The sequence below is a fragment of the Lepidochelys olivacea genome (genome assembly GCF_965140295.1).
Source record: "Lepidochelys olivacea isolate rLepOli2 genome assembly, chromosome: 15".
NCBI lineage: Eukaryota > Metazoa > Chordata > Testudines > Cheloniidae > Lepidochelys > Lepidochelys olivacea.
This window is the reverse complement of record NC_140425.1, coordinates 12,049,526-12,178,585: the sequence shown is the minus strand read 5'-3', so window position 1 is coordinate 12,178,585 and position 129,060 is coordinate 12,049,526. Positions and strand designations below refer to the sequence as shown.

Below are 129,060 nucleotides of genomic sequence, written 5' to 3'. Positions count from 1 at the left end.
AAAAGATAAACAATCTTTTTTTTTTTAAACCTACTTAGCCCTCAGGTAACTCAAGTTGTCAGGACAGGATTTAGGCCCAGTCCTGCTCCCAGCCATGCTGGGAGCCACAGCCTGGGGAAGTTCCTGAGTCCAGCGAGTCCTGCTGGCTAACTTCAGCTGGTTCTACAGAGGCTTTTCTGGTCAGTCCTGAGGCAAAGACTTGTGTGAGCTGTGCATAACCCTGGACAAAGGTGTTCCCATCCTCACAGTAAGCAATCCAGAGCTCAGAGGAGATTTTTTTCCCCCTTTTTTCTCTCTGTTTCAGTTGATTCTTGACTACTCTCTGTGTGTGTGCACGCACGTGCTACCAGACCACTCCCTGCAGTGCATACTCAGCCTGTGTGTACTCCTGCTTGAGAGGTGGGTCGTCTTTATTCACTAACCCCTATTCTGGAACAGCATCTACGGACTTTTCAGACTAGGGTCTTCATGGTAGGGGAAGATTTTGGGCTTGCACAAAAAGTTGGGGGTCAGGATACTGTTGTAATAATTTGTGTGAAACTCCAAATGAAACCATAACCTGGTGGGTAGGACATTATCCTAATCGCACACCCCTTCTGAAATTATCAAACCGAAGAGCCAAGTTTCACCATGCTACATGGTGGTGTGGGTGGGGAGGTTTGGATACCTATAAATAATTTAGTATGTTTTCTCATCTGGGTGTAGGAATTAGGGCAAGAAGTGCTTTAGTATATCTGAAAGATTTCAAAATGTACTCAGCAATTGAAAAGTTAAGTTTTCTCCAGTTTTTAGGCAGTTCCTGAAAAATAGCTACCTAATAGTTCACCCAAGGGTGGCGTGGGAGTTCTCTACCAAAAGGCAGTTCCCATTGGTCATCATATATTTAGGGAGTTAGGTATCTAATCTAAAAATTATGCTCTTTAGGTCTTGGCATTAAGGCAGGTCACCAGGAGGTGACATATCTTGGAGATGTTCCTTTCAGGTGGGAGGTAGCTGACACCTAGCTTCCTGTCTGGCCATTTGTGTATTGTATGCCTGTTCCTATACTGAGCCAGATGCACATTTCGAGATTGGATTTTCTCTCTCATAAATTTCACAAAGGAAGAGACAAACAGCAGGGGCACGTCCTGTTTATGAATAAAATAAAGTATTGGTCCAGTGTACCTTGGAGTACAAAGAGAGACACTGAATACTTCACCTAGGAGGCAAACTGACAGCACGCTTATCTCATGAAAGGAGGGTCACAGCCAGACTGGCTGTGAAGCGCTGCAGGGGTATTGGATGAGCAGTCATTTATTAGACATAAGAATATCTTGTTAACTAAATCTAGGCTCTAGAATCATAGACTTTAAGGTCAGAAGGGACCATTTCGATCATCTAGTCGGACCTCCTGCACAACGCAGGCCACAGAATCTCACCCACCCACTCCTGTAACAAACCCCTAACCTATGTCTGAGCTATTGAAGTCCTCAAATAATTGTTTAAAGAGACTTTGAGGTAGGCAAAAAACCCCCAGGGCCTCTGCCAATCTGCCCTGGAAGAAAATTCCTTCCCGACTCCAAATATGGTGATCAGCTAGACCCTGAGCATGTGGGCAAGACTCACCAGCCAGACACCCAGGAAAGAATTCTCTCTAGTAACTCAGATCCCACCCCATCTAACATCCCCTCACAGATCATTGGGCATATCTACTGCTAATAGTTAAAGATCAATTAATTGCCAAAATTAGCCTATACCATCCTATCATCCCTTCCATAAACTTATTAAGCCTAGTCTTGAAGCCAGATGTGTCTTTTGCCCCCACTGCTTCCCTTGGAAGGCTGTTCCAGAACTTCACTCCTCTGATGGTTAGAAACCTTAGTCTAAATTTCAAGTCTAAACTTCCTGATGGCCAGTTTCCATTTGTTCTTGTGTCCACATTAGTACAGAGCTTAAATAATTCTTCTCCCTCCGTGGTATTTATCCCTCTGATATATTTATAGAGAGCAATCATGTCTCCCCTCAGCCTTCTTTTGGTTAGGCTAAACAAGCCAAGCTCCTTGAGTCTCCTTTCATAAGTCAGGTTTTCCATTCCTCGGATCATGCTAGTAGCCCTTCTCTGTACCTGTTCCAGTTTGAATTCATCTTTCTTAAACATGGGAGACCAGAACTGCACACAATATTCCAGATGAGGTCTCACCAGTGCCTTGTATAACAGTATTAACACCTCCTTATCTCTACTGGAAATATCCCGCCTGATGCATCCCAAGACTGCATTAGAATGTGTGTTATGGTTTTATTTGATACGTGACCATTTGTTTCCTATACTTTTAACTGCTATTACTTGACTCTTTGCTTTGTTAATAAACTTATACTTGGTGTCACTATGAACAAATCGAAGTGCTGCGGGTTAAGCGGAGGGGTGTGCTGTTTCTTTGGGAGCACTGAATATGTGAACACAGTGTCCAGTGACAGGGGCTGGGCACTCCAGGAGATGCTTGGGTTGGGAGTGTGCCTAGTGGTAACCTGTAGAGTAACAGTGGGGCCTGCAAGGCCTAGAGGGCAGTACTTGTGTTGCCCATGGCTGGTGGAGTTGGGGAGCTGAAACCCTAGCTGGCACAGCCATGGCTTCCTCACACTAAAGGTAGGTGCTAGCGAGGTGCCTCTCAGCCTTGGGTACCCCAGGAGGGGTCACACCTGGGCAGGTGGCAAGCCTACTTACAGATTTCCCAGGACAGCTGCCTCAGAAGGGGGAGGATCAGGGGAAATACCTAGACAGGTGGCAACGCTAATGAGCCTCCCACTAAAGTCAATGGGAGTTTTATCATTGACCTTTATGGCAGCAAGACTAGGCCCCAGCGTAGTCTAAGTTCGAGCCAAAGTGTAGATACCCCAGAGGCTGCCTTGTGGGTAGAAGGAAAGGATATCCGACATGGCAGTCGGAGTGCGAGTGTAACCTGCTGGGGAGCGTGGCACAGGTCCCCCACTCCGTGCTGATCCACACAGGGCAGGAGTCTGTTACTGGGGAGGCTTGGTTCTTTCACTCATGATGCAGCAGCTCCTGTACGTAGCTCTAGAGGACCCTGGTTCAATCCCCATTGTATCAGCCATCCTGTAAAATGACTCCGTTAGCTTTGCAGGCAGTGCTGTGCTCCACAGAGGGGGTGGTTACAGCCAGTGGGGCAAGTACAGCGGTACGGTCTGGTATGCTGTACCACTGAGATATTTATAGCCAGTACATCATACCGGAAAGACAAGGAGGAGCCCACCCCCCAGCCCTTCCATACAGCTGCCTCTCCTGAGTCCTGCCTGGGGGCTGTACAGCAGAAGTCTCTGGCGCAGCGGAAGGAGGACAGAGCCCCTCTGCCAGGTAACATGGGACAATGTGGATCATGGGGAGGTCACCCCCCACCTTGTGTCCCTCTCATGAGTGCAGCCTACCAGCAAGAAATGATTTCTACTGGCACCACTGGTTACAGCCTCCTCGTGCTCTCTGACTAGACAGCCAACCTGCTGCAGAGAAGCACAAACTTGGAGGCATCCCCATTATATAGGCACTGTGCCTCCTCTCTTCACCCAGCTCTAGCTCCAACCACCATAACCCAGCCCTCAATCCTTCGATCAGAAGATTGTTTCAGTGTTCTAGCTGCTACAGAAACCTTCCTCTGCCAACCTGGAGCCTCTGTCTTGCCATTTGCCTCAGTGAGTGGCGGTCAGATGGCTGAATAGGTGGAGCTAAACCACATGAACCAGTGGGGGACAGTTCCGTCACTTGAAGGAGAAGGAAGACCCTCTGGCAAACTCAATCAAATAAGGGAGAAGTAGTTACTCAGAAATACAGAGAAATCACTAACTGAGGGACCTTCCATGCTTTCACAAGCACAAAATGCAAAAGGAGTCTATTTTCATTCCTCCCATCCTAAATAAGTAACTCAGCTAAAATGACATCAGATTTTGCCATCAAAACACCTCAAAGAGAATACTGCTGTAACTAGACTAAGATGACCCAAAAACCACACAGTGTAACTACAACCCTAATCACTCAACCAAAAGGTTGCTTTTAGGGCCATGAGAAGATAGCTTCCTGTCTCTAATGAGGTAAGACTTGGCAGCTGAGAACTCTGACAAGCTGCATCCTTATTAATTCAGTCTCTTCTCTGCCTTTTCTTTTCTCTGTGTTGTTCAGTTTCTTTTGTCAGTTGGCTAAATTAACTGCTGGGCAAATTTATTTTCAGCTTGCTTTGTGTAGGCTTGTTACCTAGCTATGAGCATGGCTTTATCGATTCCTCTGTTGTTACACTGAATCTAAGATTAGAGTTGATTTGCTGGAGAGAAGACCAGCTTGGCCTTTTTACACCTCTTTTGATCTCACAATGACTGAGGCCTGATCCAACATGCATCAGAGTTACTGCCGGGGGGGGGGGGGGGGGTGTCTTTCCAGTAACTTTAACAGGAGTTGGATCAGGTCCCAAATGCCCCGGAATTTGTTGCCCTATGGTTTTATCTTCTGGAATGCTAGATCTGTGATAGTTATTAACAAGTGTTAGCAGAAAAGAATTGCTGTTATATATGTCTAAAGCCAAATATAGCAACGTCTCTTTAAGATGCCAGAACCGTACCATTATTTGACAATACAGCAGAATACACTGGTGATGCATATGGCTGAAATTCCAATTAAAAAGATATACCCCTATTTCAGAGCACCTAAGAATAACAGTGACATTTATTTACCATAAAGTAGCATATATTCAAGAAGGATAGAGGTGTTTATTTTACAATCTGTATTTATTAACCTGCTGTTCTTTATGTCTAAAAAGAAACAGGAGGAGTATTGTCATTGATGCAATAGAATGGTTAGCATCCTTTCTGGTATAGTCAAATACTTCCTACAAGAACAGAATGGAGATGGTTTATTTCAAAATTGCTAACAAGCAGATGGGGAGGCTGGGAGATCAATTTATTAGATTCTCTGGTAAAATGTTATTCTCAGTTTTACAGTTGCGGAAACTGAGGCACAGCGATTCAGGTCACACTGGAAGTCCGTAACACAACCAGGAGTAGAACCCCATTTTCCTGTTCGCTAGTCCAATGTCTTACAAGATCATCTTTCCTCTATATGCAACAGGCAGTCACACAGAGTTTGCATTCTTCCTTTTAGCTGACAAAGTGGTATTAGTTGAATTTAAAAGCAACTGCCCCACTAGCTGAGATTGTAAAGTGCTCATTAATCCCAAAACATAATCCCCAAACAGAGAGTAAGGACATTCAGTGCTTAGAGCACTAGCCTAGGATTTGGGAGAGCTGGAAGGTCCCTGCTCTGCCACAGACTTCCTGTGTGATCTTGAACAAGTTACTTACCCCCATTTTATAGCTGGGGAATTGAGGCACAGAGAGGCTAATACCATCCTACCCCACTGGGGTGCTGTGAGGATAAATGCCTTAAAGACTGAGAGGTGTTCAGACACTATGGTAATGAGGGGCATAAAAATACCATAAATAGATAATCAATACGACTAAGAACTGAATGTTGAAAAACAGATACTTCTAGCTGATTTTATTTTTTTTCTTGCAGCAAAGTCCTCATCTTAAGAAAACGTATCAGCCAGACTAAAACTGCTCTAATATTTGGAAACGTTGCACAAACTGCAAAAAATTTAAAAAAATATTCTCACAAAGCATATCAGAGGGCATTATTGTCACTCATTCATTTTCCTCAAAACATTTTGACAGCTTCACCACAACTTAGCAATGCCTATCCCACAAGTGTCATCCCAACCTCATCTCTTATCATCCAGATCTGGATCAAGTGTGCTTAACCATCCCCCAAAGTCACTGCAACCTGCTGGAAATATTGTTTATCTTTTCAAAGTAAAGAACCAAGACCTGGGGTAAATCACAGCCCCCAAGACTCTTGGTTACAACAGGTATTTGAGGCTTATTTAAACAGGAGCTAGTATAACTTGTGGCTTTTTTGACACATCAGGATTACACAGAAGCTTTTCCCCATGAAAGGCAATAATCTTTATAAAGCACTAAGGAACAAACAAAAACTGTTTCCTGAGTATAATTACATTAAACGAAAAGCACTGACTATTTTATGATAAATAACATTTACTTAATGCAGACGAGTTCAGGTGTTTGAATGGTACTTAAAGGCTCTGTCTATATCCAAGCTCCCACTATTACTACCAGACACAGTATATTACAGCTATAAAGTTTGGTAGCTTAGACACAGCCACAATGACTAGGTAACGCTGGAATGGATCAAGCTAGCACGGATTTATTCTGCCACCCGGCAGCTGGAACTATGCCAGCAGCAAATGAATTTAAAAGCAGTCATCACACGGTTCTGGCAGTTTGCAGACACGGTTGTTGCTGGCACGGCTGTAACAGTTTCCATATCCCAGTATGCACAGGGTATTGTTTTTTTTGACTACCCCCCTTTAACCATACATGAAAAGGCATAAACCATGTTACTGACAGGCTAAAAGGCTGCATATTTATGACTCAGGGATCAATGATTAAGATAAAAGCCTCTGTTTATTGATCAAGAGCTGCTCTCTTCGATTACAATGTTAAAATGGAGTTATGTCCCAACACACCACAGTTGTGAAGAGGGCACCGCAGGTGTTGACCCTGCTAGCTAGGTCTGCATGGAGGGACTGCTCTCAGCTGCTCATCTGCATGAACGTGGTTAGGCACCCTGGTGATGGGCACTTAATAAAATCTAGGATAGGCAGATATTTGACATAATTCATCCCTAAATCCAGCGGTGTGTGCATGCATGGGCACTAACAAACCAGTCATGCACAGAGGCACCAGGCGAGATTCTGTGCTGTGCCTCTCAGCTGTGCAGCACAGAACTCATGGCCCAGAAGAAGGGTGGAAAAAAAGCCATCTTTACCACCCTCCCGATCATACACTGCTCTGTAGCTCCCAGCGTAATTCACTCAATGTTGTTACGCAGGTTTCCCTGCTCTGCCCTGGGGCTAGAGCACTGTCCAGAATCTCCACAGTAATGCATGTTGTTGCCCACCCCAACACACCCATCCTGCCCCTGGCTCTGCCCCGTGCTCCCTATGCCAGTGGTTGCGAGGGGGTCCTTAGTAGACAGTCTTATAGCTGTCTTCCTCAGTTCCTGCACCAGAGGAATTGTCCCCCAGCTGGATCCAAAGCTTTTAGGGTCTCCCTTCATGTCATCCCAACCCTTTTACCTGACATAAAAGGGCTGGAGAAGGGGTGAGAATTTCCTTCAATTAATAAAAAGAAAAGGAGGACTTGTGGCACCTTAGAGACTAACCAATTTATTTGAGCATGAGCTTTCGTGAGCCACAAGTCCTCCTTTTCTTTTTGCGAATACGGACTAACACGGCGGTTACTCTGAAACCTTCAATTAATAGAGGGGGAAGGTGTCAACAGGGCCAGTGCAAGGATGTTTTGCGCCCTAGGTGAAACTGCTACCTTGTGCATGTCCCCCCCCCCACCCTGAGGTGCTCCCCCTGCGGCAGCTCCACGCACCCCCCCCGAGGCACCCCCCCGTGGCAGCTCTGCACCCTCCCCCCTGCCCTCTCTCCCTCCCGTCGGCCCGGGGAGCCACGTGCGGCAAGTCCCCGCCCCAGCTCACCTCTGCTCCGCCTCCTCCTTGAGCACGCCACCGCTTCGCCTGCCTCAGCTTGTGGTGCCAATCAGCTGTTCGGGGCGCAAGCCTGGGAGGGAGGGACGCAGAGCGGGGCGGTGCGCTGAGAGGCGGAGCAGAAGTGAACTGGGGCAGGGAGCAGTTCTCTTGTGTGCCCCCCCCCCCCGTTACTTGCCGCAGGCAGCCCTCCCCATATAGCCCTAGAGAAAAGCTGCTATACCTACCCATGGAAGTTCTCTGGATGAGAGGGAGAGAAGTTGCAGATCCTACTTGTGGGCACCATCCCCCGGACAGAAGGAAGGCAGGGGAGCTCCAGTTCTCGCTGGGGCAGTCCTTGACAGAAGGAGGGACGGAGAGATGGAGGAGCCATTGCCAAGCAGAACTGTGCTTAAAAGAGGCCCCCGTTTCCTCCACAAAAATTGTATTTAAGAACCATAATTATACATTCAAAGCACTGTAGAGACATCATCAAATCACACCAGGTAGAAGTAACTCATCTGACATGTGGGTAGCGTGGCAGAGCTCCAACCTTGTCCCCATGTGTCCTGCACTTCCAGGTGGTTTATGGTAGCCTCAGAGGCTCACTGCAGCCTTCCATGTAGCCCTTCTCTCTGTAGGGCCTGGATTACAGTCATAAGTCAGCAAGGAGGTTGGTGAGAGAACTCCCAGAGTCTCGGTTGTCCATACAAGCTTATTCCAGAACAGTTTAGCCTCCTGTCTTGACAGGGGCCTGTCTTCCCCTCCCAGGAGGTGTTTCTGTAGTGGCAGGTTGGGGGGAACCCAGGCCCACCCTCTACTCCAAGTTCTGACCCAGGGACCCTTATGGCAGTAGCTGTTGGCAGCCAACCTTTCACTGGGCCACTTCCCCTGCTTCTCTCTCTTAATGCCTTCTTTACCCTACCCTTACCTTAGGGCTCCCTTTCCAGCAGCTTGAGGGTGTCCTCATTACCCAGCCCTTCAGCCACACTTCCTCTCCCTAGCTCCCCTTCAGCCTGCCTGGAGTGAGCCCTTTTATACTATCAGAGGGGCCTTAATTAGAGTCACGTGTTCATATTAGCTTAACAGTCTCACCTGACTCTTTTCAGGTTAATTGGAGTCAGGTGTTCTCATATGCCCAAGGGCTTCAACTGACTCTTTGCAGGCTAATTGGAGTCATGTGTCCACCCTAGCCTGGAGCAGCCCCTGCTCTGGTCACCCAGGGAACAGAAACCTGTTTACTAGTGGCCAGTAGATCTGCCTTCGACTACTCTGCTGTACCTGACTGGCCTGGGTCTATCACAGTAGATTCTTTAGGTCAGCTTCTCAGCAGGTGTTACTCTGTTTGTTTCCATTGATTTCCATGGAGAGTCACCGATTTGCACCTGAGCATCTGGCCCTTTGAGTTTCCATTTCTCATTTGTCAGGGAAGAGCCAGAACCTCATACTTTGCTCACGGTGACATCTCCACTTCTGAACTGTATTCAACAGCTAAGAATAAAGGCTGACACAACAGTAGGTGCTGGCCAGTGGAACAGCTTAGCTAGGAGATCGCTGGCGGTTAAATTAGGACTTAAATGATGAATTATGATAGCCTTCCAATAGGAGTAGTAGGGGGAGGCAAGCAACACAAGTAGTTTTCAGATGGAGCTTGATCCATTTATGACTGGGATTATGAGAAAGGCTATGATTTTGTCAGGGATATTTTTAGTAAAAGTCAGGGACAGGTCACGGACTTGTGAATTTTTCTTTATTGCCCATGACCTGTCTGTGACTTTTGCTAAAAATATCCGCGATAAAATGGGAAGGAACTGGGCAGCTGTTGGGTGGCTGGGAGCTCTGGGGCCCCATGACCATTGGGGACACAGAGCTCCAATGTCCCCCTGCCCCATGGCGGGGAGCAGCTGGGGTCCCCCTCCCCCGTGGGGGTGGCAGCCAGGGTCCCCCTGCCACCGTGGCTGGTGGGGAACTGCAGGGATCCCCCAGTCCCTCAGAGAGGCTGGGAGCTGCAGGGTACCCCCGTCTGTGGCGACTGGGAGCTGTGGGGTACCCCCACTGCCCATGGCAGCGGGGAGCTTGGGGCCCGCTGCCTCAGGTGGTGGGGGTACCTCACAGCTCCCTGGTGCTGCGGGAGGTGTCAGGAGGGACCCTGCAGCTCCCAGCCACCAGGGCTGAAGTCCTAGAGGTCTTTGGAAGTCACAGGGTTGCCTGCAACAGCAGAGGCCTAGACTTGATAACCCAGAAGTTCCCCTCCAGTCCTACATTTGGTTGAGGTTGAATGTAATATCTCCGATCACCACACGATGTCACAACAAGCCAAGTAATGACGTATGACTTGCATACAAACAGAAGTGATACCACAGTGTAACACAAGCAATAGTTACAGATTCTAAGGAGAGTAAAATAGCAAGGCCATTCTATCACATGTTCACTAACAAAGCATTACTGACATTTCAATGATCATTGTACTGACCTGGATCCTGATTTCAGTCTTGTTTTCCTTTCTTTTGTGGCTGGAAGATGAACTGAACTCCAGGGTTCTGCATAACCAGATGTTCTGCGGAAGCCTTGACAAGGCCTGGAAATCCCAAGCCCAGTGGCTTTTTCTTATTTCAGGCTTCATCACCAAAACGCCAGATTTACTATTAATGGGAAGAACTGTAGTGTCTAGGAATTACTTGTGCTGTCATTGTACTTCTGCTCCCAGGGATGGCACTGATGAGTCAAACTGGAGGTGGGGGTGGGGGGTGAAATGATACATTTCCCTGGAGGGGTAATTCAGTAATATTCTCTTTAGTCCCCACTCCTGCTGAGGAGGAGTCATTCTACCCTCTTAGAGAACAGCAGACTGATGATAACTGATCGCTCAGAAGAGCAGGTGAAAAGACATCTGTTTGCTTTTGGAAACCACAACTGGAAAATGAGCAATTACAGAAAAGTACCCCAGAATACAGAACACTTGAATAGTGATTTTAATAAAGTAAAACCAATGCAACATGGATATTCCTAAAATAATTGTATAGAACAAACTCAAACATTTTAACTAAGATACAAAAAATAACACAGAGAAGATTTGGCTTAAAGCTTAAAATATTCCAGTGCTGGGGATTCTTTTTTTTTTTTAAAGCAAAGGGCAAGATAGCAAAACTGGAGCGCAGAACAGACTGTAACAACTAAGATCAGTTTTCTCTATCTAAAAATCTAAAGCAGAAGGTTCTATAATGGAAAAGGGTGAGCAATGAAAAGGTGTTGGTGATTCTCAGTTCTCCATTGCTATTTGAGGAGTGTTTCTGAAACACTTGTATGATATTGTGATTTACAACTTGTCTTAATTCTAAATGAAAACCTGAGAGTGAGCTCTTGCTGCAGGCCCATAAGGCCACCTGGAAAGGAACAGCAGTATTTGGTTTCTCTTTTTTGGTGGTCACTGGGTAAATATGGGCTGGTGTTAAGATGAGCATTGTGGAATTACACATTTGAATAGCTACCAAGCATATACAATCGGAGTGGTTTCCAAAGTTTATTTCCCCAGCCCACATTCAGGCAGATCTCACCAGGAACTAGATCTCTGTTTGAAGCATCAAGACTTCCCTCTTGTGGCCAGGAAACCAGTTCCTCTGACCTTTCAGCACAAGGGTGGAGCACTATGAGCTCTTATGGGGATTCTGACTCGAGTCTGAAGCCACGCTTTGTAATCCTCTTCTGGCATCTGAACGATATTTTCACGCACAAACTGAAAAATAAAGGGGCATTTTCCTTAGCACTTTATATTATATATAAGAGATGCTGATACCATCTGACTGTGGGACAACCACCATAGAGCCTGCAAACAGTTAGCATGTTAACCTCCTTTAGATTGGTGTGATAAAAATGAAAAGGGAAGTAAGTCTTTTAATATAAGTTTCTATAATAGTGCATGTTAATTAAAATGAATTTAAAAATGGAAGCCCCTATGATCTTCAGTATTATTTAAACCGTAAAACCTGCAGAGCTAAGCTTGTATAAAGTGTAAAGCTTTGCTTTTACCCAGCGTTGTGTTACGTTAAATTGGCTTAAAGATGAATCAAAGTGTTAGTCTGGAGCAGCGTCAGGCAGCTGACAGTGAATGGGGTTTTTCCTGTTCCTGAAATACTCCCACTGCCGTTATCAGATGCGCCAGAAGGAGTACCAGAGCCCTCCTCTGTGGATGCTCATGGAGAAGGTAGAAGAGGCTGGAAACGGAACTCAGCAGCATCAGTACCTTATCGTTTTAGGTGCCATTCCTAACACTAGTGTGAAGGAAGAGCATGCAAAGGGCACGGAGTGGAAGCCACAGTCAAAGATAAAGAGATACAGAATAACTGGCAGGCAACAGAGAATTCTAGGCTTCATGCACTGTGCATAATGGCAATGGGGAGCCTCTCTGGCTAACGAATGCTCCACTCCGGCAGTTCCTGGTGTGATTACACGAGGCAGGGCTCCGGGGACAATGGTTACCTTTTTGTAAGTCACCAAGAAGTGCAGTTAAACTATCCCCAAGCTTTCTGGGTGTTGGAAGAACTTGGCCTTTTAATCGCATGACACAACCTAATGTGTATAGTTTATCTGATGTAGCTGAGCAGCTTGTGTGTGTTATTATTTAACATGTTTCCGCTGAGGGTTTTCAGCTGACACTGTAACCAGGAGAGGAAAGGGCTGTGATAACAACTGAAACCACAAGGTGGCATCATTGCCTTGTTTACAGTAAGTTACTTATTTAGCCTCCACAATCTATATTTAACATAACCTCTCCTTTTTCCCTTCCATCTTTCCTTCTCTCCCTCTTTCTTCTTTCCCTTGTGCAAATTATTTCTAGAGCCCTTTACTTGAGGCACTTGAGTAGTTCTTTACACATAACCGGAGCAGCTTTTATTCACATGTTGCTGAAGCCTCTTCAAATAAATCTGTAGATTTCACAGTTCACTAGTGTGCTTCTTATTCTCTAGTGCTTGGCACACATCACATCTATGAAAGACAAGCCTTTTCTGGGCTCAGCAACAATGGAATGTCCCTCTCTATGTATTTCAACTACTTATGCTAACCTGCTGTCACTTTCACTCTGGTAGCAAATAAAATCAGTGATGAAATACCAACAAAACAATAATCATTAATAATACTTCTCAGTTACGTTGCACCTTTCACCCAAAGAGTTTAAAGGGCTTTACAAAGGTGTAAATTACAATCCCCGTTTTGCAGGGACTTGGCCCCATTGTCCCAAATCATATATCTTTGTGACCTTCCATTGGGTAAATCACACTGCAAGATGCCTACCCTGCCCACCTGCCCTGGATTAGAACACTAACAGATGGACTCTCATCACCTCCACGGCTGCACAGATGTCTGGAGAACACAACTCCCATACACGTAGCTCACTCAGCACCTTCAGAAAGGTGTTGGGACGGATTCTCATGTCTGGGTTCCTGCCAAACTTTTCCAGTTTCTTTAAGATTCTCTGTGTGTGATTGTCATTCTTCACAGCGTCCGGGATTCTGGACAGCAAACTGGAAAACCTGTAATAGCAGAGCAGAGCTGAAATAAAGGCCCTTGAAACTGATGTTTACACTGCTGGGCACCTCAGACTTACCTGATTTATTTGCCTCTCCTTTCCCCCCTCACAGAATGTGAGAAAAAATGTCTTTGTGGGAAGCTTCACTGAATATTAAATGCCAGGGAATGATGCAAAGAAGCTTTATTTCTATTGTTAACAGGACCGTGCACCCAACTTCCTTTGTGTGGCATTAAAAAGAGACCCCCTGATTAGTCATTTACATTCTGGGTGACAAACCTTTGGTGTGAAAGCAAACAATAAAATACTGACAAATGTTTCCATTTTACTTCTGATTTGCCCTGTTCATCTCTTCTCTCTCTTCTTTAGCCTCTATAGATTTTCTGAAGCAATCACACCCTGATCTGACATATTTTCTGATTTTCTTTACTGTCCCTTTTCCCCTTGCTGTCATCATATTTTCCCCCCAGTATGTGCTGAGATAAATCTTCCTGATGTGAGAATGTGCTTGTAACATTCAATCTTTGCCATTTCACTTGGCATATGAAGACTCAAGAGGAGAATTACACATTACAATAACAATAAAGCTCTTGTGAACAGATGCATTTTTTAAAAATGTCCTGTGTACATTTTTTTAGTGCTGCTTTGACAGCCCTGGAGACTGATGTCTCCAATCGCTGGATGTGTCTGTGGAAGTGTGGTGGCTTTTCCCTTGTTCCTGGCAGGTCTTGAATTTGCCAGCACATCAACTAGTCTTTAGCAGCAAGTGCTGTCTCCCTCTGGCTGAAGATACGTATCAGTATTTCAGCAGCAAGAGGAGGTTCTTCCCAGAACCAGTAAGGGGAGACAGTTTAGGCCTTGTCTATTCAGTGGTTCTCAAACTTTAGCAACCCGAGGATCCCCATTTTAATTTAAAAATTTTCAGAATCCCCCAAATCCCTTGCTCAGCCCCAGGCCCCGCCCCCACTCCAATCCTTCCCCCAAGGTCCCACCCCGCTCCACCTCTTCCCGCCCCGCTCCACCCCTGCACCTCCTCCTCTCCACTTCCCCAGTTTGAGAAACGCTGCACTAGAAAGTTATCTCATTTTAACCATGTTGGTATAATTAAAGTAGTACAACTTCCCTAGGCCTTGTCTACACTAGGAGGGTTTTGTCAATATAGTTATAGCAGTAAAGTGAAATTGGCAAAAACCCTTGAGTGTGGACACAGTTATGTTTGTATAGAAGTGCTTATAATTGGTACAGCTTATGCTAGCAAAATTAGGGCTAATCTACCCTACCGAGCCTGGGCATGTGTAGCTAGACCAGCGGAGCCCCATAGACGAGATGCAACATAAGCCAGCAGAAGGAGTTCTGCCTGCATAGTGACACCACCTCTCTGAATGACATTGGCTAAGCTGGCAGGAGCACCCTTCTCTCAGCTTAGCTGTGCCTACACCAGGGATTGTCCCGCCAGAGCTACGCTGGCTGACAGTGTGATTTTTTCATACTCCTACCTGTCATAGCTCTGCCAGCAAAACTTTGTAGTGTAGATCAGGCTTTTTAGAGGTATAACTGCACCTGCACTGAAGCTTTTACTGGCATAGCTGTGTCGCTTAAACAGTAATAAATCACCCCCTCCCTAACCGTAGGTATTCTAGTAAAACTTTTCAGTGTAAACCTGGGCCTGGTGTGGATGCAGTTATATTAGTAAAAAGGTGCTTTACACCAGGATGGATATTCTTGTATGGGAATAATGATACTGTTAGAAGGCTCCTTTGTACTTGTATAAGTACATCCACCCTAAGCTTGCACAGATACAATTAAAGCAATAAAATAAAATCACACCCCTACTTGACAATTATAATGGTGCAGCTTCCAAACTTAGACCAGGCCTTCGATTTGGGAGGCAGGTGGGGCAAGTATGAGCTACAATTCAAAATGCAGCTTTTCTAAATAGACCAACATTTGCTTCTACATTCTCAACATTTGCATTCTCAGTTAAGGTCAGTTGAGAAAAAGCATCTGGAACATAGACTCTCAACACAAAAAATATGCCGCCATTTTACTTCACTTGATTTACTAAGGGAAGACTGACACTGCAGCCCTATTTCCTGTGCTGTGCGATATAGCTAATCTAATTCCCATCATCAAAGGCTGGAGCTCTGCAGGAGTGCTTTATTGAGAGGTGCCTGCTTATCTCATGGTGATGATGCCTTTTGCCCCGGGGAAGGATGAAGTCAATATCTGGCAGCAGTTTATAAACACCAGCGGTGAAACGTTCTTCAAACGTGCCTGATGGATAGACAGCTGGAGGCAACGTCTTCTCCATCATCAACATTTGCTAATAGGAACACAAATTTTCATTTCCAACACCACATTATGTATGGATCAACATACGCTTATCGAGTGCCTGTCATTCTAAGGATCCCAAAACGTTTTGCAAACTTATGCCTCCTATAAGGCCATACGCTGGAGATGCAGAGTTGCCTGGAGGCACCAGACCTTTTTAAAATGGAAACAGGCTACTTACACCCTCTCTCCTCCCATCTTTACCAAGCAGATTTACAACACAAGTTGAAATCTGGTCCTGGATATCATTGTTGCATCTTCACTTATACAGTGTTTATAAGGGTGCTAAAATCAAGCCCTGAGCGATGGTATTTAAGAGGGTTTACTGGCTTCTAAGAAGACTTTCTTTTGGTTTTACAGAAGAAAAAAAAGATCTGAAAATAAAGAAGAGCTTTTGGTTCTAGAGGAAATGTTCTGGGGGTGTGTTCAGCTTTTCCTTCCTTACCAGTTGCATTCATCTTCATCATGTTCTCTTTCTGTTCTCAGGCCACACTGTCTCATTCTTTCTAGGTCCCTCTCAAAATACGTGATGTTTTTTAAAGATTGGTATTTCTGAGAACTCTTCTCCTCCCGCCTCCTACAAATAAACTTCCAAAAATTAAAATCGTATATTTTAAAAATGAACATTCTGATTGACCGTTAACTGGGAAGATACTTAGGATGGTGGAAGGCAATGAGATGAGAAGAATAGAGCATGTTCAGGCCACAGAGACTAGTAATATTTTGCACTTTGATAGCACTTTATAAATTAAGTCTCTCAGAATGATTTACTAACAATTAATTAAAGCCTCCATCAATTTAGTAAGCTAGGTAAAGTATATACTTAAGGATCAAATCATCTGACACTGAAATGCAGTCACCTCTGAGTTGTAAAGTATCTGTTGTTTAAGAGCATACCGCAATACTACATAACTCAGGGCAGGAAGGAAGAATACTATTTTAAATATCTGAAACCCTATGGAGAATAGGCAGAATTTAATTACCTGAGTTGGTATTTTGTCCAGGATACCACACTAATATGCCGTATCCTACAGAAAGCCCCATCCAGTTATAATGACCACAAGTAGTCAGGATCCCTACTTCTCTTCCCATCCAATAGCAGCTTCTCCAGCAGCAAAGTCCCCAACACCATCACAATGGGACATTGGTTCAGGGTGAACTCAGCCAATAGAGTGCCACCTACGAATTGCGATCACTAGTTCCTGTCACATCTAGGTGGTCCTCAGAGTCCTCTCATCCAAATACTAATCTACCCTGCTACTCTTGTGAGATTTTATGAGTTTATAGCAAAGGTGGAATGGTTTCAGGTAATTAGATAGAGTCTGATTTATTCTTTTATCCTGAAAGATCCAGGAATCAGTCAATTCTTCACACAGTCACAATGGGTGCTTATGAGAGATGACAGAGAAAACTCTTTGGGATTCTGGAGAGGACTTAACATACCAGTAGAGGCGTGAATGTAAGAGTGGGGCGGTGGAAGGAGAAACTGGGGATACTGCCCTTTAAAATAACTATGTGAAGAGAGATCTCAGGTCTCTTATTTTCTACGCTATAGAGCTCAGATGAGTCATAGGTGAAACATTTCAGTCTTTCTAGAGGAAAGGATGACCGATGCTGGCTGATCAATGGACCAGAATTGAAGCTGGCCTGGGAGAAGGCTGCTCACTTGTCCTCCGCATGAGACAGAAGGCTGCAACTGTAGCCACTAGAATTGTTCAGTAATATGAAAGGACAGTGATCTACATAGCGATGGTGGATGACCCAAAGATCATGTGTGGATTGGCTGTAATTTGGGGTGACTGAATAGCTGCTCTTTGGGAGAATAAGGATTAGCTTCAAAAGTAAGTAAATCCAACATTGTTTAACAGAGCCGCACTCCAAATGTGCTGTGCTAGAGGGAATGGGATTCTTGGACCAAGGGTTAGGGAATTTGAAACCTTAGCAGCAGTTTAAGAGGGTTGTGTGACAAACTAGGAAGGCTGCCGTCAGCCTGGAAAACGTTAATTAAAGATATACCGTTGAACGTCACTGAGTCCACTGAATCAACTGGCTAGAATGTAAAGAAGACAATGGACTCTGAAGTTTGGGGGAACTTTTTCCCAGTGCCTGTAAATTACACATGTAAAGGTATATATTCTGTGCAATGTCCTTAGGAATCATGCAGACAAATCTCTGCACAATGGCTTGAATATTTGGCTCAGAGTGTACATCCTTGCATGGGTACTCAGAAAATCAGCTGGGCCTATACTCCACACGCCATTAGTCTGGTGCCACTCCACTGTAGTCAGCAGACCCCTCTCTAAAAGGGTTGAGCGTTACAGAGGTGCGGCATGCAGTGCTTTGACAGCGTACAGCAAGCGTTCAAGTACTTACCGTTCAAGGATCTCCAGGTTGTCATGCAAACAAAAAGCTGCTTCTTCAGCTACCGCAGAGAACTTCTGCCTCATCTCAGCACACAAGTTATATTTACTTTGAATGAAATAGCTGGCATGGGAGCTGCAGGTGAGAGCACGCAAACACCACGGGTTACTCATTTCTGTGAAACAGTGCTGGGCAGCTCCGAACACAGAGCTCTGTAAAGTGATGTGAAATGAAAGCCTCAGCTCTCAGATGATTAACAGTTCAGACATTCCTGGCCATAAACATGCAAATGAAGGAGTACAGAGCTGGGTTTAGAACTGAACAAGTACTAGAAAGAATGGTCTGCAAATATTCACCGGAATTCAAAACCAAATCTTTTCATCACATCCACAACCTCCTAGTTCTGGCGGTGACAAATGGAGTGCTTGAGATTAACTAGCAGGGATATTCGCAAACCACAAATTGCTAGCTTGAATTCTGAAATATTCGTGGACAGCAAATTTCTAGTTGCAGATTCATTTGAAAAATTCATAATTTGCACTGTGCTGGTTAGTTACAGAAATCGTCCGAAACAGGGAACAGAAACAAAACTATATGAAATATAAATAAAGAACAGTCTGCAAATTGCAAATAATACCAGACACCGTGAAGAGGACAGGCAGCCTCTTTGCTAATAAGTGGTTATGATCTCACACCCTTTCATCTAATCTGCATCTTGTAAGGTTTAACTAGGCTTTTTTGCCCAGTAGTTGAATTAAACACAGACAGGTAAGTAGTTAAGGCAAAATCTATAGAATTGGCTTCACAACTCACATTAATGTACGTGGGAATCATATGACAAAATCCACATGGTACTGCATGGAAACTGAGCGGTCTGTGTGTCAGATAGTACACATACTCTAGCAGAGTTTTGCTTACAGTTTTGCTTTCCACATGAATGCCCCTCATAAGCATTGCATGCAACATGCTACCTACCTTTTAGGCCTCTTTATGTGCTTTGTGCTCTCCTCCTCCTTAAAGGTTGCTGTGGTTGTTTTGTCCTCTCTCACAGTCACAGATAGTGAACTGCAAGAAAAAACAAATCCCTTGAAATAGTACAGTATGCCTTACAAACCCAGACACTGTCACTGGGGTAGACAGTTTCTGAGATGATAAACAGCTGTGATGTCAACCAGATTTATCTGGCTTGAAAATGGAAAATTCATTTTTAAGGTCAACATTGAAATTTAGGTGCACAACTCTCAGTGAAGCTAGTAGGAATCCAAGGCAAATCCCCATGCACTGTATTGAAAACAGAAGATAGAAAACAGCAAATCAGTAACTGTCAGAAAGCAGGATTTCATCAACTCACCATACTCTTAGAACAATAAGATGCTATCTGTCATGTGCATGCCATATGCTTTCCACATGTGAAGCTGTAGCATGGAGCATACTACATGCAACATGCTTAGATTCTGTAATTACGCCTACCTTTTAGGCCTCTGGTCCAGTGATATTAAGCTCTCTTGGTACTTAAAGGATGTTGGGTTTACTCTGTCATCCTTCAGAGTCACCGGTAGTGAACTACAAGACAAGACAAGGTCCTTAAAAATGTACATGAAGGAGTATGCCTTCTCCAGCATATGAAACATCCTGCTGGCACTGATGAATTACTCCCAATATGACAGACTTATTCAGAGCCATTCAGAGATAAGATTTATACTTGATGTTTCTCTCTCCTTTAACTCAGCCCAAGGGAAAAGAATATTGCAGTAAATGTCAGATTATAACATGTGTCTTGTGTTCTTTGAGTCTGTAGTGTGGAACCCACCACAGAACTGGGGGCTGGCTACAGAAACTGGGGCAAACCGAGTCATGGAATTAGATTCAGTGGAGGGCTGGGACATCACAGGCCTTCATCTTTCCTGGTTTAGTGGCAGCAGTAGATCTAGCCAGAGGCTCAGTGGTGGTATGATACCTCTTGCTTTGGCAGCGACAGTGGCTCCTGAAAGGTGAGGAGGGGAAGAACATGGCAGCTTGATCTCCTTTCTTCCCTGTTAGTCAATCCAAAGGGAGAGACTTGGGAGACTTATGGCATCTTGTTCCTCCCATCACTGACAAATTCACATTACACGTCACAGATTCTATCAGAACCTAACTCAAAAATGAGCTTGGAGACGCTGCATAGATACACACGTCCTGTCTGTAACAGAATTATGGCCTAATAAGAGTTAGTGAATTAATAGCTAATTAAGCCAATAGTTTAGCTTGGGTTTGAATAAGTCTCCAATAGAAGCCCCCATCTATTTCTTATATGAGACACAGCGTAGTGACATAAGCAGTCGAACAGGGCTGGCAGACAGCTACTGAAACACCCTCTGCAGTAGGAAATTCCTCCCCTTTTTACCATCAGACAATTTCACACCATTTCTGGTCTTAAAAGAGACCCTTAAGTGAGCACTTTGCCAGTGCAATTATAATGGATAGGCCCAAATTGCCTCTCGTTCAGGCCACCACCTTCCAGTTTCAGAGGTAAATTCAACACAATAATTATCAGGTGTTAAGTGTGAGAAATAATTCACACCACCACACACTGGCCTAGCGGTTTGGGGCAGGGGAAGCAGTAGATCTGATATATCTTGATTTCAGTAAAGCTTCTGACACAGTCCCACATGACATTCTCATAAGAAAACTGGAGCAATGTGATCTAGATTAAATTACTATCAGGTGGATGTACAACTTGTTGAAAAACCATACTCAAGGAGTAATTATTAGCAGTTCACTGTCTGACTGGGAGAGCACTTCTAGTGGGATCCCACAGGGATCAGTCCTGGTTCTGGTAATAGTCAATATTTTCATTAATAACTTGCATAATAGAGAGCAGAGTATGCTTATACAATCTTAAAATGACACCAAGCTGGGAGGGGTTGCAAGCAGTGATGAGCTGCCGAAATCTTAACAACCGGTTCCCTCCTCACCCCATGAAGGGGTTGTGGCCCACCCCCGCCCCCCGGGGACCATCCAACCCCCCGCGTTCCTTGACCCCCCCCCCGACCTTTGCCCCATCCACCCCCCTCCCCTGTCCCCTGACTGCCCCCAGAACTGGGCAGGAGGGTCTCGTGGGCCACCGTAGTGGGTGCCCACCCCGCCCCTAAGAGCCAGCGGGACCTGCCAGGGGGTGAGGTGGGGACTCCTGGCGGTGCTTACCTGGGGCAGCTCCCAGGAAGCATCTGGCTCTCTGGCTCCTAGGGGCGGGGGAGAGTAGCTGGGGGGGAGCACGGGGAGCGGCCGCTCCCCCCACTGATCACATCGAAAGTGGCGCCTTAGGTGCCAACTCTGTGGGTGCTCTGGGGCTGGAGCACCCACGGGGAAAATTTGGTGGGTGCAGAGCACCCACCGGCAGCTCCCCATCCTGTGCCCGGCCCCAGCTCACTTCACCTCCACTCCGCCTCCTCTCCTGAACACGCCGCCCCGCTCTGCTTCTCCGCCCCCTCCCCTGACTTCCCACGAATCAGCTGTTCACACTGGAAGCCAGGGAGGGCTGAGAAGCAGGCTGCAGCTTCATGCTCAGGGAAGGCGGAGGCGAGCTGGGGTGGGGAGCGGTTCCCCTGCGTGCCCCCCCCCCGGGTTACCTGCTGCGGCGTGGGCAGCCCTCTTCGTGTCCCCCCACCCCAGCTCACCTCTGCTCCGCCTCCGCCTCCCTGGGCTTGAGTGCGAAGCCGCCACTTGCTTCTCAGCCCCCCGGCTTCCTGTGCGAACAGCTGATTCATGGGAAGCCGGGGGGGCAGAGAAGCGGGGCGGCGCGTTCAGGGGAGGAGGCGGAGGCGGAGCGGAGGTGAGCTGGGGCCGGGCGCGGTGCTGCCATTGGGTGCTCTGCACCCATCAAATTTCCCCGGGGGTGCTCCAGCCCTGGAGCACCCATGAAGTCGACGCCTAAGGCAACCGGTTCTAAAAGGGCTTCTAAATTTAACAACCGGTTCTAGCAAACCGGTGCGAACCGGCTCTAGCTCACCACTGGTTGCAAGCACTTTGGAGGACAAGGTTAGAATTCAAAAGGACCTTGACAAGTTGGAGAATTGGACAAGATGAAATTTAATAAGAGAAAAGCACTACACTTTAGGAAGAGAAAATCAGATGCACAACTACAAAATGGGCAATAACTGGCTAGGCTGTAGTACTTCTGAAAAGGATCTGGGGGTTATCACAAATTGAATACAAGTCAACAATGTGATACAGTTGCGAAAAAGGCTAGCATCATTTTGGGTTGTATTAACTGGAGTGTCATATATAAGACACGAGAGGTAAATGTCCTGATCTACTTGGTACTGGTGAGGCCTCAGCTGGAGTACTTTCTCCAATTCTGAGTGCCGCACTTTTGGAAAGATGTGGAAAAATTGGAGATACTCCAGAGAAGAGCAACAAAAATGATTAAAGATTTAGAAAACCTGATCTATGGAGGAAAGGTTAAAAAAAACTGGGCAGGTTTAGGTTTGAGAAAAGACGAGTGAGGGGACCTGATAACAGTCTTCAAATATGTTGAGGGCTACTAGAAAGAGGATGGTGATCAATTGTTCTGCATGCCCACGGATGGTAGGAGAAAAAGTAATGGGCTTAATCTGCAGGAAGGATGATTTAGGTTAGATATTAAGAAAAAACCTCTCTAACTACAGGGGTAGTTAAGTTCTGAAATAGGATTCCAAGGGAGGTTGTGAAATACCTGTAGTTGGAGGTTTTAAAGAACAGGTTGGACAAACACCTGTCAGGATTGTCTAGTTTTACTTGATGACATCTGAAGGTCCCTACACTTCAATAATTCTATATACTAGAATAATTGAGAGCAGATCAGTGCTGTTCCATGTACCATTCTTTCTCCATAAGGTCTCAATGTCACGTTCCCAATACTGGCAAATTGTGGGAGACATCCTCTGACAATAAATGGGTCTTAGTCCACACAGGTTTAGCTGGCCTGAAAGTGGAGAGGTTAAACCATGCTTTGTCTTGTTTATCAGCGAATGTAAATGCACAAAGGTACATTTTTAGCCACAGCTGCATGACTCCTCTTAATGTTAGTGTGAGCCATAAAGCAAAATTCCAAAGCAATTCCAAAATTCCAATATTGAAAATGCACAACTCTAGTAATTGGGGATGCATAATACAGTTTCTCCAATCCCATCTCTTACAGCAGACCAAGCTGGGTGTAATTCATGCATGTGACTTTATGAGCTGTTTTCCACTTGTGAAGGTGATTGCATATCTCATACTACATCACACATTTATTCTTTTTTAACGTTCCTACCTTTTAGGTCTCTGTCCCAGTATGCTCTCCTGGTCCTTCAAGGCTGTTAGGCTCGTTCTCTCATTCCTTTGATATACTGCTGGGGAACTGCAAGGCAAGACAACATCAGTCAGAATATACCTTCTCCAGCACCTGAGCATTGGTGCTGGAGATGATTGTCAACCTTGAGAGAAGAGACATGGCTTCTTGCAGAGCTTAGGGGTTTTATAACCCAAAGATGTATGGGTCAGATCCTCAGATGGTTTGATTTGATGTAGCTCTGCTGACTTCAATAGAGCTATCCCAAGTTACACCAGCTGAGGATCTGGCCCATATGTATTTACAAACAGCACTAAACAGAAAAATACTTGAAAATTAATTAGGAGACATAATGCATACACCCATAACAGCCAGGAAATTCACAGATTCCAGTTCTGAGTTGCAGAAATCACAGCACCTGTAACACAGCCTTGTCAAGACTAAGTCCTTCTCATTGAGTCTCACAACTATTACGGGTAGCATTAGGACAGAGTTTAAATGTGGTTTATATTGTTGTCCCTCTCTCTTTACTTGTTTGTCTTTTGCAGACCAAGGATCTGCCAGTGACTTCAGTGACATTGCATGCCTATAAGTGACAGGAATATTAGGCTCTACTTTTTGGAAAATGTTCAGTTTGAGGTTCTTTGAAGTGGCCCTAAGCCTTCAGTACCATGATGACAATGTATAAAATTGATCTGCACTAACTATTTACTCTCGTGAAAATTTCTAAAACCCAGGGATAATTGCAGAGTGCATTTGATAAAAGTTCCATTGAAAATTTTATGGGCAGTGTGTGGAAAATGCAATGGTAGCAACATAAACAATTCTACAGACATCGAGAAGAAAAAGGCCTCTTTCTCTATAGAAAGAAAAGGAGTACTTGTGGCACCTTAGAGACTAACCAATTTATTTTAGCATAAGCTTTCGTGAGCTACAGCTCACTTCATCGGATGCATACTGTGGAAAATACAGAAGATGTTTGTTTTTATACACAAAAATCATGAAAAAATGGGTGTTTATCACTACAAAAGGTTTTCTCTCCCCCCATCCCACTCTCCTGCTGGTAATAGCTTATGTAAAGTGATCACTCTCCTTACAATGTGTATGATAATCAAGGTGGGCCATTTTCAGCACAAATCCAGGTTTTCTCCCCCCCCCCCCCCCAAACAAACCCACTCTCCTGTTGGTAATGGCTTATCTAAAGTGATCACTTTCCTTACAATGTGTATGATAATCAAGGTGGGCCATTTCCAGCGCAAATCCGGGTTTTTTCCCCTTCCCCCCCTCCCACACACAGAGCTTATCACTTTAGATAAGCTATTACCAACAGGAGAGTGGGTTTGTTTGGGGGGGAGAAAACCTGGATTTGTGCTGGAAATGGCCCACCTTGATTATCATACACATTGTAAGGAGAGTGATCACTTTAGATAAGCTATTACCAGCAGGAGAGTGGGGTGGGGGGAGAGAAAACCTTTTGTAGTGATAAACACCCATTTTTTTCATGATTTGTGTGTATAAAAACAAACATCTTCTGTATTTTCCACAGCATGCATCTGATGAAGCGAGCTGTAGCTCACGAAAGCTCACGCTCAAATAAATTGGTTAGTCTCTAAGGTGCCACAAGTACTCCTTTTCTTTTTGCGAATACAGACTAACACGGCTGTTACTCTGAAACCTTTCTCTATAGAGTTGCTGTAGATGATTTATACAGGCATTGCATGAAATGTTTTCTTGTAAGAGAAGGATTCACTGAGTGTCCACCTGGAAAATAAACATGTATTGTGCACAGTCAAATGGGCCATTCTGTCACCTATACAGAGAAATGTCAATGTCCTCTAAAATTCACTGACTATTGAATTTAATCAGCAACTAAACTGAAAAAAAAATAGCGCAGTGTAAGCGCTATTACAGTGAACTGCCCGTCTTAGGTTTGTAGAATCCAATCATGTAGCATACCTGTGCAGTCTGGTCTTCTTAACAATATCTTCTGAACTGAAATTCTTTGCCACATCTTCGTATATGGTCTGGAGTAACTTCTGTAGGTCTGATAAAAAAACAACACCTTTATAAAAATGTGCCCACTGGACCTTGCGCTGCTCCTTCTCTTTACAAGGGAATGGTGCATACACTGGCCTCATGTTTTGATTCTGATTCGTGATTTTGGTTGCCCAACTTAAGACACCTTTAGAAGGACCTGACTTTCAGAGGAAGGGGGTTCAGCACTTCCTTTCAGATGTCTCAAGTTGGGCACTCAGAAATTGAAATATACCAAACCATTATTCACGGCTGGAAATGTGGGTCCCTGTTCTTTGGCTCTGAAATAAATAACAAATGAGAAGTTAGCAAACTTCTTTAACGTTTATCCAAAATTATTGTGCAGGAAATAGAAAAGTAGGCAACTTTTCACAAACTGTACCCAAGATCAACTTCAAATTCCAATGCTCGTGCTATCAGCATTCTAAGGGCATATTTGTAAACATCACAACTTAATCTATTGCGTCACTCCGTCCTTCTTTAAAATGAACTATGGAATGTAACATCTGATGAGAGATATATCCTTACCATGATGCATTTAAAGCTGATAGTTTATCCTCAACAAGCCCTTGCTTGGGCATACCTGCCTGTCCAACTATCACGCCATCTTTTTTCTTTCTTTCAGCCGATCTCTACTTTCACTGTGTTATCACCTTTATCACCTTCTCTCCATTGTGACTGTGTGCTCTCATGCTTTCCCATACCTTGAATAGCCCTTTTCCCCCTGAGTGCCAGATGAATTCACTGTTCTTCAAATTCCTCCTCAAAACTCACTTCTTTTGAGGACCTTTCCACCACTAATCCACTTCTGCTTTGGTGCCCAACTACTAAACAAAACAAAAAACCCATCACAAGAAATACAATAAAATAATCAATACAGTGTTCTGCCCAGAGCCCTATTCCCTCTCTCTAGACACCATCCACCATGGTCTGTTGTTATTAGTCGTTGTATGATCTAATTTTCAGCTGATCCTGCAAGGTACTAAACATATCCTAGGAGGTGCTAAGTGAGCTCCACTGGGAAATGAGGGGTTTAGCTCCTTGTAGGTTAAAGTCAATTAACTGTATGTTCCTCAAGGTAGGGACCTTTTCTTAAACCCCAGTAAAGCACTGTGCACAAACAAGCAGGGTGGTGATATAAACAACAACTGCTACTAAATAATAAATACCTATTCAAATATTGCAGAGGAGGTTACAGAACACACACAGACTTAATCTGTTGTTAAACAAACCCTGACTGACCAAGACTTTAAGAAACTGGTTCCTGTAGTTAGGGTGTTATGTCCATATTTAAGCATCTAAACATGGACTCTCACTATGACCTTGCACAAATCTTAAGGTACGTGTATATGGCAAAAAAACCAAAACAACCCAAAAACCCAAAAAGCTTTGTGGCAGCAAGTCTCAGAGCCCAGGTCTACAGACTCAGGCTTGTGGTACGACTCTAAAAATAGCTGTGTAGGGATTTGGGCTCAAGATGGAGCTCAGGTTGTGAAACCCACCTCTTCTCTGGCTTCAGAGCCTGAGCTCCAGCCTGAGCCCTTGCAGTATTCCACACTGCTACCAGGGGAGGGAGGGAGGGAGATAATAGCACATCCAATCTAGCTTTAATCTAGCCTAGCCCGAGGATCAATAGCAGTGAAGCCATGGCAACAAGGACTTCAGTACAAGCTGTACAAGCCTGACCAGGTCTCTGGGTACATACTCGTGTTCCTGGCCTGCACCGAAGCCCCTGCGCTCTGGCCTCACTGCTATTGGTACCTGAGCCTAGCTAGATCGAAGCTAGCTCAGGTATGTGGAAACGTGCTGCAATCAGCCCTCTGACTGTAGCGTAGACATACCCTTGGATCTGATCCTGGAGAGCTGAGCACCGTCACGCCTATTCAAGTCAATGGGAATGGAGGGCAAGGCACATCTGCTAGGACGTGCTCACCCTTTTGTGGGATTGGACCCTCAGTTCCTCTGTCTCAGTTCCTCCATCTGAAGAATAGGGATAATAATACCTGTACGTGGCTTGTATAACTTCAAAGCGCTTTATAAATATTAATGCTCACAGCACTGCTGTGAATTAGCTAAGCATTAACTAGAAAAGAGACAGGTGCGAAGAGGGCTGGTCTTGTGATTGGGATGCTGGCTTGTGACTCAGGAGATGTGGGTCGAGATCCCCGCTCTGCCACCGACTCGGTGTCTGAGCCTGGAAAAGCTGCTGAAATGCTGTGCCTCCACTGCCCATCTGTGAAATGGAGTCAACGACACTCACGTACTTCACAGGGTCCTAATGAGGATAAATCCGTCTATGTATGTGAGAGGCTCAGCTACTACAGTGATGGACACCATAGGAAAGCCTGCCATTAAAGTGCAAGCTTTATAATGAAGATCCCTTGTGCAAATAGGTATGACTTTTCTTTGGAATTTATGTCTTTCTAAGACTGGGAACTGCACCACTAAATTGTTGGTTAAAGAAGCAGAAGCAATCCTGTTGGCATTTAATTTCTCAGATACAGTCCTACATATTTTTTTCATCCATATGAAGTAAACGTCTGTCATTCGAAATGATTTGCACAAATAATGCATTATGCAGTAACCATGAAAAATTAGGATTACATTTAGTGCTGTGTTATTCAAAATAGGGATGATACAGTTGGTATACATTAAAAGAAGTTTTTAGATGTGGCAAAGAAAGCAAGCTTGAAATGCTAATCTACTTTGTAAAACCTTTGACAAATCAGAGGGAGACTGAATGATAAATTAGACAACCTCAGAACTGACCTGCCTGTTATACCACAGCTGTGAGGATGACAGCTTCCACATCTGACTTGTCAACATGATGTGACTTACAGAACCTTTGGACAAGTGTAGTTCCTCACCCAGTCGGTGATGCTGGAAATCAAACTTGTGGAAGCAGGTTCGATACAGTAGCAGTCACAAAACAATACAAACTAAATTATAGCCAGGTAAATGGCTCCATATTAAATTACAGACTCAATCCTGAAGCAAAATAAAAACCCTCTGTAAGAATCATGTTCAAATTTATCTGCAGATTAGTTGCCCAATGCAATATATTTCTCACATGTTTTCCAATAAACATGTGTCATCTCAATGGTACTTCTGTGTGAATTATAGGGAGCTTCATGAGCTGTTTGAGCAATAGGCTACAGGGGCAGCCGAGCTGTTCTAATCCAGTTCCTGTTCTGGCTCTGAGGCGTCCTTGTGTTTAATATGATTCTGTGGCTACAGAATTTACCTCAGAATCCATCCACTGCTGTAGTGTTGTCCTTCAGAAAGTGAGTTTTTATTTAAAAAAAAAAATTCTAGCTGTTATAGATGTGAAGAATACCTTCGGTTCACACTTTGGAAGTGACCCGAAAGTTGTCATTTTGAGCTTGCAAACAGACCACCTGAAACAATAACTTGGGGCTGTCAACCATTCCCATTCTTCTCAGTGGAAAGTTAACTTGGAAGCCTAACGACGACAGTGTAAATATCAGTTTGCGTGATAATTTTAGCAGAAAAATGAAGCTACTTTCAGCAGTAGATATTGGAGCAGAGATCATTTGAGTGTCTGGGTGCTGTTGAGGGTTACTAAACTAGGAGATTAAAGTCCCCAGAATCTTCCTATCATTTCCACTGTTGGTCATAAGAGAGAGGGAAAGTGAAGATGCAGCTCTTCCTCATCGTCAAAAGCCTCAATTGCGTCTGGAGTGTGAAAAACCAACGCTCTCTCTCATACCTTCCTTGGGTAAAAAGTCTATGTCCTGCCCCCAGGAGCATAAAGTAAACTGAATGCAATGTCAGAATCATTAACACCAAGAACAGTAAGGATTGCATTATTCATCTGCAGAGCTCATTTGGTAAAAAACTAACTCATTTAAAAAATGTCTTAAAGCAGATGCAGAATTTCCTTTTTGCCTCTGAACACAATACCTGAGAGCTGCAGAGATTAGCATTATTTTGATCCAGAGTACACCAGGTGTTGCCTATAATTCACAAAACAGTGTGTTCAATTTATTTTGCTTCCTCTAAGAAGCAGTGTAGTCCAGTGGGCAGAGTTCTGGCCTTGGAGTCAGGATACCTGGGTTCTATTTTCATTTCTGCCACTGATCTGTTGGGAAAGTCACTTCATCTCTCAGTGCCAGTGTTTCCCCACCCAGCCTTTGTCTGCCTTATCCTGTGGGGTATGGATTGTCTCATATTATGGGTTTGTACAGCACCAACCATAAAGGGGCCCAGTCTTGTTTTGGGCCTCTAGATGCCACAGTAATACAAATAAATAATATTAATACACGAGTAACATGTACATTAGTAAACAGTCCCAAATTAAATAAATATCTATGTAGTTCCACTGCCCCATATGGAATTACAGTGGATCAGCTGGTTGTTACAGAAGTTGTTCTACTTTTGTGAGACATCTTCTGTTGAAAACTGCAGAGTTGTGGATTGTATGCCATCTTAATAACTTGATTGGCTGAACAATGACAAATCCATAGCAATTTGTTCATAATGGTTTCAAATTGTTTCATCACAGTAAGGGCTACTGAAAAGAAATCATACCACGATCTTCTGAGCCACACTCTGCTCTCCTGATCACTTTGGACAAAGTACTTTTTTCCTTATAACACAACTGGGAGGTTTCAGAGTAACAGCTGTAGCTCACGAAAGCTCATGCTCAAATAAATTGGTTAGTCTCTAAGGTGCCACAAGTACTCCTTTTCTTTTTACAACTGGGAGGATTCAACTTTTGATGCTGTGAATCAGGTTTTCTTGATGTATTAGAACTTAGTAATGGGATGTCCAAACCTACTGGTACATAATGTTGACCTCAACTGAGAACTGGGCATGGTGATCTAGCAAATCAAACCCAATTCCTCCAATAATATTAATCTTCAAAAATGAAGCGGCAGGAGGAATATGTAGATTAATAAAACAAACTGAATTACTGGTAAATAGTTTTCTCCTATAGTATATCAGCACACAAAAAAGCAACTGGATAGACAGTGCATACGGCACATCAATGGACGTAAACAGGAGTTAGGCTTACCGTATAATGCAGCTCACAGCATGCTGTGGCTGAAGGCTGAACTGATACAGACAAATACAATGTGTATTATCATATGAAACTGCAAAGTAGTTTTGATGATTTTCAAGGAAGATGCCTCAGTCCTCTCTGCCCATCAGGCAACATTGCTCGAGTGAAATGACACCTTACTGACCCACCTGCTGGAACATGAAGCTAATGCAGTCCTTTATCCATAAAGGTTTTTTAGAATAGATTACCTCTGTCTTTAAAGCAGACAGGAAAGATGAAAAGGACATTCCACTTTGTGAAGCCCTTTGCACAAGCCAAATAAAATGTGAGGATTTGCTTCATGTCCAGTGATTGTAGTTTTCACTGCAAATAAGAAACCTAGTAATGGGAAAAGCAGTATGTGCTGGTCGATATAATAATACTATGCACTTTCGTAGTGCCATCTGTCTGAGGATGCCAAAACACTTTACAAACATTGATTAAATAAGCCTCTTAATACTTGCCTGTGATTGTGCTTTATTGGCCCCATTTTGCAGATAGAGAAAAGGAAGAATGGAGAGGTTAAGTGACCTGCTCAAAGTCATACAACCTACTACAGCCAGAAGTATCTTTAAGATAAAGATCTTCTTGGCAACTCAGGGAGCAAATACATTTGTTACTATGCAGTCAAGTAAAGGCAACTTACAGTGGGAAACAGGCTCTTCATCCTCTCTGGTTTGTCTGCTCTGTACTGACTCACAGTCTTCATATTCCTTGGTAACATCAATGGGAGCTGTATTCACATTGGTATTGTCTTCCGAGCTGGGGACTAGGGAACTTATGCTGCCCAGAGGAGTTCGACTATAGGGAGATGACAGACCACTAAATCGAGAGCCGCTTATAGATGTTTTCTTGTTTGTCTTCCTGCTAAGTTGACTACGTGGTGCTTTCTGGCAGGATTTCTTACCCAGAAGGAAAATAAAGGAGGGGAATTTTTATAACAACGTTTAACAGGGATGGTGCACTGTATTTCCATATCTAATGCCAATACTGTATTCCTCTGGGCTTTTTTGTGCTCTGCAGATTTTCTGCAGCGAATTCAACAGGTTGGCCAAACTGCTAAATTGGGAGTCTCTTTCATTTTGGGTTCTTCCCTACATCTTTCTCTGGCTCTGGCGTTAGTGCCAAGTGGACCAGTATACTTTGCAAACAAGTTGCATTGCAGCTTCATAGAGGTTTGCTAATAAAGAAATCCTCAACTTTTTCACCTCCAGGGAGAAAAAGGTCAAAGCTGCAGTGATAAACGTTCAAGCCTCCACCTCTCCCACACCCTGGAAATCAATTTCCTGTGTCAGAAATATGAAACCTCAGCAGACTGAAGTCTGCACGCTTGATAATCAAAACAGAATGTATCACATTGCAAATACCCTGGAGGAATCCATATCTCAATAAAAGATTTCATATCAAATATGAAAACATACATTTAAATAATATTAACGTAAATGACAACAGAGAAACTTCTGTCTAATTTAGGTTGCAAGAAAAAAAAAGCCACAGCAACATGAGGACAGAAAGGAATGTCAACATCAGCAGTCACGTTGGATTCCTTGATTCTTGTTGATTTGGGCCCTAACCTAATCCCACATGGGAATCTGGAAAACATCCTATTTAGAAACAGTTCTGTGAATATTGTACGATTTGCTGATTCCCCTCTCTCCTCTCTTTTTTATTATTACAAAGGATATTTGCCAGAGGATGTTGTGAAGCCCAAAAATATAGCAGGGTTCATAAAAGCACTAGATCAGTTCATTGAGGACCCCACACTTTGAGTGCCCCTACTCTATGATTGCCAGAAGCTGGGAGTGGACGACAGAGGATGGATCACTTGATGATTGTCTGTTCTTTTCATTCACTGTGAAGCATCTGGCATTGGCCACCGTTGGAAGATAGGATACTGGGCTAGAAGGACCATTGGTCTGGCCCAGAATGGCTGTTTTTATGATGAAACATGATCTTTGTCTTTTTAGGAGTTCAGCAACTCTTGCTACTGATTCCTCAAGCAAAGTCATAATCCTATTATATCTCCTGGTCTAATCCCTGGGCACTATGCTGCCTTTGTTTTCCCGCAAATGACTTTAGTAGCAGTAGGTAGGGTAGTAATAGTAAAGAAATAATAAAGAGGGGGAGAGAACACCTGTCACTTCTTCAGAAACATGGACTTCAGAAACATGTCACTTCTTCAGAAACATGCAGAAGAGCATCGAAGTTCTCCACAACATTTTCTGTAGTACACCTTCAATAATGTCACTTCTCCTCAGTTAAAGATTTAAATTTTCAATAGTTTAAAAAGCCTTTCATCTGAATGGCCTTATTTTCTCCTCCCCTTTCCTTTTCTCTAGATGCCATACATGATTTCTGTTTCTTGTACTGCCCTCAGCACTTGGGCTTTGTTTTCTGATTTAAATTTTTACCTTTTAATTAAGTAAAAAAACCCCAAACTAACTGTTGGAGTTTGTCAGGATGGGGCACTTACAAGCTAGCAAGTAAACTGGAACTGGATCCTGCTAAATTGCAGGTTTCAGAGTAGCAGCCATGTTAGTCTGTATTCACAAAAAGAACAGGAGGACTTGTGGCACCTTAGAGACTAACCAATTTATTTGAGCATAAGCTTTCATGAGCTACAGCTCACTCAAAAGCTTATGCTCAAATAAATTTGTTAGTCTCTAAGGTGCCACAAGTCCTCCTTTTCTTTTGCTAAATTGCGTAATTCTTACTCACATGGCTTACAGTAGCCTACTTGTGTGAGTAAGGTCTACTCATTTGAATATGGGTAAGTAGGATTGCGTCTCTAATTAACAAACAAAGGGGCAAAATGCCAATATTTTCAGGGACTCTCATATTTTTAGTAGTACATTTCCCTCCAGCAACATCATTAGTTACTATTCAGCCAAAGCCACAGCTACACTCCTATACCTGGCTAACTATTGCTCTTTCTGTAATCCATCATCAAACATTATTTTTTATCAAAATCCAGAGAATTTTGGAACGTGTGTCATGCAGTCACAGGTTTCAAGCACAAAGATCAAATCAGGGAGTTACATGAGGGAACAAAACAGAGAAAATAAATATTTGGAAAGTTGGACTAGCTCGTAAAGTAGAAATTAGCAATGAAGTTACCTTTGTATCCATGATAAAGTGCTCCCATCTATACCTTGCTGCCTTGTCCTTATTGATTTTTTTAAATGTACTTTTATTGCCACCAGGGTCCCTAAGTGAAAAACAATTTAATGAGTTTTCCATTTCAAGAATCTTGCTTTTATTACAAGTTCTTTTTAGAAATGCAATAAATAGAGAATAAATGATGGCCAATCTCTGCTATGACATTTATCTTCACTTGTAAGGAGGAGAGGGATAACTCACTAGTGTTATAGTGGCGAGTGAATTATAGTCACAGGTGAAGAGAAATGTTCAGAAAGCTTAGCTATTATGTATTACAAACATACCATACATGCATTAGGCCAAATTCTGCTCTCAGTTATTTCTATGCATTCCCATTTCCAGAGAGTGTAAGGCACTGAAGAATTTGGTCTGGGTCGTGTAGCTGCATGGATGTAACTGCAGATTTGGCCTATTACAGATGGAGCTGGGAGTGCTGATTATACTTGAAAATGCCTGATCTTTTCATGATAAGGATCTTGTTTTCAGTTGCTTATAAGTTCTATCCATTTGGCCTGAGCTTTGCCATGCGAAGTGCCTGCCTCAGACTGAATTTTGTTTTTAAAGTTTCATTTAAAATACTTCAGCCATTTCCAAGAACAAGATTAGGGAAAATGCATTGTTTTGACCATGTTAAAAAATTCTTCCAGCTGTTTAATTGAAAAGTTTTATCTCCATTCTTTGGAGCAAGGTATTGAAATTTGGCAGGGGGAGGTGCCCTGGAGCCAGGGATGTGCCTTTTGCTATCTGCATGACAATTCTCCCAAATTTGGTCAAGTTAAAAGACTTTGAAAAAGATCTCAGTTCCCATGTCATTAGTAGAGACTCATTAGAGTGGCAGCTAAATATGCTGAAAAATCTGCCTGCACTGAGACTGGGGCTGTAATGGCTGAGCAGGACTTTTCCTGTAATTGCTCTGCTAGGGGCTGCTGTGGTATGGGGAACCAGAACGGAAAGCACAGGGCCCTATGCTGAAAAATCTGCCTGCACTGAGACTGGGGCTGTAATGGCTGAGCAGGACTTTTCCTGTAATTGCTCTGCTAGGGGCTGCTGTGGTATGGGGAACCAGAACTGAAAGCACAGGGCCCGTTTCTCCTGTGCTCTCAATGCTCCCTGTACTGGCACCCAGGCTGCAAGGAAGAGATAGAGGAAGTCGTCTGACTTGACTGCAGAGGGGAGAGGGAAGAGGCAGAGGATGGGGATGAAGAGCTAGGGTAGGAGCAGAGGGGAACTGGGGCAGGAGCAGTTGAGGAGTGTATAGGAGCAGAAGGAGAGAGGCTTGAGGTGGGGTTGAGAGACTGGGGTCAGAAGACTGCAAAAATCACTAGAGCACATTCCCCTGATGAGCCTGGAATTGAACCCAGAAGTCCTGAGTCTAAATTTTTCTGCTATGAGAAAATATTTGTGAAACCCACTGGTACAGTGTGTGTCTCATCCCTCTCTAGTGCCTGGTGCACATATGTAGAGGGGGGCAAACATTTCACACACAATACACACTGGACTAAGTTTTCATCTCCAGTCCACCTGGTGAATTCTCTCTAAGACTATTCTGCTCTCTCTGTTGTATATAGGCAAAGCTTCTATTTGTGTCAATTGGATTTTTGGGCATATAGGGAGAGAAACCAGAACAGCCTTGAAGAGCTCTGCCCTGAGGATCAGAGAAAATAATTTTATTCATTGCTTTATGGTTCCATCTGATATCTGGATATACAATTAAGAAAACTTCCTGAATACTTTAAATATTTTATTTTCAATATTACTATATCTATTGGCTGAAAATGTTGAAAAATTTAAAACAGTATTTACTACTAATTACACAAGTGAAACAGCAAAGATACAAAATATTCTGAAGTAACTTATCTTTTAAAGCAGCCCAGAGCCATATCTAAGTGATGAAATAAAAATAGCTAGCAAATATCACTTGATACAGGCTCTGAACTGCAATCACACTGGAGAGAAAATTCCAGTTGATTTCACTGGGACAGCCATGCAAGGCAGGCTGCAGAATCAGGATCTTAGTAAATACATTTAACTTGCATAATTTTTTTTAAACCAAATTTGGATTCAAAAGCTCAAGATCCTTTCTGCTAATGCTACAGCATATCCTAACAGAGGGCCATGCTATGCTGCTGATTTGTCCACAGAACTTACTGATTCCAAAGGGGAGTTCTGTGCAAAATTTGATAACACAATAAGGCCCAGAATTAGTGATCACATGTTATTCAAATAATTTTTACTTAAAAGCAAAGGGAGAGGAAAACGAATGTTTGCAAGAGAAAAAAACAAAACCTCATCCCATCAAAGAATATTATGCAGCGTGCATGTACTTTGGATTCCAGCAGGTTAACACGGGTTTTAAGGAACAGTTGGGTTCCAGAGTCAAAGCCTCCAAGAGCCAGTGTAGAGCACAAAGCTGTCGAAAGAGGGGTTCACTGTGAAAATGAAGAAAAAAAAACCAAGTGCTGTACTGCAAAGGTGACAGAAGGAACAGTTAGATCATTACATGCAGGGGATACCCTGGCAAACAGTCAGGAACTAAATGACTGACAACAATAATCTTGGGGATAAACACAGAATAGGTTAACAACATATCTTGGATCATGCCTTCCGTAAACAACTTCATGTCAGTTAGCCAGTATACCCTGGGTGATTCTTCCACATCTGTTGGTGGGAAAGGGTAAATTATACAGTTGTGTTTTGTGAAGGCAGTATCTTACACAGAGCCACATTCCTATGTTTTTGTGCCTTTCTATTCACTCACTCAGGAATCCTTACTCAGAGTTTCCAGACACCGTTTGCACTTGCTTGAGTGAGAGCAATGCGTAATTCTAGAGTGCACATAAATATTGTGACTGACTACCACAAACTATGCGGTGTACTTGTAGCTGTGTCAGTCCCAGGATATTAGAGAGACAAGATGGGTGGAGTAATATCTTTTATTGGACCACCTTGCATTTAGCTGTGATGTTGAGAGTACCTTTCCCAGACCTGAAGAAGAGCTCAGTGTAACTCGGAAGCTTGTCTCTCTCACCATCAGAGGTTTGTCCAATAAAAGATATTACCTCACCCACCTTGTCTCTCTAACAACATCAAACTGTCAGTTCCTTATGACTGAGCCCCCAAAGGAGAAACCCAGCTAACAAAGTGGAGGAAGGTAAGTGTGAGTGTGGATCTATGATGGCCATTATTATTAGTGGTGGTCAAATCTCATAGAGTTTGAAGGTTTTCTGGGCATATACATGCACAAGTTCAGGATAGTACCCAAACTTTATTGAAATCTTCAATCTTATGTGCCTACTCCATGCTCCCACGCTATCACAATTTCCTCCATATACCCATGAAGCGGGATGCAACATCTGATATGGTTTGATTTTGTTCCAGTGTGGAACAAAAACAAACGTAAAACCTTGAAAGTTGTTGCAGACCTGTATTGTTCTCCAGCCACCTCTAGTTCTATCTCTTTCCCCAGTGCTCTGTCTTGTCTATTCAGTAAGTAAACTCTTTGGGGCAGGGACTGTCTTTTGTATGGTTGTTGTACAGCACCCAGTATAATGGGCCCTGTTCTCGGCGGGCCGCTAGGCACCATCATCGTAAACATGATTAATAATAAGTGAGTTGGTGGTATGGGAAAAGGTTTGGCAGCAGAAAGTGTCAGGGATTGGATGTTGTTCTGATGAGAGCTATATGGTGGACAGCAATTAACCTGGAGGTATTTAACAGGTATTACAAAAATCTGATTGCTAGCTAGTGAAAAAAAAAATCTCCTATGTATGCACAGCTCCCATAGAAGTCAATGGGACGTGAGTTTCAGTATCTGAAGGCAAAAGGTCCTCACGTGTGGGTACAAAACAATTGTGGCATATCAAATTTCTCAATGTCTCCTTTGCATTCTAGACTACTCTGAACTTCTGTAAAAGATTGATGTACAACCCTGATTCCTAAACGCACCATGGTTTCTGGGTATGAAACCTTTGTATGAGGCTGATCCTGTGAAGTGCTTAGTGTTTTCAGTTTCTATTGATTTTAATGGCAGTTGTGGGCATTCAACACCCAACAACATGTGAGTATGCTTTCTCAGATTGTGAATTCGAAGAAGCATAGACATACACACTTAGTACATACCCATGCTCTCTCTTACATGAAACAATTTTTAGTTAGGCAATCTAAACTTTTGAATTCGAAAAGAGTTTTTAAAAAATTAACCTAATCTTGAAATCTTCACCACACCAAACAGTAGGGGTTTGTGGGATTAGGGCCTGTGAGACAAATACTGCTTTTGATGTGTATGCAGGACTTTCATTAAAAGTCAATGGGAGTCTCATGAATTCATCTGCGGATAGAATTTGGCCCTGTTGTAGTTAAAAATTTTGTCTATTTTATGAGCCACATATTTCCAAAATTCTAGGGTTTACGGACCATCAGGCAGACAGTGGCTTGAGGCATTAGCACTTTGGGTCTCATTTTACTTTGCATCCTTCTTATATACTGGCAAGATGGGTGCATCTTAGATTTGCCTTAGAACATACGCATGTGATGCAGGTGGCTGTGGAACCAAAAGACTGTTGTAGACAGGGATGAAAGGCTGTATGATAGCCTTCTTTTTCTTCTTTGCTTTCTTCCTCAGCAGGGGACCTTCTGTTAAAAAGAAACTAAGGGAGGGGACAAGGATAAACATTAGAAGTGGAAGATACGATGTATAGGGAACAATTGTGACTGCCCAGCCTTATTTACATTACCCATGCCCATCCTTCCTCTTCCCTTTTTTTTAAAGTAGCATTGTCTGTTCTGATCTGCCAGAACTTTGATTGCTACTACTGAATTCTGAATTAGGCATTTACAGTGAATTAATATTCTGTGGGCCATCTGGGATTATAAGAATTTTCTTGACCATATTGTAGAGAAAAGAATTTGTGAAACTGATTCTACCTTCCAGTATGCTAGTTTTAGGCAGGTGTAACTCCATTGACTTCAGTGGAATTTGCACAGATATAAAAGCAGCGTAATGGAGTAGAGAATCAGACCCCTTACTAGCATGTTGGCTTCTGATAAGGTTCTCTCAGTGAAACTAAGGGCTAATGTTTCAAAAGTTGCTTATAAATTCTGCACACAATTTTTCATGTCAAATTTACTGTGTGGCTAAAACCACTAGCGATCAAACTGGCACTCATTTGAAAATTTGGCTCTTGTGTAGATGGATGTAACAAAAAAAGTGAGTGGTATCCATTTATAATTGTGCAAAGTGGGTACAAAATACTACTAAACCAGAATAATAGCATTTTACACCCATTTTGCACAAGTGTAAATAAATAGCTACACAAGGAGCTAGATGGTGGAGAAACAGCCCCAGTAAAACTGGTGGATGTTGCAGGCTCGGCTCACATGTCAACAGTATGCATATGGTACATATATCTATCTATCCCTTACAACATACAAAGTTACTGTTAGCCATCTCACCCAGTGCTTGAGCAATACCAGCTCACAGCTGAAGAGAAGTCTTTGGAATCTGAATCCTAGCAAAATGGAGGTTTTGTTGGTTAGCAGAAAAAAACACTGAGGAGTTTGCAGTTATGGTACAGTCTCCACTGACTGAAGATGCATACCCACACAAGTTAAGTTTGAAATTCCTCCTGGACTCCTCCCTGAGACTGAACTTGCACAGAGCAGCATCCACCAGAAACTCCTTTTACCATCTCTAGTTGGATAGGATTCTTTGTCATGTCTTTGTTAACCATGGCCCAGTTTGGTCTTCATTGCCTTCTGGCTAGACTATAACAATGTATACAATGTAACAACGTAATCTGGGTATGAAAGCTTGAGACCTAAAGAAACACTCTCGTTACAGTGTGTATGGTAACACCCATTGTTTCATGTTCTCTGTGTATATAAATCTCCCCACTGTATTTTCCACTGAATGCATCCGATGAAGTGAGCTGTAGCTCACGAAAGCTTATGCTCAAATACATTGGTTAGTCTCTAAGGTGCCACAAGTCCTCCTTTTCTTTTTTCTAAAGAAACTAATTAGTACAGAATGTGGCAAGCATAACTGCAGTGATATGGGTTTCTGCAAGCACATCAAAACCTTCCTCTACTCACTACATTGACTCCCCATACAACAGCATGACAAATTCAAGTTCCAAATCCTCATCTTCAGGGGTCGTAATGATCTGATCTCAGAATACTTAAAAGATTGCTTCTCATTCTGGGATCAAGACTGCTATCATCATCTCTGCTTCCATGGCAAAGTAGAATGATCTATTATAAAGTTCATTAATGCAGGAAACAGAATTTTGTCCAGGGTCAGTCCAAGATTGCAGAATTCACTCCCACAGGAACTAAGGGCATGTCTACATGAACATTTAGTTTGTGGCAAGCTGGGGTGTCAATCTCCCCATCACTAGCTTGCTGCGGACTAACTGTCCACACAGACCCTGTTGATGCACACCAACTACTTGTTAATATACTTTGATCCAGTCCCATTTCAAAGAAGACTAGATCAAAGCACATTAACAAACTGTTACGTGCATCACCAGGATCCACACAGACAGTTAGACGATGGCAAGCTAGTGCGGGGTGGGGGGTGGGGGTGTCACACAGTAGCTTGCCATGAACAGTTTGTGTAGACAAACAGTAAGAATCACCTCAAATTATGCCACTCTCCATTCCAAGTGCAGTTCTTCAGCTGTACCTTCACAAATAAAAGCACATAGCACTTCATACCAACAACAAAATCCACACACAAGTTTTTTCCCAGGAAGTGGAGAGGAATGGAGAAGGAATCCTAGGTGACAAATGTCAATCACATAGCTTAGTATGTCACTGGAAGGCCTCATACATAAGGTAATAAGCACAGTATGTGAAGCTGAGTGAAACCTTTGGTTTATGCACTGTCACTTGTTAGGAAGTTGGAGTTGCCATAAGAAATTTTATTTTCACAATTTACTCTGTAGGGCTTCTGTATCAGGGCATGACGCTGCTGGCTGGCTCTGAATTGCGAGCTGGTGGATTTGACTATATCTGCATACCTGGTGTAATTTCTAGCACAAAAATGGGGTTTCCAAAGATAGCGAGGCAATGGACTTAGCTGAAATAGGAGGTAGTTCCCCCGGATGGAAATTTCTTGGGTAGATTATCATCATCCTGGGACAAGACGACACAACGTCTTGTATAGTGTTCCATGATACACCATGAAAAATAAAACAAAAACCTCTGTATCCCACATGAATTGTCAAAGCTTGTCTGCCTTGTTAGACTGGGGGCAGGTGAAGCAAGCTTTTAAAACTGACAGTTAATAAGACTGTGTGAAGAAGTGTGTGTGCAGCAGAGGAAGAGTTATGAAGACATGAATAAATGTCGGGGGGAGGGATAGCTCAGTGGTTTGAGCATTGGCCTGCTAAACCCAGGGTTGTGAGTTCAATCCTTGAGGGGGCCATTTGGGATCTGGGGCAAAAATTGGGGATTGGTCCTGCTTTGAGCAGAGGGTTGGACTAGATGACCTCCTGAGGTCCCTTCCAACCCTGATATTCTATGAAATGAGGCAGGTTTTCCGGCATTCATCACTGCATTAAATAACTGAGTGATAGTGGAACAGGACAAAAAGTGAAGAGCAGGAAGAGGGAAAAATATCAAGTGCATAAGGCTGTGATATCAGTTTGCTTTTTCATGGATGCTACTTAGCAGAACACTCCAAGGACACGGCTATGCAAAAACTTATAGTGGGTCTACAATGAACAGACAACAGTGTATTCTGTAACCAGTAATATGATAAATTGATGTAAATCTGAAATGATACTGCCCACATCAGAATAGCTGGCAGGTAAGGTCAGAGTCAGAATTCTTAAAAGTATATGCAGAATTTGGAGAACAGAGTCCTCTTAGATGACTGAATACCCTTCTGGAAAAAGGTTCTCTTTATGAATATGGAACAGAACTTTAGAGTGAGCCCCCTGCTGCTAATTATAAGATGTGTGTAGCCGGAATCAAAAGAAAAAAGATGTGCTCCTGGCATTCCACTGCTACAATTTTTCTAAAGCAAAGCAAATGTGATAGCAGATACAACATTAGCATGGCAACATTCATCTCAACATTGAGTTAAGTGACTCATATACTGCCTAGGCACCCACTGTTACACTAAATGAACTATCAGATATCTCAGTGTTCTTTAGCTAATTCAGAAATGAAGAAATGTGTGGCTATTCAGCTCTGCCTAATATGTTTGTTACTACAGAAGGGATCAAGGCTGCAGTCTAATGGGATTTACCTCGGACTGTCACAACTGAAGAGTCTTGCAGTCACATTTATAGGTACAGTCTGTCTGACATCACATCTTTGGAAGCAGACTCTTTTTCACCCAAAGCAGTCAAAGTTACATTCTACATTAGACATTTACGCTGACCCAAAGTGAACATGGTTGTGTAACTCAGAGGTTCCATTGTGCAAAACAGCACATTTTCATGCTTCCCCAAATCAGACTTTCTTTATTCTTCTCTATGAGCCCTAAAGAAAGTCCGACTGCCAGCATTGAAACTGTTACAACCTTCCACATTTCGGAGTTACTCATAAGTCCTGCACGCCGAACCAATAAGAGGAAGGGTGTTTCTCCTCTCTCTACTGATTTCTGGGATGGCATTGGCGGCAGGTTTCTAATTATTCATGTTACCTTACCCAGGGAAAAGGGACCTATTTAACCTGGGACTAATATATCTGCCTTCTATTACTGTTCTGTAGCCATCTGGCCCGACCCTGTCACAACATATATAAACAAATAGTTTATCAGAACTAAGCTTTTATGTCAAGTACATATTTTAGGGTTCCAAAAATCTGAACTATTTCTCAAACCACACAATAATGTAACTATATTTACCATATATATGATTTCAACTAAACTACCCCCAAGTGGTAGCTTAAGCATTACACTGGAGAAATATATGAAACATTCCTGCATTGACAGGGAAATTAGGTGCTCTATTAGATCCTTGCTGATGTGACTTTATGACTGAACTTCTTGGGAGCTGAGAATTCCAGCAATTAAATATCTACTATTTCCTATTTACTAACATATCTCTGGTCATTCCTAAATTGGATAGTGACCGTTAATTTGTCTTATATGCAGATCCCCCTATATACAGGTACTGTAGGAATCAGGTTAATTTGAATCTTACTTACAGCTTTCCAGATCTTTGTTACCACAGGACACTCAGATAAATACTGCTACAAAGTGATGAGTCTGTCACCATTTAAGACACTTGAAAAGAACATCTTTATTAGCCTCTACTGGCAAAGGTGCACAATCTGTGTAAAATAAACCACTGTAGTGGATTGTATTTATTATAGTAAGAAGCCTCACAAAATTAAATGTAAAAGCATCAGTCCATTGTCAACAGTCAGAGAGATGCTGAAAGAATGGTTTTGGCTGCTCATCTATAACCCATTTAAGCCGATACAAACACGCCCAGTCCCATGAGAAGAGGGACTATACAAAAGGTGCCTTCTTAACTCAGTGGCTGTGATTCTACAGTTCTTACACTGTTTTTATACTGGTGCATCTCCATTTATACTCTGGCATAAAATTGAGGTAATGAAGTGGAGAATTAGGCCTAAAATATCTGCCCCTGTTTGTCTTCGAGTCTTACTTGAGGGAAAAAGATTTATTTACTCCTCTTTGAACTATAAAATCAAGATAACTATGCAAGAGTGCTAGATACTGCTCTTCTTCGCATACCAGTCATAAAACTGTCCAATAAATTCTGATTGCAGAACATTCATTTCTGATTAGGTCAGAGGCAGAAAGAACACAACTTAGATTTTCCTACCACTGGCAGAGTTCATCATGCCCACAGCTAGCAAAATCATCTTTTGATTTGTTAATGAAAAGAATCAAGGAGGTAAAGTAAATAAGAAAAATTTTGGAACTTCATGATGGCTTTTTATAGACCTTTTTTGTTGTTATACCTTAAAAGCTTCTGTTTTAAGGTTTGCTTGAGCAATAGTGTGTTTCTCCAAAGTGCAAGATAATCAAGTCATGAAAAAATGCAAAACATTCAATAGCTTCAGCTGAGATTTTCATTATCCTCAGTAGAAGCTATAGTAAAATGCTGTATTTTAAGTTGTATATAAAAATCCTTATGAAGAAGGCTGACGCTAGATTTTATCTGTTGAAAAGAACCTAAGAGATCCCCTCCAAAGCAGTCTTTAAACTGCTTTACACCCTTCTTATCTCCCCTGAGTTCCCAGTTTTTAAATTCAGCACTGCTACAGCCAGGAGTGAAATAACAGATAACAATCCCTATTTTCCCCACATAGACTGAAAACAGCTTTTTAACTGCCTGCCACAGCATCAAGCAAACATGAATAACATGACAAGGATGAAACTAACACCTGCTAGCAGGGATCCTGCCTCTGCATAAATTACATTGGACAGTTTGCATATATAAACAAAGGCCTGCCAACAGAGTGCATTTCTTTCATTAGTTTCAGTGTGCATTCTTATCCCATCCCACACATACTAGAAGAGGGCAGCTCAGTAACCAAATTTCCAGTTAGGAGAATCAGGGACCTCAACCCTAATTCTGCATTTGGTCCACCCAAGTCTAAAGATTTGCTTTTTTAGAGATTAGATGCCAGAATTTAAAAGATCTTTTTAAAATCAGTTGGAGGGAACGATAAGTAAAACGCTGAGCAACTAAGTAGTCACTGATACCAACCTTACTCCCTTGGCCAGATCTACATGAGGGGTGTGATTTTTGTGTGTGCAACAGTTCTATAAGGGCAAAAGCCCTCATCTAGATGCAGTTGGTAACAGCAAAAAGGAGCTATTGCCAGTATAGCTTTTACTGGTTCAGAGATCAAAATAAGCTACACTGACAAAAATATTTTTAAAAGATGTTAACAAATCTGGCCCTAAATGACTTGCCCAAGGTCACACAGGGAGTCTGCGGTGAAGCAAGCACTTTCACCCAGGTCTCCAACGTCCTAAGCCCCACTGAGATTTGCTGCTGCTTCCAGCTAGCTCCCTTCCATTCACCCTTCCTGCATGACCCATCTCCACTAGGAGACTGCGGTCTCCAGCATCTTTTGAGATTTTGTAATTCTTAGGCCCAAAGAGAAGCAGGAATATATACACAGTATTTGACAACACAAAACTTCAGAGTAGCCTATCTAGTTAGAGAATATTGAAGTCCAGACCAAACAGAACCTACACAGAGAGAGTGGGAGTGGGTGGAAAAGAGAGCATGGCAGAAAAGTAAAAATCGAATTGTTTGGATGCAGGCTTAAAATTCAACACTTCATCTGTTCAACTCCTGCATAGCTAGAAATGATTATTAAAAACAAATAGAGAATTACTGAATAAACAAAACAGATTCTGAGAGGAAGAATAGTCCAGTGGTTAGCAAATCTCAGTGGAGGAAGCATAATTATTACTAACGATAATCTCAGCTACCAGCAGCAATGTAATGGGAAGTTTGGGATTGCATGAAACTAAACAGAGTGGGGAGTGCGAGAAGGAGAGAAAGACAGTACCAAATGAACACAAATAGGCCACTCTGTTTTGTGTGCCATCCCAAAGTGTTCTTAATGCTTTAGGGCCAGAGTGTTATAGATATTTAGCCCCCAAAGATGGAGATAGGAACCCAGTGGGATTTTCACAAGTGCCTGGTACCTCATTCCTATGGATTTCAACCTAGGTACTATTGAAAATTCCACTAAGCACCTACATGCATCTTTAGAGGTCTAAATACCTGTACAAATCTGGCCCTAAGCCCCATGTTCCTCTTTTGTGGCATGGCAGGAACAACTCTTAGGTGGGTCAATTTAGAGAGCTAAGCACTGTAGACCTCCTGTGCACCAATGTCTTCTCCTCACACAGCCAGCTCTCCTCAGCTGGCTCTGAAGATTTCCCTCCACCCACCAGCCCTCCTCCCGTCCAGGCCTCTTCCTCTTTTTGTACTGTTTCTCAAGCATTTTTGCTCCACATTCATGAATCAAGTTTCCACTCTATTAACTGAATTTTAAAGCACGTCAAGTTTTTGTTTCATATGAGAGGGACTATTCCACCTCAGGCATCTGTGTTAAGGCTCCAAGTTCCATATCTTGGTGTTGAAGTTAGCATGTAGGTGGCTGATTACTCACTTAAGGCACAACAGTGCCAATCAGAGGGTTCAAATGCAGAATTTGTTGCCCTAATGTAAGTGTGTAAGTTGAAAATTTGGGGTCTGCATATGACTCAAGAAAGGCCTTATATGAGGAGGGATTAATCTTCCAACAGTGAATCAAATGTCCAGCTTTGACGGCAGTGACAATGAGTTTAATTCTGAAACTGCCTCTTTCAAAACCTTTGATTCTCAAGTCCCCAAAAATACCAAAAACCCACTTACTCAGTTAGCTCTTCATCTGAGTCTTCCTCATCTGATGAGTCTCTGGGTGGCTGCCATTCAGTTCGCCATTTTTCCTTTTGTTTTTGCTGTGCTAATTTCAGTGCATTCTTCCTCTCCAATGTTTCTTTCTGAAGAGTGTGGAAATACCCCCGACCCTGCTTCACTGAACTGATCAAATGCCTGCCAATAAATCACGGGATTGCAGAATTTAAAAGAAAATCAAAACCCATAAACTGTATAGATGAAGCCAGGCAAACCCAGTGATGTTTTTAGGTCTTCTCTCTGAAGGGCATTTCCCTTCCTTTAATCATTGTTAGGAGTTACATGTTGGCATTGAGGAGGGTCTAGACACTTGTGTATTTGACTGGTCAAATGGGAAGGTTCGAAAAATGATCCCATAAATTAGAAATAAATACACCAGAGAGGCGCATAGATACTCTCATATCTCAGTAGTAGCAAATTTTGTGAGAACTGTTAAAATTTTTTTTACCAAACTCTGAGATGGCCCAAAATGTCAGTTGAAATGAATGATATTTTTTTAATGCAGTGAAAGTTCAAATATGGCCTTTTCCAACTCCCTAAAATCTTGCATCTCAGTGGTAACCCGAGGGAACCAGGCAACATTTTTTCAGCAGATCACGAATGAAAGCATCGCCAAACATGCGTGCGTAAGGTGGGGAAGGAGGCCAAAGAGGAAAATCAAGCTGGTCTTACTGTATGTCAGCAGGACGAGAAGATGTAAAATCTAGGAAGTAGGTCTGTCAAGCGATTAAATAAATTAATCATGATTAATCGCACTGTTAAACCATAATAGAATACCATTTATTTAAATATTTTTGGATGTTTTCTACATTTTCAAATATATTGATTTCATTTATAACACAGCATGCAAAGTTTACAGTGCTCACTTTACATTTATTTTTGATTACAAATATTTACACTGTAAAAAACAAAAGAAATAGCATTTTTCAATTCACCTAATACAAGTCCTGTAGTGTAATCTCTTTATCATGAAAATTGAATTTACAAATGTAGAATTATGTACAAACCCCCCCCCCGCATTCAAAAATAAAACAATGTAAAACTTTAGAGTCTAGAAGCCCACTCAGTCCTATTTCTTGTTCAGCCAATCGCTCAGACAAACAAGTTTGTTTACATTTGCAGGAGATAATGCAGCCCATTTCTTGTTCACTGTAATGGGGCGCAGACTCACCCAGCGGCGCCTCCTGCTGGTTGTCTGGGAATTAGCTCTTTTTACCTCCCTCCCGGACCTCGGTGCCCTTTTACCTGGGGTGCCGCCCCTCCAGGCAATACCCCACAGGTCTGGGTCTCCCCTCCCCGAGGAACCCCCATCCTCTATCCCCACCTTGCCTCAGCCTATGGGCTACTGCCAGTCATCATCCAGCCCCCTTTCACTGGGGCTGACTGCAGTCTGTATAAGCCAGTCATCATAGGCAAGGGGGGTTTGGACCTGCTGCCTCCGCCTACCCGTGGGCTGCCTTGTTGCAACCCCAGTACCCTGTCTTAGGCAGTATGCCAGGCCTGCAGCCTGGGGCTTTTCCAGTCTGGAGCCTCCCAGCTCCTCTGACCTTCCCCAGCTCCGCTTCACCTCAGGTACCCTGGTACACTCCCCAGCAGCTAGAAGAGACTCTCGCTCTGGCTTCTGGCCCCAGCCCTCTTATAAGGGCCATCTGGGCCCTCATTAAGCCAGCCGTAGCCGGATTGGGGCATGGCTCCCAGCTGAGGCTGCTTCCCCCAATCAGTCCTGCTTTTCCTTCCCTGCCACAGCCCTCTTCCTGAGCTGTTTTAAGCCTTTTAAGGCAGGAGTGGGTGACCACCTGACACCTGACAGTGAGAACAGGTGTTTTCATGGCACTATTGTAGCCAGTGTTGCAAGATATTTATGTGCCAAATGCATAAAGATTTGTATGTCCCTTCATGCTTCAACCACCATTCCAGACGACATGCATCCATGCTGATGACGGGTTCTGCTTGATAACAATTCAAAGCAGTGCGGACCAATGCATGTTCATTTTCATCATCTGAGTCAGATGCCACCAGCAGAAGGTTGATTTTTTTTTTTGGTGGTCTGGGTTCTGTAGTTTCTGCAGTGGAGTATTGTTCTTTTAAGACTTCAGAAAGCAAGCTCCACACCTCATCCTGCTCAGATTTTGGAAGGCACTTCAGATTCTTAAATCTTCGGTTGAGTGCTGTAGCTATCTTTAGAAATTTCACATTAGTACCTTCTTAATGTTTTGTCAAATCTGCAGTGAAAGTGTTCTTAAAATGAACAACATGGGCTGAGTCATCATCCGAGACTGCTATAATATGAAATATATGGCAGAATGCAGGTAAAATAGAGCCGGAGAGGTACAATTCTCCCCCTCGGAGTTCAGTCACAAATTTAATTAACACATTATTTTTTTAACGAGCGTCATCAGCATGGAAGCACATCGTCTGGAATGGTGGCCGAAGCATGAAGGGGCATACAAATGTTTAGCATATCTGGCATGTAAATACCTTGCAACGCCGGCTACAAAAGTCCCATGCAAATGCCTGTTCTCACTTTCTGGTGACATTTTAAATAAGAAGTGGGCAGCATTATCTTCTGTAAATGTAAACAAACTTGTTTGTCTTAAGGATTGGCTGAAGGAGAAGCAACCCTGAGTGGACTTGTAGGCTCTAAAGTTTTGCATTGTTTTGGTTTTGAGTGCAGTTATGTAACAAAAAACCCTACATTTGTAAGTTGAAGTTTCACAATGAAGAGATTGCACTACAGTATTTGTATGAGGCGAATTGAAAAATACTGTTTCTTTTGTTTATCATGTTTACAGTGCAAATATTTGTAATAAAAATAATATAAAGTGAGCAGTGTACACTTTGTATTCTGTGTTGTAATTGAAATCAATATATTTGGAAATGTAGAAAAACATCCACAAATATTTAATAAATTTCAATTGGTATTCTATAGTTTAACAGTGTTATTAAAAATGTGATGAATCGCAATTCATTTTTTTTAGTTAATCGTGTGAGTTAACTGCAATTAATTGACAGCCCTACTAGAAAGTAAAGGACATTTCAGAGAGACTGCAGAAACTGTAGAAAGAAAGATAATAATAATTAGCTTGACAGACCTATTGCAACAAGTTCCCTGGAAACAGCTACTCAAAACTCATAAAGTAAGCTTTAGAGACTCTATCTAACTTTATACTTCCAGGTGAGAAATGTGAGTTTATAAACCACAACCTGAAAATAGCAAATATCCTTTTGTTGTTGTTGTCAAGCCCCAGAGCTAGCCAGGATACAATGTAGAATATACCCACACTGTAGGAGAGAGTAAAGGCCATGAATCACATGGTACAACATAGACAGAGACCTCTTCAAACATCAGCACCCAGAGGCTCTAGTAATATAAACAACAGAGAGTTGAAGAATTCTCTCTCCTTCATTTCATAGGAACATAGGAATTGTCTTACTGGATCAGATACATGGTCAATCTAGTCCCGTATATGGGCTCTGACAGCGGCCAGTCCTATGTGCTTCACTGCAAGGAACCCTGTAGTACACAGTTATGGGATAACCTGCACATTGGGGAAGTCTCCTCCCCAATAGAGACTGGTTTAAGCTCTGAAGGATGAGGTTTTATATCCTTTCCAAAACTTTTTTTTTATTATTTACTATTATTATTTTGTATATTCTTGTTATCCATACACATGTCCAATCTCTGAATCTTGCTAAGTTTTTGACCTCAATGATACCTTGTGGCAATGAGTTCCACAGCTTACTAATATGTTTTTTTCAGCTCCCACCAAAAGCATAATCCATTTTCCTCAAGTACACCGGTAACATGAACTGGAGAGGGCAGCTGGTTTGGAAGTCTTCTTCTTTGATGTCCCAGCTTACACTGAACTTTCTGAGCCTGATTTTCCACTGAGTGTGATTTTCTTTGAAGTCAATAGAATTACACTGGCATAAAGAGAGTGGGCAATCAGATGCTTTAGGTGCATACAGTGGCAATCTGGTTTAAGAAATAGTGGAGGAACTAATAACTCTCAAAATAGGGATCTGTTCTAAAACAGGAGCTTCTCCGCAAAACTGGATGTGTTGGTCAGTATACTTTGAATGCAGGTGAGATGCTACAGTTTGATGCTGATGATTGGCTTAGCTATAGTTCAAGGACATAAGTGTCAACAGAAGGTTGCATATTCCATATACTCTAATTACACAGGGTAATCGAAATGTACTGAGTATCAGCAAATTTAAATATTTTCTTCTGCACCATGATGATGAAGAAATATCACTAAGCATAAAGAATGGAAAGATTCTTCAGTCCCATTAGGTCATTCCTGGTATCTCACAGTCTGTACAACATTAGTTAAATATGTTGAGCTCATCCTGGTTTTGTTCTCTCCTCTGGTTAAATAACCTCTTGGTTAACTATAGTTTATAGTATCTTTTTGGTCACCATGCCACTTTCTACCTTAGCTTGATTGTCACAAGCTGATAGGTATTGCCCTGAAGCCACCTGTTAGCTGCTAAATTCCACTTGCTGCCACTGAGCTTCATTGTCAGCTACAGGAAAGCTGTCAGTGAAGTCTGTCAGTGACTTGGAGACAACAGGGAAGGGCATTACAGTAAGGAGAAAAAAGAAGAATCCATAATGCATTCCCTGTAGGATGATAGCAGGTACCGAAAACAGAAAGCGCACCATGGCAGTGAAACGGATATGGCATAGCATAATAGGTTACTCTGCAGCCTTTAGAACGTAGCAGCTGATCCAAGTCAGACATGATGGTTCATACCCTGGCACAGAACATATCCATCTAAATTAATGTGTTTCTGAGTTTTGGACTAAGTGTTGTCAGGCGGTACCTAATCTTTTAACACAGATCTATATTGAAGCTGGGCCTGGTTCATTTTACTGAGAAGGAACCAAACCCTTTTTTTTTTTTTTATTAGAGATGCCTTAAAGTTCCCAAAGATTATATAAAGAAAAGGAGTACTTGTGGCACCTTAGAGACTAACCAATTTATTTGAGCATGAGCTTTCGTGAGCTACAGCTCACTTCATCGGATGAAGTGAGCTGTAGCTCACGAAAGCTCATGCTCAAATAAATTGGTTAGTCTCTAAAGTGCCACAAGTACTCCTTTTCTTTTTGCGAATACTGACTAACACGGCTGTTACTCTGAAAAAAGATTATATAGGTAGCAAACAGCAAGTATTTAGTTCACTAGTTCTCAAGGTGAGTAGCTCCCTCCCTCCCTGCCTGTCTGCCTGCGTTTATGACAAATTACTTGTGGAGGGTAACCATTTGCCATTCTTTGAGCCCAGCAATTGCAAACGCCAGTCACTCCACCTCTCTTGTTCTGACAGAAGGTAATCTCTCTGCTAGACCTTTCTGTACTGGCTCAGGAACAAAGTAAAAGCACTGCTTTCAGAAAGCCATGGCCTTATTGAGAGATGCCGTGTGCTTTATAAGTTCACAAGGATTCTGGAATAAAGTCAGGCTAGCTAATTGTTCTTCAAGGTTTTCACATAGGAGATCTCTCTTGACACATTTCATTTCTTTTTTAACAACATAGCAAACTCTTGCTTCATTCTCATTTGATTTTTCCTGATCATTATTAATGATTATCAAGATAAAAAAGATGTTTTTCCTTCTTTCATACTGCAGCTTCCACTTATAGAAGCATTGATTATGATGCCATAAACACTAAAGAGTAAGATTGTAAAATGAATCAAAGCTAATGAGTGAAAAAAAAAGAAAATGATAAAACAGAAAATGTCTTTTACACACAAACTGCTTCAATAATCAGCAATATTGGGGAAAGAAATATAGAAGTAGTATGGGTTAAGTACAATTTTGTAAGATTTAACTGACTTAAAGGGCTTTTTAAATTTTGTATGCTAAAATCAGTCATCTACTTGGCAAGCCTACAGGAACATGTGGCTACAACCAACAGTGAACAAACACTTAGAATCATAGAATATCAGGGTTGGAAGGGACCTCAGGAGGTCATCTAGTCCAACCCCCTGCTCAGAGCAGGACCGATCCCCAACTAAATCATCCCAGTCAGGGCTTTGTCAAGCCTGACCTTAAAAACTTCTAAGGAAGGAGATTCCACCACTTCCCTAGATAACGCATTCCAGTGCTTCACCACCCTCCTAGTGAAAAAGTTTTTCCTAATATCCAACCTAAACCTCCCCCACTGCAACTTGAGACCATTACTCCTCTGTCAAGGTTCCTCCCCCACTCTGAACTCTAGGGTACAGATGTGGGGACCTGCATGAAAAACCTCCTAAGCTTATCTTTACCAGCTTAGGTCAAAACTTCCCCAAGGTACAAAATATTCCCCCCGTTGTCCTTGGACTGGCCGCTACCACCACCAAACTAATACTGGTTACTGGGGAAGAGCTGGTTGGACGCGTCTTCCCCCCCAAAATACTTCCCAAAACCCTGCACCCCACTTCCTGGACAAGGTTTGGTAAAAAGCCTCACCAATTTGCCTAGGTGACTACAGACCCAGACCCTTGGATCTTAAGAACAATGAACAATCCTCCCAACACTTGCACCCCCCCTTTCCTGGGAAATGTTGGATAAAAAGCCTCACCAATTTGCATAGGTGACCACAGACCCAAACCCTTGGATCTGAGAACAATGAAAAAGCATTCAGTTTTTTACAAGAAGACTTTTAATAAAAAATAGAAGTAAATAGAAATAAAGAAATCCCCCCTGTAAAATCAGGATGGTAGATATCTTACAGGGTAATTAGATTCAAAAACATAGAGAACCCCTCTAGGCAAAACCTTAAGTTACAAAAAAGATACACAGACAGAAATAGTTATTCTATTCAGCACAATTCTTTTCTCAGCCATTTAAAGAATTCATAATCTAACACATACCTAGCTAGATTACTTACTAAAAGTTCTAAGACTCCATTCCTGGTCTATCCCCGGCCAAGATGACTACAGACAGACACAGACCCCCTTTGTTTCTCTCCCTCCTCCCAGCTTTTGAAAGTATCTTGTCTCCTCATTGGTCATTTTGGTCAGGTGCCAGCGAGGTTACCTTTAGCTTCTTAACCCTTTACAGGTGAGAGGAGCTTTCCCCTGGCCAGGAGGGATTTCAAAGGGGTTTACCCTTCCCTTTATATTTATGACATCCTCTTTCTGTCATCTGCTACCACTGAGAACAGTCTAGATCCATCCTCTTTGGAACCCCCTTTCAGGTAGTTGAAAGCAGCTATCAAATCCCCCCTCATTCTTCTCTTCCGCAGACTAAACATCCCCAGTTCCCTCAGCCTCTCCTCATAAGTCATGTGTTCCAGTCCCCTCATCATTTTTGCTGGACGCTTTCCAATTTTTCCACATCCTTTTTGTAGTGTGGGGCCCAAAACTGGACACAGTTCTCCAGATGAGGCCTTCCCAATGTCGAATAGAGGGGAACAATCACGTCCCTTCATCTGCTGGCAGTGCCCCTACTTATACATCCCAAAATGCCATTGGCCTTTTTGGCAACAAGGGCACACTGTTGACTCATATCCAGCTTCTTGTCCACTGTCACCCCTAGGTCCTTTTCTGCAGAACTGCTGCCAAGCCACTCGGTCCCTAGTCTGTAGCGGTACATGGGATTCTTCCGTCCTAAGTGCAGGACTCTGCACTTGTCCTTGTTGAACCTCATCAGATTTCTTTTGGCCCAATCCTCCAATTTGTCTAGGTCCCTCTGTATCCTATCCCTACCCTCCAGCGTATCCACCTCTCCTCCCAATTTAGTGTCATCTGCAAACTTGCTGAGGGTGCAATCCACACCATCCTCCAGATCATTAATGAAGATATTGAACAAAACTGGCCTGAGGACCGACCCTTGGGGCACTCCACTTGATACCAGCTGCCAATTAGACATGGAGCCATTGATCACTACCCATTGAGCCTGACAATCTACTCAGCTTTCTATCCACCTTATCGTCCATTCATCCAGCCCATACTTCTTTAACTTACTGGCAAGAATACTGTGGGAGACCGTGTCAAAAGCTTTGCTAAAGTCAAGGAACAACATGTCCACTGCTTTTCCCTCATCCACAGAGCCAGTTATCTCGTCATAGAAGGCAATTAGATTAGTCAGGCATGACTTGCCCTTGGTGAATAGTCTGACTGTTCCTGATCACTTTCCTCTCCTCTAAGTGCTTCAGAATTGTATGTGACTTTCAAAATGGAGTTCTCTACAAACAACTACTCCACTTAATTAATTTTATCCAGTTTCCAAGTAGTAACAAAGAAATAAATCAGGTTAGTGAAAAAACACAGCAAAGGTATGTATAAGCTATAATGTGCCAGATTTAAACAACAAATTCACAATTCCAGAGAAGGTCAAGAAAGACCTTAGAAGTCTATGGACTTTTGGTGTGGAGAAAAAATGAAATACATCCTAACTTGGAATATACAGGTAATTGACATATATTCATATAATGCAGATTTACAGTATATTTCAGCAATGGCACAGCAAATATCTCTGCATTTAAATGCTAGCATCAGAATGCTCTGTTTATACAACTTAATAAATTTAGCCTGGCTGCCAAATTGATAAGTAGGTGAGAATCATTCATTAAAATGCAATTGCAATTGAGATGAAATTTGGAATACATTTATTACAGTAATTGAGCTTCAGTCAACTGTAGTCATAACACAGATTTTCAACTGTCTTTCAGACAAAAGGATGTATATTATTTTTGGTAAGTTAATACCTTTGTCAGCATGAAAATTAAAAGAGTTTCTTGAGTGCTAATGATTTGCAATAGTATTCTTCACTTTTCTTGAAAGGCATAAATTATTATAGATAAAGGTCCACCACATGCACAAAAGAATGACCTAGTAGCATACTGTGTATACAGCAAATTGATTGCAAGCATATTTTCAGTACTTAGTACTACTCCACGCTTATTAAATTACTCTTTAAATCCTTTATGGTCTCTGGGTCATCAGTTAATTGTAACGCAGCACCATAAAAGCATTGCTGAGTCAAGCTTCTGCCTCCAGGATTAAAGATACCTGATGCATTTCTTTGCACAGGAATGGCTCAAACAAAACTGAAGGAATCCATTAATTTGTTTCTCTTGATCATAAATCCAGCGTTAGGATGACATTAAGAAGCTAACACAATGATGTTAAAAACTTCAGCAACATCGAACCAAACCATATTTACATTTTATTTAAATACACTGGGCCAATTTAAGTAACTTGAGTGGTGTTACGCCAGGGATGTATTTGACCCTGTATATAAAATTTTACCAAATTCACTACCATCCTCACATCTACAGTATGTAAACAGGAATCATTATAAGTAATCTAGACAAGAAACAAGGGACACCAACTGTGCAGAAGTGGTGAGACCCTCACTCAGCTGGTGTAAATGGGTGTAGCTCTCTTGACTGTCACTGAACTAGGCCTATTTACACCAGCTGAGGCTCTGTCGCCCGAGGTCAAATGTTACCTCAGAGTCCTGATGACTACAGATTATGAGCCAAGAGAAATGCATGTATTTGTTTGTATGTGTGTTATTTTGGCTACCAACAAATCTAGCCAGGTATATATAAGTTATTTATTTGGTCATGGGAGTTGTTAGCCTTCACGCCACAGGATGGCTCATTTACACAGGCTTTCTTGGTTTAGTGGTATATAGGCTCCTATGTGATTAGAGCTAATGGTAGAGTACATCCCTGTCCCTAGGCACTATAAAGAAAGAATTTAGCTCCATGCAGCAGCTTATAGCCAATTTTATAAACAAATAAAATATAGGTGGCATTGATTTGAAAGCTGTTCACAGCACAGGCTTTCTAAATGCAGTTTCATACATTCCACTAAAGCACCTCAACCCTTATCTGCAGCAACTCCCTACTAATCCAGTGAAGGGCCTTCTGCCAATTCCCAAATTGTGCAGGAGGTATTGTGATGTAAATGTTTCCTAGGGACTGTCAAACTCATTGCACTAATGGCAAAGTGACTACAAACCCAAGTCGTCTGAGGTGAAAAGCAAGTGCCATGACCTGTGTTGCCTCTTAGCTTCCTTTTGACCAGGATTCTTTGTAACAGGAAAATTCATGGAACAATGCCACATTCTTTTTTTTTAACAGAAAACTCAGACTATGGAAGCTTTGGAATGACAGTACATGAAAACTAAACAATATATAGTACAACATTCTGAATATGGCAAACTATAAATCCAGGGATTAAAGACAAAATTGACTGAACACTTGAATCACCTGCAGCCATACAATGTTGGGCTGTGATCCCATCAGATCTCTCAAACTAAGGAGGGGCAAGGGAGATCAGTATTTGGGGTAGAGAATTTGAAGGAATACCTAAGTGCAGGAAATGGTGATTCAGCAGGTGCTGAATCACCATTTCCTGCACTTAGGTATTCCTTCAAATTCTCTACCCCAAATACTGATCTCCCTTGCCCCTCCTTAGTTTGATGGTGGCTGGCCCTCTTCATTTTGACTTAGTTTGCAGTCAGCGCTCTCGCATGGATTCAGAGGTGCTGTGCTGCTGAAAGTGCTAATGAAACTGAAATTCTGACAACCAGTAGTCATGAATGATTTCATGGCAATTTTTGTAGAAGTGATAACCCCTGTGTCATCAAATTTCAGTTCAGTTAATTAAATTTTTGTTTCCTCAATGCAGTTTCAATTGGGTACAGTGGGTTTTTTTAAATTTCCTGTCCCAAATTGTTATATTGTGTTGCTATGGATATTATACAGATGCCACATTTCACTTGAGAAGTTGCTTCATTTCTATATTTGAAATGATCTCTGGGCAAGTCTACACTACAAAATCAAGTCAACCTTGGTTACATCAAAGTACAGTAATTAAATCACTTGTGTGTGTCCACATCGTCAGTGCACATCGTCACCAGGTGTGCTTGCATTGATTTAACTGTCAATGTGGGGAATTATGGGATGGCTTCTGAAAGGCAGCAACAGTCGATGTAAGCAACACAGTGTCTACACTGACACTCCATCGCCCTAACTATATCAACCTAGCACTATGCCTCTCGCGGAGGTGGAGCTATTATGTCAGTGTAGTGGGCAAGTTACATTGGTGGGAGCTACATTTTAGCGTAGGTACTTACTGAGTTAGGTCAATGTAAGCTGCCTTATGTCGACCTAACTCTGTAGTGTAGACCAGGGCTGTGTATGTCCCTTACTTACTTGACAGGGTTTGTGAGGATTAAGTAGTTAATGTCTGTACAGCAGCTGGAGCCCCTGGGATAAAAGCTGTTACACAAGTACAGTGTATTATTCTTATTTACAGAGCACACATTATATATAGGCCAGATCCTCATTTACCGTAAATCAGCCTGGCCTTATTGAGGTCAATGAAGGTACACTGATTTATACTAGCTGAGGCTCTGTCCCATACCTGTGACTGATACTATAGTAACTGCAGACTGTTTAATTATATTCTTAACTGCCTTGCATCTTGCATAATTATTTACATCTGTCGAACCTGGGCCTAATTTTCATTTAACATCGGCTGCTTTATACCCTCTGGCACCGGAAAGCTGCCTTTTAACGTGTATTTTAAAGCCCCTTTCCACTGCCAGTCCTTCATGTGTCATTATATAATGTCTGCATCTGTAATTTTCACTCCATGCATCTGAAGAAGTGATCTTTTACCCACAAAAGCTTATGCCCAAATAAATCTGTTAGTCTTTAAGGCGCCACCGGACTCCTTATTGTTTTTGTGGATACAGACTAACTCGGCTACCCCCTGATACTTGACTGCCAGAACTGTGTACAGTGGTCTTACAGTAAATGAGAATTAGGCTTCCTGAGAGCAAAGTCCATCTAAAATGTGATCACTGATGTAAGTGAATGGAAAATTCTGATTTGGTAGCATTTTAAACCCATAATGCACAGGTGTGAATGACTACACAAAAGGGAAAGGCAGTGGAGAATCAGAAACATGGTAATTCGCATGTACTGGCTAGGTAATTACACAGCAAGTACCATGCAATTAAAGACCAAACATAAATTATTTTTATCATCTAAAGTACAGTGTAGGGTACCTGATAATTAAATTAACATTTATTAAATGTAGTTAATAAGCCACAGAAACTGTAAATACACTGTCATTACATATTACAGTATACTCCCATTTATCCAAAAAACCTCAGCATTATCCAGATCCCTTCCTTGTCCCCCAGCATGAGAGACATCCCCTACGCAGCATGTATCTCATGATGGGGGACAAGGAAGGGACTGGGATAATGAGGAGGTTCAGATAATAGAACAGAAACCTCTGGCCAGGATTGGGAAGAGGACGAGCCCCTGGCCACACCGCCCTGCTGCTGAATAGCTCCTGCGGCAGTGCAGGAAGCCCACGGCAGACCTGCTGTCACGGGTGTGAATGAGTGGGGCTGTGACAGTAGAACTGCGGAGAGCTCCCTGCGCTGTCGCAGGGCCAGTGACAGCTGATAGCTGCAGGTGTAAGGTGAGGGAGGGAGGCTGCGGTCCAAGGTGGGTAGAGCAGAGACCCCTAGCCAAGGACTACGAGGAGGAGGAGGAGCCCCCGTGCACAGGGGAGGCCACCCTGCTGCTGAATGACTCGTGCCGTCTCGAGTATTGCACTTCCGACGATCCAATAAAATCTGTGTCCTGCAAGCTACCTGGATATCAGGAGTATACTGTATTCACCACACTAACTTATTAAGCAATTAAGTGGTACTGTGCCAAATCAACACATCCTGTGTAGCAAGAAGGACTTGCAATCTGAAACAAGGTCATTATTTCAGGTGCAGATTCCCATTTATACTCTCTTTTTTTTTGTTCTCTTGCCCATCCTTCTCTGTGACTACAATATTTTGTGCTCCAAATGCGTTTGTTAAAACAAAACTAAAATCAGGATCTGCATTACAGATGTATTATCCCCTGTGTATTCTCAAGGAGAGACTCAGTCAGAAAATAAACAATTGATACACCCAGTGGTTTCTCTTATTGTATTAGGAGGTTTCCTGGCAGTAACTGGGGCAAGACTATAAGAAACCAGTAGAAAAAAAATAAAGATCCTCAACTGACTATACAACACAGCTATCATAAGACATCAGTGGGTGCAGTTACTGATTTATTATTATGCACTTAGAGAGGTTTCACAATGTTTTTCATTAAACTTCAATTACTTTAAAACACAGGAAATGCTCTTTTCTACTGCTGCATAAAGCAAAATCTCTCTCTCTCTCAGAAAAAGGCATTGCAATGTTGAGACTCACAGCTATGTGATTTGGTAAACAGATACAAACTCACAAAATAGAAATGATTGATCTTTATTTGGGGCTCTTTTCTTCCCATGCTATGAGGCATGAAGCAATTAAAAGCACAATGCAAAGGAAAGCCCCCAAATCACCATGGCTTGTTTCCCCACCATTCCTGGAAGCATATGGAGGCCGCTCTTCAACAGTGGGATGCTCTGCTTCCTATCTGATGGTATTTTTGCTAGTTTTCTTTGCAGACGTTAATGTTTTTGTGGTAGGATACAGGCATGCTGGGGCTGAAAATTCTAGCCTTAGAGAGTTGTGCTACCAGGTTAGGGGATCCCTCCAGAGCAGCATTCAGAGAAGTGTTCAGGGCATAAGGATTCCTAAATCAATGGGGCTGACACGAGTGAATCTGAGAGATTTCAAGGTCACACCTCAAACTCCTCTCCCAACCTCTTTGAGGGAACTATTAATCAAAAATTCTGCTACATAAACCTCAAGTTTTCTGGGCCCTCCAGAAGGGTACAATGTGATTTTATGTTATACATAAAGGGGCAAATTTGCTGCTTGTTTAAGCAGGGGAAATTCCATTAAGGCTGTTGGAGTTGCATCTGCATATGCCACTGGTCCAAGATTTTCAAGTGAAACTAGAAGATGAGCCTCATACCCCCTTACCTCTCTACATAAAGGAAGGTATACATGGAACAGTAGCATTCTATTACCTAAAAACAGCAAATCTATTGTAAGTGCTAAAAGCTTCTCAAATCTGTGAGGAAACATATGTCACTTATCATGTTGCATGGAATTACACTGTGACGTGTTTAGATAGACAGTAAAATCGAATAAGCAACAAACATATAAAATTGCATACACATACACACACATTCTGCCTTGGGGGTGGGGGAGTAAATTGAGAAGTGAACAACCTGGAAAGGCAGAAACATTGATGGGAACTCAAAATAGCAGTTTTTCCAGTGACTGATAATAGAGATAATGATTCATACATCCATATACTTAAATAGATGTCTTTGCCCATGACTGCTGTCTAATTAATGCGAGCCATCATTCATGTAAAAGGAAATTTTTTCTTCTGGAAAAAAAATTCTGAAAACTGCCAGCAATGACAGTGCTAGAAGCATGCCAATTAGAGTGATTTCTGCCAAGCAGCAAGAGGCCACAGAACACTGGTTTCCAAGCAACTGACATTATGAAGTATTAACTACAGCGAAAACTAATACAGACAGATAAACATTCCACCTTTACAGTTAGCATTGCCTGATAGAGTGAAGTTAAGAAGTGAGGAAAGGAAAGAAGAGAGACTATCTCCCCGCCCCCTCCCCCGACTCTATTAAATCTTGTAGTAAACATTTGCACTAATGAATGCCAACATATCAATACCCCTGAATATTGAAGCCCTTGCTGTCTATACACATTACAGTTGGTTTGGGATAGACTCACAGAGTACAAACTCAAGAAAGATTGTAACAAAAAAGTGCTCTAAACCCCCCCCCCCTCCAAAATTCCAGTAGATCTTCTAGTAGTTGCCCATATCACCATTTCAATCACAAAAATAACCAGTTTTCTATTAAAAAAATAGCCAACAACTGCTCCTTGTCCACAAGGACTAAAAGAAATAGGAAGTGCCGCTGTTAGCATAGCTGTCAGTTCAGACATGAAATATGCATTAGTAGTGGCAGAGCTTTTTAAGTGCAGATTGACTTCTACAGTTCTCCCTTCAGGAGTCTTTAAAGATTCTAAAGGAGAAATATCCAGCTTCTAATTTAAAGCATAAAAAACAGACAGTGGAATACCGTTAAAGATTAAACTGCCAACAATTTGACACTTAGTTTTATTGAACTAATACAGCATGGTGAAACAGATTCACAGGGGACCATTTTCTTCAAAACTAGGAAACACAATAAATCTGCATTTTTCAAATAGAGAGTTTGAATAGTTCATAAAGTGGTACAGATTCTTCCCTTTTCAGCTTGTATCTTAAAGCTGTCAATTTCTAGCTGTTGTTGATATGGGATGACATCTTGTCAGCTTTACACTGGTTCATCTGCTTGGAATCCTCTATATAGCACCCTCAATTCTCCCTTGTCTTTATTTTACTGACACCAGTGTGGTCCTTTCTCTCCCACTTAGTTCTGATACCACATGCCACAAGCCCATGCTAACCTACTCATACACCTGGATATCCCGGAAGACATGCACAATCTGTGATTATGGATATACATACTTACTTGCATTCGGTTCTTCAAAGGTATACAGAGACACAGATTTTTCACCATGTCTGAGCAGTGTCTTTTTTCATATTTAGGGAAACATCTCTCCAACTGATGGACCCACTGAGAGTTACCTCTAAAAGGGATCAACAGATGATCACTTCTAACTACAACTGGTCAGAAAATAGGGGAAAATTCATGAAAGTTCTCAAGATTTTTTTCTAGTTTTTCTTTTTAAATTTTGTTTTGATGGACATTTCTGACCAGCTCTACATATAAACAAAGAAGTAGGTGGTGCTTGAGCCACCTACAATGAGAAGGGTGGTATAAAGAAACAGGCAAACAGGCATCCAAGGGATGTAAGTGAAATGGAAGTGTAATTTTCACCTTCACCCTCATTCAATTCATTGCTGAAATAACTGGTTTAAATCCACTTTGGTGAAGGTTTTTTCTTTAACACTGTCCTGCATATGAAAAATGGTTAATGGATAACCCTATTTGGATACATGAGATTGAAAAAGCTATACAAAAATCTAATCCCTGGCAAAGCACCAGGATCAGCTGGCTATCCAACAGACTTTCATAAAAGATGTGACCAGATATTTCCTATTCTACTTAAAGTCACTGATTAAACTTTCCAAAAGGGGCTAATGTTGTATGAGAGGAGGACCATCTTTATCTTCAAAATTAGAGTAATAAAGACTATGATAATTGTTGAGATTTCCATCCTAAGTATTATGCTTTTGAATATAGAATATAAAGTAAATCACCAAAAGTCTAGTAACCTGCCTAAAAATACGATTTTCTCAATTGTTCAGATATCAATTGTATTTTGTGAAAGGCAGACTTGCTACTGATAGCACAAGAAAAATTCTTCACCTATATTACCAAACCCAGTTACCAAGGACTGCTTCACAAGTCTTTTCCCTAACTCCAGATAAAGAATTTGATAGAACAGAATGGCCATTTCTTATGACAGTATTAGGAAAATTTTATTTTAGTTCCATTTTCCTTAATTGGGTTGAAGACTTTTACAATATTGTCTCTTGCATCTGTACTGACGAATGGAATTCTTTTCTCGGTCTTTCAGTTGGAAAGAGGAATGGGCAGGGTTGTCCACTCTTTCCTCTCCCCTTTTATTAATCTTTTGAATGCCTAGCGATACATAAGAAATTGTGTGCCACTGAAGGTACACAAATAAACAAAGATGAGCACAATATTAGTTTGTATGCAGGTGATACGGTTTTGTCACCATCAATCCTTCCAAAATTTCCTCCAAATCCCTGTTCCTCAGTCCCTTCAAAATTTACATTAATAGATTCATTTGGAGAATGGTTTTCTTCACAAAGCTCAGATACCTCACATTTCCATCATCTCCCATATCAAACCTACAAATGTATTACATACTTCATCATTAACATATGCATAAATCTTTTCCAATGTCATCCATACAATCTTTGCTTATGATAAAATATTCCGTGACATTCAAAACTGGCAGCTTCTTTCCTCTATCCTTAGTGGCCAGAACTGAAAATATCAAAATGAATTTATGCACTGTTGTTGTAGCCATTTCAGTTTCAGGATATTAGAGGGACAAGGTGGGTGAGGTAATATCTTTTATTGGACCAACTTCTGTTGGTGAGAGACACAAGCATTTGAGCTACACAGAGCTCTTCTTCAGATTTGTGTCCTGGGATTATTTATGCATCTGCTAATGATGAAGAGCTCAGCTTTGTTATTTGAAAGGCTGAATGAGTTAATCACACAGCATCTATGGAAAGAGAAACAACCCAGTTTATCACAAAAAACTCGTAAAAGCCTTATCAGCTGGAGACAGACCTATACCACTATCATTTGGCCTGGTAGTGCAATTCATTTAAAATGCACTAACACTGGGTATGTCCCTATCTCATTTTATATTGAAAAGCACCCAGCAGCTCCAATTGGTATGCTCCATTATCTAACAAAGTCATCAGTGCAATGTCTCTACCCAGACTGCCAAGGAGATATGAACTCTTTAGATACTCAGAGTTGTCTCACAATCTTCTCAGTAATCTTAACCAAAAACTAGCTGATTGGATACTGGACTTGTTGACCAGACTGTCAACTTAAAGGGATATTTTTTTGGCATACAGGAGCTTCCTTTAGAGAAGCCAGCCGTCTGTCCACTTTAAAGGAGGAACTGACCATCTTCACCAACCACAGACATAGGGTCCACAGGTTTTCACCACACAAATAAGGCATAGGCCCCAATTACTGGTTCTGTTCTGCTGCAAAGTAGTCCCAACAACTCTAGTAACTCAGTGAGCTTCATGGGCCTAAACCCAACCAGAGAAGACTAACCATTTGTACCCTCCAAAAATGGGTCTACTTTCATGAAAGCTGACTGTTCAGTGCAAATCCACTCCATTTTCTCCACAAATTAACATGACATTGCCTCCCAACAGGAAAGACTTGTGTGAGGCACTGAGTGAAGACAGCTAGCATTAGCAAGGCAGGCTACTGATCAGAACAACTCCATTGACAGTGGAGGCAAACAAATATTTTTTTTGCATCCTTAACAGCTATTGTATGTGTTCTCAAAATATCTTTATGATACAATCAATCAGATTCTGTTTCCAGCTTCTATCATTGCTAATCGTGCTGCCCTCCCACCCTTTCTGTTGTCCGAAGAAAATATTTTCAGTGGTGCTCATTTAAATAAAGTCACTCATTTCTAAGTATATTGTGTAAATGTGCGACAGTGTTTCTAATGAACTTGCACACTCTTTCTGGTTGAGTTGGGCAGCATGGGTGATTTATAGCCACATGTCTTTATGGGTTTACAGGGACAGTCTTGGAATACTTTTTTTTTGTATGTGTTCTTGTATCTTTCTATTATTTATGATTAGTTATAAAGACCTCAACATCCTTGGTTCTCAAACAGTACATTCTCACCCAACTGTGGATTACTGTACATTATTTTTGGATCACATTTATGGATGTCATAGGAACAAAGCAATAAGAAGGGATCTCTCTCACACAGAGATGAATGTCATTTCAAAGTCTCTGAGCTCGAGTTTGTTTAGTCTTAGTAAAAATAGTGTAGAAGATTTCCTACTGCAGAATGAAAACATAATTCTTTGCTCAAAATACTAAATGTATCTGAACACTCAAGGACAATGACTTTGTCACTACTGCCATACTGTGCTCCGTCCACTGAATCGTACACTGGGAAATATTTGGTCAAGTTGGTCAGAGCTACTTTGTGGGGACTCAGGTTCAGTTCACATTGAAAAGAAAGAAGTTGAGATTCTGAAAATAAAAAGAACAGATCATCATCTACAGACTCCTCAGCTGGTTTGTCTGTTTCTTCATTCATAAAGATAAGCAAGCTTCGTGCTGCATTTTGACATGAGGCTTTTGGAAATATGATGTTTTAGAACTGACCAAATTTCCTTTAAAACGACCTGGCATAACCAATCATTTGGAAAATCCTAATTACAGCAATCATCAGGGAGCCTTAATAGTACTTTAAGTGCATCTGTGATAGTGTGAGGGGAAGCATTAGTGACTGACACTTGTTGCTGGAGTCTAGTATGAGCAATCTCTCTTCTCTATCGTGGTCCTCTTTTGTGCCAGGATGGTGACTTACAGGAAAATTCTAAAAAGAAAAGGAGGACTTGTGGCACCTTAGAGACTAACCAATTTATTAGAGCATAAGCTTTCGTGAGCTACAGCTCACTTCCTCAGATGCATATCGTGGATTTCTGTGCATGAGAGAGAGAGAGTGTTTTTGTAAGTGAGCATGTGTGAGGTGAAAATTACAGGGCTAGACATTATTTTGACTATGTCTTGATGCCTTAACTAGAATATTAAAGCTTTGGTGAATGTGGTTAAATCCAATCCAGTAATGGCTCTTCAAACATTTCTGAGAGAGTTTTAAAATTCATACTAATGTGCTATGTCACTATGACCACTACTAATGATAACTTACTCTTGGTTTCTTCTCTTATTCCCTTTAAAGCAAACAAGCTGTAAGACTACAGACACGATTCTCTGCAAATATGCCAAGGTATATCAATTAATGCCTAATTAAGACGACTACCAAATATTCCTCTTTTATCATGAGGAGGGAAGACAGCACACACAAATCACTGAATAGCATTTGTATTCCTCACCACATTACTTAATCATATACTACTCTGCTTGTCACACTGCTTTAATTGAAGTTGCAAGGTAGCTAGTGTAATGGCTTACACACTAGCTTTCCCCCCCACCTTTCTTGTATTTCCCTCCCTATTTATTCCTCTCTCATCTAGCTCCTTTCTGTCATGCTGCAGTTGCTATATACAAGTATTGCAACACATGACTTTGGCTCCAAATAGCAATGCAGTTATCTAAAGTGGGCATTAAACTCATTCTGCAGGTTCCTATCTCAAATATTTATTTAATTAGGGCTATTAGTTTTCTTTCTTTACTTCTTTTGCCATCGTTGTTTCTTTACACAGTGGATTTATATTAAATAACACCATGCAAATTATCAAGACAAATGGGAAGGACCTTACAGTGGTTGGCACATTTTTGTATTAAAAATGCAAATAACAGGGATCAAGTTATTTCATCACTTACAACATATACAGTAGAAAGCATAGCATAAAATCATTCAGTTAACAGACACAACATCATTGCTTGATTATCAGAGGTTATGTTTGTTATATAAATTCTCAATAACAGCTGAAAATGGTTGTAGTTATTGGTTGTTTGTCTACTGTAGATTTTAGAAAGCATTAGATAAAGTATATCCATTTTTAAAATTCCATTTGTCAGTTGTTTCTCAAACAGGCAAATTTCTCCGTGGCCATTATATCTCATGTATCACAATTCATTTGCTAAACTATGAAATAGGAGGGCTCCCAAATTTTTGTTGCCTTTGGAACCTGCTGGGTGTGAGGATGTTTTTCCAGGATCTCCACTGGAAGCACCTAGTAAAGGTTGTGCTGTGCTGAATGACACTGATTGAAAAAAACCCACTGATTGTGCATGCATTGAGACTATTGTGGGTCCCAGAAAATTTGGATTTTAAGTGAAGTTCCCCATATATGACAGTGACTATGCAGGCTTCTCACAGTGTGTTGAACAGTTTTCACTAGACTGGGGTAAAACTGAATTTCTCTTTAAAAAGAAAAAAGGTTAGTGTGTGAAATTATTCACTTATTTATTTTGCCTGATTTAACCTTATCTATCCCCATTGTCCTGCCCTAATTTAAATTTTCATGAAATTTTCTTGGACTGAATTATGCAATTCCAAATACTTCAGTATAAAATAAAGCCACTTTTGCATGGAACTGTGAATTAAACTTAAGAAACAAGACTAGATCAAAGCATATTAGCAGACTAATAACGTGCATAAGCAGGTGCACACAAACAGTTAGACCATGGCATGCTAGTGCAGGCTAGGTTTGCACCAGAGCTTGCTGCAAACCAAATGTTTGTAGACAAGCCCACAATTAAACATTTGATGTAATCAGAATTTTGTTTATTATAATATAGTGCAGGAAACTGAGAAATGTCTTCAGTTAAAAGAAGACTACAAAAACACAATCTTCTGTTGAAAACAATCCTGCACTGTGTTCCAGAGATGAATTTGAAAACTTCAAATCCAGACTCCAGCGAGAAACTGCTGAATTGGAATTCATTTGCAAATTGGATACTATTAATTTAGGCTTAAATAGAGACTGGGAGTGGCTAAGTCATTATGCAAGGTAGCCTGTGTCCTCTTGTTTTTTCCTACCCCCCCCCCCAGATGTTCTGGTTTAACTTGGATTTAAACTTGGAGAGTGGTCACTTTGGATGAGCTATTACCAGCAGGAGAGTGAGTTTGTGTGTGTATGGGGGTGGGGGGGATGTGAGAAAACCTGGATTTGTGCAGGAAATAGCCCAACTTGATTGTCATGCACATTGTGCAAAGAGTTGTCACTTTGGATGGGCTATCACCAGCAGGAGAGTGAATTTGTGTGGGGGGGTGGAGGGTGAGAAAACCTGGATTTGTGCTGGAAATGGCCCACCTGATGATCACTTTAGATAAGCTATTACCAGCAGGACAGTGGGGTGGGAGGAGGTATTGTTTCATATTCTCTGTGTATATATAAAGTCTGCTGCAGTTTCCACGGTATGCATCCGATGAAGTGAGCTGTAGCTCATGAAAGCTCATGCTCAAATAAATTGGTTAGTCTCTAAGGTGCCACAAGTACTCCTTTTCTTTTTGAGAGATGAATTAGATGATCTAAAAAGTCTTTTCCAGGAGCTTGATTTAGTAGACAATTAAAAAAACCCCTAATCAGACAGAGACACTAGTGTGGTCTAGAAGAACAAGCAAAGGTTTTAGAATCCCACGCACATGAGTTCCAATCTTGGCTCCAACAATGACTCTTTGTATGGCCTTAGCAATTCACTTCACCTCCCTGATTAAGGTTTCCCAATTCACCAATGGGATAAAAATACTTGCCTGCTTAGCTACCTCAAAGGGGTGTTGTGAGGATTAACTAGTTAATGTTTGTGTACATACAAATATTACAAAAATGCTAAGTATTAATTAAATACATCCACAGAGGGTTTTAAAAGATTGTTCCTATTATAAAACATTAATGGTAAAAGATTTAAAGTGAAATAACCCTAAGAATTTAAATGAAAGTGGTAGGAGAAACTCCATTCTAGTAGAAAAATCTTCTAGGCCTTCAGTCACAACAGACATATCTTATACGTGGTGCATCCATGCCAATTAAAAAAATATATATTTATACAGGAGAGCTGAGTTCAGACGCATCATCTTATTTCCAGTCCCAAGCTGTTTACAACTTTCTTGACAGATGCAAAAAGGTCAAGTGATTTGCACAATGTCGTACAAAGAGTGAGAGGCTCAGCCAATACTTAGAATCAGCATCCTCTTGATTCACATCGCTTTGCCCTCACCATTCGATCATATAACATTATTAATGTGTGAATGTTGTCATAATACTTGTAGCATGCAATGCAGCAGAAGCAAAATGTCTGGAAAGACAAATGTTTTTGATTTCTCTGTATAGTCTGGGCTAAGTACATCCATCTGCACATCATGTACTTTGCATTTTTATCTGGAGATGCTTGGTGGATGTAAAAAGCAAGCATTTAAGTTTGGCTTTTGGGTTTTTTACTGTTCCTGAAATACCTCAGAGTTAGTTTCTCCAGGTCAGGTTTGTAGCACAATAACAGGGCTGTTGATGGAAATCTGCCAGCCACTACTTGTGCTATACCAGATCTATATAATACGGTAAAGAGAGTCCTCTCCAGACTGACATTCTAGTACTTTTCACAAGTACAAAGTTCACTTGAAACCTCTCAAAAATTATGGATGCTCAAGATTGCTATTACAAAACCCATTAAATGTGAGAGAACCTTCTGAACTTTGTTAACAGTACGTCTACAAGAAAAACTTCTCTGAACTTAAATATTTCTAGGCATGTGCAGTGCAGTTTCTAAAACTCCTGTTGGAAGTATCAGCTGATAGACAAAGTCAGGCTCTCTTCAGTCTACTTAAATCTAGTAAAAAAATGACACTTGTAATAAATGATTTAGGACAGCCCAATTTTAATAAACAAAGTGAGTAAGTAATTTATTTTATTGGACCAACTTCTGTTTGTGAGAGACAAGTTTTCAAGCTTACACAGCAGTCTTCTTCTCAGAAAGCTTCTCTCTCTTACCAACAAAAGTTGGTCCAAAAAAAGAGATATTCCTTTACTCACCTTGTCTCTCTAATATCCTAGGACCAACATGGCTACAACAAAACTGCATACAATCTTAAATAACAATACAATCACTGGGCCAGCTTGCTTCAAGCCTGCGGTGGGTCATCCGGTTACTCGGGTCACAGACTCCCTCTCCAAGTCTTCCCCAAGAGAACATTTTCCCCTCAGCCATCCCTCTCTGTTAAGAAAACAGCTATTATAACTGCTGTAATCAGATCCAGCTCAGGGAGTTCGTTCTGCTTTGTATGTGCATTAGCCCCTGGTCCTTACTTCTCGGGTGTGTGGGTGTATAAACCCCATAATACTTCTTAATGTAATTGGTTCAGATTTTCTCTGAATGGTTCAGAGAACTGTTCCTTCAGCCCTAACATACACAGATTCATTTTAGTGAGTTTAGGATTTGAGAAAAGTGTAAAATTGCCAGCCCTCGTAAATGAAACTCCAATCCTATCCATAAAATAGATAACAATATAGGAAAGGGATTATGCACTTCCAGCACTGTCCGTACAATATCTCATCCCAATTCTAAAGGTATCACCTCTAAGGAAATGAGGGGACTTCACTCTCCATGCCAAATCAGTCATAGGCCTCTCTGCAGAGATTAATAATGATTTCTTTTGTGCAAATTGTTATGGTGGATTTTGTGCCGCAGACATGTCCAAAGGTAAGCAATACAGGACAACATGAAGTGAATTCCATGTAGCTACATCACAAACTTCAAGAAGCAATACTGAACGGAGGTGGGTTATCATCAAAAGAACTTTAATTTGACCTCAAAGTGACAATCCTACTGAAGATTAGCAATGAACAATGCATACAGACAACTAATCTACTGCGGTTCTCTTGAATAGTAGCTAACAATGCATTTTTGGCAAAAGTAAGTTATGCCTTATTCTGAAGTGGTGTATTCAGCCTAGATAACATAGTATTTATTTTGTTTTGTTTTATGAAGTATTTATTATGTATTTTACCTAGTTTAGGAGATAAAATTTCACTAGGATTTGCATAAGCAAAATAATCAGGGAAGGAGTTCAGAGAAGGGAGGGAGAATGTAAGAAGTTTGATATTATCTTCCATAACTAGTAAGGAATTCTGGGATAAAATTTAGGATAATGTAAAACCATCATGCTTTTGTGAAATGTAGCATTCTAATTATATTGCAGTATGTATGTGCAAACAGGAGAATAAAGCTTTCTGTGGGAAACTTAGCTCTGAATTCCTTGACATTTGTGCAATTACAATTTCAGCATAATGTTTCAAGAATGTAATTTTTTGCTTTTAACATATTTTATGCTGATAAAATGTTTCAGCCATTCAGAGAACACACATTTGCCTAGGTTTAACCAAAGAAATTATCTGCTTCTTGTACCAGTGTCCATCTTCTTTATTGCTGCTTGCTTTAATTCAGCTATTGTGTCTAGAGAATGCTTTTCAAAGTCTACAGCCCTTGTTGTAAACACTTGTGTAATCTGTATCCTACTGGGGTTGACAGTGGTAATTTGTCAGCATTTATTTGCAGCAGGCTGTAGCTAAACCTTGCCAGGACTAAAAAACATTTTTGTGTACAAATGCTTGCCGTTTTAATTGTAAAAAATGTTTACTTTTTCTTAGTTTGACGTTCAAATTAAAGAATGCTAGAAGGTTCCAAGGAAATATTTCAGAAGACTGTAGAGCTACATGAGTGCAATTTAATATCTAGTTAAGCTATTACTGAGCAAATTTAGTGAATGGTCTCTAAGCAGTTCAGTGCAAAGGAACATCTGGCAGAACAGCAGATGAAAGATTTAGTTAGATGTTATTCTTTTTAACATTTCACTAAATTGATCATGAAAACAGGGATAAGGCCACTCAGTTACAAGGAATTAAAAGAAACTTTGGGCCTGACTCTCTCATTTACATTGCACTCGTATTGTGCCAGTTTAATGCCATTGTAGTCAATAGAGCGGCACAAGTGTAAAACGAGTGAAGCAGAGTGGAGAGTCAGCGGGCTGGATATTCATTTACAAGAAGGCTCTTTCACACTAAGGCTCCAATACCTTGGTCTAATTTGGTTGCTGGGTTTAGTGGGCGGGTGCAGGGTGGCGTTGGTGATCTGTGACACAGACAAGGTCAGATGATCTAGTGGTCCATTTGAGTCCCTCTGCTGGAGGCCTTGTGGTCCTACCACACCTTGCTCCAGAAAAGGAGCAGTTAAGGTGAGTCATTGAAGGCCTACCTAAAAAGGCTGCAGGGAAGCAGCCAATCAGAACATAGCAAGCTCAGATAAAAGGAGCTGCATGGGATAAGCTGCTCAGCTCCCGACTGGGAACAGAGGAGTAAGGAAGGGTGCGCCTTCTGGAGCTTAAGGAAGAACCAGAAGATGGGTTATTCAAATAGCACATGATTGGGTTGGGACCCAGAGTAGTGGGTGAGCCAGGATCCCACCCACCGGCTGCTGGGGAAGTGACCAAAGCTCTGAGAAGGCACATGTTTTTTTTAGAAGCCCAAGAAATGGGCTAGGCCATTAAACAGGCCCAGGGATGGGGCTGAAGACCCTGAAGAGGGTCAACCATTTGTTGAACTTTGTTACTCTCCCCTGGTGCTCCTGGAAGGGGACTGAAGTTAAGAAGTGACCTGGCTGGAGAGCTGGGACACCACAGAACGGCTAAAAGCGAAGAGTCTCCATGGAGAAAGACCTGTGGTGCTACTCTATAATAGGGCAGGGACAGACTTAAAGCAAGCCCAGAAGATGCTGAGGACTGAGCCCAGAGACAGAGCTACAGATTTTAACATGGGCGGAGGGACAGGCCTTGTTGACCTTTTACCCTGCAAGGGGTTTGTTCGTTCACACATTGGCTGTGTGTGACTTGGCCAGAGGGCTGAGCCACTGAAAACCCATTTGACAACGTTAACAGTCACCAAGGGTAACCAATTTATTTGAGCATAAGCTTTTGTGAGCTTCATCGGATGAAGTGAGCTGTAGCTCACGAAAGCTTATGCTCAAATAAATTGGTTAGTCTCTAAGGTGCCACAAGTACTCCTTTTCTTTTTGCGAATACAAACTAATACGGCTGTTACTCTGAAACCAAGGGTGGTGAGAGTGTGTTCAGGTTCGCACCCAACCAACAGGAGAGGTACTCATGAGAGGTGAATGTTCCCCGTCACACTAACCTAGAGTAGGGCTGCCAACTTTCTACTCGTACAAAATTGAACACCCTTGCCCTGACCTCTCTGGAGTGGGGCCAGAAAAGAGGAGTTCAGGGTGTGGGAGGGGGCTCTGGGCTGAAGCAGTGGGTTGGGATGTGGGAGGGGGTGAGGGCTCCAGCTGGGGGTGCAGGCTCTGGGGATGAGGGATTTGGGGTGTAGGAGGGGGCTCCAAGCTGGGATGGAGGGGTTTGATGGGTGGGAGGGGGATCAGGGCTGGGGCAGGGGGTTGGAGTGTGGGATGGGGTGCAGGCTCTAGGTGGCGCTTACCCAAGCAGCTCCTGGAAGCAGTGGCATGTCCCCCCCACCCCCAGCTCCTACACGGAGGCGCTGCTAGGCAGCTCTGGACGCTGTCCTATCTGCAGGCGCCACCCCCACAGCTCCTATTGGCTGCAGTTCCTGGCCAATGGGAGCAGCGGAGCTGGTGCTTGGGGCGGGGGCAGTGCATGGAGACCCCTGGCTGCTCCTATGCCTAGGAATCAGAGGGAGGACATGCCGCTTCTTCCGGGAGCCGCACAGAGCTATGGCAGGTAAGTAACCTGCCTTAGGCCCACTGTGCTGCTGACTGGGCTTTTAATGGCCCAGTCAGTAGTGCTGATCGGAGCCGCCAGGGTTCCTTTTCGACCAAGCATTCTGGATGAAAACCAGAGACCTGGCAACCGTAACCCAGAACCTTTGCTGCTCAATAGTTAAGGTTATGTTGAATTTTATACTTAAAGCAATTTTTAAATCTCTTATAATGCATGTTAAAACTAAGGGGAGGGGGGAGGAGGAGGAGATTTTCAAAAGCATCTAGAGTATTTCAGAGCATAAAGCTCACTGAAAGTCCCACTCCTATCTAATGTGTGATGTGTTCATTACAAAACATTAAAGGAGTCGATCTTCAGCCCTGACTCTGATTGCAGTGTCTCACATCTCACGGAAGGAGCCAGAGAGGGAGTTCGCATCCTGCAGGCCCAGAGGTAGAACCAGTGACTGGTTGCTGTCCAGACCCAGCTGGCTTGAAAGTACATGGGATCCAGAAGTTGGGGCCAGTTATAACAGCCTGGTGACTGTCCCCTCGGGAGGACTCAGTCAGGGCTGTAAACACACTTCTCTTTCTTCCATGTCTGTTTTGAGACCAGAATTAAGCACAGTATTCCAAGTGAGTGCATACATCCCTTTCTACAGTAGCATTACAATATTTACACTATTATTTTTGATCCCATTCTTTATATACCCTAACATTTTGTTCACTTTTTTGACTGCTTTGATTATTGATCTGACCACATTATTGATTTATAGAAAGACTGAAGAGAGGGTGCCAAGCATCTTAATAAACGATATTATAATAATGCTGTAATGGTGCTTTGTGAGAGCTCTGTGACATAGACCCACCCAAACTATCACCATTTCTTCATGCAGAGATGACATCATTTTGAATAAGCATAAATGATAGTGATAGAGTAAAACTCCATTTCTGAACTGTTGGTAGGTACCATTGCCTAGTTTGCCCATAACCAGAGTGTGGCTATTGCAGCCCAAGGAATCTCTCTTTTCCACCCATGGCCTTAAAAAGTCAATTTCTGTGTATTCTAGATTCTTACCTTGTGTGGGTAAGATCTTTATTCAGAGACTTCAGATCCTTTTCTATTTGTTTAAATGGTGGAGGCTTCTTCAAACGTTCTTGTGTAGTAGACTGAAAATAATTGTAAGGAAAAGAAACTGGATGTTAATGAAAATAGTTCATTAAAGTGGAGAAAGCGGATGCAGCTAAACTGAAGGTTGCACAGTAGTTCCTAGGTTCTTTTAAAAATGTTACTAGCTGTCAGTAGTCACAGCTTTCGGATACTTTCAGATGCAGGACTCTACCTTTTGTTTACTCTCCAACGTGCTTACACATCTATTTAAAAAATCAGGAGCAACCAACCTTCCAACCTTCAGGTTTGTGCTAAACAGAAGGGAGATCTGGCAGGTTTACAGTAAACAGAAGGTGAGAGCACACGGCAATCCATCAATCCATCCATCCATCAAAATCTTGCTGCTAGACTTTCAAAGGCAACCCAGGCAAACGGTTAAATACAAACGTGAGAGGGAAATGTACTTTAGAATAGCCAATGTGGTAACCAGCTTTCTAGTTTTTTCTTTAAATTTATGCTGTAGGAATTGCTTCAGTGTAGATAGCCACAGTCTGTAATGTAGTTCTGCATTGTTGTATTACACATCAACTGGAACATACGCCTGGGTGATCTTGGATGAATTACAGCAGCAGACTTGCCACAGTAATTGTTCTGTGCTTAGCAGAAAGAGGTATTTGAGTAAAATATCTCCAAGCCATTCAATATTTAAAAATGATGCTGTTAGGTCACTCCAAGTGCAGGCTGGGACGGCTCTACTGACCTCAGTGGAATAACACCAATCTATACCAGCTGGTCCTATAGATCTAAGTGTGTGCTATGCTGGCAGATGCCCTAAAAATCAATAAAATATAAGTAACTTTTTGAAATGAAAACTATAATAATCTGCTAACCATTTCTACATTAAGTGTAAATATAGGTTAAAATCCAGGCCTTTTAAAACATGTAAATTCAAATGAACAGAGTGGAAGAGATTAGCATTATTAAGCATAGACATTAACAGCAACAGTGTTACTAAATTAAACTCGATAAGTTTATGGAGGAGATGGTATGATGGGATAACATGATTTTGGTAATTAAATATTCATGGTAAATAGACCCAATGGCCTGTGATGGGATGTTAGATGGGGTGGGATCCGAGTTACCCAGGACAGAATTTTCTGTAGTATCTCACAGGTGAATCTTGCCCATATGCTCAGGGTTTAGCTGATCACCATATTTGGGGTCGGGAAGGAATTTTCCTCCAGGGCAGATTGGAAGAGGCCCTGAAGGTTTTTCGCCTTCCTCTGTAGCATGGGGCTTGGGTCACTTGCTGGAGGATTCTCTGCTCCTTGAAGTCTTTAAACCACGATTTGAGGACTTCAATAGCTCAGACATAGGTGAGAGGTTTTTCACAGTAGTGGGTGGGTGAGATTCTGTGGCCTGCGTTGTGCAGGAGGTCAGACTAGATGATCATAATGGTCCCTTCTGACCTTAGTATCTATCTATCTAAATTAGGACCTGATCCTGCAGTCCTTCCCCCAGGCAAACTTTATGCTGACTTCAATGGTAGATTCACCTGGGTAAGGAGAATTGGCCCATAAAGTTTAGAATGTTTATCAGCGAGAGAAAAAGCAGGATTTCTTATTGCTTTTTGAGAAAAGGATTCAATAAACTTGAAAGTAATGATGTAGTATCATGACGTGCAGTAAGGATTTAGGTCTCGATTCAGCAAGGTACTTACGTAGGTAACTTTCAGCATGCGGGTAAGTCTTATTGTCTATAATTATGCATGTGCTTAAGTACTTTGCTTAATGAGGACCTTAGTGAGCAATTTAAAGTCACCTTTGGTCTTAGGGAAATCTTTGCAATAGTCACTGCATCCGCTTTCTTTAGTACTTCTTCCTGAACAGCAGATACCTCCTCTTTTATTGGTTCCTAAAAAATAAGTCAAACGTAATTATTTTGTACTGCTACTGCTACGTATTGGTGTAATATAAGAACAAGATCTTCAAAATTAGTTGCACAAATCAATTTTCTTGTGCTAATCTACCTGTGCATATTTAGTCATAAATGACAGCTAATTTTCATATGAAGAAAGGCATACAAACCTGTGTAATTTTGGCGCACAAAAATGCATTCACATTTGAGGCATATACAAACACACCATTGTGCAAAATGCATGCATAGATTTTAAATTAAGTTGCTTGAGTGCTTAAAGTGCTTTAAACAACAACATTTCTCTTGGAAAACTGTTTAGATGGGTCACTGCGTCTAACCTAAAAGGTAAATCCAACTTCCAAAACTTGGAATAAATAGGAAATTAATTAGCTGTATTTGCTGTTTTCTGAAGTTAGACATTGTCACAGATCACCACTCAGCACACAACCAAGGCTCAGATACATGCAAGCCCCTGAAGTGGAACACAGGCACTTCCTCAGTCCTCCAAGCACCAGTTTCTTTCAAATAGGAGGAAAATATATTCCCACAGGTACAAAAAACAAAACTATTTTAAATGTTAATAAAAGACAAAAGATTACACAACTCTGAACTATGCATGGTGATCAGGTTGAGAGGACAGTAAAATGATTAATTTTTCCTGCAGTATTCTTCAACTAAAGAGCTGGTTTATTGACTAATTTAATCAAAGCAGGCTAGCCAGAAGCTTTGGTTAGCTGCATCCAGAAGGTCAGGGCAGAGCTGACTGTATACTGAAGGTGAAGAGGTCTGCTTGATGCATACCAGACTCAGTGCTTTGGGTGACGTGCTCAATGAGCAGTAAGTGTTGAGCACCACCAGGATAGCGTGTTAAGGAATGGAGGGTGTAAAAAAAAAAAAAAAAAAACCCAACCAACACACAACTTTAGCTAGAACAAAGTCCTCAGACACTGGAAAGTTGTCAGGATCGATGTTCCACTGTGTTGACTGATCCATCCCACCATCAACCTCAGCCTGGACCAGTCCATGCAAGAGATCCACTTCCTGGACACTACAGTGCTAATAAGCAATGGTCACATAAACACCACCCTATACCGGAAACCTACTGACCGCTGTGCCTACCTTTATGCCTCCAGCTTTCATCCAGACCACACCACACGATCCATTGTCTACAGCCAAGTTCTACAATACAACTGCATTTGCTCCAACCCCTCAGACAGAGACAAACACCTACAAGATCTCTATCAAGCGTTCTTACAACTACAGTACCCACCTGCTGAAGTGAAGAAACAGATTGACAGAGCCAGAAGAATAACCACAAGTTACCTACTACAGGACAGGCCCAACAAAGAAAATAACAGAAAGCCACAAGCCATCACCTTCAGCCCCCAACTAAAACCTCTCCAACGCATCATCAAGGATCTACAACCTATCCTGAAGGACGACCCATCACTCTCACAGATCTTGGGAGACAGGCCAGTCCTTGCTTACAGACAGCCCCCCAACCTGAAGCAAATACTCACCAGCAACCACACACCACACAACAGAACCACTAACCCAGGAACCTATCCTTGCAACAAAGCTCGTTGCCAACTGTGTCCACATATCTATTCAGGGGACACCATCATAGGGCCTAATCACATCAGCCACACTATCAGAGGCTCGTTCACCTGTGCATCTACCTATGTGATATATGCCATCATGTGCCAGCAATGCCCCTCTGCCATGTACATTGGCCAAACTGGACAGTCTCTACGTAAAAGAATGTAAATGGACACAAATCAGACGTCAAGAATTATAACATTCAAAAACCAGTCAGAGAACACTTCAATCTCTTTGGTCACTTGATTACAGACCTAAAAGTGGCAATTCTTCAACAAAAAAACTTCAAAAACAGACTCCAAGAAGAGACTGCTGAATTGGAATTAATTTGCAAACTGGATACAATTAATTTAGGCTTGAATAAAGACTGGGAGTGAATGGGTCATTACACAAAGTAAAACTATTTCCCCATGTTTATTTCCCCCCCCCCCCGCTGTTCCTCACATGTTCTTGTCAACTGCTGGAAATGGCCCACCTTGATTGTCACTACAAAAGGTTTCTACCCACCCCCCCACTCTCCTGCTGGTAATAGCTCACCTTACCTGATCACTCTCATTATAGTGTGTATGGTAACACCCATTGTTTCATGTTCTCTGTGTATATAAATCTCCCCACGGTATTTTCCACTGAATGCATCTGATGAAGTGAGCTGTAGCTCATGAAAGCTTATGCTCAAATAAATTTGTTAGTCTCTAAGGTGCCACAAGTCCTCCTTTTCTTTTTGACTGATGACTGACTGCCAGTGGGGCCAAATGAAAACAATTTTATAAAAATGGAAGTAAGGCACTAGGGTCAAAGCACCAGCAGTTGAGATAGGATATTCTGAGGAAAAGATATAAGATAGCAGATGAAATGTTGAGGTAGTGAAAGGTAGCTCTATACCTAGAAGCCGGACTCAGTGGACCCGGAAAGCCCCTTCACTGCACAAGCTGTCCCACTGTCAGAAAAGAGCACTAGTAGGCACTGACATTCAAAGAAAATTCAAGCAGTTTTAGGCATCCTTCAGTCCGCTTTCCCTCCACTCCTGATTTTTCTTTCTGGTTTTTCTTCACCCTTGCTCCTTCGTTGAGGTGCTCTTCTCTTCCCAGCATCTCCAGCAGCAGTGGAGTTATTTGCCTGCCCTGCTCCTGCCAGTATGTCTTTCCCAGCCAGTGACACCAAGAGCCAGATTCTGCCTCATTTATTATGCTGAGTAGTATCCTTACTCTGTAAGTAATACAACTAAAATCAGTGGGATAGCTTGTGGAATAACATAAAGCTAAATGTGAGTAAGGGTGACAGAATCTAGCCCGAAGATTGCATCAGTTGTTTATATTCATCAGCAGCAGTACAGGACACTTCACCATGTAGTAAGGGTCAGTGCAAAGCTACACTACCCCAGCAAGTGCATCAGGCGGCAATGTTCTCAGTCAGACTCAACTCCTCCCTTGAATTCCCATTTGCACTAGTTGAGAAGAAATTTGTGACCATTCTTTCTGGGGTACAATATACCTCTGCTCCTGTGTACGGCAGCTCTATTGGCTACTGAGAGGCAAAGGAAGGGCAGAGACATGCCTCCAGCTACTCTCTGCCAGTGGCGGATTTACAGTTAGTGGGGCCCTGTGCGCAGCTGCACTTTCGGGGCCTCACCCTTGGGACCCAGCCAAAAAAAAGAACATTCTCTCTGATCTTCTCCCCGTTTTTCATTCTTTTTTTCATCACTCTCCTCCTATAAGTAATGGGAAGTATATTAAAATAAAGTCAGGTACCTTGATTGGGGCAGGGGATTGGAGTGCAGGAGGGGGTGCGGGAGGCGTGCTCTGGGAAGAATTTTGGGTGCTGGGTGTGGGCTCTGGGCTAGGGCAGGGGGTTGGCGCTTACCTTGGGTGGCGCGGCTCCCAAAGCGACCATCACCGCCCCCCACCGGCAGCAGCTCTTAGGTGGCAGCGGGGGAGGGGGTCTCTGCAGGCTGCTGCCCACAGGCAACACCCTCGCAGCTCCCGTCGGCCGCAGTTTCTGGCCAGTGGGAGCTGCGGAGTTGGTGATTGGGGTAGGGGCAGCACACACAAACACACACACACACCCCATCCAGGGGCCACAGGGACATGCCGGCCACTTCTGGGAGTGAAGCAGCGCAGAGGGAGGGAGGCAGAGCGGGCAGGGAACCACCTTAGCGCTTCTGCTAGCATGTGTCTATGCACCTCTTGTGGGGAGAGGGGCAGTGGGTCTCCATGCGCTGCCTGGGGCAGGAGCAGTGCACGGAGCGCCTCTCCCTTCACCCATCAGGGATGCGCACAGACGTGCCAGCAGCCAGCCGCTTCCAGGAGTGGCACGGGGCCATTGGCCACGGCACGCAGGTAGCCTGCCTGCCTGAGCCCAGCTGGCCGGGACTTGGGGGCAGGTTGTCAGATATTTGTCCTTCATTTTGGGGGGCCCCCCCATCGGTGGGGGCCCCGTGCCGCCACACAGTTTGTTTCATGGTAAATCCGCTCCTGCTCTCTGCCCAGTCGCTCTTTGTGGGACACAGCCCTTGCGCTCCCCTAAGCACTGGAGATATGATTCAGGCAGCCCTAAAACAGAATGAATGAGGGGGTTGTCTATACACCCTTCTCCCCTGTAAGATAATGTTAGCCCAGGGCAGAATCCAGCCTTGAAGTAGTACCTGTGTAGTTACAACAGCATCATATAATAACAGAGTTCTGTCTTTTTTATTTGCAGTGTCTGAAATAGGAAAAAGTGAAGAAAACTATATGGAAATGTCTCATCTGTTAAACTCCCAACATAATATTATTGAAATGAGCCACATAGACAAATATGATATGGTATGTGCAGGATTCAAAAAAGGATTATTTTTTTGATTGTATTTCTCTGAATAAATACGCTATGAGGAAAAATCCCATCTCCTTTTTAAATATTTAAAGGACAGTTCCAGAGATCATTTCCCATTTTCAATATTACTGGATTGCCATGACATAATATCACACAAATTCCATATGTATGAAGCACTGGTATTTTTATAAATATCAAAATCCATAAATTATCTATGGAAACATGACCCAAAGTAAGGCTGCATGGGAAATCATCCAAAACCATTTCTGAGGATGATGATTAAGGTCAGTAATTTTTGTTGAGATCAGGATGTACGTTGTGGAGATAAATGAACTGCAGAGAAGCTACAGCAGATGGAGCCAGATGCCACCTGATTGGACCCAGCTCTGTTCTTGCAAAATTGAATCTGAATCCTTCCCATGCCTATCAAACGTTGCTTAGGGCACAAATGAAGATCTACCTTCCCCGTCTATCCTTGGCCATCCTTCACCCATCCTCTATGTTGTTAAGTTCCATCAGTTTCCCATCTCTAAGTACTGTTTGACAGAGGGATTCTATCAGTCGCCTCCTTTTGTGTGTTCCTGCAGCTAACCGGTGCATGCATCCCTGCCATAGGGCTTCATTTTTAAAACACATCCCAAATATTTTCATTTTCTTTTCTGGATAATTCTGCAGATAAAAAGTTGTTGAACACTCTGACAAATCTCAGCATTTGTTATAAATTCTTTCCATTGAACACCTAGTATTTTCCTGAGGTATTTGCTTTTGAAGGCATTTAGTCACCTGTCTACATCTTTGGTGGATTTCCAGCTTTCACATCTATATGTTAAGGTGGAAATAACATTTGAGTTGATGATTCATAGTTTGGTTTTGAGTGGTAGCTTTTCAATGATCATCTTGTTTTAGCTGGTGAATGCAGCTGTTGCCTTGCCAATTTGTGATATTATTGCCTTCTGGCTATCCCCATTGACTTGCATGTTACTGCCAAGATATGTGAATTGGCTCACCACTTGCATTCCTTTGCCTTCTAAAGTAATGCAGGAGTTGGGAGTTTTATTACTGCTTTACAGTTATAGTTGCAAAATGTTAATGTGTTTGAAATGAATCTGAGCTGCCTCCATCACAGAGTGCCTATTAGCCATATGACTGACTTACTGCATTTGTTGCCGGCCTACCATCAACCTAGTAAAGATAACTCTTAATCATATCAATAAATCTAATCAGCTCTCATGAAACCCTTGATGCTGAGGTGCCAAAGCTTCATGTTTTGGCTGCCTACTGGACTGAATTCTGAATGTTGTTTTTTATAGGCAGTAGTCAAGCTGAGTTCCAGTGCGGTACTCAGAGCTTTTATTTTATTTTACTTTTTAACAGCAACTACTTTGTACTGGCCCTTTCCCCCTTTCTCCTCCATTAGAACAAGGAAATGTGAAACAGAGGAATAAGGACTGAAGGAGAATTCGTAATTTAACACAGATTCCAAGGCAAAAAGCTTCATTAAGAATGAGTAATGTAGAATTAAGATTGTGCTCAAAATAATATTAAAAAAGCGCTTTAGTCTTTTTAAAAAAAAACAAACACAAAACCAAAACAGAAACAACAGAAATTCTTAGATACAGGGCCAGATCCTCTGATCCATTACGGGTATACTACACCAGTCTGATGATGCAAAGCACCCTAAATTGGCCAGTTGTGAATTCTCCTTGCTAAGGGGAATAGTTGGCTAATGTTGCAGTAGTTACCATGCCATGATCTTCGTGTTGTGAGTGCAGAAGGAGTAGGGAAATAGTACACGAAGGATGTAAAAAGAGAGGAAAGTTATGTTTTTTGCTCAAGGCACAAGACAAACTCAGGATACATGGGATCAATTCCCAGGTCTGACACAGACTTCCTGTGTGACCCCAGGCAGATCCCTGATCCAAAGCCCACTGAAGTTAATGGGAGCTTTTCCAGGGGTTCTGGATCAAATATCGACTCTCTCTGTGCCTCTCCTCCCCATATGTAAAACTGGAATAAACTACACGTCCCGTTACACTTAAACTGCACAGGGATTTTCCAAAATAAATTCATTATCATTTCTGAAGAATTCAGATGCTGGGGATCATAAAGGTACGTAGAAAGGAGCCACAACCCTGCTGTTTCTGTACTTGAAAAAAAGCTTAAATAGCCTTGTTTTGTTTATCCAGTCTGTTTCCCTCAGCTTATTATTATACCTCATGGAAATCCTTGTCTCCAAGGAACACTGACCTCATTTTGTTACTTTTTTAATAATTAAAATCCTTGGGACAAATTAATCCCTGGTATAACTCTGCTAGGAGTTCATGTTGGCTCCCTGAGTGACTATTATTCTGGTAGCCCTCTTCCTTATCAAATCTTTTCATGATAAGATGACCTGAAAGACACACAGTATTTCAAATGGGTCATCACAAGTTGTTAGAAAATTTTTCTCACACTTTTAAATGACATCTCTATTTTTGCATCTCAGATTCCTGTTTGCTCTTGACAGGTTTCAGAGTAACAGCCGTGTTAGTCTGTATTCGCAAAAAGAAAAGGAGTACTTGTGGCACCTTAGAGACTAACCAATTTATTTGAGCATAAGCTTTCGTGAGCTACAGCTCACTTCATCGGATGCATACTGTGGAAACTGCAGAAGACATTATATACACAGAGACCATGAAACAATACCACCTCCCACCCCACTCTCCTGCTGGTAATAGCTTATCTAAAATGATCACTCTCCTTACAATGTGTATGATAATCAAGTTGGGCCATTTCCAGCACAAATCCAGGTTTTCTCACCCTCCGCCCCCCACAAACTCACTCTCCAGCAGGTTTACTGATTATCATACACATTGTAAGGAGAGTGATCACTTTAGATAAGCTATTACCAGCAGGAGAGTGGGGTGGGAGGAGGTATTGTTTCATGGTCTCTGTGTATATAATGTCTTCTGCAGTTTCCACAGTATGCATCCGATATGCATCCGATGAAGTGAGCTGTAGCTCACGAAAGGTTATGCTCAAATAAATTGGTTAGTCTCTAAGGTGCCACAAGTACTCCTTTTCTGTTTGCTCTTGTGTTTTGTTTGTTTCATTGATGTGGTTGTTAGGCAACATGCCAAAGGGTTTAGTTTTATGCAACACTACCCAGCCCATCTATTCACTGTGTTTTGTAGTGTCTGACCAATGAAAGTATTTCCACTCTTGGTTAATGTTTTCTAGACATCACCGCATTGCTGATGTCAAAATTATAAATGCTTCCACCACATCTTCCCTCATTTTATATTTAAAAATAAGATGTTTTGGATATGCATTAATCCATCCCATTAGAAATGGATGTAATCTGTGCTGAACTGAAATTTTTTTGGAAAAAAATATCTGCCTTTCAGAGTGAGAATGCTACAGACTGTCATTCTGGTATTTAGTCAACTTTAAACAGAGTTTCAAGTGAACTAGGAAACAGCTGAGTTCCAGTCAGAAATGAAGGGGCTAGAGACATATAAACAGCTTTGAAAATTGACAATTTTTAGTCAGATGCAGGACTTCCTCTTATTGGAATGCTATATTAAAATATGAGAGTTTGTGAACCAAGACAGGAGTTGCTAATAAAATTACCAGATCAGTATCTTCTACAGCAGAGTCTCCATTCAAGAGAAAAACAACAGAAAAAGAACAGGCTACTCTGTCTTCTTTCATAGTGAGACCAAAGTTAATTTGAGAAGGGGTTGGGAAAGGCACAGCTGGATAGCCTCAGGAGATTCAAGGAAATGTAACTGAGAAAGAATTATCTCTTTAATTACTTCTGACCAAATCAATAAAACCTGCAGAATACAGAAGCATGACTGCCTCATGGCAGAGGATGAAGAACAGCTAAGTTGAAGATGACCATGAAACTAAAGAAAAGGCCAGACATGCTGGGAACTTCAAAGCACTCCTCTCTCAATGGAAAGATACCAGTAAAATAAACAAACACATGCAAAGGGGAATGGTAATTTCTGACCACTGCTCAGCACTAAAGATTGTTGAATGTACACTTTATTGTTTTAATATGTTAGAGAAATCATATGTTTGTCGTTCACCAGCGACAGGAGGAGGGAGGGAAGCAAAAAAATCTGATTTATCGTTTACCGCTAAGCTTTGATGTTTCTTCCATACCAGTACTGTGGGGGAATGATTTGCTGAGGAGGGAATGATTTGCTGACTGGATACATTTAATACGCTATAGCACTTATTCTTGTAAATGTATTTTAGTAAGGTAGGCCAAAATGTCATCTCTCTCACGGCTTCATCCCCCGATGAGTAACAACAGTGAAGCTTGGAGGTCAAAAATGTATACATCAATGTGGCCAGCTGTGTGCATATGATGGGGAATAATCTTCTGGCTAGTCACAGATGGAAAAGGATGTGTTTGATGCATTGGCTATTTGAGAATCTGATAGCAATGAAGATTTCTACTAGGACCTAAGGCTATCTAGCTTAGGTACTTATATGGCCCCCATTACCACAGTAATTTAGCAGCTCACAATCTTTAATGTATTTATCCTCAAAACATCCCTGCAAAGCAGAGGACTATTATCACCATTTTACAGAAAAAAAAACCCGAGGCAGAGAGACTTGCCAAACGTCTCACAAAAAGTCCATGTTAGAACAGGGCACTGACCCCCCAGGTCTCCCAAGTCACAGGCTAGCAACCTAACCACTGGAATATCAATCCTCTCCTATAAGTTGATTTGGTTAGTCCTGTCCATGGACAGTTGAGAGGATGCACCAAAAGGCATTTGATTCTTGAATGACCTTTTCTTACATTTGAGGTGGGAAGGGAACAGAATGGCTAGTCCACCTCCAGATTTGTTCTCCGTGGTTCTGGATATGTGGTGAATGTTCTGAGGTGAACCAACACTGATCATGTGGTGCAAATTAGCCAGGTTGCTGTGATGCAGAGCAGATCTGGCAGATTACCAGCAATGAGATCATGGATGGTGAAGGGTTTATTCACCACAGAATGTGCATTGACCAGCAATATGAAGTTCAGGTGTTTGTCTGATTTGGGGCTATGTTAAGTAGCTGTGTGGGTTGCTCCAGATTGGATGCAGTTGTATTGCTGTCTTCTTTCTAGGCACTGGCTCGTGTTTCCTCTGTTTTTGTTCTTGATTTTATGACTTGTCTTGGAGAGGAATGCAGATTACCTTAACTGGCAGCAGCAGTAATCTACAGAGCGGCAAGACTGCTCAACCCCCTGGGTTCTGAGATAAGATGAGCTACATCGAGGGGTGCACCAGTTCCTATGGTCTGGCAAGTGTGCTCAACAACCTGGCACTATCTTGTGCTGTGTGAAGGGGCAAAAATGGTGGAAAGCAGAGTTGCAAATAGGAGGTATTTTTAAAGGCCCAGGCTTTAGGCAATTTCTGGGCAGGTAGGGGAGGAGGTGTCACTTATGTACTGATTGATGTAGGGTGTCACTTGGCAGGGAAAGGAGGAGAGAAAAAGTACATGCTCCCAAGGAGAGACAACAAACCAAAATAAAAAAGTGTGCAATAGTGTGCTAAATTCTTCCAGCATGCAACTCCAGCCCCACACATATAACTAAGAATTTTCCCATTACATGTAAGCTCTATACAACAGGGATAGAACACAAAACAATGGTGTGGGAACAGCGTAGCAGATAAAACACACAGACTTGACCCTCTCCCTTTGTAAATAGCACTTGACGTTTCAGCTGATCACAAATTTTAGAATTTCCAAAATTGGTCAACCTTTTTCCAAAATTCAACAATTTTTATAATGAACATTTGTATTTTTTACCATCTCCATTTAAAGTGCAGTCATGCCAAAAAGATAATGTATTGTCTGGACAGAATGGCATTGACATTTACCAAAAGTACCAACAAAAATCTCAGAAAGACTGGCTATGTTGTCTGTCACTGTCATGCTAGTAATGGAAAAGAGCTTCAATGACAACCTGCCCAGAAGATAGCAATGAAAAATGCAGAGGACTTTATGGCTATGGTGGTAGAAAATGGCTATAGAACTTTTCACCAATTGTGAAGTTGTCTTGGTCTCGTTACTAGTGAATAAATACATTCATGATCAAAGCCATCATCATAATTGGCATCCCTTCCTGTCATCCAAATTGAGATATGCTTTCAGGGAGATAGTAGGGGCAAGCTTGCACTACTGCTGCTTGTTATGTGGATAAACAGAGTATTTTGGTCTGAACGGCTGTCAAGCTGGCATCTCTTCTAAGAACTAAAATTCATTTTAAGCCATACAAAAAACAAAACAAAAAGTGAAAAATGCAACATGACACAGACTTCTTGGCACAATTTCCTCACACAACAGCTGGTCCAATATGTCAGTCACAAAAGAAAGGAAGTTGGCTGCTCTTTCTAAAGAACTTTATATAAAATAAGCCAAATCCTAAAAGTCCCTTGATCTTAAGAAAGAATAAAGTCTCTTTAGAAGGCATAATGGCAGGGGGAAATATTGGAAGAGTGAACAACCAATTATGGCGGAACTCAGGCACTACCATTGGAAGAAATTGTGGCTGTGGAAGCAAGTATATATATATTTTTTTCCCTTATAAACACAGCATAGGATGGATCAGTCACTAGAACTTGTAACAAGCTCTGAGATTACAGTTACTTCATAGTTTTTTTAAACAGCCCTTTTCTGGAAGAGAGCACAAAAGAGTCATGTGACTCACAAGGGGGTTTCATCAGTTTTGTCTGGCTTATTTTGCATTTACTGACATCTCAGGTGTAATATCTGAAACAAGTTTAGTTTTAATTATTTTTATTTTGTTCTCTATTTTTCTGTACTTTGCCAATAATAATACTAAGACAACCTGCCTGGGGTCTTGGAGATTGTTACTGGGGACAATCATTGGCTAGGTGCCACACAGAGACACTGAACTCTGACCTCAGGGAAGGCAGAATCAGAAGTGGTTCACAGCTTGCATACAAGGACAAAGTGATTCTGCAAACAATGCTGAAAGGGGGTTGGCAGGGACCAATCAATGCATGAGGAGAGCTGAGTGTTCTGAAGGATACTGGGTTTTAGGTTAGAGTTATGTGAATTCCTAAAAGCTAAATTCTGCTCTCTGTTTCTGAGTAGCTTCCACTGAAGTCAATAAGTTTCAATGAACACCACACATGTACATCTTGGTCCAAAATTTGGCTATTAATGTTGTAGAAAGCAGATCATCCTCAGATTACTGTAGAAAATATCAAGCAGCTTGTGCGGGGCAAATGAAAGGCTAAAATTGCTTATAGACACAGCATTTTAGGTCCATATAATCTTCTGCCAATGAACTCTGAATGCCCTTCTAACATATGTCTTGTATACCGACAAGCTAGCTTACCATATTTCTTTGAAAATATCAAATCCTTCTCACTAAAGGAAAGCCATGAGAAACAGAAATACCAGGGCAAGACTTGCTAATTTCTTTAGACTAATAGGGTAATTTGATCAGAATCTTTATCCTAAGCTTGGTTGTGCATCAAGATTTTTAATACTGTGGACATTAGTGAACCATTTTTGCAATAAAACTGAGGAAGGTCTACTAATAATGACACCTTTTCTTATGCAGAAAACTGAAATCTTCCTATTTAGGATTATGCAAAATAGATCCATCTTGGATTCATTCATTTGCAGAATATTTGATTTATACAGTCCTAAACTATAACTTGCTATTCACAAGTGACTTATCTGATTGTGATTACATTCTCAGTCCTTGCAAATTGCAATAAGGAAATTTAAGGTCTCATTGGACAATGAATAAAGCAATCTTGCTCTGTCCTCTGCTTGCTCACATTCAGAAGCATTCATTTAGATATATTTTTCCCTATATCCATTGTAATTTAGCATAACTCATGGTGAACAATTTGTTAGGTGTTTCAAAAAATGATGGTCACTCACCTACTCTCTGATTTAGGATCTGGATCACCAAATTGATGTAAATCAGTGGCCTTCAAGAAACAAATGGTTAGTGCTTGGTCCCCTACAGATTTGCACGTGGACTATGTGTTCCAGTATTAAACCTTGAATCAGGTTTCTATGTTGAACCCTTGCAATTTGTTACTCTGAAGGAGTTGGCTTTCCTGAAGACGAAGTAAATGTATTGATGACGCATTAGAATGTAGAACCCCTATTCCAAATGGAAACATCTGAATGAAAAAGAAGATTTTCCCTCAGTGCCCTGAACTCTGCAATGCTGTATTTCATTCTCCTTTCGTCCTCCAAATACATTTCTCCAGTACAACTGGACAGTTCCATTTTTCTCTATCCATGTGACTGAATGCTTCCCGGGAAAGTACTCCCAGAACATTTGTACAGTACATTAGTAGCAAAAGAATAAAATGCAGAAGTAGCTATTTTCTTTTGCTGGCCCATTGCATTCACATCAACCTTGCTTTGTTGAAGGTCTCTTCAGGATGACCAATGGCTCCACTATACTTGTTGCTCCTACTGTGGAAAAGGCTGTGGGAACCATTATAGTGCAAACTACCCTGGGTTTCTTTCAAGGCATCACCATTTGGTGCAAAAAATATAGGATGATCTCTGTAAATTTGGATCTTGACAAAAAATAATTACCCCGGAGCTATACAGTGAGAATAATATTAGTTTCATTGTGGAATTGCTCTATGCTTAATATAAACAATTTTTTCTTTCAAATTAAAACTTTAATATATTTTGTGCAGTCTAATCTTTTAGAACATTCCAAATAATATTTTAACAAATTCACATGATTGAGTTGGTGTAACTAGAGCTTTAATGACCTGTAAAATGAATAGTGTACATCTGGCAATCCAAAAAGAGTCAGATTTTCACCACCTGCACCTCACAAAATTGGATCCAACTTTCAATTTCTATTTTTTCAGACAACTATCACTGTTTATTCCACAAAAAGAACATACACTTGTGGATGTAGTTGCATACCTAGATTAATAAAAAATATGTCCAGCTTTTTCTAATAGTCTTGCAAAAATATTTTAAATACAATGAAGAAAGAGTATTAGGCAACAGTATTCAGTGGCTGCTATATAAATAGATGTACAATAACTGAGATGCCCCAGGTATTGGAAATATAATGTTTATGAACAAAAAATAAATATAAAGCCAAATTCTGGACCACTTTTCAATTGCACTCAAATAGGCTTAGGCATAGGGCCAAATTCATCATTGGAGTAAAAGTCCTGACTTCAGTGAGTCAAACCAAAGATGAGTTTGGTCCATATTGCAAAAGTAGCATTGTGTGCCCATATTCTGGTTGACAGCTATCCCTTACACAGTAAACTTCTCACAGATTAATCCTGTCAAGAGTATGAAGAGAGGGGTGTATGTGTGTGTATTTTATGTAAGCCATTGCTAGGTTGGGGTGCCCTTTGACCCTTAGGCTCTACCTTAAATACACCTCTCTGACTCTGATTCTGAAGATCCTATGGAACAGCCTCTCCATGGGTTTTAGAACCAGAATTGGGTCAGCAATCTTCTTGACTATGGTCCCCCTCTTAGGCCTTTTTTTTTTAAAGCAGGAGCCTGAGGTGCAAGCTGAATTGCTTAATCACAAGTGATTTCATTGCTTAATGCAGTAGATGTAAAAGTATAATTAGGCAGGCCAAAAAAGAATTTGAAGAGCAACTAACAAAAGGCACAAAAACTAACCGCAAATTTTTTAAAAGTACCTTGGAAGTAGGAAGCCTGCCATAAAAATCAGTGGGAGCCACTGGACAATCAAGGTACTAAAGGAGACCTCAAGGAAGATAAGGCCATTGCGGCGAAGCTAAATGAATTATTTGCATCGGACTTCACTGTACAGGATGTGAGGGAGATTCCCACACTTGACCCATTCTTTTTAGGCAACAGATCTGAGGAACTGTCCCAGATTGAGGTGTCAATAGAGGAGGTTTTGGAACAAATTGATTAATTAATCAGTAATAAGACACCAGGACCAAGATTTCCAAAGGAACTCAAATATTTAATTGTAGAACTACTAACTGTGGTGTGTAACCCATGACTTAAAATTAACCTCTGTACCAGATGACTGGATAGCAGCTAATGTAACGCTGATTTTTTAAAAAGACTCCAAAGGTGATCCTGGCAATTACAGGCCAGTAAGCCTAACTTCAGTACCTGGCAAACTGGTTGAAACTATAATAAAGAACAGAGCTGCCAGATGCACAGATGATCACAATACGTTGGGGAAGCGTCAGCATGGCTTTTGTAAAGGGAAATCATGACTCACCAATTTATTAGAATTCTATGAGGGGGGTGGGGGAAAATCAACAAACATGTGGACCAGAGATATCCAGTGGATATAATGTTGTTAGACTTTTAGAATGTCTTTGATAAGGTCCTTCACCAAAGGCTCTTAAGCAAACTAAGCAGTTATGGGATAAGAGGGAAGGTCCTCCCATGAATCAGTCACTAGTTAAAAGAAACAAAGGGTAACAATAAATAGTCAGTTTTCACAGTGGAGAGAGGTAAAGAGCAGGATCCCCCAAGGATGTGTACTGGGACCAGTGCTGTTGAACATATTCATAAATCAGGTGGAAAAAGAGGCAAACAGAGATATGGCAAAGTTTGCGGACTATACAAAATTACTCAAGATAGTTAAGTCCAAAGCTGACACTGAAGAGTTACAAAGGGATCTTACAAAACTGGGTGACTGGGCAACAAAATAACAATGAAATTTAATGTTGATAAATGCAAAGTAATGCACATTGGAAAACATAATCCCAACTATACATACAAAATGATGGGGTTTAAATTAGCTATTATGGCTCATGAAAGAGATCTTGGAATCATCGTAGATTTTTCTCTGAAAACATCTGCTCAGTATACAGCAGCAGTCAAAAATGCTAACAGTATGTTAGAAACTATTATGAAAGGGATAATTAAGACAGAAAACATCATAATGCTACTGTATACATCCATGGTACACACAGACCTTGAATACTGCATACAGTTCTGGTCATCCCATCTCAAAAATGATATATTAGAATTGGAAAAACTATAGAGAAATGCAACAAATGACGAGGGGCATGGAACAGTTTCCGTACAGAGAGAAATTAAAAAGACAGGGACTGTTCATCTTAGAAAAGAGATGACTAAGTGGAGATGTGATAGAAGTCCATAAAGTCATGAATTGTGTGGAGAAAGTGAATGGAGAAGTGTTATTTACCCCTTCACAAAAGACCAGAACCAGAGATTACCCAGTGAAATTAAAAGGCAGCAGGTTTAAAAACCATACATAAGTACTTCTTCACACAATGTACAGTCAACCTGTGGAACTCGTTGCCAGGGGATATTGTGCATGCCAAAAGCATAATTGCGTTAAAAAAATAATTAGGTAAGTTCATGGAGGATAGGTCCTTCAGTGGCTATTAGCCAAGATGGCCAGGGATGCAAACCCATGCTCTCGGTATCCCTAAACCTCTGACTGCCGGAAACTGGGACTGGATGACAAGGGATGAATCACTCAGTAATTGCCCTGTTCTATTCATTCCCTCTGAACCATCTGGCTCCAGCTGCTGTTGGAAGACAGGAGATCAGGCTAGATGGACCATTGGTCTAACCTAGTACAGCCACTCTGATGTTTTTGAATGTAATATTAATAGAAAAACACAAACCTGCTTTTGTGAACTTTTGAAAACACAGGGTCTGTGCATAATCAACATACTTTTGGAGATTCAAATGAATTTTTGATGAGTTTTTCTCTTCCTCATTTGCTCATTGGACTGTCTTAGTATGGCCATCTTAGAGGCCATGATCCTGCACCACAGGAGTCAATGGGAGTTTTGCCATTAACTTCAATGGGGCTGTGATCGAGCTTATAAACACCTAGTAGCTGAAAATCTGTACTGTTCCATAGGTGTGGTGTAGCAGTTGGGCCAAGTAATCCACCACCTGTGCCGTCTCCCTCGTACAACCAATGAAAATGTTGAATGCAAATTACCTGTAGAATAAAGGTGGTGGCTGGCAGAGTTACTTATAATAGCACAGTGGTCTAGCACTCTTGGTACAACATAGATACAAGCCTTATTTAGCTGTACACAGGCTGTACACAGGTGTAATTTGTAAAGCCAAAATGGCTGAGAACTTGGATGGTAACAGACCACTAATCCCAGTGATAACTGAACATAGTGATATTCTGAACAAAAAGAGCTCTTAAATATGTTTGTAGTGGTTTCCATTGTTTCTCACCAACTCAACAGACATTCTAGGCTTCAATGTGACACATGGCATGACAATACTGGAATCTTATTAATTATATAATATGTGAGGCATGTGGTCAGCAGGTACCTGGACTCCTTCAGTATATTATGGGACACAGGGCTGAAAGCAGAGGGTGAAATCCTGACCCAACTTAAATCAATGAAAAAACTCCCTTAAATTTCAATGTGGACAGGATTTCTGATACTTGAGAAGTGAGGATATTCAGTATAACATCATTACATTATTATTTTGCTTTAACTAACACTATAAAATTAAAGAAAAAAAGCTCTTCCAAATGTATTTTTATACTATCATATCATTCGGAATGGTATAAAATTGTTTGTATTTTTTAAAAAGTCATAGTCTAAGTGACAATATCAAGATATTATGAATGAATTAGATTTACTTTTTAAAATGCCTCTAAGCTACTCTATAAGCAAAGATACTAACTTGTAGATTCAACCAAAACATTAAAGAAATTCCACAAGTGTTGTAGAATGCAAAGTGCAAAGTTTACATTGACTGGTTTTTATTAGTTATTGAGATATAGAAAATATATATTTTAACTGTGCATATTAGGGGCAATGATGGCTCACCAGTAATCTACACCAGCTGAGGGACTGGCCCTCTAACATTTTACCTGTGAGTTACGTTGACATATTTAAACCATTTAAAATTTACACTTACAAGTTACATTACCAGCTAAAACCCTCAATAAAAACTCAGCCCTAAACAGTATGATTTGGTGAGCTTTATTGTCTTTATATACACCTACACCTTTGATATTTGACCTTCCAAAGGATAACTATCACCGGTGACATTTTGCAATCGTAATGACAACTGTAGGCATAGACTATCATAATTGCAGCCTGGTTGCCTCTGTTTTGATTTCTAGGGTTATATTCCGTTAGTCCTAAGGCTTCATTATGCCATACATCCATTAAATCATTGTTTTCAATTGACAGTGTCCTTTTTAGCTAACACCACAGGAAAACATTACAAAGTTACTAAGACTTGTTTTTGTGCAATTTTCTATTATACCCAATAATGCTTGAAAAAAACATGTATCTTTGTTACAGCAGAACAATGTCTCCAATGGCTAAATCACTCTGACTTGTAAGTTACTGCTTTGCACTATTTCAGATCTAAAATGTCTTGTGCAGGTAATACAAACTAACATTAATTTAGGAGAATAGGCATACTGAGCCAGCTGAAAGAAAAGAACTGCAGACAAAAATACTTTACTGGAAACTCCTTTTTATAAAAGGGCATAACTGAAGCTTCTCTGATGAGATATAATTGAATATAACGGCTGCTCGAAGAAGGATGGGTTTTATCTGCTGTTCGCTAAAAGATGAAGTGGGTGCACTGTCAATAACAGTGATTTCCGACTGTCAGGCAGCAGAGCTGGATGAATCCAACATTGATGAGCTTTCTGAAAAGGCAAGAACCCCCCCCCCCAAAAAAAAAAAAAAACAAAAAAAAGCTCCCAAACAATCCCAGACTCTCATTTGATGAACCTGGATAAGAATTGTCAGGGTCTTGCAAAGATTTAATTTCTCATTTTTCATGGATTGTCATCATTGCTTACAACCTTGGCTGCTGCCTGGTGACACAGGCATGATACAAGATGACAAAAAGAAAGCAGAAATGTCTCTGATGGGAGTTTAAAATGAGCTTATTTTCCAGAAATCGGCATATAAGCTTCACCAGCAGACAATGGCAACATTTGCCCACTCAGAACTAGTGGTTGAAAGTGCCTGAGAAAGCTTTAACAATGACACAGCTGTCTGTGCAGTTCCCTGAACTGTAATGAGCAATTTGTCTCACAGCCTTGATCCACTGTCAGTTTAGCTGCTACTGACTCCAAACATTAATTTCTTACATTTCAGGAGACAGAAGGGGAAAAAATGAAGAAGTAGGAGATAGATATTGAAACCTATCAAACTGCTGCTTCTGTTAGCTGAAAAGTTAAATGAACCTCTGTTAGATGGCAGGGAGTCTCAGTTCCTTAAAAGTAGAAATGTGTAACCCTACATCATAAAACACAATTTTTAATCCCCCTTTTTAAATCATTTATTTTTCTTTCTCCACTAGTATTTACTATTTCCTTTCCTATTTGCAATTTAAAATGTGTACAGTTTTGAGGGAGAATTTAAAAAATAAGTTCTTAAAAAAACCCCACCACCACAGAAGTAGGGTAAACAACATAAAAGCATTCTATCTATGGGAGGACGCATACACCAGTCTTTAGATTCCAATGTCCTTACTTATTAGTACACTTGTGCAGAGATTTTCTTACTCCACCTTAAGACAGGGAGCCTTTATCTGAAGTATTTTTAGACCTAGTCTCAGTTTCATATTTTTTTTCCAGAAGAACTTGAAAACTATTGGGCTAGGAATGTAATCGCAATGATTTTAAATTAAATTATAAGAGAACTGTTATGGATTTTCAATTATTCTGTCAATGCAATGCAGTAAAGGGCACAGTATAAGAATTAGTAGTATTTCCAACCATGCCATAACTGCTCAAGAGTTAAACAGAGCAAAGGGTATCACATCTATTATCTATTTATGAATTTGATGTAAATATTTAATTTCTATTCCACTATTAAACTGTCGCTTCTGCAGGTAGGTCACGAACAGTATGCATCCATTTCAGCTGCTTTCAGCCCACTGCCAGGCAAAGTCTTAACTATTTCTCTGCCATTAACTGGATTTGGCTTTGCTCTAACCTTCAAGGAGGGTAGGGACCACCACAAAACTTTAGTGCTGCCTGTCAAAACATGAACAGCAGGTCTGCAATATGAAAAAAAGGGTATGGCCTGAGAAGTTAGATACAATCCTATATTGTACATTGCAGGTCATCTACTCCACACCCCAGTGCTGAGGCAGGACCAAGTATACCTAGACCATCCCTGTCTTATCTGTTCTTAAAACCTCCAATTATAAGGATTCCACAACCTCCCTTATAGTTAGAAAGTTTTTCCTAATATCTAACCTAAATCTTTCTTGCTGTAGATTAAGCTGATTACTTCTTGTCCAACCCTCACTGGACATGGAGAACAACTGATCATTGTCCTCTTTATAACAGCCCATAAGATATTTGAAGACTATTATGTGGTCCCTCCTCTGTCGTCTTCTTTTTTCAAGACTAAACATGCTCAGTTTTTTTTAAACTTTCCTTATGGATCAGGTTTTCTAAACCTTTTATCTAGGGCTGTCAAGCAATTAAAAAAATTAATCACGATTAATCACACTGTTAAACAATAATAGAATACAAGATAATTTAAATATTTTGGATTTTTTTATATTTTCAAATATATTGATTTCAGTTACAACACAGAATACAAAGTTTACAGTCCTCACTTTATATTTATTTTTGATTAAAAATATTTTCACTGTAAAAAACACAAGAAATAGTATTTTTCAATTCACCTAATACAAGTACTGTAGTGCAATCTCTTTATCATGAAAGTTGAACTTATAAATGTAGAATTATGTACAAAAAAACCTGCATTCAAAAATAAAACAATGTAAAACTTTAGAGCCTACAAGTCCACTCAGTCCTATTTCTTGTTCAGCCAATAGCTTAGACAAACAAGTTTGTTTACATTTGCAGGAGATAATGCTGCAGGCTTCTTGTTTACAGTGTCACCTGAGAGTGAGAACAATTGGCACTGTTGTAGCTGGTGTTGCAAGCTATTTACGTGCCAGATGTGCTAAAGATTCATATGTCCCTTCATACTTCAACCACCATTCCAGAGGACATGTGTCCATGCTGATTCTGGGTTCAGCTTGATAACAACCCAAAGCAGTGCGGACCAACGCATGTTTATTTTCATCATCTGAGTCAGATGCCAGCAGCAGAAGGTTGATTTTCTTTTTTGGTGGTTTGGGTTCTGTAGTTTCTGCATTGGAGTGTTGCTCTTTTAAGACTTCTGAAAGCATGTTCCACACCTCATCCCTCTCAGATTTTGGAAGGCACTTCAGATTCTTAAACCTTGGGTAAAGTGCAGTAACTTTCTTTAGAAATCTCACATTGGTACCTTGTGTTTTGTCAAATCTGTTCTTAAAATGAACAATATGTGCTGAATCATCATCCGAGACTGCTGTAACATGAAATATATGGCAGAATGCAGGTAAAACAGAGCCGGAGACGTGCAATTCTCCCCCAAAGAGTTCAGTCACAAATTTAATTAATGCATTTTTTTTAAATGAGCATCATCAGCATGGAAGCATGTCCTCTGGAATGGTGGTCGAAGCATGAAGGGGCATACAAATGTTTACCATATCTGGCACGTAAATACCTTGCAATGCCAGCTACAAAAGTCCTTTTCTCACTTTCTGGTGACGTAAATAAGAAGAGGACAGCATTATCCCCTGTATACGTAAATAAATGTGTTTGTCTTAATGATTGGCTGAACAAGTAGGAGGACTGAGTTGAATTGTAGGCTCTAAAGTTTTGCATTGTTTTGTTTTTGAGTGCACTTATGTAACAAAAAAAATCTTATTGATTTCACACCAATTCTCCAGTTTATCACGGTCATTTAGAATTCCAGTTCTGTTCTCCAAAGTGCTAGCAACCCCATCCAAGTTGGTGTCATCTTCACATTTTATAAGCATACTCTCCACTGCATTATGCATGTCATTAATGAAAATGTTGACTAGTACTTGACCCAGGACAGACCCCTGTGGGAGACATCCTCCCAGTTTGATAGCAAGCCATTGATAACTACTCTGAGTACGGTCTGTAAATCAGTTGTTGCACCCACCTTATAATAATTTCATTTAAACCCAATTTTCCCCAATTTGCTTATGGGAATGTCATGTGGGACTGTGTCAAAAGTGAAATTTAAGATATATCATGTCTACTGCTCCCCCCCATCCACTAGGCCAGAAACCCTCTCAAAGAAGGACATTAGGTTGGTTTGACATGATTTGTTCTTGACAGATCCATGCTGGCTATTACTTATTACCCTATTATCCTCTGAGTGCTTACAACCTGATTGTTTAATAATTAGTACCAGTATCTTTCCAGGTATTGAAGATAGGCTGAGTGGTCTATAATTCCCCAGGTCCTCTTTTTTCCCCATTTTACTATGTTGGCCATTTTCCAGTCCTCTTGGACCTCTCCCATCTCCCACTTGTTTTTGAAGATAATGATTAACAGTTCCAAGATTGCTTCAGCTAGTTTCTTAAGTATCCTCAGATGAGTTGTGTCAGGCCCTGCTGACATGATTACATCTAATTTATCTAAATATTCTTTAACCTGTTCTTTCCATGTTCTGGCTTGCGTTCCTTCCCCCTTGGTGTTAATCTTAATTGTGTTAAGGATCTGCTCACAATTAGCCTGTTTAGTAATAACTGAAGGAAAATAAGGATTCTTGATGTCATCCATATTAGCTCTCCTTCCCTGAAAAGCAGTCATAGGCGCCGACTCTGTGGATCAGCCTCCACCTATTAGGAGTCAGACTCCACCTATCAGCACTCCCCCTCCCCACTGGGAGGCTCCACAGATCAGCACCTCCTCCTCCCTCCTCATGCTTCCTGCCCATTGTGATTAGCCGTTTCAGGGCATTCAGGAGACTCTGGGGGGAGGGGAGAGGAACAAGGACGCAGCATGCTCAGGGGACGGGGTGGAACTGGGTGGGAAGAGGCAGGGCAGGGGTCGAACGGGGGGAGGGAGTCGAGCACCCCCCAGCACTTTAGAAAGTTGGTGCTGTGTAAGCAGTGGATCTATACTTTCCACACCTTCCTTTGTCTTTCTTCTTTTATGTGGAAAGGGAGGATATGAGCCAAGGCAAGCAGCTGGTCCCATGGCAGAGTTCACTCAGCTACTAGGTATGATTGCCCCAAGTGATTATTCAGGAATTCATTTCAACATTATATGATCCAGCAGCAAAAGCAGAATTCCTTCTGGCTAGATAAACTCATCCATCTGCAACATTTTCTGCAATTCAGATGCTTCTCCAATACTCCACACCATTAGAGCTTCTGGTACCACAGTCAGAGGTTCAGTCGCAATATGGATGCATGTGAGGAGAATTTAACCTTTGTTCTTACAGACATAGATTTTTGCAGTTAAGCTGCTTGCTCAAATGTTCTGCATTCTGACAATTCAAAAGAGTTTGAGCTAACTCAGGCAGACATGGAGCTGCTATGCAATACTTCTGTGAATACTGTATATGATCTTATTAATTGAGATACACTGCATACTCATATTTGGTTAGTGGAATGTTTAGGATATGCCTATATTGCTTTAGTTCAAAAGATTGTTGCCAGGAAGAAAACAACGAGTCCCAGATAAGAACAACCCAGGACACACTTGAAACGGAGAAAGCTATTCGCTTCAAGGATCCTCCATTCTGTCTCCAACAAAATTGCAAGCTTTGTTTTACCAGTGCTAAGAGCTAACAGATCAAAGCTGTATAAACAGTTAAAAAGTGACTTAGGCCCTGTGAAGTAGAGTGATCAAAAGACTGAGCAAGATTTAAGGACACATGCTCCCTGAAGCGAGAACGTGAACTGTCTTGTGAATTAAGGCAACAGATTTGCCACTCAGACCTTATATAGGAATTTTATAGGATCCTCTCCTAGTAAACGAGATAAGTGTATAGTCTGTTATAAAATCTTTTTTCTCAGAAATGCTTTGGTTCAAAATAATACTTTGTGTTAAGAAAGCTGTCCAGTCATTGGCTACCACTGGCCATAACTCTTGCAGGTGCTGAACATAAGTTGGATCTGTTTTGATAATCATGGTTAGTACCAGAAGACTGTAACCCACGGCCTGGTCTGAGAGTGGGAAAATTGCATGATCCCATGCCAAGAGAAGTGAAGGCACAGGGACTGAGACCTGGAAAGATGTGCACCAGAAGAGACAAGAAGGGGGTTAGAGGTGCAGTTAGCCCAGTAACTACTTTAGTTGCAATAGTTTTTAAAAGATTGTAGTTTTAGAGTCTATTTCAGGTGTATTATTGTGCTGTAACTCAACGTAACATTAGAAAGACACCTATCATTTGTGTGTAGTGAAACTTGTTCTGGAAAGGAAAAAAAGTTAAGACTTACATGGATATAGTATATGAAAGAATGATCGCCCCGAGACAGATCATGAACAACTTGTTTAGCATGTTTGGATCCGCACCAAAATTGTGTGTGCGCGCACGCGCGTGTGCACACACACATGAATGAACTCTAATAATTAGATGTTCGCACCCCATCTCATGGCGAATAGCACCTTACTCCTTGGAATCAATGAGGAACTAGGTGAAAATACTGGTTTAATAGATTGGAAAGCATTAACTAGCCAGGTAAAAATACCATTAAAAATGTCATGTACCAGTAATCATTTATAACAAAAAGTTAAAGCTTAGGAAACTATTTCTCCAAATGAATAGAAATCACATTATAATATTATAGCTACTACCTCTATTCTGCATATCTTGCTTTTGAGGTCTTAATGTAAAGTGTGACAGATATATAGCTGCCTAATTAACTTGACTATTGTCTGCTAAAAATACCTTCTATCTTAGCTCTCCTTCTGTGCGACTAGCATAACGTTAATTTAATGGAAAGGTCACATTATACAACAAGGAATGTACTGACATTCTATTATGTTCCTTTTCCCCTGCTTCCAACCCCCTTCTTTATATTTGTGCATTCAACATGTTTTCTATATATATTTCATGAATAATGAGAAACTACACCAGCCATGAAAAACACTGCCTTCCACTGCTTGAAATTTAACACACATCATTCTGTCGTTTCAAAAAAATGTGAAATAGCACGAGTCTGATTTTACAGAAATATTTTCTGTATGTCAAAACTCAGGCTTCAAATATTATTTCTTTCACTATTAAAACACCTTCATCCAGTAAGTCTGCATCAGGAAATGTTCTAATTTAAAGGACACTTTCGAGCTTTCAGGATTCAAATCAACTTATCTTAAAACTGTTATTCTTTGTAAATATGAGGATGATGATACCCCCAACAGTTTTTCTCCACTATGAAGTGTTTAGGGATGTTACTGTGGCGTCCTGGCTAAATTTCAACTTAGATAATTAAATTTTTCCCACTTAAATACCCTCTGCTGTTTCAACTGGATCCATTATTTCTCATCAGTTTCTAACCTAACTTCTGACGGATGTTGCAGCCTACTGTTAATGAGAGGTGGCTGTCATGATCTCTATATGCAGTTTGTAAACTACTTGGGCCTCTTTTAGGGTGAAAGGTGACATATAAACATGTTCTTATTCCAAAGAATCAAACACAACCCATGTCATATACAAACAGACCTCTGCAAGAATACTGTAGTTTTGAATTTGTACCACTTCTGTTTTGCTTGTCTCAGTCATATAAAAAAGCAGAATTTATGTTCTTCCAGAGCATTTAAATATCTCCCCTCTTTCAGCAACTGGGCAAATGCTGACTAATGTTGGGAGAACCTCATTTTTACATCTGCAAAAGATCTCAACTTATTATTCTCTTACATTATTAGTATATGTACACTGTGACAAAGCTCTGTCCTTGTCTCCGTGCATCCCGCGTTTCCTGGCAGATTTCGCTAACCTCAGAGGCTCACTGTGACCCTCCACATAGCCCTTCTCTCTCTAGAGTCAAGGGTCACAGCTTACTGAGCCATTTTCATCATAAGCCAGCAAGGGAGGTGAGGAGAAGCAACCCTCCCTTGCACAGTCTCTGTTGTTTCCCAGTCTCAGTGATTAATTGGGGAAGGGAAGGGGGAGCCCGGGCTTGCCCTCTACTCCGGGCTCCAGCCCAGAGACCAGAATAGTAGCAGCTATGGTAGCTGACTTTTTGGAAATAGGGCATGTACAATTCCCTGGGCCACTTCCCCACAGCATCCCCCAACTCAATATCTCCTTCACCATTACCTCAGGGCCTCCTTCCTTTCACCTGATATGGATTTGTACTGCTTAGTTCCTCCAACAGCACAGCTTCCTCCTACAGCTCCTGACTGACTGGGAGGCTATTAACTAGTTCCAGCCAGCCCTTGATTGGCTTCAGGTGTCCCAATCAACCTAGTTATCACCACTGTTTTCTAGAAGGATCTGAATTGGCCCCAGGTGTCTTGATTAACCTGGAGCAACTGCCATTTGATTACCATGGTACCAGGGATTTGTTTAGCCTGGGGCTAACATATCTGTTCCTCACTACTTTACTATAGCCATCTGGCCTTGCCCCATCACAACACTCATCTCTGATGTAACTCCATCAAATGCTACACCAATGGAAACCTCAACTGATCAGTTAGGTCAGCTTTACAGTCTCTTTTAGCAAAGGGACAAAGTGGTGCAAAGGTGCCATGTCATCGGCCCAAAAGCAGTGTTAATAAGTCCAGGTATCCTGCTCAGTTCCAGTCCTGCATATTATAATATAAATAATAATATCACTTAGTTCTTATAGTGCTTTTAATCTCTGTATCTCAAAGTGACTTTGGGGGGTTGGAATTTCCAAAGTGTTATGGTGAGAAATACTAAATGACAGCATTTAACATGTCTTTAACAAATGATCTAGAATTCCAGCATTAAAATATTGCCTATCCTACTCATATCATCTGGATAGCGCCACTATTATTAGACCTAATAAACACAAAAAGAAAAGGAGTACTTGTGGCACCTTAGAGACTAACAAATTTATTTGAGCATAAGCTTTCATGAGCTACAGCTCACTTCATCGGATGCATACTGTGGAAAGTGTAGAAGATCTTTTTATATACACACAAAGCATGGAAAAATACCTCCTCCCACCCCACTCTCCTGCTGGTAATAGCTTATCTAAAGTGATCACTCTCCTTACAATGTGTATGATAATCAAGTTGGGCCATTTCCAGCACAAATCCAGGTTTTCTCACCCCCCCAACCCCCCCCCCCCACAAACCCACTCTCCTGCTGGTAATAGCTTATCTAAAGTGACCACTCTCCTTACAATGTGTATGATAATCAAGGTGGGCCATTTCCAGCACAAATCCAGGGTTTAACAAGAACGTCTGAGGAGGGGGAGGGGGGTAGGAAAAAACAAGGGGAAATAGGTTACCTTGCATAATGACTTAGCCACTCCCAGTCTCTATTCAAGCCTAAGTTAATTGTATCCAATTTGCAAATGAATTCCAATTCAACAGTTTCTCGCTGGAGTCTGGATTTGAAGTTTTTTTGTTGAAGAATTGCAACTTTCATGTCTGTAATCGCGTGACCAGAGAGATTGAAGTGTTCTCCGACTGGTTTATGAATGTTATAATTCTTGACATCTGATTTGTGTCCATTTATTCTTTTATGTAGAGACTGTCCAGTTTGACCAATGTACTATTAACAGCAGGAGAGTGGGGTGGGAGGAGGTATTTTTTCATGCTTTGTGTGTATATAAAAAGATCTTCTACACTTTCCATAGTATGCATCCGATGAAGTGAGCTGTAGCTCACGAAAGCTTATGGTCAAATAAATTGGTTAGTGTCTAAGGTGCCACAAGTACTCCTTTTCTTTTTGCGAATACAGACTAACACGGCTGTTACTCTGAAACCTGTCATTATGCAAGGCACTGCATTTAGCCGTATGGAGTGGAAATCTATCAACTGCATGAAAAAACTTGTACAGATATAGACAGACATCATCTTCCTTTCCAAATGCAAACTAATGGACATTGTACCAAAAGGACTGAAGGTAAAAAATCCATTACAATCTACATAGCACACAGACTATGCTGACAGCCTGTGCCACACGCTCTCAAAGAAACTGCGGAACCACCTGATCAACATCCTCTACAGCAAACAGGGAAAGATTAAGAATGAGCTCTCAAAAATGGATACTCTCATAAAAAACCAACCTTCCACACAAGCTTCCTCGTGGCTGGATTTTACTAAAACTAGACAAGCCATTTACAACGCACACTTTGCTTCTCTACAAAAGAAAAAGGACACTGAACTTTCTAAACTACTACATGCTACAAGGGGCCACAGCAATGGTTCCCTCAACCCACCTAGCAATATTGTTAACCTATCCAACTATACTCTCAGCCCAGCAGAAGCAGCTGTTCTATCTCGGGGCCTCTCCTTCTGCCCCTCCACCCCCACGAACATGATACAGTTCTGTGGTGACCTAGAATCCTATTTTCGACGTCTCCGACTCAAGGAATATTTCCAAAATACCTCTGAACAGCATACTAATCCACAGAGGTCTCCCTACCAACACTACAGAAAGAGGGATTCTAGGTGGACTCCTCCTGAAGGTCGAAACAGCAGACTGGACTTCTACATAGAGTGCTTCCGCCGACGTGCACGGGCTGAAATTGTGGAAAAGCAGCATCACTTGCCCCATAACCTCAGCCGTGCGGAACGCAATGCCATCCACAGCCTCAGAAACAACTCTGACATCATAATCAAAAAGGCTGACAAAGGAGGTGCTGTTGTCATCATGAATAGGTCGGAATATGAACAAGAGGCTGCTCGGCAGCTCTCCAACACCACTTTCTACAAGCCATTACCCTCTGATCCCACTGAGAGTTACCAAAAGCAACTACAGCATTTGCTCAAGAAACTCCCTGAAAAAGCACAAGATCAAATCCGCACAGACACACCCCTGGAACCCCGACCTGGGATATTCTATCTACTACCCAAGATCCATAAACCTGGAAATCCTGGGCACCCCATCATCTCAGGCATTGGCACCCTGACAGCAGGATTGTCTGGCTATGTAGACTCCCTCCTCAGGCCCTACGCTACCAGCACTCCCAGCTACCTTCGAGACACCACTGACTTCCTGAGGAAACTTCAATCCATCGGTGATCTTCCTGATAACACCATCCTGGCCACTATGGATGTAGAAGCCCTCTACACCAACATTCCACACAAAGATGGACTACAAGCCGTCAAGAACACTATCCCCGATAATGTCACGGCTAACCCGGTGGCTGAACTTTGTGACTTTGTCCTTACCCATAACTATTTTACATTTGGGGACAATGTATACCTTCAGATCAGCAGCACTGCTATGGGTACCCGCATGGCCCCACAGTATGCCAACATTTTTATGGCTGACTTAGAACAACGCTTCCTCAGCTCTCGTCCCCTAATGCCCCTACTCTACTTGCGCTATATTGATGATATCTTCATCATCTGGACCCATGGAAAAGAAGCCCTTGAGGAATTCCACCATGATTTCAACAATTTCCATCCCACCACCAACCTCAGCCTGGTCCAGTCCACACAAGAGATCCACTTCCTGGACACTACAGTGCTAATAAACAATGGTCACATAAACACCACCCTATACCGGAAACCTACTGACCGCTATTCCTACCTGCATGCCTCCAGCTTTCACCCTGACCACACCACACGATCCATCGTCTACAGCCAAGCTCTGCGATACAACCGCATTTGCTCCAACCCCTCAGACAGAGACAAACACCTACAAGATCTCTATCAAGCATTCTTACAACTACAATACCCACCAGTGGAAGTGAAGAAACAGATTGATAGAGCCAGAAGAGTTCCCAGAAGTCACCTACTACAGGACAGGCCTAACAAAAAAAATAACAGAACGCCCCTAGCCGTCACCTTCAGCCCCCAACTAAAACCCTTCCAACGCATTATTAAGGATCTATCCTGAAGGATGACCCAACACTCTCACAAATCTTGAGAGACAGGCCAGTCCTTGCCTACAGACAGCCCCCCAACCTGAAGCAAATACTCACCAACAACCACATACCACACAACAGAACCACTAATCCAGGATCCTATCCTTGCAACAAAGCCCGTTGCCAACTGTGCCCACATATCTATTCAGGGGATACCATCACAGGGCCTAATAACATCAGCCACACTATCAGAGGCTCGTTCACCTGCACATCCACCAATGTGATATCTGCCATCATGTGCCAGCAATGCCCCTCTGCCATGTACCTTGGTCAAACTGGACAGTCTCTACGTAAAAGAATAAATGGACACAAATCAGATGTCAAGAATTATAACATTCATAAACCAGTTGGAGAACACTTCAATCTCTCTGGTCACGCGATTACAGACATGAAAGTTTTCAGAGTAACAGCCGTGTTAGTCTGTATTCGCAAAAAGAAAAGGAGTACTTGTGGCACCTTAGAGACTAACCAATTTATTAGAGCATAAGCTTTCGTGAGCTACAGCTCACTTCCTCAGATGCATATCGTGGAAACTGCAGCAGACTTCATATATACACAGAGAATATGTGAGAAATATAGGGTGAGAAAACCTGGATTTGTGCTGGAAATGGCCCACCTGATGATCACTTTAGATAAGCTATTACCAGCAGGACAGTGGGGTGGGAGGAGGTATTGTTTCATATTCTCTGTGTATATATAAAGTCTGCTGCAGTTTCCACGATATGCATCTGATGAAGTGAGCTGTAGCTCACGAAAGCTTATGCTCTAATAAATTGGTTAGTCTCTAAGGTGCCACAAGTACTCCTTTTCTTTTTGCGAATACAGACTAACACGGCTGTTACTCTAAACCCATTAAAAATCTAATGTTTTGAAAATTCATCGCAAAGCGTCACCTTTGTAATGTGCTTCTTTCCTGCCTCAGGCGTGATATTCCAGATCAATTCCCAAACCTAAGTGAGCAATGCAATTCGCAATATTGACAATTCAAACTGTAATCACAGAAGTATAATGCACCATAACAGTTCCAGCAGTTTGACATTTGGCAAGTTTACTAAGACCTTAATAACAATGTATTATTACATTTGATATACTTCCCTTAATTCATTATGGAAGCAGCCTTTAGGAATAGAAATTGAACTTCTGAAATGGATTAGATTGTTTTGAAATTAATAGCATGGAGATTGTGTGGACTCAACTGGATAGCTGTTGTTCCAGAGAGATGTCAAACTAATTTACTGATCATAAACTTTTTATTGTATGGAGCATCTCCTATTCTCAAGTAGTTAGGCTCAAGTCAGGAGTACCAGCTAAAGTCTAATATTTGTGTTCAAAAGGAAAGTAACCATTTTTAACCAAATGAGAACAATGGCCTATTCTAAGAATATTATTTTTAGCAAGACTTATTTCTATTCTATATCTCTACAATTGTGGTTTACATTTTGTAAATGTTATTGCCACCTCTAAGCTTTACATTCTAAAGCAGAAAGCAACATGGTCTGGACAAATAAGCAAGAGCTGGGAATCAGGAAATCCTGAATTCTAATTCCAGGCTTGGCTTTGGGAAAGACACTTCAGCTCTCTGATCAGTTTCCTCATGGGTAAAATGGGGATAATATTTGCTTATCCATCTTAAGGTTGTGAGGATTAGTTAATGCTTATACAAAGCTATGAATATGAAAAGTGCCGAGTATTGTGACTAATAATCATAATAGCTATGTAACCATTCGGGGTTGACACTCCTCTTCTACAGTTGCTACAAACTGCTGAGAATATGTAATGTATACATAACCAGAAACAATGCACACCACAGCTGCCAGTTAAATCACACATATGGAGCATGAGAAATAGAACTCAGAAATTCTGCTTCAAAAAACGTAGGCCTCTATCACTTGAACTGAGCTAGTTCAATCTTAGCTCTGAGCTAGTTATCAGTATTATCATCATCATCTTTGTAGGGGGTTGTTATAGTTGTACACAATAGAAATTTTTATCTTTTTCCTTTAAAAACCCCCCACCAACGTAGGAAGTTACATATGAATAAACTACATTTAAATAAAGTTATTTAGGTTCCTCAAATGGTAGGAAATGCCAAATTTATGGCTGTGACCTTAATCCTCCTGTCGTGTGTGTGTGTGTGTGTGTGTGAGAGTGAGAGAGAGAGAGAGAGAGAGATGATACAGTCTTTAATTACATGATCTATAACAGGGCTCAAAAAAGAACTAGATAAATTCATGGAGGATAGGTCCATCAATGGCTATTTGCCAGGATGGGCAGGGATGGTGTCCCTAGCCTCTGCCAGAAGCTGAGAATGGGTGACAGGGGATGAATCACTTGATGATTACTGGTTCTGTTCATTCCCTCTGGGGCACCTGGCATTGGCCACTGTCAGAGGACAGGATACTGGGCTAGATGGACCTTTGGTCTGACCCAGTATAGCCGTTCTTATCTGTAGTAACGGATACCCCCAAATTATGATTTATTACTATTTAAGAATTGCCCAGGCATCAAGGCCTTGCAGAAAGACAGAAGAGAGAGCTAAGAAAATAAAAGCCCAAAGTTTCATGGCTAGTTTTCTTCAATAATCTGAGCAAACTCAGAGTTGCTGCAGCCTTTTGCAAGAATATACTGCTGGTGCAGCTAAAGAGACTTCCCCTTCTCCCCTGTCTGTGAATAAGTGAATGAATTAAAAATTAGATTAATATCAAACATTCAGGTATTATATGATGTGCCAAATATAGTAGTAAAATAGGGAATTTGATGGAATATAATATATTAAAGTCAACTATAAATGATACAGCTTTGGGCAAAATATTATGACAGGGGTTGCATTCATATTGATTTCTTTTAATTTAAGTAATAAAATGAAGAAGTAAGGTTATATTTGCAATCAAGCATGTTTACGCGATCAAGTTAGTGAAACACACCTGTGCTGATAGAGGCAGTAAATAAAAGGAACTAAAATAGTGTGTTTATAAGGACACTTGACCACAAAATGGAATAAGCATAGATGTAACTGTTTGGTTAAAATTGCACAGGCTCAGCTTAGCCATATATACCACCAAGGTCCCTTGTTAAAACAAGAAAAACAGAAATGGATGATTTATACAGTTGTTCCAGTCTGCTGGTGAATAACAGTTCTTGAAGTGATTTTTCTTTGTATAATGGACTGTTAAAATAAGTTTAAAGAGCATCCAGAAAATACATAGGGACTTTGTATAAATTATATGAACTTTAAACTGAACATTTCAGAAGCCAGCAGAGTGCTGATGGAGAAGCTACAACTTGAGCAAGCATAACCACAAACTTGATTAAGGAACGCACTGCAAAGGACCCAATGGAAAGTGACTTGTGGAGGTAAATTGCTGACTAGAGCAAACCAGCCACTGTTTAAGGTACATCCCGAGATGGCTGTACCAACAGTTATGACCTAACTTGTCTTATACAAGCTGGTGAGTGTGAGAAAATGTGTTGCATAAAAAGAGACTGGAAAATGTCAGTCCAGTTATAAGAACTCAAAAGTTGACATCACATTCCCTGATTGGATAGTGAGAGGGACAAGTCTCATTTTAGTTGGATATTTTGAATCTTCAGGAGAAGTATGGGTCACCCACCAGCTCCTCCAAGAAGAGGAACCAAGTTGAACCACCCAGGAGAAATAGGATAAAGTGACCTGTGTCCTTCAGCACTTTTGCTTTTCGAAAGCGAAGACACCTGGAAGAGAGAAGACTGAGGTCCTGGGCTGGCCACCTGAGAGTCCTTTTGGTGACATTAAGTATCTACCTCCGATAAGCATCTTTAACTGTCTATTTTCCAGCAATTTGGGCTGCCTGCTTGTGCAGCGGTAAAAGACAATAGGTATGTCCGTCCTTCACACCACCTGTGTTTGCAGCATCAACTCTAGCTGTGAATGATAACTGAGATGAAAACTGACACCTGAACAAGGATCCGGTGATAAGTAACACAGACTTTCTCTTAGATGACCTCCCAAATCAGTCAACTGACCACTTCCTGAAACTGTACCAAATTAGTAAGGATGTGTACATGCCTGTGTATGTGTTTTAAAGATTGTCAGTGTTACAGCATATGTCCTTGTTTTGTAACATGTTCCTATTAAGTTTGTTGTAATGTAGCTTTAAAACTGAACAAATTACTGTTGTTAACTAAGGCTATGTCTACACTATGAAACTAAAGTTTGTTATACATTCTCCAGATCCTCCAGATCACATACTATTTTTCATAGGACCTCAGGCTCATTCAGTGCTCAAAATGGATGCATAAGGGGCAGAATTAAGGTTGCATAGGAAACTGGAAATCTGGCAGTTCTTAACGTTTAAGTGCTTGACTTTCAGACCTAAATAATTTTTCTTTAACTCAACGTTTTTATGTAATAAGTTAAACATTGTTAAGGGGCAAGGAGTCTACATTAGGCCAGGTCTACATTTAAAATTTAGGTTGACATTACAATGTCACTCTGGGGTGTGAGTTTTTTTACACCCCTGAGTGTCATAGGCTATGTCTACACTATGCAGCTTTTAGCGACAGGGCCGTGTTGCTACAGCCGTGTCGCTAAAAGGCATGCAGCGTAGCCGCTGTTTGTTGGCTCTCCTGCTGACAAAAAACTTCCACCCCCAACAAGCGGTGTTAGAGTTGTTGGCAGAAGAGCGCTCCTGCTGAAAATGAGCTGTTCCCATCGGCGCTTGTTTCTGGCAAAAATTGTGTCTTTCGAGGGAGTGTTTTTTTAACACCACTGAAAGATAAAAGTTTTGTCATTCAGTCCAGCGTAGACATAGCCTTAGTTAAGCTGACCTAACTCCCAGCATAGGCACCAGTATGTTGATGGAGAAATTCTTCCAGTGTGTCTCAGAGAGGTGGATTAAGTACAGCAATGGAAAAACTCCTTCCATCACTAGGAAATGTTTGCATGACAGTGGCACGGCTGCAGCGCTGTAGCTATGATGCTGTAGCACCTATATTGTAGACAGAGCCTTAAAAAATCCAGGTCGTAATTAGTAGTCTAAAAAGTCTGGAGAGCCCAATTTGATGGAATACATACAGTACATTGAGGGGGCCAGGGAATAAAAGATGTTACTCTAACTTAGAGGCAGCTCTCAATTTGGCAAACTTGTCTAAAACTGAATTTATCTTTCCTCTCAAACCATCTTCTGTCACTTTTGACAATATCATTATCTTTTCAATCACCTAAGCTCCCAGACCTTACCTTAGACTCCACTCTTTCCTTTGATGTCAAATCCACATAATTGCTAAATCCTGTCACATCTTTCACTACATTTCCAAAATGTGTTCTCCCCAAACCATACAGCCAAATTATCCATCTTCCTATTTACCACTTTGACTATGTACCCTAAGACAATATTGCACTTTTAATAAACAATATATAAAACCAGCACCATGCATCCAACAAGAGATCACCAATACAATGCAAACAAGGGAGCAAATTTATGGTTGGGCAGGCAGTGTAAGTTGGGTGGGTGATAGTGAATGATAAAGAATTGTCAATGGCTTTGGGCAAATGGTTAGATCACATTACTGTTTAGTTCCAGACATTCTAACATTTGGGGTATTTTAGAAAATGTCAAATTTTTGTTAAGAAAATGTAACTAGTTTAGGGTGCTACTTGAAGCCCTTTAAACACATTTTCAATTGCAACTTTTTTTAAAAATGAAGTTATTTTGTTTACAAATATAATTTATGGTAATAGAAGACAAAATAATCGGAAACACTGAGCAAGTCAGATTCCACTTACTGGAGATCAATGCCATACATAACCACTAGTTAGTACATTACAAGTTCTCAGTTGTTTGTGGCTGTGTGACACCTTGGGGAATGTAGGAAGTGCGAATGAGTCACACCAGCTTTCTTGAAGAAAAGTAAGGGTAAGATGCCACCTCACATGAATAACGTGAATGGATGTTAACTTACTTGATGATTAACATGTCAAGCATTTATACACACATCACCAGTGGAGGTTATGAAGCTTGTGAGGAAGGTCAGTGGCCTAACTTCCACAAGTTATTTTTCTGTCACTAAGTAGAACAACTATTTTTTTGCATGATCTTAAAAGGAGAGAAAAAAAATTTCTCTGCTTAACATCAAAGAAAAATTTAGAACAGTTTAAAATTTTACATACTGAAATTAAAAGAAAATGAGCAGAGGCAAGATATCAGTAAAACCCCGCTATGTTAACCACAGGAATTCTCCATGAAAACCTAAATTGGGCATACTCATATACCCATTTTAATTATACAAAAAGATCTGCAATGGAAGCAGTGTGCACTAAGGTTATTAAAGTCTTTCAACATTTCTTGATGTATAGCCACACATGTCTCTCAGGGGCACAAGATGCTGTACCCTTTCATTTACATGGTAAGCAGTGAAATATCTCTTTATGATGCGACACTATGAACTCTGAAATTGTAATCACAATGTAATCATGCTTGCAACTGCTCTTTTGTTTTACATTATCTGTAACTAATATCTCTCATATGTTTTGGTGATACCCAGGTGATACACTGCAAAGCCATTTGATAAATTGCATGTATCAAATTGCTGACAGTCTCACCTGCACTTTGTCTACCTCTTTCTCCTGCTTTGGACTACTTCTAACGTTCCAAACTTCTGAGCACGTACACACAAACTGCCATTTTAAAAAGCGAAACAAAGCACCACAACAGGAACCCACCAGAGAAATGCTTACTACTTTCCTTAAAATGGGGAATTTGCCTTAAAAATTATGTTGTTCTCAGATAATTTAATTTAGTTCTGGCCCAGTGACAGTTTTAAGGCGCAATATTTTGCAGCCAATTAGGGTTAGCAATGATAGCTCTACACACGAAATACCCGTTTTTCTAGAGTATAAGACCTTGTGGCTTGACTCCAGTTTGCGTGCCTAATGTGAACATTGCAGCTGCAACTCTGCAGACAATTCTTGTGTAACTGAATATATTACACCATCTTGATTCCCAAGTAATTTTTACATTTGAAATGCACAACAGCCGATGGCAGCAACTTTGGGTAACGGGAGTAGCTAAAAGTGTGGACTTCACAGTCACATCCCCCCATTCCCTCTCTGTGCATTCCCTCTCTGTGCATTGAGTTTGCATCGAAGCAGCTACTCACAGTACTTGAGGAATTCCACCATGATTTCAACAATTTCCATCCCACCATCAACCTCAGTCTGGACCAGTCCACACAAGAGATCCACTTCCTGGACACTACGGTGTTAATAAGCGATGGTCACATAAACACCACCCTATACTGGAAACCTACTGACTGCTATACTTACCTACATGCCTCCAGATTTCATCCAGACCACATCACACAATCCATTGTCTACAGCCAAGCTCTACGATACAACCGCATTTGCTCCAACCGCTCAGACAGAGACAAACACCTACAAGATCTCTATCAAGCGTTCTTACAACTACAATACCCACCTGCTGAAGCGAAGAAACAGATTGACAGAGCCAGAAGAGTTCCCAGAAGTCACCTACTACAGGACAGGCCCAACAAAGAAAATAACAGAACGCCACTAGCCATCACCTTCAGCCCCCAACTAAAACCTCTCCAATGCATCATGAAGGATCTACAACCTATCCTTAAGAACCAATCCCTCACTCTCACAGATCTTGGGAGACAAGCCAGTCCTCACTTACAGACAGCCCCCAGCCTGAAGCAAATACTCACCAGCAACCACACGCCAAAAACACTAACCCAGGAACCTATCCTTGCAACGAAGCCCATTGCCAACTCTGTCCATATATCTATTCAAGGGACACCATCATAGGACCTAATCACATCAGCCACGCTATCAGAGGCTCATTTACCTGCACATTTATCAATGTGATATATGACATCATGTGCCAGCAATGCCCCTCTGCCATGTACATTGGCCAAACCGGACAGTCTCTATGCAAAAGAATAAATGGACACAAATCAACCTCCCTGGTCACTCAATTACAGACCTAAAAGTCACAATTCTTCAACAAAAAGACTTCAAAAACAGACTCCAATGAGAAACTGCAGAACTGGACAACATTAAATTAAGCTTGAATAAAGACTGGGAGTGGATGGGTAATTACACAAAGTAAAAGCTATTTCCCCATGCTAATTTTTCCCCTACTGTTACTCACACCTTCTTGTCAACTGTTTGAAATGGGCCATCCTGATTACCACTACAAGCATTTTTTTTCTCCTGCTGGTAATAGCCCACCTTAATTGATTAGTCTCGTTAGAGTTGGTGATGGCAACACCCATTTTTTCATGTTCTCTGTGTATATCTATCTTCCGACTGTATTTTCCATTGCATGCATCTGATGAAGTGCGTTTTAGCCCACAAAAGCTTATGCCAAAATAAATGAGTTAGTCTCTAAGGTGCCACAAGTACACCTCGTTCTTCTTGCTGATACAGACTAACACAGCTTCCACTCTGAAACCTGTCACAGGACTATTGTAATTCCTGAATTGGTGGTTCTCTCACTACAGTGTGAGGAATGTGGAAAAGGATTACATGTGGAAGAGATAGGGAAAAGTCGATTCTAAGAAAAATATTGAATGAAAAAATGTTTCTCTTTTAAAGCTCTCACTTTAATGCCATGACACTGTAAAGGTCCTTTAATTCTAAGTAATACTTAAGTACTAACCCGCAAAGACTCTTACCCACTGCTGACAAACACTGGCTCGACATTGAAGAGACCCAGTTTTACCAGCCAAATAATCTGCTCACATGCTCTGCCAGATATTTGGAATGATCTAAATAACTCTTTTCAGTGCTTTGCCACTTATGGCTTCCCAAATCCATGCCAATGTCAACTTTTTCTCTTTCTGATATAGATATTATTACTTCTCTTTAAGAGAAAAAAATTAGAAAATATTTGTAAAGATGTAGCCTTTCATAAGTAAAGCCCACTACCTTATTAGCAGAGCTGGCTGGATGAGAAGAAAAATTATTTCATATTGACTGAATTTTTCCAGAAACTTCTACCTAATTCTACAAATGCCATCAATTCCCACAGATTTCAATGGGTTGTGAGCACTCATCACCAAACAGGAGGCCTCAGCAAACTGCAAGAAGGGGGATTATAAAATGTCACATGGGATATAACGATACTTGAGTGTAAAGTAGAACTTCTCTGTACTTTGTAGATTCATTCCCTTTAATGACTGCCATGTTCTGCATTTGTGAATATACACCCAAATCACTTACTTTCCCTTAATGCATTAAACTATTAACAAATCCAATTTACTCTTTTAAATCTACCTTTTAAAGTACAGATTTTTTAAAACTAAACACGTATTTGCTGATATTATGGTTGCAACCATACTGCCTCGAACTGATCAGCACATACACTGGACTTTCTCAGCCTTCCTGTGTGCCTCTAAAAACTATGTCCTAAATATTTACTTGCATTTGGAACTTTTAAGTCTGCTTAAGGCAAAATAATACCTTGTAGGTGCTGGGGAGAGGTGTAGGGAGGCACAAACACCATCCTACTTGTTTCAGAAGTCATTGGTGGCGCTCCCTGCCAGTGCAGTCTGTCTGCCCAACCTGCCCCCTCTGGAGCTGCTAGTGCTCCTGGCAATATAACGGCCACCTTCCTTTTCCTGCTCTCCTCAGAGTGCCGGTTAAATTATGACTGCCCCTTGAGAGGGTGAACGGAGAGGGAAAAGCCTCCTTGCATTATTTCCCTGCTCTAGCACACCCAGGAAGGAGTGGCCATAATTTGTCCCTAAGCTTCAGCCTGGAGTAGAAAATTTTTGCAGTGAAGTGCAAGTCCTCTGAAAAATAAGGATTTGTAATGGAAACCCTGACAAATCTTTAACTATAGCAATGTGAATAACACCAGTGTAATTTCTATCCAAAGAAATTGCTCAGTTTTCTTCTCCAGTGCTAGCTGAAAACGTTTCTTTGCTAACGCTGTTATCAATCTTATCTAGTGACCTATTTACCTAATGCACACAATTACAGAACATACTTTTATCACAAGTACAGAGTAGGCTGGGACATTAATGATACTGCAAATTCTGTGGAATTGGATTGTTTTAGGCTTGGACAAAAAGGCCACCTTTCTTTCATGTAAAAAGTCAACAAGCCACCCCAGAGGTTTTGCAAACGGATTTGTTACAGCAATTAATGAAAAAGAAACTATATGAAGATGATAAAAGGTGACTACTATCACCACGCACTGTTACATCAAGGAATCACAAAAAGACCTTTAACACACTGCTCTGGACACTTAGGAAATCAAAAATGCTGTCTGGAAAGTGACATTCCTTGACTTTCAATGAATCAGTCCTGTCTGCTTAGTGTGTGCCCGACATTTAGAGAGAGAGAGAGAGAGAGAGAGAGAGACACACACCACCTAAAACCAAATCAAGTTACTTCAATTTATATGTAATGGATGCTTAAAAAAGGGTTCAATTGTGCCATTTAGATACGAATTTAAATTGGGTGAATGCTGAAAGGTACTCCCTCTGGGGGAGTCCCACAAACAATTGTATAAAGGCAGAATGCTAGGAACCAGGAGAGAAGCTCTGGAGGGGATGAGTGGCCCATTTGGTTGCATAATTACACTGATAGAGTGGATTGGGACAAAAACTAGGGACAGAGGTATGAAATAGGCATGTTTAGGCCACACCTAAAAAACACTGACATTGTGGGGGTAATTGGAATGCCAGGGCATTTTAACTCCTGCAGACATCAGAGGCTCTAATGTGGGATTGGGCCACCCAACTGCCCTCAGATAACGAAACCTTAGTAGATTAGGGGAAAGCAGGCCCCCCAAGTCTTCTAAAGTAGGGTTGCCAGGTGTCTGGTTTTCGACCAGAACACCCCGTTGAAAAGGGATCCTGGCGGCTCCAGTCAGCACTGCCGAACGGGTCGTTAAAAGTCCGGTTGGCGGTGCTGCAGGGCTAAGGCAGGCTAGTCCCTACCTGTCCTGGCACCACACTACGTCCCGGAAGCGGCCAGCAGGTCTGGCTCCTAGGGGGAGACCACAGGGCTCTGCATGCTGCCCCCGCCCTGAGCACCAGCTCTGCACTCCCATTGGCTGGGAACCATGGCCAATGGGAGCTGGGGGAGGGGAGGGGTGGGGAGGCGGTGCCTGCGGGCTAGAGAGCAGCATGCGGAGCCTCCTGGCCCCCCTGCCGAGGAGCTAGACCTGCTCCAGGTCAGGGAGCCTGCCTTAGCCCCACTGTGCCGCTGACCAGGAGCTGACGGAGGTAAGCATGTGTCCCAATCCTGAGCCCCCCCAAACCCGGAGCTCTCTCCTGCACCCCAAACTCCTAATCCCCACCCCAGAGCCCGCATCTCTAGCCCAGAGGCCACACCACCTCCCACACCCCTGCCTCAACCCCTCCTGCACTCTGAATCCCTCACCCCCCCCCAGCCTGGAGCACCCTCCTGCACCCCAAACCCCTCATCCCCAGCCCAGAGCCCGTACCCCCTCCCATACCTCCTGTAACAATGCTGGTTCTGGTGGGACCCAACTGAGAGTGCCAATTCAGGACAAATTGCTTAAAGCAGAGCAGTTAGGGCCCAAGGCTGGGGTTTCTATGCACACCAAGGCAAATCAAACCAGCCAGACAGAGAAGACTTTGGCTTTACCCCACTGGCTAACCACAAGTCACACAAGCAATTCTCTTAGACACCCCAGTTTCCCAGTATCCCCACCAGTGCCACTCGTTATGGGGACAGATGGTTATGAAAACCAATACCCTAGTAAAAGAAAAAAGGTTCTCCCGATCACAAGGACCAAGCCCCAGACCCAGGTCAATATACAAATCAGATCTTATCCACAAATCACACTGTTGCCAATCCTTTAGAATCTAAAATCTAAAGGTTTATTCATAAAAGGAAAAAAAGATATAAGAGCAGAGCTAGAATTGGTTAAGTGAAATCAATTACATACAGTAATGGCAAAGTTCTTGGTTTTGGCTTGTAGCAGTGATGGAATAAACTGCAGGTTCAAATCAAGTCTCTGGAGTGCATCCACAGCTGGGATGGGTCATCAGTCCTTTATTCAAAGCTTCCGTGTAGCAAATTTCTTCCAGAGGTATGAAGCAGGATTGAAGGCAAGATGGAGGAGCTCCAGCAGCCTTTTTTGTCACTTGCCATGTGGTCTCTGCTTTCTTTGTCCCAAAGACAAGCTGTCCATTACATGGCATGAAAAAACCTCAGAGTTCTGTCCACAGGCAGGTCCCCACATGCCTTGCTGAGTCACAAGGTGTGTCTGCCTTCTCTCAATGGGTTAGTTGTATAGCTGATGGTCCTTAATGGGGGCTAGGCAGAATTGACACCAACTTGTCTGGGGTGTCACCCAGAAGCACAGCATAAGTTTGAAATACAGACAGTATAGAGCTAATACTTATAACTTTAAATACAAAAATGATACATGCACATAGATAGCATAATCATAACCAGCCAACCATAACCTTGTCTTAGACACCTTATTTGACCCCCTTTATACAAGATTTGGTGCCACTACAGGACCTTGGTTGCAACAATGATCTATACGGTCCCAGATTATGTCAATAACGTCACACCCCTACACCCTGCCTCAACCTGCAGCCCCCTCCCACATTCCAAATCCATCAGCCCCACCCCCCAGCCTGGAGCTCCCGCCTGCACCCAAACCCCTCATCCCCAGCCCCGCGCTAGAGCCCGCAGCCCCAGCTGGAGCCCTCACCCCATCCCATACCCCAATTCCCTGCCCCAGCATGAAGCCCCCTCCTGCACAATGAACCCCTCATTTCTGGCCCCATCCCAGAGCCCGCAGTTAGAGCCCTTACCCCGTCCCACACCTTAACCCCCTGCCCCAGCCCAGTGAAAATGAGTGAGGGTGGGGGAGAGCAAGCCACCAAGGGAGGGGGAATGTAGTGAGTGGGGGCAGGGCCTCAGGGAAAGGGTGGGGCTATGGTGTTCAGTTTTGTGCAATTAGAAAGTTGGCAACCCTATTCTAAACCCAAATACTAAACCTTTTTAAGATCCATCTATAACTAACTAATATTGGCTGTAGCTTGGAAGTTTCATTTTGTTCCAGCTGATTACAGACAAATGAAATTCTTTAGTCTTATGCCTGGTCTACACTACACAGTTAAGTCAACATAAGGCAGTGTACGTCGCCTAACTGTGGAGGTGTACACACTACAATGCTCCTCCTACCAATTTAACTCTCCTGATACACCAACATAATAAAACCACCTCAATGAGAGGCGTATCCCTTATGGCAGCGTAATTAGAGCAACTCAGTGTCAGTGTAGACACTAGGTTGCTTATGTCACTCTAAGTGGCCTCCAGGAGGTGTCCCACAAAATCAGGTTGGAAGATAGATTCAAATAACCAACACAGGCAGAGTTTGTATCTGCTTCTCACTCCCCCATGCAGCTAGGCAGGGGGGGCCCTGCAGGAAAGTTTGCTGATGCACACCGGGATGTCCCAGGAATCCTCCCTAGAGATCTCTTGGAAACTTTTCTGGAGGTATTCCGCAATCCTCTGCTGAAGGGAGGGTTGCCTTGTTTCTTCCCCCACTGTAGGAAAGTTTGCTGTGCCAATCAGCAATTACTTCTGCAGGCAACAAAGCAGCAGATAGGCGAGCAGCATACAGACCCGATCTGTAGCCATATACAAGCTGGAGCTTCAAATTGCATCGTCAGTTACCCTCATGAGCAAGATATCAGCTGCTATCACCTCTGTCTATGGAAAATGGTGCCAGTACTCAGAATAGTGGCCCAAGGTGCTTGTAGTGATACCCCTGTGGAAACCCTGCCCCTGCTCCCAACCTGTCCCTTCCCCTCCCCGGGCCAAACTGACTATGTCTGCGGCTCCCACTATGCTGTGTGCCTGCCAAGGGGAAAGTGAGAAAGTGATGTTTCTAGCTTGTTTTAATCAAGGCTGTGAGTGCACTAACAATACTGCCTCTGTCTATTTCTTCTTTAGCATTTACAGATATGCCCTTGATGGTCTCCTCCTGCACACCAGGTGAGCAGCTCCATCACATAAGGAGATGAAAAAGGAGGAGTAAGAAAGACATGTTCCAGGAGGTGCCGCAATCCTCTGATGCTTCTGGTTGCAAACAGAGAGCATGGAGAGAGGCTGTCAATGAGAAACTGCATATGGATATAGCCAGGAGAGGAAGCAGGGGCAGGAGTAGATGATACAGCTGCTACAGGACCAAACAGACATGCTAAGGTCCCTTACTGAACTGCAGACAGAACACATCCATGCTCACCTCTCCCTGCAGCCCATACAGAACTGCCTTCCATACCCTCCCCCACATTCCTCGCATGTTCCTGGGCCCATCTCAGTACCTCATGCGCTCCATCCCAAGCGACATGTATCACAATGACAGCTGGACATACACCCAACTGCGAGAGCCTCATTTGAAAATGTGCTTTTCATTTTCATGTCCCTTGCAGAACCTATCACTGTTGAATAAAAATGAACTTATTGAGAGATAAGAAATCTTTGTGTCCTACAAATGGTGATTGCTGCTGAATTCATAAACAGTGGCAATTGGCGCATCAGCATTGTAAAATTAACACACATCCCACAGTCATGACAAGGTTCATACTACGGTGCAAGAAAACAACCCCTGGCTAAATGCATCACAGACATATTACTGGGGCTTATTGTCAAAATGCTCCTTTAAAGCCTCCCTGATTCAAACAGGGCCCCCAGAGAACCCCTCTAACAGCCCTGGTATCTGGCTGCTCAAAATCAGCAGCCAGCCGATCTGCCTCAACACTCTACCCCTGTGGAAACTTCTCTCCCTTAGTTTCATAAGTGTTATGCAGAGCACAGCAGGTTCCTATGGCCATGGGAATATTTTCCTCATTGAGGTTGACTGTCTAATCAGCCAAAGGCTCATTCAACAGTCATTCTGCACCTACTGAGCCTATTGTTGAAGTACTCCTTGCTACAGTCAAGGTTTCCAGTCTAAGGCTTCATAAGCCATGGGAGAAAAGGGTTGGCTGGGTCTCCAAGGATCACTATTGGCATCTCCAGATCCTCAACTGGAATCTTCTGTTCTGAAAAGAAAGTCCCTGCTTGCAGTTTTCTGTGCAGGCCAGTGTTCCTGAAGATGTGTGTATTATGCACCTTCCCTGACCACCCCACATTGAGGTCAGTGAAACAACCCCTGTGATTCACCAAAACTTACAAGACCATAGAAAAGTAGCCCTTTCTGTTGACAATCTGTCACAAGGTGGTCTGGGGCCAAAATGGGGATATGCATGTCATCTATTGCCCCCCCGCAGTTCAGGAATCCCATTGCTCCAAAGCCATTCACTATATCCCCATACATTGCCCAGAGTCACAGTCCTTTGTAGCAGAAGGTGACTAATTGCCCTGCACACTTGTATCACTACAACCCTCACGGTGGACTTCCGAACTTCAAACTGATTCGCAACTGATTGGTAGCAGTCTGGAGTTGCCAGCTTTCACATAGGGATACCCACTCGCTTCTCCACTGTTAGGGCAACTGTCATTCTGGTGTCCTTGCGCTGGAGGGCAGGGGCAAGCTCCACACACAAGAAAGTAGCTTTGCACACCTGGAAGTTCTGAAGCCACTTCTCATCATCCTATCCCATAACGATGCAATCCCACCACTCAGTGCTTGTTTCCTGTGCCCAGAACTGACAGTCCACTGTGTGCAGCTGCTCCGTGAATGCCAGTAGCAATCTTGAATTGTTTCTTTCTATGGCACACAGCAGGGCAGACACCATGCAGTCATTTTCAGACTTGGAGCTCATGAAATTCTGCAGGATCAGCCGCATTGTGTTCATAATGCTCATCACAATATTGGACAGTAGAGTAGGATCCATGCTGCGAGACAGAAATGGTGGGCATGCAGTTTATGGGAGCTGTTGAAAAGCGGCGTGAGACATAGAAGCTCATGGAATGATGGGACAGAGAAAACTGCATGATGGGATGGCGAGCCTGCTCCCATGAGTCACTGAGAACCCTTTCCAGAATACCCAGCAGCAGATGGTGGTGAGTTGCACAGTGGAATAGGTATCCTCTGCCCTCTCTGTCAATGCAAGAGCACCAACTGTGGACACATTCTTCCATCATATGGAGTGTTGTGTGGACATGCAAAAGTGGTTTAATTACAGCAGTGGGTGATCGTTGACATAACATACATCAACTTTAGAGTGTAGACATGGCCTTACTGTTTTCATTATAAGTTAGACAACACATTCCAAATAGTTATTTAAGCACGAAAGAGTAGATTTTTCAGATGGGCTAAAGATAAAATAGTCAAAAACCAGCTGTAAGATTCCAGGGATAATAGATTTACTTAAAATAATAATAAATAATAATAACAACAACAATGCAGAAACAAGCAGAAAAAATACAGCTTTTTTGGACATATTTGTTGGCTAGAATCATACTGCTCACCACCAATCACTTAAATAATACCCTAGATGTGCAATTAGCTAACGATCATTGCACCTTATGCCAATATCTTCCTATGTAATTACTTCATAATAAGTCCTAAATCACTTTTAGCCCATTTTAGGAGCTTTTCAATTTAGGAAGTATTGGTTGTCAATGGAAAATAGCTCACAGGAGAGCACCAACTCAAGTCCTATTAAATCCAGAGGGTTACAGAGTTTTTTAGTTTTGCTGTTTACAGACTTGACTGTTATTCACCATCATTATTCTCTGGCCATGTTGGTGATCAAAGCACATGCTAATTTTTTGGAGCAAATATATTCATAGAAGAGATTAAGCATTTCATTTCTAGGAAGACGACTGCTCTCACTCACCCAGTGGTTAAAAAGTATAGTTCTCATGTCTGCAGTCATCAGGTACATACTAAATTACAAAATAATCAAGTATATGGCCATTCATCAGTATTTGCAGTCTTTTGGGAGTAAAATCATGTTTTATTATATAATTAGGTTGAGATTTTCAAAGCTGAGCAGGGGATTTAGGCATACAATGCCTATATAAATGAAGGGGACTTGAATGGTGGCTCTGAAAACCTCTAACTTAAGCTGCTACCATCATACACAGTATTTTCAGTGCACCTGCCTGGTTTAGGTCAAATTACTCTTCATAGAAATTATATATTGTAACCTGCTCATTTAGTTCAAATTGTAATCAGCAGAGTTCAAATTTCTTTCCAGAACCTTCATCTTCTGTGCAGAATTACCACTGAGTTTCAAGATTAGTGTAAAAGAAAAGGAGTACTTGATTCATGTAGGAGTCTAAACAGTTGCTGCTGAATATCTAAATGTAAAAAGTACTTTTAGGGTCTGAGGGAAGGACATTTCAGTGGTTACATGCTATAAAGGCAAAAATACTGTCATGGGCAAAAATACTGGCAAAACTTGCTGTACACCTACATATCCATAGAACCAAAAGCCTTTTCCCTTTCAATATGATAGGATGTTAGATGATCAGTCAAATATAGTGCATGAGAGTCAGTCTCTGTTTAGAGCTTTATAAACATTCCATCCAAAACTTTAAGCTGTATATGTATTCCAACACACAATCAGTGCAGAAAATTAAGCAACACCTAAATCCCTTTGTGGATCTGGGCCAAAGTCACTATGGCTTGCTTTAGAATTGCAAAATCAGAGAGAGAGAGAGAGGACTGCATTCTGGGTATATTCAGACAGTAAATGTTGTTGCTTCACTTGAAGGAGCATGAACGACAACTCAGTGAATTATAGATTTCCTTGTATGAACCAACAACAGTGAAGAAAACAAATGCAAACGGTGGAACTTTGCAATTGAATCTCAAGTGCTGGCAACCAAGCAAATGATATTTTTGGCCTCGTAACTCAATCATTAAATCAGACAGTAAAAGGGACCTATGGAAGAGTAAGACCCCCTTACTGAATGCCTGTGTAACAGCAAAGGAGACCAGTAGGAGGTGATAATTACACTGGCAGTCAAAGTAGCATATAAATAATGATAGTTAACCATACTAGACTTTCTATGAACTCAAATAGATATACATTTTAGAACATAAAATATGCTGCTATAACATCTAAAACTGTTCATCTGTATCTCTACTTGATACAAGAGCTTTCACATCACCTCTCTAACAACTCTCCTCAATCCTAACCCCCATCCCCCAGACTTTTTCTTTGCTCCATCACCCGTCTTCAATTCTGAGGTGTCCCTCTTATGCTCAACTTCTAACCTGTTGTCCCATCCCCTAGACCCCATCATTTCCTGACTCCTAGCTCATCCTTCCCTCATCCTCAGTCATTTTCTCTTTATTTGCTCCTTCCCTTCCGTTTTCAAGATCTGGTTACCTCTCCTTAAAAATGCTGTATATTCCCATTACCCTGATTTTCTCTTGGATCCCGCCCCCTGAATTGTCTTTCTAATTTCTCCACTCTACTGAAACTGCTCTTACTACAGCCTCCAAAGACCAAGTTTAAAAGGCTCTTCTGTTCTCAAACTGCAAAATATAAGGTCAAAGCACTTTCCTCTGGTTTAATTTTTTTACTGATGTTCTGTGGTATCATTGCTAATTTGATCATATTGGAATGATTAATAGGCTGGCACAGCACAATGTTTCACACTGCCTTTTTGCTCTTTAAGCAAAAATTTACTATTCTTTTCCAGTGGAATGTGCCTCTACAATTTATTTACAAGATGATCCTCTCTGCTTTGCTATGAAAACCAAAGGAATGAAAACAATTAAAAAGTTAATAATTCAGACGAGGAAAGCCTATCTTATGTTCTTACCTGGGGCATCTGTCCCAAATAGTGGAGGGTGAGTTTCTTTGGCTCCAGGTAGAGAATTTCTCCAAGCTCCTGGTAAGGTTTCCAGCTGGGTGTCCAATATCCGTGCTGAGTGAGTTGCTGGTGCCTCCTGTGGTAGTTCTCCCAAAATACTTGCTCCCTTGTGGATTCCCAGCAGTTATAAATAGTGCTACTTCTAACTTGGACCTTTGCACCTTTCTGTGTGGGGATGGGCAATGGTCTTATGAGCACAAAATAACGAGGGTCCAAAGTCTTAGCGCTCCCAGGCATCCTGACTTTGCTGTTCATCAACTTCTGCTGGCTAATTATACTGGTCCTTGGGTGGGACCCTGGTGCTTCTATTGCTGCTGCTGGTGATCTTGATCCCTCTCCTTTCACCTCCAAGCAACCCCTGCCACAGAACACAGCCCTTAAGACCAACAGTCATCTGCTGCATGGACCTCAGAGCGGATCTTCCTTTTAATTTACAAAGTAACTTATCAAAAGTATCTGCCACAAAATAACCTGAGATATAAAGCCAATCCACTCTGCAGTATCCTTGGCCAGTGGAGCTAAATCGTTCATGAACAAACCCACAACCTACCCCACTAAACCAACAGGCCAGGGACCCCACAACAAACAGGGCTGAACAGAGAGCTCTCTGGGATCCCTCTGAACAGTGTTATTTATTCATTTCAAAAGACACAATAAAAACTATCTCCTTGTGATTTGAATTCTAACAAGAAGACAATAGGTAGGCCCCAGACCAGGCGATGCGCCCCCAGCACGGAGACCCCCACCCCGAGCTCAGCAGCAGAGAGCCACCCTCCAGGGTTAAGGAGCTGATGCCCCCCTTTCACTGAGCCCCCCCATTCTCCCTTTGAGTCCAGGTGCTGAGCCCCGCCCCTCACTGAGCACCCCCCTCGGAGTCCAGGTGCTGAGCCCCGCCCCCCCCGAACCCCCCCTCGGAGTTCAGGTGCTGAGCCCCGCCTCGGAGTCCAGGTGCTGAGCCCCGCCCCCCACTGAACCCCCCCTCGGAGTCCAGGTGCTGAGCCCCGCCCCCCACTGAACCCCCCTCGGAGTCCAGGTGCTGAGCCCCGCCCCCCCCTCACAGAGCCCCCCTCGGAGTCCAGGTGCTGAGCCCTGCCCCTCCACTGAACCTCCCCCCCTCGGAGTCCAGGTGCTGAGCCCCGCCCCCCCCGAACTCCCCCTCGGAGTTCAGGTGCTGAGCCCCGCCCCCCCCTCACAGAGCCCCCCTCGGAGTTCAGGTGCTGAGCCCCGCCCCCCACTGAACCCCCCCCTCGGAGTCCAGGTGCTGAACCCCGCCCCCCACTGAGCCCGTCGCCCGGAGCGTGTCCCGGAAGCAGCGCGCCTCTACCCAAACCACCCGCCCTAGACGGCATTCCCCGTTGCCCTGACAACGCGACACGTGACTCAAGGGCCGCGGCCGCCTCCCCGTCGGTCCCTGTTCCGCGGGGGGCGGGGCAGAGCTGCTGCCGTCACCCGCCCGCAGAGCGGGCTGTGCCAACGGCCCTTCCGTGCAGCCTCCCGCCGCGGCCGGGGGCAGAGCCAGGACTCCGGCCTCCCATTGCAAGCTCTGGCCACCATCTTGCTTCGCTTTGCCGGTGAGCCTCTTCCACACAACTTTTCACACCGCACGCCAATCTTGCCAAACGAGTCCCGGCTGCTCAAAAATGAGAATTCAAGATGAGTTTAATACTATATCTTTTCTGGCCTAAAATACATTTAATACCCTCTTATTTATAGTACACTGTTTCCTGTGAAGGAATATTTGTATTTTGTTGAAAACTCCCCCAACCTTTTGAATTCTATAAAACTTTGAGGGTATTATTTACAAATAGATGTTCTGTTTCCCCCAGAAGAGAGGCTTAAATGTAGGGGGAAAGTCTACAGTACTCCGATCCCATTTATTTTCTTTTACTTTAAATACTTTGCTGGAAATAAGAATGGGCAGCTAGGATACATAACTATTTTTCACAGTCCAAAGTGCCATCTTTCATGGCAATGCTGTAAAATAATTTACCCAAGCCTCCTACCTGGAGCAGTGGTTCTCAGCCAGGGGTACGTGTACTCCTAGGGGTTTGCAGGGGGTACATCAACTCATCCAGATATTTGCTTAGTTTTACAAAAGGCTACATAAAAAGCACTAGCAAAGTCAGTACAAAACTAAAATTCATACAGACAATGACTTGTTTATACTGCTCTATATACTATGCACTGAAATGTAAGTATGGGATTATCTTTCAATTGATTTATTTTATAAAATTGTATGGTAAAAAATGAAAAAGCAAGCAAATTTTCAGTAATAATGTGCTGTAACACTTCTGTATTTTTAGGTCTGATCTTGTAAGCAAGTAGTTTTGAAAGTGAGGTGAAACTTGCGTTACATAAGAGAAAATCAGACTCCTGGAAGACTGAGAGCCACTGAGCTGGAGGACTAAACCTGCTAGCCAGAACTAGATACCAAAGATGAACTCTTCCCTCTCCCCCAGTCAGGCTTTGTTCAAATCATACTACTCCTTATGCACCATTTCCAAGACCTGGCCTTTTCTATCTGTGTGCAGAGCAAGGTAGGGATCTCCTGCCCTCCCTCTGCCCCCCCCCCCATTATAATTTGTCCACAGGCAGTTAAGACTTCAGATCTGGTGGTCTGGAAAGAAAAAAAAAAGTTTGTTCCACTTTTCCAGCTGTGGTCTCAGTCTCTCAAGGACGTCAAAGTGAAAACTGTTACTGTAGGAAGCATCTAAAGGCATTTCTTAGTATTCTGCTTGGTCTGTTCTGGATGATTGCACCTCATTTCTGGTTTCTCATTTTAATTTTCTTGGGTTTTAATGTGTCCGACTCTCATGTGCTCATATAGTTAGTTTTGTCCTCACTCAAATATAAATTAAAATGCCACCGCCACCAGCACTCTGAGATGGTGAGTCAGAGCTGAGACTTTGGGTATGTCTACACTATGAAATTAGGTCGAATTTATAGAAGTTGGTTTTTTAGAAATCGGTTTTATATATTCGAGTGTGTGTGTCCCCACAGAAAATGCTCTAAGTGCATTAACTTGGCGGAGTGCTCCCACAGTACCGAGGCTAGAGTCGACTTCCGGAGTGTTGCACTGTGGGTAGCTATCCCACAGTTCCTGCAGTCTCCGCTGCCCATTGGAATTCTGGGTTGAGATCCCAATGCCTGATGGGGCTAAAACATTGTCGCGGGTGGTTCTGGGTACATATAATCAGGCCCCCGTTCCCTCTCTCCCTCTGTGAAAGCAGCAGCAGACAATCGTTTCGCGCCTTTTTTCTTGAGTTACCTGTGCAGGTGCCATACCACGGCAAGCATGGAGCCCGCTCAGCTCACCGTCACCGTATGGCTCCTGGGTGCTGGCAGACGTGGTACTGCATTGCTACACAGCAGCAGCAACCCCTTGCCTTGTGGCAGCAGACGGTGCAGTAGGACTGGTAGCTGTCATAGTCATGTCCGAGGTGCTCCTGGCCACACATGGGTGCAGGGACTACATCAGAAGTGACTTGACCAGGTCATTCTCTTTAGTCCTGCAGTCAGTCCTATTGAACCATCTTATGGTGAGCAGGCAGCCGATACAGATTGCTAGCAGTCCTACTGTACCATCTTCTGCCAGGCAGGCAAGAGATGAGGATGGCTAGCAGTCCTACTGCACCATCTTCTGCCGAGCAGCCATGAGATGTGGATGGCTTGCAGTCCTTCTGCACCGTCTGCTGCCAGCCAAAGATGTAAAAGATAGATGGAGTGGATCAAAACAAGATATAGACCAGATTTGTTTTGTACTCATTTGCTTCCTTCCCCTCCCCTCCCCCGTCTAGGGGACTCATTCCTCTAGGTCACACTGCAGTCGCTCACAGAGAAGGTGCAGCGAAGTAAATCTAGCCATGTATCAATCAGAGGCCAGACCAACCTGCTTGTTCCAATAAGAACAATTACTTAGGTGCACCATTTCTTATTGGAACCCTCCGTGAAGTCCTGCCTGAAATACTCCTTGATGTAAAGCCACCCCCTTTGTTGATTTTAATTCCCTGTAAGCCAACCCTGTAAGCCATGTCATCAGTCGCCCCTCCTTCCGTCAGAGCAACAGCAGACAATCGTTCCGCGCCTTCTTTCTGTGCGGACGCCATACCAAGGCAAGCATGGAGGCCGCTCAGCTGACTTTGGCAATTAGGAGCACATTAAACACCACACGCATTATCCAGCAGTATATGCAGCACCAGAACCTGGCAGAGCGATACCGGGCGAGGAGGCGACGTCAGCGCGGTCAAGTGAGTGATCAGGACATGGACACAGATTTCTCTCAAAGCATGGGCCCTGCCAATGCATGCATCATGGTGCTAATGGGGCAGGTTCATGCTGTGGAACACCGATTCTGGGCTCGGGAAACAAGCACAGACTGGTGGGACCGTATAGTGTTGCGGGTCTGGGACGATTCCCAGTGGCTGTGAAACTTTCGCATGCGTAAGGGCACTTTCATGGAACTTCGTGACTTGCTTTCCCCTGCCCTGAAGTGCATGAATGAGATGAGAGCAGCCCTCACAGTTGAGAAGCGAGTGGCAATAGCCCTGTGGAAGCTTGCAACGCCGGACAGCTACCGGTCAGTTGGGAATCAATTTGGAGTGGGTAAATCTACTGTGGGGGCTGCTGTGATGCAAGGTCTGCTGATATCAAGGGTAGTGACCCTGGGAAATGAGCAGGTCATAGTGGATGGCTTTGCTGCAATGGGATTCCCTAACCGTGGTGGGGCCATAGACGGAACCCATATCCCTATCTTGGCACCAGAGCACCAAGCCGGCGAGTACATAAACCGCAAGGGGTACTTTTCAGTAGTGCTGCAAGCTCTGGTGGATCACAAGGGACATTTCACCAACATCAACGTGGGATGACCGGGAAAGGTACATGATGCTCGCATCTTCAAGAACTCTGGTCTGTTTCAAAAGCTGCAGGAAGGGTCTTTATTCCCAGACCAGAAAATAACCGTTGGGGATGTTGAAATGCCTATAGTTATCCTTGGGGACCCAGCCTACCCCTTAATGCTATGGCTCATGAAGCCATACACAGGCAGCCTGGACAGTAGTCAGGAGCTGTTCAATTACAGGCTGAGCAAGTACAGAAGGGTGGTAGAATGTGCATTTGGACGTTTAAAGGCGCGCTGGCGCAGTTTACTGACTCGCTTAGACCTCAGCGAAACCAGTATTCCCACTGTTATTACTGCTTGCTGTGCGCTCCATAATATCTGTAAGAGTACGGGGGAGACATTTATGGCAGGGTGGGAGGTTGAGGCAAATCACCTGGCTGCTGGTTACGCGCAGCCAGACACCAGGGCGGTTAGAAGAGCACAGGAGGGCGT

At 42.1% G+C, this 129,060-nt stretch overlaps 1 protein-coding gene across 1 annotated transcript; it reads right to left on the bottom strand.

Annotated features, from left to right (window-relative positions):
- Window positions 1–10,673: 10,673 nt before the first annotated feature.
- Window positions 10,674–124,382, bottom strand: CCDC60 (coiled-coil domain containing 60). The gene is made up of 16 exons (XM_084648949.1): window positions 123,681–124,382; window positions 75,590–75,682; window positions 73,736–73,827; window positions 45,727–45,906; window positions 37,882–38,004; window positions 35,683–35,787; window positions 33,317–33,407; window positions 30,846–31,101; window positions 25,057–25,144; window positions 23,083–23,169; window positions 19,278–19,370; window positions 18,783–18,872; window positions 17,820–17,942; window positions 15,892–16,023; window positions 12,930–13,119; window positions 10,674–11,324 (listed from the first exon to the last, which is right to left on the bottom strand). Exons 1-16 carry the CDS (start codon window positions 123,984–123,986, stop codon window positions 11,217–11,219), a joined length of 2,157 nt encoding a protein of 718 aa, XP_084505075.1. The 5' UTR covers window positions 123,987–124,382; the 3' UTR covers window positions 10,674–11,216.
- Between the last annotated feature and the right edge of the window lie 4,678 nt (window positions 124,383–129,060).

Bases quoted from the DNA above. Each gene is read 5' to 3' on its own strand.
- CCDC60 (XM_084648949.1), bottom strand. From the start codon at position 123,986: ATGAACAGCAAAGTCAGGATGCCTGGGAGCGCTAAGACTTTGGACCCT. The intron at 25,145-30,845 runs GTAAGTTGCCTT...TTTTTTTATCAG, and splicing joins TGAAGAGCCTGTTTCCCACT to ACCTACAGAAGTTACTCCAG. The intron at 19,371-23,082 runs GTAGGAACGTTA...CTTGTCTTGTAG, and splicing joins CTGGGACAGAGACCTAAAAG to TTCACTACCGGTGACTCTGA.